At 46.0% G+C, this 143,243-nt stretch overlaps 5 protein-coding genes across 32 annotated transcripts in view; 4 read left to right on the forward strand and 1 right to left on the reverse strand.

Moving 5' to 3' along the window:
- Nucleotides 1–707: 707 nt before the first annotated feature.
- Vinc (vinculin) lies at nucleotides 708–59,754 on the forward strand. 4 transcript variants are annotated; one of them, XM_065456252.2, is made up of 26 exons: nucleotides 708–1,386; nucleotides 8,679–8,786; nucleotides 9,309–9,480; nucleotides 10,761–10,906; nucleotides 11,671–11,839; nucleotides 13,919–14,073; nucleotides 15,905–16,123; nucleotides 17,189–17,381; nucleotides 21,355–21,500; nucleotides 22,064–22,156; nucleotides 23,084–23,153; nucleotides 24,033–24,181; nucleotides 27,319–27,384; nucleotides 29,249–29,360; nucleotides 30,589–30,786; nucleotides 32,546–32,637; nucleotides 33,787–33,877; nucleotides 36,952–37,059; nucleotides 38,987–39,055; nucleotides 41,447–41,577; nucleotides 42,346–42,461; nucleotides 43,410–43,533; nucleotides 45,614–45,704; nucleotides 47,902–47,940; nucleotides 54,325–54,494; nucleotides 55,514–59,754. In XM_065456252.2, the coding sequence occupies exons 1-25, from the start codon at nucleotides 1,330–1,332 to the stop codon at nucleotides 54,492–54,494; spliced, it is 3,084 nt and encodes a 1,027-aa protein (XP_065312324.1). In that variant the 5' UTR covers nucleotides 708–1,329; the 3' UTR covers nucleotides 55,514–59,754. The 4 variants fall into 4 exon arrangements, with proteins under 4 accessions (XP_065312324.1, XP_065312326.1, XP_065312325.1 ...); XM_065456254.2 differs by lacking the exon at nucleotides 38,987–39,055 and having other exon boundaries at nucleotides 710–1,386; XM_065456253.2 differs by lacking the exon at nucleotides 47,902–47,940 and having other exon boundaries at nucleotides 711–1,386.
- An 11,416-nt stretch (nucleotides 59,755–71,170) lies between these two features.
- Nucleotides 71,171–78,374, reverse strand: LOC135921870 (tonsoku-like protein). Its single transcript, XM_065456268.2, has 2 exons — nucleotides 77,608–78,374; nucleotides 71,171–76,347 (listed from the first exon to the last, which is right to left on the reverse strand). The coding sequence occupies exons 1-2, from the start codon at nucleotides 77,776–77,778 to the stop codon at nucleotides 72,901–72,903; spliced, it is 3,618 nt and encodes a 1,205-aa protein (XP_065312340.2). The 5' UTR covers nucleotides 77,779–78,374; the 3' UTR covers nucleotides 71,171–72,900.
- A 1,702-nt stretch (nucleotides 78,375–80,076) lies between these two features.
- LOC135921836 (uncharacterized) lies at nucleotides 80,077–94,252 on the forward strand. Of its 2 annotated transcripts, none has more exons than XM_070525530.1 (8): nucleotides 80,077–80,405; nucleotides 82,835–83,022; nucleotides 85,867–86,006; nucleotides 87,844–87,888; nucleotides 88,905–88,967; nucleotides 90,978–91,037; nucleotides 91,542–91,614; nucleotides 94,082–94,252. In XM_070525530.1, the coding sequence occupies exons 2-7, from the start codon at nucleotides 82,835–82,837 to the stop codon at nucleotides 91,610–91,612; spliced, it is 567 nt and encodes a 188-aa protein (XP_070381631.1). In that variant the 5' UTR covers nucleotides 80,077–80,405; the 3' UTR covers nucleotides 91,613–91,614; nucleotides 94,082–94,252. The 2 variants fall into 2 exon arrangements, with proteins under 2 accessions (XP_070381631.1, XP_070381632.1); XM_070525531.1 differs by having other exon boundaries at nucleotides 80,084–80,405; nucleotides 87,847–87,888.
- A 6,854-nt stretch (nucleotides 94,253–101,106) lies between these two features.
- LOC139046676 (zinc finger and SCAN domain-containing protein 2-like) lies at nucleotides 101,107–126,954 on the forward strand. Of its 20 annotated transcripts, none has more exons than XM_070526253.1 (6): nucleotides 101,116–101,266; nucleotides 102,723–102,842; nucleotides 113,585–113,705; nucleotides 119,786–119,990; nucleotides 123,064–123,147; nucleotides 125,453–126,954. In XM_070526253.1, exons 4-6 carry the CDS (start codon nucleotides 119,866–119,868, stop codon nucleotides 126,591–126,593), a joined length of 1,350 nt encoding a protein of 449 aa, XP_070382354.1. In that variant the 5' UTR covers nucleotides 101,116–101,266; nucleotides 102,723–102,842; nucleotides 113,585–113,705; nucleotides 119,786–119,865; the 3' UTR covers nucleotides 126,594–126,954. The 20 variants fall into 20 exon arrangements, with proteins under 20 accessions (XP_065312261.2, XP_070382346.1, XP_065312260.2 ...); XM_070526250.1 differs by having other exon boundaries at nucleotides 101,118–101,266; nucleotides 119,864–119,990; XM_070526247.1 differs by lacking the exons at nucleotides 101,116–101,266; nucleotides 102,723–102,842 and adding exons at nucleotides 111,635–111,818; nucleotides 111,941–112,026 and having other exon boundaries at nucleotides 113,585–113,810; nucleotides 119,864–119,990.
- Nucleotides 126,955–130,509: 3,555 nt separating this feature from the next.
- Nucleotides 130,510–143,243, forward strand: part of LOC135921830 (uncharacterized) — a 14,600-nt gene continuing 1,866 nt past the window's right edge. The window contains exons 1-4 of one of the 5 annotated variants that reach the window (XM_065456177.2): nucleotides 130,510–130,870; nucleotides 132,502–132,624; nucleotides 134,726–134,824; nucleotides 138,475–138,597. In XM_065456177.2, coding sequence (XP_065312249.2) covers nucleotides 130,776–130,870; nucleotides 132,502–132,624; nucleotides 134,726–134,824; nucleotides 138,475–138,597 — 440 coding nt within the window. In that variant the 5' untranslated portion in view covers nucleotides 130,510–130,775. Of the gene's footprint in view, nucleotides 130,871–132,501; nucleotides 132,625–134,722; nucleotides 134,825–135,161; nucleotides 135,604–138,474; nucleotides 138,598–143,243 lie in introns of those variants that run through there. The other 4 variants (XM_070526258.1, XM_065456176.2, XM_065456179.2 and 1 more) reach the window with 4 other exon arrangements.

A 143,243-nucleotide genomic window follows, 5' to 3' on the forward strand; every position in this document is an offset into this window, starting at 1 on the left:
ATGTATGCATAACAAACCATTTGCTACTTATCCATTCCGCCGAATAGGATCTGGGGGTTTAAATTCACAGTTTTTTGTTTGTAAGGGCACTTTGACTGGGCACTTTCACTAATATATTTCCAACATCTGGATCGCCTGAAGCTTTCCTTTACGAACAAGTAAGAAATTTTTGTGAATATACGCACGCGCCCTGGGTTGATCGGATTGAACTGGTTTTATTGCAATTAAGCCTGACATTATTCATAAATATCTGCCTATTTATTCATTTAAATTGGAATTAGCGTTGTATGCCAACCTTATAGGCTTACTTTGATCATTCTTTTTAACTGTAAGAATCAAGCTGTCACATATGGCCAACGTCCAATGTCCAGCAGATCGTGAATAGAGCTGATATCGCGAGCGCTCCTTTGGCCTGACTTTGACAAGTTTGTGGTCAAAATTGTTTCGCGATGTTCAGCGCTTATAATAGGCTCAATAATCACCGTGCCGTACGGCCACATAGGCGCAACGTTATCTATGCCACATGGCCCTATGGTCACTTTCGTGTTATCGCTTTGGCTCGTGATTGGTTCATGTTGTATACCACGTGCTCGCGGCAGGCGACGCTACGCTACCGATGCTACTGCGTGAACATGGTGAACAGGCTATGCAATGCTATGCAGGCTAAACCCGCACGGTCCAACTACACGACGTCGACGCGAAACACGCGCAAGGGAGCGTGCTTTTCCATTCATTCCCATTCGGCGCTCCGCCCACGATCCTCCGCGAAAGGAGAAGTGGGTCACTTTCGCTTTCTCGTTCGAGGACGTTTCAGCAGTTTCAGTTTCACTCCTGCGCGCCCGGCTCAAACCACTTTCCAAAAGCCCGTTTTCAAGCACAGATGACTAAGAAATGCGACGCAACAGCGTGCAGAAGCTAGTACTCGTTACACATTCTCAAGAGGAGCTCGAAAAAATCAGTGGGCGTGATCGAAACAAGCGTTGTTTCCGTGATCATCTTGAAGGGAGGCATACGCGCGGTCGAAAGGCTTCGGCTTGCTTCGGGCTGTTCGCGCCTCGCGGCCTCTAGAGGACGCCCCGGTCGGCCTTGCCGAAATAGGCGCTATCTGGCGTGCTTGTTTTGCGGAGAGCAGCAAGCGGTTGGGCGTGTGTGTTTATGCTCGGCGCTGCGAAGGCGCTATTATTTTGGCGCTAGACGAGTGAAGGATTTTTAGAAGACCGCTTTCTTCCAACGCTCGTTCGACGTCCGCCTCGCGTCGTCGACTGAGAGATAACCCGACACACCTTGACGACGGGAGTCCGGTGAGCGCGCCGGTAAACGCAGCCGAACATGCCGGTGTTTCACACCAAGACCATCGAGAGCATCCTCGAGCCCGTCGCGCAGCAGGTAAGCACGGTCCGTGTTTGCCTGCGAAATGGCTGCGCGGGGCGGCGGGACGACTCTGAGGACGGCGTCTGCTCTGGTGATTTGCTGTCAACCCACGCGTTGCGCTTTTCCGGCGGGCCAGGTGTGTCGAGTAGAGTCTTGCCCCGGTTCGGCCGAGGCTGCTGCCAGCTAGGTTCACGCGTAGCTTGTTACGTTCGGCGCGTGCAGTGTGGTTCCTAAACCGGCGCACGGACGCGCATCATGCCATGCCGGCGGAACCAGAGAGGGGGACGGTGAAGAAAGGCATGCCTGTGTTGGATGTGGCACGCCCGACGCATAAATGCACCATTGTTCGAGAGGTTTGATGCGAAGCAGTGCTCCGGCTCTTGCGGTGTGAATGACATTGGAAGAACGTATCACCCTGCCGAGCGAGCAAGGACGAAAACGCCCTTGTTTCGAGGTTTCTCCGCTTTGATTGTATGTGCCGCCGAGGCGCTGTCAAGAGGATTTATTACATAAGCGGCGGTGTCGGGTATCGCACATAGTGCAAGCTCCGCGTTCTTAGTTTTCTCGCTGCAGCCGTGCGTACGTGTGCCAGAACTTGTTCGCTTCCAAGATTGGATCACACCTGTCTGTTCTGTCATTTTGTTCAGCGTCCTCGCAATGTGCTTTGCGAACACGCTACACTGATATCACGTGGCCTTGTCAGGCTGGCTGGATGTTTCTACAGTTGACGCAACCGCTTGTCTTTTGACGGCGCCACTCAAGAGGGGGCTTATGTCACCGCGTATATTGTCGCGCGGCAGTGCTAAAGCTGAGTCAGCTGGAACAAAGCGATAACAGCGCTCCTAAGGTTTAGTTCTGCCCTGTCGAATCATAAAAGGAGCGTTTGCGAGGATACCTCGCCGTTCGATGATATCATCGATGCGTTGGACGGGAAGCGTCGTCTGCTGTCGCGGCTTCGAGAAACCGATGCAGACGACATCGTCGAGAACAGTTAACGCGAAATCGAATTTGTTGTCTAATCGAACGTTTCGGGGTTAATATTAGTCCGTATAGAAACCCGGACTGGACGCAAAATCACACGCACTATCGGGCTAACAAGCAGTCGTGTCGATGAATCTCTCCTTCGGGTAACAGGGTCTACCTTCACGCTTGGGTGACGCGTCGGTGACAGGTGTGTGACGAGACCTGTGCGCAAGAGATTTTGTTATTTATTTGCAGTACGCCCTCTTTTGTTGCTATCTTTAACCCCTCCTCCTCCCCCCCCCCCCCCACACACACACACACGCTTTGTCGTTCTTTTCACCACAGCGTCTCGATTGCGCGGTGTATATGACACCGTGTTCTGCTGTCTGCACTTCGCTCGGCAAAAATACCCTGTTGCCTCATACGTTTTGATGGTAATGACCGACTAAAAACGCAGCGCGTTCGACTCGATTAGCAACAGATAGGCGAGCTGAGTGCCCCAGGAACGTTAATTGCTTATTCAGGCAAGGCACGTATATTGCAAGAGTGTAGCGTAGGTGCGCGCTCTGCGAGGGCGGAATTCGCCACTTGATCATTTCTCTGCCCACATGGAAGACTCGAAAAAGCGTCGGCAACATCCACTCAATGCCGTGACGACACAGAAGCGAGCAGGCGATAATATATATCAAATAAAAAATTCGCAGGATGTCGCACGCACTGGCGGCAGTGTCCGTAGGAGTTTGGCATTGGGAAACACCGCTGGTGAACTCCTTTTTAGGCTATTCGCCCAGTAATATTCTCTTTGGTGCTGCGCCTCTGTAGCATCGCACCATGCTTTCAGTTCAGAAAAAAAAAAAAATAGTAGTGCACAGACGGATACGGCGAGAGAACTGAAAAGCTCCGCGGTTCGGATTTATTTCCCTGCATGGCATGTAACGAAAAGTCGGTACCGTTTCAGAACTGCCGTACACGCCCTGCCCCCTTAAAATACTCAGTTTGGTCATATGACCAACAGCTTCGGAAAGATCGATCCAAGTTCTTCGTGGACTGCGCTGCTAATCAAGCAGTTTTCTGCGCTTTCTGAAAGCCGTCCCGAAGTCCTGCCAAGCACTTTGAAAATCGAATGTCAAACATTTTCTTTTTTTCTGGGATATGCAGATGTGGTTTCTTGCCATATCGAACCTGCAGCGCACGTAGCAGGGAATTACTGTAGTGACGTGATCGCTGCAGTAGTTGTTGCGAGACATTGGCCTTGAGTTTAGAAGCAAACCAGACTTTTAAAAGAAGTTGCCTTTAGTTACATAACAGTCCGGCTCCCGCGCTAGTTTGAGTTGATAAACCTCGTCCATGGCTTGTTTCCCTTCCCATTCAGAGAGAAGGATACACCAGTCTGTTTCGCTTATCTATGCTGCCATTCGTAGCGGAGGCGGAAGGTGCGCTGCCTCGGAAGAGGTGTGGCCCCAGCAATAGCTAAAGAGGCTAACAAAAAAGCTAGATTCGGAAAAGAAAAGAAAAAAGCCTGAAACAGCTAGCGGCAGTCATAGGAGGCTATGCGGCAGTAGCAGACGAACCGCAACTCGCCGCCATATTGGAAAAAAAGAAAGAAAGCGGTCTGCGTTGGAGGCGCCATCTGCTTAGCTGGGTCACGGTTCCCGCGCTGGGCGCGCTAATATTAGAATGGCGCGTCTCAGATTACGGCCCGTGTGCGCGGCTTGCCTTATACTTTAGTTTTTTTATCGTACTTGTCATTGCGGGGGGGGGGGGGGGAGGGAGAAGTTTAAAGTTTGTTTGCCTCCTTTCCACCCGCTCTTTCTCTTTCCTACACTGGGGTTGCGGTAGGCCCTCTTCAATGGGAGATATGTGCGAGTGTCGACTTATGGAATGAGGTGATAAATGTTTTATGGCCATATTGTTCAAGGTGCTCAACTAGTTCACTGAGTGACAAGTGCATACAACATGCTTGGGCATGTGGCTTTGTGAGGCATAGCCCTTTAACTGAGGCAGTGACCTGTGTTCAAGGTTTTTGGGGAGTTTCCAGATACAAGTTGTGCTGTAACTTTAATCAGTGAGTCAATAAATCAGTCTAATCAAGCAAAACTTTATTATACCCATGCCACATGCGCTAAACATGACATTTGACTTGATAATACCTTACATTTTAATTCCTTATTTGCACGATGCCACACAGGCCAACCTAACATCCTTTGCCTTAATGTCATTCATTACTTATTGTGTTCGCCAGAATTCATTCAACTCAGAAATGTGTACGTTCGATGTCAAAGCTTGCACAGTGCAGTATAATTGAAGTATCTGTTCATGAACAGCGCCTATTATGTGAAAAATAATTTACACAAAACTTTCAACTGCAACACTTCTGTCAAGAGTTGTACTCTGTGCACTTCCCCATGTCGGCATTTCAACGGCTTCGATGTGGCAGGTGCCACACCAGTGACAACAATGACGTCCTATAGATATCCTAGGGATGCACTGAATATGTTCTGCAGATGTCCCTTGCACGACTGTTCGGTTGCACTTTCTGTGTCCTGCGGACATATCTTGCATGTCTGCGAGGGACATTATGGGGACATGCTGCGTACATTTTATGAACATGTATCAGGTCTTTCTGTACAGTGTTTGCTATAATGCCTATTACATTCATAGCACACTGTGTGACAGATGCATTGTGTGCACACATTACGCACACATATATGCATGAGGAAGTGAATATACTCATTCTTCTAGTGGCCTTCCGCCAAGTGCAAGTGGCTTGTCGAAGTAACAGAAGTTTCAAAAGTAAATTGCATTAGAAAATTTGCAAAGTACGACAAACACGTGAGCTGCAGGTGATATGATATAGCTTTATTCGGATTGTAATTAGAACATGCGAGAAGACGTAATTCGGTTACATTGCTTCTGGGCTTTGGATTTGACATGCAATGGCCAAAGTTGATGTTGTTGGTTCCAACATTGTAACAGACAGCAACAAACTCAAGCTAACAGCATCATAGTACACTTATTACATTATTCATGAAAGCACATTAAACATGTAAATACGTTTCTGTTTTGATAGTACCGTGAAATTGCTCACTTCAAAAGACTCTGTCATCGTGTTGTCAATAAATTTAGACGTATGGCGACTCAGTCGAGTCTTCTTTTTTTTCGCTTTTTCGTATCTTCCATGTGTCACCGGCCTTATGCACAGCACTCCTTTATTCTCAATTCTACACCCTTGCCACTAACACACCTTCGCTCATTGCCACACTCAGCTGCCTTACCCCTGCTCCCCTTTAGAAGAATCCTACCTATATATGCTGTGCCGAGGAAAGCATATGTCGCCTTGAAAAAGACAAGTCCACTTGTTGAAACGTTGGCTCCCGGTTTTACCTTGTTCTCGTTTTGCTCATCGTCCAAAATTAAGAATCGATAACACAACAGAACATCTGAAAAATTGCAAGGACAAAGCGTCTCAGTAAAAGAATGTCAATAATCAGTACACATTTATTCAAGATTCAATTGAACCACAAGATAAGTTCTTTTCATGGTACCTCTTGGTACTTGCTTGGTAATTAATCGTATACTATTACAAAGTCGAACATTTGCAATGAAGGTATTACAGTGCTAAACTTGGCTACTTGGTTTTCATCCAACATTGTATCTGTATACACTGCTCATTGCCTTTCACGTATATATTGTACGGCTCTGAATAAAAATTAGTAATTAACGTATTTGTCCTGTTCATATATCTTTTGTCTTGTCATCTGTCTATGAATGCCACATTTTTTTCTGTAATTTGTACATGCTGGTGGCAAAAGAAAGTGTACACACTATTGGTCAAAGGCAAATATTGTTGGGTTAGCATTGATAGCTTGGGTGTTCTGGTACAGCTATGAGAACTGGCTGTCATGAATTTTGTGGTCGTGTATTTAGACATACATATTTTTCTATTTTTGCTTTGTCTGTTTTATTGCAACTTTCCTCATCACCCCTATCTTTTCTCTTATCCTGTATCTTTCTTGTGGCCGTGGGACAGTTCAGGTGTCCACTGGGAAGCAAGACAGTTGCAGTGCTCGAGGCCTTTCATTCCTTCTTTTCATCCTTAACATAATAAGCTACTACTACTACTACTACTGCTACTACTACTACTACTACTGCTACCACTACTACTACTACTACTACTACTACTACTACTACTACTACTACCATTACTGTACTACTACTACTACTATTACTACTACTGTTGCTGCTACGATTTCAAACCGCGCATTTTGGGAATCTTGATGATGTAACGTTTGTGTGTTGAGGAGATTTGTCACCTGGCTTTCAGCGCAAGAGATCACGGAAAGTACCTATTGAAAAGCGTGGGGGTCCTCGCAGAAAGACGCTTGCACACTCCAAGAGGGCGGCACACCTCCTCAGTGTTGCTTATGCGGGATACCGAACTGTAAGGCCCTGCACGACTTCCTTAAGGGTCGGTGAGGAGGGCTGGCTTGTGCGTTGGTTGAGTTGTCGCTGGAGGAAAGCATGAAACGCTAGGGTAGAAGAGCACAAAATTGCACATTTTGCATACCCGTTGAAGGCATATTTAAAAAAATAAAAGTGTCTGATTCTACTGTGGGGCATGCTTGGGTCCTACTGAGTTTGTTTTACAGCTTCATTGGGCACTTAATGCATGAAGATTTCTTGCTGGCATGCACAAGAAAGTTGTAATGGGCTTTACTGTCTTTGCATTATTGCTCACTCTTACCTTCTCTTACACTGCTTGGCCTGCAATTTGGGGAAGGGTGTGATGACTTGTATGTTACAAACCTGTCTGAGATCCCTGATGCCTACTGAGTTTACCTAGTGGCTCGTGGATTTTGGAGGGACTCCTTAGTACACAAGTCTAAAAAAGAACAATGATCAGTTTGGCACTGCTAACGACACGGATTTTTGGCAAGTTAGTGGGAAAGGAACGGCTAGATGATTAATCATAATAAGGTGGGAACAGTGGTAAGGACACGGGCAAATTGAGTGGACATAGAAGATGCCGCACCTTGAGTGCGAAATGTACTTTTTTATGTGCCCTCACCTTGTTCGCGCCCTTAACGGTGTTCGCGCCCTTAACGGTGTTCCCACCTGAATTTTAGCAAGTTGTTCCTGTTTCTACTTTGTACCTGCTGTGCAGCATGGTCCACTGTTGAGAGAAGACAACCAAGGACGAGTGGCTCTCAATTTCGTAGGTGCTTCAGCTGTGCGTGCTAGTCTAAGTACGTTGATGCGTTATGCAAGGAATCGGTACCACCTACCGGCTCAAAGCTGGGTGCTTCCGTGCCTGCTTAAGGAAGTTGTCCCTTGTTCTATGCTTGCGTCTTCCCTTCAACAGTGAGCTGTGCTGGGCTGTTGTGTACAAGTGAAACAGCAATGAAAACGCATGAAGTACAACACCTCCTATGGGCAGTACTGTAAATTAGCACCTCACTATCGCGACTTCAGTTCTTATTCTTATTTTTTATTTTGGTGCGAAAGCTCCAAAATAAAAATAAATTCATGACTTAAATTTCAGTAGATAATTGTGGCCCTAGAAGGGCATGCTGCAAATAAAATGGGATACACGAAATATTTGTGGGCCTAGTTTTTTGTAAATTGTAGGCACTTGGCAAAAAGTAAGAAACTTGAGCCCTGGCCAATATTAAGCCATTCACAGTAACTTGAGGAGAGTGAGCTCGGCTGCGTATCTGGTCACCAACGATGATGTATACCTTTAGCAAAGTGTGTTAGCCAAAATCATTTCAAATTCATTTGAAGTACTACAAAGTCGAAACAAAAGAATGCATTGTAGTCATCCGAAACTTGTTTGCATTGCATTTGTCCATGATAGCACATAAGTGCTGTTTACGTCTGCTTTGGAGAAATGCGATTATGTAGTGAAGACTGCAAATGAATAAATGTGTAAGCTCAACCTAACCTACTTTGTTTCTGTTGGTTTCACTTCAACAGTACTGCAAAATTGGTTCAGATCATCAGGTTTTGAAACAGCAGCCTTTACAGAATAAAAACCAGGTTTAACAAACCTTTGGAACTTTCAAACAAAGTCAAGTTAAAATGAAGGCTAGACAAACAAATGTTGAATTAGTAACAGGTCATTGTGTCATGAATGTTTGATGACACAAAACAATGCTGTATGAATTAGAGGGATTGCCCATGATGGTGCTAAACAGTGTGCAGTAGCCAAATGCGGGAAGTTGCTCTGACACAATTGCTGTGAAGTGGCTAGGTTGTGCAGTTCACTAGTCTGTAGTGCGGATAAGCCACAGAGAAGCACATATTGTTTTTTCAATGAAAATTGCTGGTTCATGCTCTGCCAGGTGTCCCGCCTGGTGATCCTTCATGAAGAAGCCGAAGATGGCAACGCCATGCCCGATCTCGAGCGCCCCGTCAAGGCTGTCAGCATGGCCGTCTCCAACCTCATCAAGGTGCGCTTACATTTCTTTTTTTCTAGTACTGCTGGTCATAAGGACCAAGCAGCAGGGGCAATACACAACATAACAAAATGTGACAATAGCTATAGTTCGTGGAGACCCTAAGCACTAGAAAATATTCTAAACGTATGACCATTAGACAGCTATGAATCATTTGACACTAGTTGTAAAAAGAAGACAGTGCACTTATCGAAGAAATTTCAGTACAATTTACATCAGGCAAAGGTAGTTCATTATCTATAAGTCTATAAATTTGTTGGTAGGGGTAACTACAAACATATATGAGGTGAACAGTTACACTGAGGGTGTTCCATCAAGATTAGGAAATATTTTGCTAATTTGCTCCAATCATTTGTCATTTGTGGTTTCACTCATTTCGGCATTTCATTATTTCATCTGTTCAGTAAGAGAAGGCATTGTTTGCAGTAAGCACAGATGTGAATTCATATAAACTAGCTCGCATGCAATACTTGCCAACATGTTAGTGTACGCTTTAATCTGGTACTGTCACATCAGGTTGGGCGTGAGACGATCAACAGCAGTGACGACCAGATCCTGCGACAGGACATGCCTGCTGCCTTGCAGCGGGTCGAGCAGTCCTCCAAGCTTCTTGAGGAAGCCTCAGCCATGCTCAAGGCCGACCCGTACTCGCAGCCCGCCCGCAAGAAGCTGATTGAGGGTGCTCGGGGTGAGTGTCGCCTACTCTAATGTAGAAGAGACAGTCGGGGAAGTGCCAAAGCTTGACAAACTTAAAACCAGCCCTTTAGCGGACAAAATTCTTTCGTGCAGAAGAAGCGAAGGAGCATAGTGATGGTGGATTGAGGAACAAAGGTTGCCAGATCATATCTGTCATGTCAAATATAACGCCTGCTTGCAGTCATTATAGTCTATTGCAGTTGTGTAATCGGTGACAGGTCAAGTGCTTTTAGAACAGAATGTATAGCCATGCACCATCAAATCACCTTGTCTGCTTCTGCTTCCATTTTCTTATGTTTTGTATCTGTGTCCCCCACTTTTGCCTTGCTCAGCTGTTACCATGGAACTGCTTTGCAGCTCACCTTGCTGGGGGTGCTTTCTTGTTCGTAGGGTGCGAGTGACGCATCTGAAATTATTTCAGCTGTGCTTAAGAAATTAACTCAGCCGTGCAGTCTCCCATACTGCATCTTCTGGCATGGGGAGGAGGTTTAGCGATGAGATTCTTTAAAAGGACAACCAGGGAAATTCCTCTACTCTTTCCTTTTGAAGCTGCAAATTTCTGCATTGAGCTATCCTTATCTCTGCTTCAGCCACTCTTGGCTGTTAGAGCACATGGTGCATGACTTCAGCATGCTCATTGTTGCTTAACCATCGGGATGCCTCTTCTTTGTACTTGTGCAATCTGTGAGGGAACAACTTTTTTAAGTGCAGAGGCACGAAGGGCAGGTGTGTCGTATTTCTTGCTTTTTCTTAGGAAGAGCTTTCCTTTATTTTTTTACTTGTCACTGGCTGTAGCTGTCATTGTGCTAATTACAGTAACTGTATAAATGTGGGAAGCAAACAATGCTTGGTGTAGTGGATGGCATCTTTTGTCGGGAACTCGAGCGTAACACAAGATCGAGAGCAGAGAACATCAAAAGCATGATGTAGCACGAAGGTAACTGACATAACCAGGCACTGAGCAACAGTTTAATAATTCACAATTCTGAAGGGCACTTTGTAGGCTTTGTTTAATATAGCGCCAGCTTGGCTAAGTCTCTCAACTTTCCACACTAAAGACTTCGGCTTTGCTCTGATTTTGGAGTCTGTTTTGTGCAAAGCCAATAGCATAGCATTGTCAATGGACAAAGAGCAACACTTCGAACAATGCCAGGCATCATTTGTTCACTGCTATTGTTGCGTGTTTCATATTATGGGTAAATGTCAATGGACCACACCTTTTCTTGTTGTCGTCTCGCAAGTGTATCCTTTATTTTTTTACATTATCCTTAGGCATCCTGCAAGGAACTTCTGCCCTTCTGCTCTGCTTCGATGAGTCCGAGGTGCGCAAGATCATCCGCGAGTGCAAGAAAGTGTTGGACTACCTGGCAGTGTCTGAGGTGATCGAGTCCATGGAAGACCTTGTTCAGTTCGTCAAGGTATGTGTTCGTTACACATTCTGGATGTTCACACGGTGTCAATGAGTATACAGTACATGGTCTAAGTGAACTGAAGTCAAGCAGTTTGAGTCAAGTTGGCCTTGCATTCACACCATGTGATGTTATCTACAGTTCCAGACCACCAGATTAAAGCATCCCGAGTTGTCAGGCTTGCATTGTGTCAATCATCTCGTCATTCTGTTTTTATAACCATGCATAGAAAAGCACTTAGTTAGCTTTGACAGCTTGTCTGTCTTACATTCATTCTCTCTACAGGTGTGACATGGACTGTTTGAATTGCTCGGCTGAACTGGGCATCACATGTTGCAGTTCAACTAATTGAAATGCCAGTGTTTTTACAACTTGAAATGCGAAACTTTAAGAAAATGACTCTTAGAGAGGTTAAAGTTAAACTCGCTCTGTATATCCTACCTGGTTGGTGCTCTCTCATGCAGGTTGTTCAGTTGTTCAAGTGGGGAGGCCCAGAAAACTGGCAAATTAATGTCAAACAGTAGGTGAAAGTAGCACCTGGCAGTGTCAACAAGAAAACTAGCTCTCCTGGTTCAAAGGTGGACAGGTGGCTGCCCTAGTTCCATGACACTGGGCTACAAGCTTGAGCGAGTGGCCAAATACAACTTTGTGGGCACACATGCTTTGTGAAGTTCCTGAAAGCATTGACTTTTTTGGGGGCCGTTGCTTGTGACGTTGGCAGTTGTGACAAAAGCACTGCTCGTGACAGTGATGCCGCACCTGTTTGAACGCAGGATATGAGCCCGTGCCTGACGAAAGTGTCGCGTGACGTGGATGCCCGGGAGAAGGAACTGACCCACCAGGTGCACCGGGAGATCTTGATTCGCTGCCTCGACTCGGTCAAGGTCCTGGCGCCCATCCTCATCTGCAGCATGAAGATCTTCGTCCAGATCCTGGCACAGTGTACGCACATGCGGCAACTATCTGAACATAGACATACTGTACGACTCGCTTGTCGCGTCTCGCTGGGCCTTTTGTGAATGCATTTTTCTGTTTAACCAGTGATAATGCAGAGGTGTTAAAATGCACTAGAACTTGAAATTGGCTAAGTTGTTTATACCTAATGAGGCAGAAGAGCTATGCAAAGGTTGCGATAGGGTTGCAAGCTGAGACTATACTAGAAACGTTGGTGAAACATAGTCTAATTCAAGTGGTAAATGAGCCAACACGAGTACAGGGTCAGTGTCATTTGATACTTGATCTGTTATTTTTATTGGACAATAGCTTTCAGTATCAAATTTATGTAGAAGAGGGAATATCGGACCATGAAGCCATCATGGCAGCAGTTCTTAAGATCGCCGATAAGGGCCTGGTAAAACATCGCAGTATACGCCCTAAATTTTCACAGAGCAGACGACACATCTATCCTCAATCATTTAGAGATCGCTCTTGGCATGATTCCACGGGGAAATGATGTGCAGTGCCTTTGGACGTATCTTAAGTCAGCTGTGGCTGGTTGTATATCACAATTCGCACCTGTGAGATAGAAACGAGTGAAGAAAGCAAATCTGTGGATCATTAGAAGCATCACTCATTTGAAACGCCAACTACGGCGCACACGGCAGGCGACCCCAAGAAACAGCGCCACTATTTCTTCTCTTAGCATGCAGATTTGTAAAGAACTTATAAACAGCCTGACCAAATCTTTTTTTTTTTTCATCCACTTTGATCGACTACATGCGAAATAGCCTGGACAGGCTCTGGAGGTACTCGAGTTGCTCAAAACCAGAGATGACAGCTGTCCTTGTGGATTGCAGGATATGTGGTAAACCAGTCTTGATGACCATGGAATTTAATAATTTCTTCTGCTCAGCGTTCTCGCCTAGTATACCTAATTGGCGCCCCGATTGCGGAACCCTGCGACAAGTGTGAGGACAAACTTCATATTTCTAAAGAAGGCGTGCTAGAACTGTTGTTGAACATAAACTGTAAGAAATCATCAGGGCCCGATAATATACTAAATGAATGCCTTAAGCACTACAGTTGACGGGTTGTAGAATTCTTAGTTGAGATTTTCAGGGAATTGCTAGGCACGGGTACCTTAACTGATGACTGGTTAGTGGCCAGGGTACTTCCAATTTTCAAAGAAGGCAACAAATTAAATGTAAAAATTACCGGCGTACTTTAATTACATGCACTGTCTCCAAGATGTTAGAGCACGTAATCTGTAAATATGTAATAGATGACATGTAAGAGGAAAACTTGTTCTGTGTTAAACAACATGGTTTAAAAAAAATCTTCAAAATAGAAGCATCAAAACACAGGTAGTGAAGAGATGGACAGACACACTGCTTGTCTCTTTCTTGATAAAAGCATACCGTAAATGTGTTACAGTTTATGGAATGATGTGTCACGAACGATGACAGGCCGACACGTCCGTCGCAAACATTCACTTTATTACTGCACTCTGTGACTTTCCCACCACACCGTCCATCCACGCATACCACACACCATGCCGCACTTCGCGCCACCTGCGTCTTTCTTCCTCTCTCACCACCGTACTTGTGCCATTTCATCCTTCCCCTGCCAATTACAGTCAACCACACGCACGACCTCTGAGAACCGCACCTTGCCTCCCCTCACCTGGAGCTCTCATTCCATTTATGCCACCACTCACTTCTCACAACCGGAACATAAGAGATGCCAATAACAGCGGTAGAACTGGTAGCACTGCCTTGTAATGCTTGACGTTAGCATTACAACATGGCACCACCAGCACTTCTACACCTGCTTCTCCATTTTATATACCAGTATTCCATAATTTGTAATATGTTTCCTGACAGTCTAGAACTCTTCCTTGTCTCTGTGTTTTGGTGCCTTGGTCATCAGAAGAACGTACTGCGCACTAGTCTGGATTTAATTTCTGCTGCTCAACACACAATCTATCGCATTGTCATCCTTGTGTTCACGTCTAGCTTCATTTTGAGCTGATAAAAGGGTGAGCTTGAGCGGCCGCGCGTGTTGGTGCGCAACCTGATGCAGCGGGCAAGGGTGTCGAGGAGGCGGCCGAGAACCGCAACTACCTGGCGCTGCGCATGACGGAGGAGATCAACGAGATCATCCGGGTGCTCCAGCTCACCACCTACGACGAGGAGGAGTGGGATGCTGACAACCTCACCGTCATGAAGAAGGCACAGGTGTGTAAGGGTGGCCATACTGATTGTTTCCTTAGTGCTAGAAATGCGCTCATTTTCGGTGCTTCTTTATTTTAACGTTTTATTTTAAGATGTAGTAGTTGCGCCATAAGATATATAAAATTGTAGCGTGATCATTAGTGTTGAGTGAAAGTAAAGCAAAAATATTTTCTCAGAATTTCCAATTTCTGAGAATTCACAAGTGGAACTTCAAAAAGAAGCACCTAAAGAAACATGAATGAAAGTAACAATTTGCTATTTTTAGTATTAGTACTGTGAGCCAAAAAAAACTGAAATATACAAAATACACTATTTACTTGTGGAATGCTTGGACCCCCCTCACATTGGCTATCGAAATTTTTATTTTTATTTTTTTTTGAGTGACCATCGCACCCTCAAGAATTGCTGCAGCAACAGTCGTATGCTTGCTCTGACATCAGTGCTGACACTGACGCTGAATTGGTCGGGCCAAAGTCACCTTATTTCTCCATTTAGTGACCCTAGGTTTAGCTGGTGTCTGCAAATAAAGGGCCTTTACAGCTCCTGCTTGTGGAACTTTCGCTCTTATACAAGTGTAAGTGCCGTTAGGAAGCAATATTTTGTTTGCGTTTACAGTGGCAGGTGGGAGAACCCCGAATGCATTGCCGACCTCACGCGCCCCTCTCCCATTCCCTTTCACCCTCTCGTTGGCGCCGGATGGGTGGAAGGGAGATGGGAGGGACGACGAAGGCGTGCCGCGTGGGCTGCGTGTCACAAAGGCAGTTGTAACGAAGCGGCTCGCATTTCTTTATCTTCTCCTGGATTTCGCCTTCCTTTTCTTTGTGCCACACACCCAGTAGCCAGATCCAATTGTTGTAGCCAGTAACGTGGCACGGGAACATTGTAGCGTGCCGTTTATTTTATCATAGAATGCACACAAATGTTTACAGTGCCAGGGTTGCTCACTATCACATCCGAATATTGTTTTAAAACAAGTAATGCCTTAAGTGGGCTTGACTGTACTTCTCTCTGTCTAAAATGTTTCGATGCTTGCCTCTTCTGCTTTTTTCATGCAACTCTATTATAACAGTTATCGGTTACAACAATGGGGTTTTCTTGGCACTTGAATATTGTTACAGATGCGTTTGACTTTGCACACATACATGCTCTTATAAGCTCTCCCATTCCCTCTCTACCTCTACCACATGACCAGCTTCCTACACTTCGCACACATACACTTTTTTCCACTTTGACACTCCTAATGCTAATGCATTAAGAGTGTCACTTAATGCCAATGCACTCATTGGGAGAGATGCAGGACTTTAAACATTGAGATCCGGCTCCTGCCTGGGCACCTGGGCAAACCATTCAGACAGTTATGGTTGATTCTGGGATATGCATCAAATATGCATACAACCGGGTGCCCGTGTCTTCTATTGAGGCGCTATTGAAAGGCAGGTAATAAGAAAACAGAGTTAGTTGCCAGCCCTGCAGCTTTGCCAAAACTGCTTCGATAGGATGTACCACCAGTAATTTTCAACCAGCGTAACCAAAATAAAATTTCATTGCAGTTGGCCTCAAAGTCCAACCGTCAAAATTCTTGGGTGCGAATTTCTTTGCAGTAATTTTATCTTTGTCCATGAATAGTTACTTAGAAGGAACACATCCCACCCCTCGAGTTTGCTGCAAAATTTATTTTGCCGACAAACATTGCCACGTTTGGTAATGCTTAAATCTAAATACCATGCATCTCACTGTGTTGTGAGAATGTTGTTTCATTACACCCAGTGACCGTGCATGCCCATTCAGACAAAAGCGAAATGTTTCCACCACCTGTTATCTGTTGTGTCCTCAGAACGCAATTGCGGGCAAGATCCAGTCTGCTCATGACTGGCTGGAGGACCCAATGGCTGTCACTGGCGGAGTTGGGGAGAAGTCGCTGCGGCACATCCTTGACTATGCCAAGCGGGTTGCTGACCGGTCTTTGCCTGCCGATGGTGACGCTATCCGCAAGCTCTGTGGTGACCTCGAGTCTATGACCAACGCCCTGTGTGAACTGCGCCAAGAGGGCAAGGTTAGCGTTACAATCATTTCCCTATTTTCTTCTAGCTGTCTATCTTACACATCAGGTGCGCATTTACTTGTAGCTGAGCATAAGGTCACAGGCTTGGTTCCCATTTGCGGTAGCTGCATTCCGATGGAGGTAGAATGCAAAAGTGCTTGTGTAACTTGATTTAGATGTACATTAAAGGGCCATGACGCACTCGTTCGAGTGTTCTCAGTTTATTATTGTAACTGAAAGTAGACGGCCCAATATGGTCATGCACACACAAAGAAACTGGGCTCTTTGCATTCATTTAACTCAAAATTTCAGCTTGAAATTGCTGCCCGTAAACCACTGCCATAAACAGCATCTGCCATTTTTCGATGACTTTGTTACGTCGGGAAATTAGCGGTCACTGCTGTCTCTGCTGCTTTGAAACTGTTCAAGACCACATTGGGCGTCTCGCTCTACGTGCTCTAGCACCCAACAATGCAGCAAGGGTGACGCCGTTAAAATGTGCCCACAATTGCGTGTTAAATTCTGCCTGCAAGGGGGCTTATTGGCCTCTCCCTCCCCCTCCCCCCCTCCTCCCCCCGGATCAGTGAGGGGGTGCATGCAAACTGCAAATGGACCACTGGCAAAAAAAGTGTTATTTTTCCCAACCAAAACTGCTTGCCTGCCTTTCCCCTACAGTTGCAGTGCGCTGGATTGAAAGTGCCGAGAGCGTGTAGCTTCAAGCAACTTCAGAGCGCCTTCCTGAGTTCTTTAAAAATTATTATTATTTTTTAAAATTTGTCGCTGTCCTAACGTCTCTCATCCTTCAATGCGCAGCAACTCGGTGGTCTCTGCGAATGTGGCGATTGCATGGAGATTAGGTGGGTTTGTTTGACAAAAGTCACACCATCGAGATGGGGGGGAGAGGACTTCAGTGGGCCTAGGCCCCCCCCTAATGGGCAACCCTGTTCTCACCTATGGTTCCACCTGAAACTGATGATCAGTGCACTACTGGTGAGCCACTGCTTGTTGGCCATCAGGGGGGCAAAGTTTTTCACCATGTGCTGGTTACCGATCCTGCTGTGTCATCCTTCCACGCAGGGTGCGTCGCCCCAGGCACAATCGCTGGCTCGCGGTGTTGGTCTCAAGTTGCGCGAGTTGAACAACCTCATTGGCCAGGCCATCACCAATGTGGAGCGTAGTGGCATCCAGCAGCTGGCGCACACCGTGGGTGGCCGCGTGGAACAGGCGCTTAAGTGGCTCGTCAACCCTGGTGTGTCAGACCGTGGCCTCGGTAGGTGACAGCAGTCCCTTACTCCATTCACTGCTTAACCCATTGAACAAATGCTGTTAAAGGAGCACTGAAGCACTTTTTCAAAGTTCAATGTGCTTTTGTTACGTAAAAGCACGACACTTGGCGATTATGGAGGTTGGGAAACAGTTTTAGGCAGTGTTCTCCCCATGGTGAGCGATGGTAGAAATGCCGCCCACCACTCTGGATTACTGTTCACCACTGTGGTTCACCGCCCACTACTCCGTGTTCACCGCCCACCTCTCCAGTTGACTGGCAAAAATTTCTGAGTCTCTTTTTTCTTTCGCAATCCTCGCGTGTTCTTTTATCACACGGGGAAATATTAGAGAGGAAAGTGACGTGGAAGCTGACGTACTTGCATTTTTCTAGTGCGCTGTAGACAAGAATATAGTAGAAAATCGGGTGTCGGGAGATGCCGTTGCATCACGTTTTCATTGATGCAAAGCTGCCATTTTGGAAGCATTGTCAAGAAGAGAGATCTGAGCTTTTGATAGCCACAGCGGCATATTTTGCCATGCACAAATAACAGCAAAAGAAGCGAACGAAAAATTAAAAACAAAACTTTCATCACGATTTGTTACTGCTGCCATGTGAACACAGGAGGTGTTCCTATTGGGTGACACAGAATAATTTACTAGCTCGCACGTGTTTCGTGCGCGTTTTGATAGCGGCAACCTGTGAATTTTTTTTGTCCTGATGAAGTTTGGCGATTGTAATAGGACGCGTTGCTGGCTCGCATTGGTTTCATTAGTAGGTGCCAAAAATGTAAAATTGGTGCATTTATAATTCGAAATGGCAGAATGGGTGTAAAAGAAGAATAAGAGAAAAAAAGGGGGGGCTTCGTTGTGTGCATAACTTCCTCCCTCCAGTCGCAAGATGTCCACCTCTAAAAAAATTATCAGGAGAACCTTGCTTTTAGGATAATCTAATTTGATATTTAGGTTCGGTCTGTAAATGCCTGGCAACATAGACACGATCATGACCTCATGACATTGAACAAAATTTGCTAATGAAACAATAATGACTTGATGTGACGGTGCTGCTCAATAAAAAATAATAATAAAGTAAAAAAAAATTGATGAGGGATGATTGTTGAAAACTGTTACTTCGTGGTGTAGAACTTCTGAGATGATCGGCGTGTATGATACAATCATGCAACCATGACAAGGTGACTGTGATGACAAAGAAACAATAACGACAGTTTGACAGCGGTGGCAGCGTGATGACAGCATTACAGCATGTTAATGACAACAGTATGACAATGAAGACTAAACGACGATGACGATGTGGTGACAACTATGGTGTGATAGCAGCATGACGGTAATGGAATGATGATAGCACAATGACGACGATGGAACAATGGCGAGGGTGTGACAATGCTGGAATGTTGGTGCAACGCCAACAGTGTGACCACGGCAGCGTCATGGCAATGGAATTATGACAGCGTGACAGCGATTCAACCTGGCGGCATGACAACAGCAGCATTACAAAGACTGTTTTAAGATGGTGGAATGCCTGTGCAAGATGTATGGCCAAGAAGAAATGACACGGAGGCCGGATACTCAAATCACGAAAACATGAGAAAGAGCCAAAGAAAGCGATTGCTTTAATAAACAGGAGTGTTGTATGCTTTTACTCTGACCGAATTCAGGTGGGATAGCCACAGTGATCTTGGTATTGGATTGAGTCAGTGTATCGTGATGTTGTAATGCATCCACCTCCCTAGGCCCCAAAACTGAAACTGGTTTGCAGTAACAAGTATTTTAGTAAATTATTTAGGACGATTGGACACTTGCCATTATTATTATTATTATTATTATTTTTTGTTTAAAGAGTTGCGACTTTTATTTAACGCGAGAAAATTGTTGGAAGTCAGAAATGTCAGCTGGCTTTTTTTGCAACACACCATTACCCAAAATGGGGCAGCCGCGTACATAGCTAAAATTTTTGATAATATACAGCTCAGATATTATAACTGCTTTTATGTATTGCATTCTATCATATGTAATGCAATAAAGCATGGACAACACAAAGGCTGCAAAGGATTGACCATTTCAGCAGCATACTGGCCATCATATCCTGGGCATCATCAGAAAACCTTTGCCGTGTAATAATTTGCAAAGAGGGTCAGTTGCTGGCATCATAGCAGAAGTGCCAAGTCAGATAATTGCCACCCTTATTGTATCTCTCTTATATTGGACGATGAGCAAAACAAGAGCAAGGTGAAAGCAGGAGCCAACGTTTCGACAAGTAGACTTGTCTTCTTCAAGGTGATGTATGCTTTCCTCGCTACTATATATATAGGTGGGGTTCTTGTAAAGGGGAATACAGAGAATCAGAGAAAATACAGATAATCATACCTTATCCATATGTTCAAGACATTGCAACCAGTAGGCATAAACGTTTCAAAGGGAGCTTTAGAATCGATTCGCTATGCCAAATTTCAAGCTATAGGCAACAAGACTTCGTTTGGTTTCTTGGCGTATTGTTTTTTTTTTCCCTTTCCTTTCCTCCCTTTGTTGTTTTTTTCAGCCGGCGTGTCAGACGCCGTTGACACGCCGGCTAACACGCGGGCGTTGACACGTGGTTGACAGAAGGGGGGGGGGGGGGGGATGGCCCTGGCCTTGGCCTTGTGCACAGCATTCCTTTATTCTCAATTTGACACGCTAACACACCTTCCCTTGTTGCCGCACCTTCTCGCCTTACACCCTCTCCCCGTTAGAAGAACCCCCCCTATATATACTGTGGCGAGGAAAGCATACGTCGGCTTGAAGAAGACAAGTACACTTGTCGGAACGTTGGCTCCTGCTTTCACCTTGTTCTCGTTTTGCCCATCGTCTTGAATTGCCATCTCCTGCATTCCCCGTGTTTTCCCTGGATCTCTTATAGTGGATTACTCCAAATTTCCACAGTGTAAATTTTCAAAGGACAGTGGCCTATATTTCCTACAGACAGTGCAGCACTATTTTCTATGCCCCTTTTAAGTCGGTGAAGTTGGCTTTCCCTATGTGTGACTGGTCGTCCAAATTTTGGTGGCAATCCTCATCACTAAAACAGCAGCTTAGAGTTGAACACATATTGCTTACTGAACACCAAATAATTTTGTGTGCTTCACACGCATGCACTGCGTAAAGAAAATCAACAGCTGCGCACATATTCAAACACTAGGCAATATCTTGATCGCAATGTTTTGGGCATGACGCATCACAGAAAAGCTACCTTGCCATTAATGAAACTGGTCTACTGTTATCGGTGGTCTTTTGCCGCTGTTTACTCGCAGCATTGGCGGTTCATAAAGGCAGCTTCTTCTGCTAGAAAATTATGCATGTATGTATCTCTGACAGTGATAGCTCTGTGAAAGGTTTACTTGTTAATGTTATGGGAGATACAGTTGTTTACGCCACCAGAAAAAAAAAAACTGTTGTCATCGACTGCTTGTAATAAGCGATGCGAATTTTGCAATACCACCCTTCTTGCATTGTTGCTTGTTTATTACGTGTTGTGAGCTACCCACCTCTAAGAAGTCAATGTAGCCTTATCTCTATAGGTCCATTCGATTTGCTTCAGCAGAGCTGAGTCTCCAGTACTTTGAAATTTGTTGCGGGTGCTACTGTAACTGTGTGTTTGCCTGCTCCCGTTGTATTTGATTGATTGTCCGGACTGTCGCTGCCAGACCAAAAAAGCAACTTTGTTCATGGCGCAGTAGCGTGGAAGTACCCTGGAAGTCCCGAGGAGCTTGCACTGAGCTAAAAAGGAAGCCACACATGCCAGGCCACTTAGCGATTTAGCCAGGCCACTTAGTGATCAAAAAATGGGAGCAGTGTGGTTTATTGGCACCGGCGGCCCCACGTTTGTGCGTCACCGGCACTGCCTAAACGTTGTGGCACCGGGGCTGGGGATCACGCATGAATCAAACATAGCCCATACTTCAGTGTTGTTTTGTTCCGTCTTTCAGGCGAGCATGCCATCCAGCTGACGGTGGAGGAAGGCCGGCGAACCGCGGAGAGCTGCCCGATGCCACAGCGAGCCGAGATCGTCCAGCTGTGCAACGAGATTGACTCGCTGACACGCAAGCTCAAGGACCTGTGCAGGCGAGGCCAGGTGTGTGTGCTTGCGCATTTGATGTGGTCTTAGCAAGGCATGCCATTGGGTGCATTGGCAAGCGTTCACGTTTAACAAAACAAACACGGAATGAAAATGAGGGCGAGCTTCAACTGGATGATTGGGCAGTTTTCTTTCTTGTCTTCATCTTGTGTTTGTCTTGAATGTTGTGTGACTGAGGACTTGGGCACGTGATTGGCCTCTGAGAAAACAAGTGCTCCTCAGGAATACTTGTAATACAGATGGTGTTATGTGGATGGAAGGAAGACACTGGGGAGTGGTTGCAGTAAAGAGACAGGTGACTTCGGTGTTCCAAAGGAAATGTGAAGTTTAGGCTTTTTGCTGAAGTGTTGCCCAGTCCTTTTTGCCTGGTCCTTCTGTTTTCTTCCTCCTCACCTTGTACTCTTCATCAACGCAAGCTGCTTTGACCTTGTCTTGGTGTTCTATTTTCGGTCTTTCTCTTTTGCACTTCTTTGCAGAATAGTGATCCTTATACGAACATTGTTAAACTCGTGTTTATCTCTGTTGATGTGTTCACCTTTGATCTCGTTTGTGGTGAACAGGGCAACTCTCCTGAGGCGCTGCAGACTGCCCGACTCATCTCGTCCAAGCTGCTCGAACTGAAGCACAAGATTCAGAAGGCCCTTGTCAACAGGGTAAGGGCGGCCATAGCTATGCCTAGGTAGTGTGATGTAGCATGGGCAAACGAAGACAGACGAAGCAGTAGTTACGACATGTGCTAGGCTCGTAACAAAATTTTTATTCAAGGAAAATATTTACTATATATGGCCATAGGTGACAGAACATGTGAAGTAGATTAATTGCAAAGGTAAATTGACAAAGCCAAGTGATAGTTCATCGTTATGTTTGAGCACTGCCTTCTTTTCAAGACTTGTACATCGTTGCAGAATCAACGGATTCTTTGTTTTCACACTGCATGAGGCTCTTCGTTACTCGATGAGGATGTTGGCAAGACAACGAAATTAGATGGATGGCTAATGACAATGCAAGGAAACAGTGGGCACTATAAGAGTGTAAACAGTATACTGGGTGATCATAGTCGTGAGCATATCTAGAATAACAGTAGTAGGGGTTGCTGACTGCACCAATCCGTAATTCAACTGCCTCAATTGGTGAAAGGTCATAGTTGGTGAGGAGTCATGGTGAAGGTTGATGCAAAGTTTCTCTAGGAGTCTGTTGCAGAATTAGTGGCTCATCGGTAACTACACACAGTTAGTTTTTTGTCTATATCATTGCTTTAAAAGGGCTTGTTTTGGTGGTGATGTGGGCTGCTCAAGCAGGTGATGTTTGCAACAATGAATTTGTATACTTCTGCAGTTTGCTATGTTGTGTTTTCTATTTTTCCATAGGAATCGTAAGAATTCAATGGGTACCAATGGCATTGTTAATTACAAGGAATTTACCATATCTGGAGTTACTGTGATGTTCTATTACAACAGCGTCTTTAATGATGGACAGGTTCTCCGAGAACAAATGTTATTAGCCTCATAGGCAAATCCCAAGCAAAGGTACAGGCTTACCTTTGAGTATAGTAATCACCCTGATGGTGTTGTTGCATGCAGGTGGTCGAGGATTTCATCGACATCACCACTCCATTGAAACTGTTCACCGAGGCTGTGCACGCTCCGGAGGGTGAGGCTGCTGCTGTGTTGCATGATTTTGAGGACCTTGGCTCTGTGAATAGCAGGGCTGACTGTTAGACAAGTTGAAAATGCATTGCAAACATTGCATACAGCACAAAAAATTGCAAGAAAGTAAGAGAGGCGAGGCAAATGGGACATGCACTCGCTTATAACCGTGGTTATTCCATACCTGCCAAGTCTCCCAAATTTTCCATAATGTTTACGAAATTAAGCTCGTTCTATGACTTTGAGAATGTTGTGTCGGGTTTAACGAAAAATCAATTGCGTTCACGAAAATATTTTAAAGGTGTTCACAGGTGGGTGGTGCAAGATGTCATATACCAGAAAGGTACTTTCTTTGAGCAAGTTTATTCTGTATAGTTCTTGAAGCAGGTAAAATGAGCTACAGCAAAGTCACTGAAAAAGTCTCGCCTATCAGTTTCTGCTGTTAAAAGTTTGCCGCTGCTTTTATGCTTCGTCTAAAGTTAGACCATCGTTAGTAAAGTCTGCATGTATCCCACAAGAGGTTTGTGCCAAGGGCAACGTTTTTGAGAATGCATGTTGGCCTTCCTTTTCCAGCCCTTCCAGAAACACATGTTGCTAGCATGCATGCAGAAAGTCTGCGCTATGCCTCCAGATTTTCTAATTATACACTCCACAGAATTTGATGTTGTCATTGGCTGAATTCTTCTTGTTCTGTCTGCTCTAATAGACCACCGGTTACTTTCTCCATGAACTGCACAACCTGCCCAACTCCACTTTCGTTTTATTAATCTCGACTAGAACTATTAACTAGACTGTTGTGATGCAATGACTAAAGAAAATCGGTTTATTTGCCACGATGGACAGTCTCGATGACTTTGCCGACACGTGTTTTCATCTTTCACAGGCACGCCCAACAGAGAAGCAAACTTCCAGGACAGGGCTCGCAATCTGACCGAGTTCTCGCAGAAGGCGGCTCGCACGGCACGAAACGTTGCTCTCGGCGGCGCGTCAAACAAGAAGCTTGCTGAGGCGCTCTTGTCCTCAGCAGCTCAGGTAAGACTCCATTTGATTGTTGCTTCAATTACGCTTGTTGCCTTATTGACAGTGCAGCATTTTAACTTTTGGGTCAGTGTAGAAGCAGTCTTTTTCAAACCAAAGCTACATACGTGATCTGCGACTCGCAAACGGCAATTCGCAATTTTGCAAATGGGCGCATCTCGCAAGAGGCGTATCAGATACTCCAGCGACATCCCATACACCAGGGAGAGGCCGACGTTGATAACCGAAGGCATTTGCTATGGATCCCGGCACACACTGGAATGAGCACCCCCAACGAAGCGGCTCACGGCGTTGCTCGAGGCCTGACTCACCGAGCAGCATCGGAGGAAGAGCCCCCGCGGGGTACTGCAAACGTCTAGGCATGGGAGGATCGTATGACCAGTTTTCACGACATCACGGCACGCTACCAATTACAAAGACGCATATACCCATTCCCTCACACTAGGTTAGACAGGACGCAAGCAGTACACTTCAGACAATTACAAACAGACTCTTACAGAAACCCCAGACTCATGCACGCCATGTATCCAGACATGTACACTACAAACAGATGCATGTCATGTGGCGAGGTTGCCACACTAAATCACATGTTATGGGAGTGTCGGGACCTAACAAACAAGTCGGGCAGTGCCGACCCCTCCGTCTCTTCCACCGCCAGCCTCCGGTCACGCTGGATGACCGCACTGCTCAGCTCTGACCTGACAGCACAACTCCGGGCCGTCCAGCGAGCCGAGGAAGCCGCTTCGAGACAAGGTCTCGGAACCGCGTCCGTGGCGGGTGCCCAGACCCACTAAATAGACGCCGGACTCAAATCTTGTTGATTTGAAATAAAAGTTTACGCTCTCAAGGGTGTGACGAGGTGACAGGCCTTGGTAGGACATGCTGTAATAATGCTTCTGAACCCACCGTTGTTCTGAGACACAGGCAATAGAGTGGCAGATCTCTACGATACTTAAACATTCACTGTGTTATGAGCATGATAGGCTTGTGAAACTAATCTAACTGTCAAACGGCCTTTCAGACATTGAAACTGAGAAAGACATATAGCTGTGTTGGCTTTATTGCAAAGCACATATATGTTAAGGTTTGGAGGTGTTTGAACGGTCAAATTTTAAAAATAGTATCAAATAAAGTTGACTATTGATATAATGAAAACAGATATGACAAATTAATGGATATAACATTGTCAATACAAAAATTTTTTTGCTGATATTACTGTGTAATGAAACACAGGATGTAACGAAGGTATTTTGGTGTCAGATGCAGCTCTGTTATGAGGATAGCAGACTGCGGGCCAGCCAGGCAATGCTGTTGGCCATAAGGTGCATGCGCATAAAGCCTGTGCCATTTCCGGTTGTTCTTGCTAAGATTTTGACATTTATTCTACCAGAATACATACCTTGAGCTTCTGAGTGGAGAAATATTTGCTTCGCTATAACTGCTATTGCCTCAGACCGTGCATTTTCTGTTTTGTTAAAGTTTGAAAAGAGTATAAATGAAACATAGCCAACCAAATTTGAGATTTACTTCAGTATATCTGATAAATAGTTACACATGCATGTTCGGTGTACTGAGTCTTAACTGCACTTGTACCAGTACCAGTACTAATACCAATTAGTCATGTCTTACCATGAACAAGAGCTTGGGAGTCATGAACAATATAAAAATGAAGAATGGATCGCCTGTGGCAAACAAATGATTGCCGCACCTGCTCTATGTGATGTCATAGATTTTTAACGGCTTCTGGTTATGGCTAGTAAATTATTTGTCACTAAACAAAACTCACATTGCTTTCGGAAGTGTACAGATGCTTAGTCTGGCAAATTTTGACAACTTTCTCTGCATGAAAACGGCCCAAGTTACACAAACACACCTTGAAGTGTGTGTCTCTGTGCTGTTGTAGAAGCTGCAGCTTGACTTAAGGGGAAGCTTTAGCTTGGGCCCATCTCCGAGACCGCTTATGCAGATACATGTAAAACGCAGAAGCGATTTTCTGAGATTACCACTGGGTCGACTTCTGAGAGAGAGAGTTAAATTCTAGTGACTGTTGGAAGCGGAATTGTTATTTAGGGCCTGAATTTTCTAAAAGGAATTTTCAAAAATTGATAAGTTTGAAAAGATAAGTTGATAAGTTGATAAGTTGAAAAGTTTGCACCAAGAATTGATATCACAGTTCTGTAAACTGCATCCGTTAGAGCATCCAAAATGAATAAATTCGATATGTCAATTTATATCTTATGTGGGTTTATTTATATCTTTTTACATTTGTTACTTTGTTTGTTACATTGTTTATAAGGGTTTTGCAAAAGTTCTTGCATATTAGTGATTTACTTGAGAGCTATATTTGTATAGTATATAAATCTTGTCCGATTTAGATGTACTATCAGGTTCAATTTACAGAATTGCAATATTGTTTTTAATTGCTGAGTTACAGAGTTGTAAACTTGATAGTTTGATTTTCTGAAAATTTGCAATTTGTGCCAATTGTTGCTTTAAAAATTGGTGCCCTTAATCAAGCATTTGCAGCCATAAGACACTAGATTTTAAGTATTTCTTTTAAGTGCAACAAGCCTAATCAAATTTCGTGCAGTGGTTGCCGAGAAAAATGATTTCTCCTTTCCCGTGTATTTATGTTGGAGCACCCAAGCTAAAGCTCCCTCTTAAAGCGGAGTAGCCTTAGCTTGGGGCCAACTTCGATTTGCTTATTCAAATACACACAAAACGCACAAATTCTCTCCTGTAACAACCACTAGATTGATTCTGATAAAATTTGTTGCACTTGAAAAAGAAAGTTAAAATTCTAGTGACTCTAGGTGGCAGAACATTGATTTAGGGCCTCAGATATTTTTTTAAATTCTAGAAAGCCTGTACTTTTCAAGAAAAATGACGCATAAAGTTTGCCCATTTATATGTATTGTTGTGTGCTGTTTGCAGAATTGTAATATCCCTTTTCATTGCTGTGTTAGAGTTGTAAACTTATGAGTCGATTTTGCGGGCTGACCGTGGCTGCGCTGTGACAGGTAGCAAATGTGCGAAAAATGTGCTATTACATGTAGTGCTTCATATCTAGTGCGGTTTCATGTGTAGCTGGGTGAGAGTTCGTTTAACATTCCTTTTTTTTTCCATTTCAGGTGGAGAGTTTGACTCCGCAGTTAGTGAATGCCGGGCGTATCCGCATGACCTACCCAGACAACAAGGTATCTATGCACAGTTGAACATTTATATATAAATAAGTTGAAAAGGACACCACCATTTACAGTCACCATTTACCGAACAGCCCTGTAGCAACGCCATGAGCCCCCATAGACGTAATGTACAAGGACGACCAAAATTTTGGGCAGCTCACTGTACATTGTGCAATAATTCAAACTCTATTTTTAGACGTCGCCAGCATGGTTGTCAGCCATGTCGCCAGTGCTCCGTGAAACTGAAGCTAGTACAGCCTAGTCGATCTAGTTGTTGCTGATGAGAATTTGTGTATGCATTGAATGTACTTTCGTCCTTCTGTAGCAGCAGCATGACATTAGTTGAGATATGGGCCGCGATTTTGTAGCAATGATATCTGCTTGATTCTGCACCACTCTTTTTATCTACCGTTCATGGCCGGCTGATCTCCCTGACGACGCATGCGGAGTGTTGCTCTGACCACTAACGAGGCGCAAAAAGCGCGAGAAAGAATAGCACGAAAGTCATTCCTAGAAAATCATGGCCACAATATGTTTAGGCCAAGGGCCAGCACATGTGCATGCAGCAACACTAGTTGACAAGCTTGGGCCGTATTCTTGAACGATAACTTTCGAAGATGACTTTTTTCTTGCGATATTTCGTGTCACTACTGGATGCGTCGACTGGCGTCAGTGTTTCCGTACAGTAATAGGATAACACACTCGGCACTGTGCGAAGAATGACGGTTGCTCCTAGACACCGATGCATTTTGCGCTATAGTCACGTGAAATTAAAGGCACCTCCAGAAGTGACAATCTGAGAATATGGAACACCTTTTTTTGCAACTTGTTATTGATATAGTCTCTTATTTTTTGGTGAATCTGGTATTTTGGACTCTGATCATTCGGATGTTTCGGTGGTCCCCGTTGAGTTCGACTTATCGGTTGGTGACAGTATAACTGTGATATTGTTGTCAACTTGTCATGCGCGGCCTTGACGGCAGGTATTGTATTGGGCGTAGGCGCCATGAAAACTGGATCACTAAGCATTGCTTCACTGCAGCGCAATTGCAAAAGGCTCCAAACACATCGTTTTATTGCACGATTTAAGAGCTTTGTTTTTGTTTTCAAGTCTACAAATGTTCACCTTCAACTAGCCCCGACTGTTGCTCCAGCAGTGAAAGAATTCATTTTTCGAATGTTTGAGATGCTCCCACATGTTTTGTAGCAGTTCGAGGCTATCGCCAACGTTAAAGTACTCTGTGTCTGTTAGGTAACTCGCATTGAAATGCAGTGAAATTGTGCCTCCTATTTTCTCCGAAAGCCTTCCTTATGCACCATGGGACAAGACTGCATGGAGAGCCAATGCCTTGTCTGCGAATTTGTAGAGGGTAAATGTCTAAAACATGGTGCTACACTCCGGGTAGGCACCCTCTTAAATGGACCTTCCTACCTTGAGTGTTGGTCGACTTGCACTCTGTAGTTGCAGCGTGTGTCGGAGAATTAGCCAGAATCCAGCTAGTGAATCTTAGTTTATAATATAGCTAAACAGTGATTTGCATGCAATTTATGTTGTTTACGAGAGCTGATAGTGTGCCTCTGAAAAAGGGTACCTCTTTTCTATAATGCCTTTTAAAAATTGCTTGGTCTTTGCCCAAACATCTGGCATATGCACCTCCTAACCAATGCCAACTGGTTCATGTGTATCAATTCAGCAGTAAGAGTCAAAGCATTACTGCAAAGTATGGAGTGCTGCTCATGTTTGTTGATACCATTCTTGAAGCCTATTAGTGTCTCTTATAGTTAACTGACAAGCTGTAGCTCCCACAGTAAAAGGAATTCTTGTCTCGTTTGGAAAGACTGCCGAGTAACGCCCTTTGGCCTTTGCGTGTTGCAGGCTGCGGATGAGCATTTCGAAAATCTCCACAAGCAGTACTCGGAGAGCATGATGCACATGCGGAACCTGGCTGACGAGGCCACGGACACTGCCAACTTTGTCAAGGTCACAGGCAAGTTGAGCTGCCTCATTTATGTGAACTCGGTGCAAGGAAAAACATGTTGACGTCTTACTGCTGTCTCCTGCAGATGAAATAGCCAGTGTTGACTCAAATTTTAGGTATTGCCATGCTTGCACTCTTTTACTTTTGATCCATAATTGCTTGCACTGAGGTGTCACTGTCATCCCGTTGTAATTCTTGCGTGAGATACCCTTGCTGTATCGAAAACTTTGCGAACATTGCCATCATAGAAGTCGCAGGATTGGATCAGCATTATGAGAGTGTAGGCATGTTGGTAGCACTGCAATACATTCCTAAACCTTCAGCATGCAGTATAGACTGCTCTGGAATATACAATACGATGGTCAGACTTGAGCAGTGCGATTTTGATTTGACAGTTGCTGATCGTGCTCACTGCTGTTGTTGCTTTGCTTCATGGAGACACGCCTTTTGGCTTGTGTTGTTGCTAGTGAAATGCCACTGCCCTATTGTAGTATTATGGAATGCCGAGGAGGAATGTATAAGCGCCTTGTCTAGCCAAACTGCTGACTTGTTCTTTCTCGGTCGTTGCACAGATGTGGGATATTGCTGTGTGTCTTGTTTACTGCTGTGTTTGAGTGCAGCAATTGCGTTGTTGATTTCGAATAAATTGGAAATGTGCATCATCAGTGCCAATTCCCATAAAACATATAGAGATGGTGGTGGTGGCAACTTTATTTTATCAGGAAGGGGAGGAGGAACATATATATTTTCTCGGTGAGATGAACAGTGCTGCTACCTGTCACCGTTCTGGTGAAGCTTGTCATGCTCTTGTGTTTCACCTTCACAATGACAAGCAGCCACCATTCCTTTCACTGAAACAGTTAGTTTTGGGTCCTGCATCGCAGCAGATGATATGAAGTTGCGATTTGTTCTGGATCAAACAAGCAGGTGCTGCTGCATCCAAACATGGTAGTCAAGAAAATAAAATACGCTGTGAAATGCTACATTTGTGCAAAGTTTGAGTGCGAATGAGCCAGCAATTTAGCCGGAGGAGCTATTTACGTGTCTCTCTTAACAAGAGTTGGCAGTTGCATCATGTGACTGATAAAGGTGCACTAGATCATGAATGGTATAGAGCGTAGGGATTCTTTTTTACTCCATTCTATTTGTTCCTGACCAATAGCAGGCACCTTTCATTTAGTTCTTCATGCAGCCTGTGAGCCCTGTTGAGTGATGGGACCACTCTTCCATTGCGCAGAGGACATGATCCTGAAGCACACGGAGCTGTGCGAGGACGCCATGGCCCGGCAACTGCCCCAGCAGATGGTGGACAACACATCGAGCATTGCCCGGCTGGCCAACCGTGTCCTCATGGTGGCCAAGCAGGAGTCCGACAACTCCGAGGACCCCATCTTCATTGGCCGGGTCAATCAGGCCGCCGACTGCCTCCAAGGCAGTGAGTGGATTATTCTTATTTATTTTCACCTTAAAGGCCCAACCGCACGTACGCGATTTTCAAGTGACAGTGGCAAGCGACCAGTTTGGCCATCGCAGAGGGTGACCTGTCGCCTTCTCTAGTCATGACGCCGGTTTTTGGCCGGCTAGAAAATTTTGCTTGCTGCCCAGAAGTCTATGCGGCAGCTTCTGTCGTTCACCTTGATTGCGTAATAACATAACAGCGATCAGGCCGCTCGCTTCGATGTGACCTAGTTCTTGTTATTTGCGTTCCATCGTCATGACATCAATCAATAAATGGTTAAATCAGTCTCTGCTTCGTCTCATTTGACACAGAGGACAAGTTATTGTCGACGTTTTGTTCTCATTGTTGACACAAGCTGTTTGTTGTGACTATGTCAGGCCTGATATGTCACCAAGAGCCATGAATATGTTTTCATTGTTACCTGTTAGACGGTGCCACACCATTTAATGCTGGTGACATGGAGTGCGTTATTACTGACAATGGTGCCATAATAAAACTATACGATTACACTCTGGAAAAACATTGGGCTCACAGCATGTTCGCAGTTTTTTTACAGCTGTGAAACTGTATTATTGCGACAGCAATTCACGCACACTCCATGTGAATTTTCACCATCGCCGTCACCGTAATGTTCCACATAAAGTCTCAGTGTGATAAGGTTTCTATCATGCACCGTGCACCGTACGCTGTGCTTGGGAAAATGAGCCTTGATGCACGCCACCTTCTCGCGTGTTCAAAGCAGGTGAAAGGACGAAACATGCGGTACCGTGGTTAAATGCACTTTGACGTACTTGGGAGGTGCAGTCATCAGTGCGTGATTCTATCACCAGCGCAAAATTTTGTGTGACATGCAAGTGGATGCATCGCAACTTACAATAATGGGCATTATTGATATTGGTTATTGATACAAATTATTGAGAATCGGGGAGGCTTCTTGACATGATCTCTAAGATTAGGTGGCATTCGTGGCGTGCTGAAAGCCCCGGAGGCAATGTGCTGTGTACTTGTGTCATATCCACTAACCTCTAGGTGCACATGTCACCTGCTTAGGAGTTATGTAAATTTTTACGGTTTTAACGCACGAAACGGGATGAGAGACGGAAGTACGACGCGGACACAGTGCTAACTTTCTACAGCTGCGTCCAACAGCTGTGTCCGCATCGTGCTTCTGTCTCTCGTCCCTTTTCGTGCGCTAAAACCGTAAAAGTTATGGAATACCAACACGCCCAAACTTACGCTTATGTAAAGGCCGTTAATAGGAAACTTGGGCACTTATCAACCCAAAACTGCTGCAATAGTGTGTACTACATAAACGTAACCAATTTAGGCAAAGGTAAATTTTGTTGCACTTGGCCTTTAAATGGTTGCATGCTAGTATTTTCGTCCATGCTTATAAATAATTAGTTCACGAAGTGTTCATTGAAAGTAGTTTTGATGGAAATAGAATTGTTTTGTAGTGGTGAGAAAGGGGCCACAAGTTGGTGCGGTAAGTACCCTGGGGTTGTTGCATCCTTGTTCATCCTCTTGTTCGCACTGTATTCTATGGTGTTTATACATGTTCTGTTGGGAAACAGCTTATTTGATCTTTAAACCAATGTTCTTTATCTTGCAATCAAAGCTAGGGCATATTTTGAATCTCCGTATGATGAGCTCTATCTTCTTGGTGCTTTATTATTATTATTATGTTTTTTTTTTACTGTCTGTTTGAAGTATTCGTGTTCTTGTGACATTTCAGCTGTGACCCCCATGATCCAGAATGCCAAGCAGGTCGCCACCCGTATCTCGGACCCTGTGGCCCAGTCCCGCTGGAGGGAGACCAACAAAGCGGTCAGTTGGGCCTAACTACACGTTGAAACATGCTCACATTGCTCTTGCATGCACATTAGTTGCGTCTCTGGGTTTGGTTCCCGTCAGATGCATGTTTCCTTTTTTTTTCTGCCGTAATCTTCTCTGCCTTGTATACAAACAGAAAGATAGACCCGAACTTACCCTCTGAAAAGAGTTGAAAACTGAGCGAGTTGCTTTGTGTTGTTCTTGAACAAAGCAGCAAGAGAGTAAAATAAGGAGAAAGCAGGCACTCACAGGCACTGTGTGCAGTTAACAAGTATTTAATAATACAAACATGCATGCATATTGGAAGTACCGTATTTACTCGATTCTAACATGCTGTTCATGTGCACCTAACTTTAGTGTCCAGGACTGAAAAATGCAATGTCTTCGATCGTAACATGCGCTCCAATTTTCATACTTCAAGAAATTACAATTTTGATGCCCTTGATCGTTCGCTTACTGGTTTTTTATCACAACAGAGAGAAAGAGTAATGGGGATTTGTTCCAATGATGCCAATGATGATAGCTTGTCACTTGTGTAGATCTAGTTTAGTACATGAATTTAACGTGTATGCATATATTTTAGCAAGTTTTTCTTGAAAAATAAGTATGCATTAGAATCGAGTAAATATGATATGTGAAATGGAACATGCACCAACACCACTGACCCTTCCTAAATATTCAGCAGGCATCATCATAGCCTTTTGCTAGAATAGCAGCTTGGGCTTGTTGGTTTTCCATCCTGCTGTTAACAGCGCAAAATGTAGACGAGAGACGAGACGAGAAGACGACACCACAAGCGCCGACTTTTCAACAATGTTTATTTTGAAAAAAACACAGCTTCTTATACGATTGCCCACACGTGTCGCAGTCACGTGATGTTTCACGTGATGTGCGATCATGTCACTGTGACGTGTCGGCAATGGTATAAGAAGCCGTGTTTCTTTCAAAAGAAACATTGGAGGTCGGCGCTTCTGGTGTCGTCTTCTCGTCTCGTCTCTCGTCTACCTTTTGCGCTGTTAACACCAGGATCATAGCCTTGCGCTCCTCAAGGGCGCTTGGAAAGTGATCGACTTTAATGCAGCGCAAATTAGATGTCTAGCTCGTTGCCCTTGGTTGATGCAGCATACTCTGCGTTTCTTACAGCTCATCAATGCAGTCGGACAGGTGCGGCAGGCTGTGACAGTTACGCCCGAGGAGGAGCTGCTTCCGCACCTCATGGGACTGCAAGCTAACGGTAAAGCCAGAGTGGCCCCATTGTATTCCATCTTATCACGTGATTTCACCCCTCAAGAGTCACGTGAATGGCAGTTTTTGCTAACAGGCTTGACTGTGCTCAGGATGTGCAGTGTCCTCCCAATATTGAGTTGCAGAAGTGTTATAAACATGCAACTGTAAAGCTGGAGACACGTGGTACTAGTGAAGTATAGTAGTAATTGTATTTAGAAGGACAAGAAAGAGGCAGGAAAGGAAGGGCTGCAGCCATCCCAAGTGTCTCGCTTTTCATTTGACACCTGAACTTCCCCGCATCCGTGTGAAAAATACAGGAAAGGGGAAAGTTACGGCGAGAGAGACATTGCAACAAAAAAAAAAAAAGGGAGTACCTAAGTGAATGCAGAGGGACATAAATGCAGCTACTGAAAAATACAAGAACAAATAATCTCGCAGGCAACCCTCTCCCCACCACGAAGTGCACTCTTGCACAAGGTTCTTTTATGGGCAGAAATGTAAGTTACATGTATTTTCACAGTACGATTTAGGATCCGATCTGGCATAAACTGGTGCCAACAACCACACCCAATAAGTTTCCAGAATGTTCCAACAAGTTCCGACAGCTGGAGCAACCATATTTTATGCGCCTTGGATTGAACACTGCAACGTACCATGTGTCTCCTGCATAACCCTTTGCTTTGTGGTGGTTTCGGGGAGTACTCGCATGTCATACTGGCAGAGTTGTTTCGTTTATCACAATGTCGTTGCCCGCTGGTGTATAGTAGACTTCATTAATTCAACCCTGATGGGACAGATATAATTGATCTAATTATCTGGTGCGTTGCATTAAACAAGACGCAAAAAGCAAAAAGAACACCAAAACACACCGCTGATTCATTTGACCGTATTTTTCAGATTCTAACGCGCCCCTGAATCACATATGTGCCCACTTTCTCTGTGTCCAAAGTAGAAAACTAACGTATAAATGGTGTTAAAACTGCTAAACAAAGTAGTAATCTAACGCGTGCCCGATTTTTTTAGCAAGAAAAATAGGCAAGGTTCCAATATGTGCTGCATAAAGGCAGCCGATCTTTAAAGTAAGCTTATCCACAGTCACTCGGCCACAAAAGTTTACTGACTACGGGGTCTCAGAAAATGTTCAATTTCTGTGCAGCTTGTAACAGTAGTCAGTAAAACCAAACGTCACAATGTTGTTCACAAATACTAGTAGAGGCTGTAAATGTGAATACTAGGCTGTGTTGTGAGACTGCGCAGATATTTTGTTTCTTTTAGATTTTGTGTTCCATAAAGTTTTGTGTACATCTGTGTTATGCATAGTAAAGCATACGAATGCCGCAGAGGCTGTTTTTGCATTGTGTCCGATTGCACCATGCAGGCAATTTTCAGCCTAAATATAAAAAAGAAAGAAAGAAAAAGAAGGCACATGTTTGAATTGGTAAATAGTGTAATCGAACATTATGAGCTATGGTTAATGCATGGAAATCTTAGGGCCAGCCAAAAATAGGTGTTTTCGACAGGAGATTATTTGTTCACTGGATTCACTGTCCCATAAGCTATGCCGAGACAGACGCTAAGACTAAAGGGCCCACTACAGGGGTCACCATAGGGGTCATGCACTTGCGTACTGACTGGGCAAAGTCGATTTATCCGGAAAAGGCCAATTTTAGGATCAAAATAAAAATTCGGGCCCATAGAAATGCATAGGCGCAGGCCAGGACCTTCTGCCAGAATAGGATTAACCAAAACATTTAATCAACCAGAATTGAATTAACGGGAGTGTACTGAATCTAGAAGTGCAGTTTTTGATAGTATTTAGCAAGTGTGAACATTTAAACCTTTATGTATTTCTTTTTATTGTGAAATTTCTTACCAAACTTAACTTAATTGCTTATTCTGTATGACAGAGTGAGATTATCTCGTAGAAAACACTCACCTGACAAGGAAGGCTAGGCTTAAACAGTTTTGGAACAGGTTGGCGTGAGTGAGCTAGGCTTGCTTGAAGCATCGACTCTCCATGGTCTAAGGTGCCCTTGTGCTGTTAAATCCCATCAATCAACAATCAAGTACTAGTCAAAAGGAATTCAGTCAGTGACCTCCTGTGTATTTTCAAATCCTAATTTTGCCAAGGCCTTAAAACTTAGTAGTGTACTGAATTGTGCTGTACTGCGTCACTGCTCTGAATGAAGCCCCAAGACTGCTTCATGGTGCGTTATGGCATCACATCACAAGGCTTAAATAGAGGTACTGCTTCTGTGCATGTCAGCCAATTGGACTTCACTATGGTGGCGTGATTATGGTGCATCCCCTCATTTCGAGTGATGTTTACTTTGACTTGCCTTTTTATTCTGACAACCTTAAAAGAGGATTTTCCACTTACAGCTGCTCCGTTCCCACTCAAATTTCTGAGCAAAAGTGCTTTCTTTTTGGTCCACGTTGTTTGATAAAGCACCAGATATCATTACTTGCCTGGTTCCCCCCCACCCCCACCCCACCCTGAAGAAAAGAAAAAAAAAATATCATATGCACATCTCATCGTTAAAGACACAAGCTGCTGCAGAGAGGTGGATATCTTTTCTTACCGTTTGCCACTTAAACCTCTGTAAGATAATAGGGCAAATAATGATGCGTTGTTATGTTGTAGTCATCCTTGATTGCTGTGAAACCTAAACATATTTCAAAGATGACGAGTTCCTTGTGCAATGAAGAGTTGTGCAGCAGCTGTAGCTGCTGGTTTACAGTTTCCATGACAACAGAATAGTCAATCATACTGCAAGTTCAGTGATATAATTGGAGTAAAGTGAGCCTAGAAGTTTGTTCATGTTTTATTTCCTTCAGCACTGAACTAACTATGACGATTGTTTTAGTAGCGACACAAGCAAAAAAGAAAAAAAAAAGTTGTGTAGAGGGTGTGTTGTCTTTTCCTTAAAGTGGGCCGCTGCTTAAAAAAAAACTGTTTGGATCATCTTCCATAAACCTTTTTCTCTTTTTCTCTTTTATTATTTTTTTATGTTTCCAATATCCACTTGACTATGCATTTATCCACCTTCTCCCTTTTGTACTTCTGTGGCTCCTCATCAGCCAAGCCAACCGTGCGGTCTCACGACGTCAGGGTTCCTGACTTTAATGAAATGTTTGACGTCAAGATCGAAGTGCCACCGGCTGAGAAGCGCCCACCTCCCAAGAGAGGTACAGGCATCCACAAGTTGGCCTGGACTGCTTGAAGCAACCCCTTAATGCTTGGTTGCATTTGCGGCACGAAAGAAGCAATAAAAAAAAAATATGGAAGAGGGGATCAACATGCCTCCTCCCCACCCGTTGACGTTGCTCGCATAACACTCCCAATGCCTAAACGTGTTCGTGGACAGCTTTGCATGAATCGGCGTTTGCACCCTGGCAGTTTTAGACGTTCTCTGTTTGTGCAGGTTATTCATACTTGCAGCTGAGCTGAGAGACAAGATGACCTGCTTTCTGAAAGAGAGCATACTCTTCTCCTTACTGCAGGTTAATCAATCTACCTTGCCTATTGGTACCTTGCGTCTCCTTAGCACAGAGTGATTTACTTTCTGTAAGGCATTGCCTCCCTCATTGACCAGGGCGATGCTCCTTTTGCACTTTCTCTGGTCATTGGCATAGCAGAAACTTAGAAGCACAAACATAATTTCCTCCAAGGACAGACATAACTGTACAGGCTTTGCAAACCTCTTCCTTCCCCTTAATGCGAGGCTGTTTTTCCAAGCTTCGTTTGCTGATCCATTTGCCGCTCCAAGATGTGTGACACATCTTCAGTGAATGCCAATACCATCTCAGGTGTGTGTGCCTTAACGGTGGTGTGTGATCCCGCTCAGCCAGTTGCGGGATGACGAATTTAATGCCTGGTTTGGGTTGCCCTTCTTGCCATATTACAATTGGATGCGTTGCTCTTCGCTTGAGTATTGGCTATTGGCGCCTGCAAGATTTTTCTAACTGTGGTGCTCAGATATGAACACCAGATTTCCCGCTCCTCCCACTTTGTGTGATTTCTCGTTATTGTTCTTCTATTTTTTGTTCTCTTTTGTGAACAAAGTGTCATGTGTGCTACCTTAATACACGTGTCATGTTCGTGTTTCTAGGCCCTTTAAGTGAATTCTGTGTTGATGGAATAACCAACAGCAGCCATGTGAGCATTGTCAACAATGATTGAGTCCTCAGCGTGTGAAGCTGAAAAAGTAGCGAAAAAGTCAATGTCAAGACCTTAAAGGCCTTTGAATGTCGAAAACGAGTAGTGTCATCCACCCATGGTTAGTTTACATTACCATATCAAAAAACAAAGGTGTCAACCAAGTGTTGATGGTAAAGACAAGGTCAATGTACATGGTCATTCAAATGTTTAGATGATTAAATGTTTATTATATCTTTCTATTCTGTCGCTTTCTGTCTCTTTCTCATGTTCCTTATCCACTCATTTTGTATCTTACTCGTGCCGTACTTCACGTGAAATTACGTTGACCTTGTCGTCTTAGTGTCGACACTTGGATGACCCTTTCTTGACCAAGAGGCCAGCCAGGTGGGCCGATCCCAGAGCTAGTGCAGTCTATTGTGCGATGTAGTTAATTTTCGACTATACTGGTGCCAATACTGGCTGCACCATTAATCTTGCCGACTCCGCAGTTATTGCTCGCTTCTTGTCTAGTTGGGACCTACACTTCGATACATTGTGCAACTTGCTACGAGGCTCTGTAGATGCAAAGGGGCCTTTTTTTAAAAAAAAAAGTGGTTACAAGATACCCAAATACACCAAGCCTGTGTGAGGTCAGCAAAGAAGACCTCATCTTCAAAAAAAAGTTTGTAGTGGCTTGTATTACGTTTGGTGCATGGAAACATTATAGAGCAAAGAGAGAGCTCTTTCCTGCGAACAAAATGTCCTGGGGGGGGGGCGAACCTCCCCCCTCCCCGTTTTAAGATATAGCTAAGGACGAATCGGGCATTTAGGAGAAATGCACACAAGGAATTTTATCCCTCCCACCACGTGGCAGTGGCACGAACAGCACTTGTGTGCTCATATACACCAAAGTGCAAGTCGGACTCTGTCGATGACTTGACCGTGGCTGGCTTGATTTGTTCCTCGCTCGAACAGAAGTGGTGGTGGAGCCGCCCGTTCAGAAGACAACCATTCCCAGGCAGTTGCAAGAACACAGCTACCCAGGTGGGACCAGCGGGAATGGTTTTTCTTGCAATTCCATGCAGGAGTTGGCCTCCTGATTGCTGAGTGGCTGCCTCATTCTTTCCTCAACAGCTTTGAGAATGAGTTTCCCCTTGCGTGCCACTTACTTAGTTTTCAAAAGTCTTGCCAGAGAACTAAAGGCGGCCCGGCCTGACTTCTCGAGCGTCTTGGTTTCCAAACTTTGGATTGGGTTTGATGCTGACTGGCCTGGATTTTGCTTGCGTTTGACTCCAGAATTGGTTTTTAACCTTTCTTAGCACTACAGCGTGTTTTTCTGTGGTGTTTCTTCAGACCTGATGCTGAAGCCATTCCTATAAGCATCATTTTGTTTACATGAGTTGCAAGAGGCTGCCTGAATGCGCATGTGCATCCAAGCATGAGAGGAATCGATGCCTGCTGTTTTATGCACTCGAGCTATGACAACATGGAGTTGCGTTCGTGGCATTCTTGCAGCGGTTTTTGACGAGCAAAGGAAAGGCTTGTCTTGAGTTGGCTTTGTGCTTGGCTTTGAGTGTGATGTGTAGACTGCCTCTATAGCTCGAGTCATGGCACACTGCACATTGTGCATATGACTGTGCTTGAGAATGTGAATGTCGGATGTCTTGAATGTGAATGTTGGATTGCGAATTGGATTGGATTGGATTGTGAATGTTTGCATTTCTTCAAAGGCGGTGATGTGCACGGACCATGTTGATGTGCTTGATTCATTCTTTCTGTCTGCTGTTTTGCTGTATTATTATGTGCTTCATTTTTGTGCCATCACACGAGGAGAAAAAGGTTCGAGCTTGAGCCTGTTTCATGCCTTTCCTTAGTTTGTGGTTGGTGCAACAGACCCACTCTTTCCCATGAAGGAACAAACATTTTGGAGGAGTGATTCTGCTTGCATGCACAGCTGAGCGGTACAATCTATGTTACAGGCGTCTCAGTGATGGATGATGTGTCCACTGTAGTTACTGTTTGTGCTCTCAAATCAAAAGGAGCACGGTTGCACATCTGCTTTTGATCTGCTGAGGAACCAGAAGTGAAGCACAACGAGTTGGTGATGGCAGCACCACCTCTTCACCATAGTTTGACACCTCTTTCGACGACAATGCAAAGACAACTGCTTCTAAAATTAATGCGTTTTCTTTTTTTTTCATTTTGCACAAAGTCAACGTTCGTATTTGTGAATTGGTGTGCGTTTTGACGGACGGTGTTAGCGCACTGTGGGCTGTGAAGGAATGCTTGTCACAGCACACGCTCTAAAGAAATATCTATAAATCGAACAGTTGCCAGTCACTCAAATTTGTGTGCAGTTTATTAATTAAGTGAACGAAGCGTGTTTTACTTGTGTCTGTTGGCTTCACGTGGTGGTGAAAACACTAAACATCGGGCTGTTTAATTTCTGCACTTATTCTGCAGTTGTACACTTGCACCGGCACTGGTAAGGGAGCTCTTCCTTATAAGGGTTTGTCGTGATGACTGCGTGCTTGTGCAATTAAAATTGGTGCCGTCATCCTAGTGAGCACCGTGGCACTAGGCTGAGGCTCCACCTTTGTCTCCTCTTCTGACATCTCCAGCGTAAATTTTTCATTGGTTCACCCTTCCTTCAGGAGTGTGTAAGCTGTATCTTACTGAAACCTAGTTAACGTCCCGGGGGGGGGGGGGGGGGGGGGTTAAAATGCACACTCTTTTTACTACTTGATCTGTTATATTTCACTGTATTTGTCACTGTCTACTACTGTTACAAGTGCAAATTTAGCGTATCCGTCCTGGGCTTCCACAATGGGTGTGCAGCAAGAAAAGTGGGGACCTCAACATTGTGTCCGCTTTAGTTTGAGTAAAAGAAGTGTATTGTTGAAAAGTCAAGTGTATTCTTGGCAAAAAAGTAAAGGCAAAGGGTGCTATGAAGAAATGCTTATTGGAACAGAATAAATTTAGTTGTCTGCATGTTGCAAGTTTTGAGTTTCCAAAATTTCTAGCTCTAGTTTATATTTAAAGACACGTCACAGTGTGAGTGTTTTGGGCAGCTTTTGAATAAGTGGTAACATTGCCAGTGGTGTTAACACTCCGCAGTGTTTCTTCTTTCTTTTTTGGTTTTTGCACCACAAAAAAGAGCATTGGTATACCCTACAGGATGACTTACCTTCAGTGCTTATGAGAGCAAAACTCTTTCCCTAGAAGCTTACATGCTTTCATCTCCTTCCTGTCTGTGTACACACAGAGACGTGAGAAACAACTACTGTTAGGTTTAGTGAAAGGATCTAGAACTGTAAATTAGCTATCCTATTGTCCCAAAAGAAAACACTCATTAGGGCACGAAAGTAACTGGGAACGAGATAGCATGAACATTGGCACCACGCTGATGACCTACGTCATTTCGACACATTCTAGAGGAGGCCCCACCGAGACCCCCACTGCCAGGATCTGGGGACAGGGCTCCCCCGAGGCCACCACCACCATGTGAAACTGATGATGAGTTTGAAGAACGCTTCCCACCTCCTCAGCCGAACCAGCCCATCATGGTGAGCCATACACAGTGATGCCAACTTATAGTGTGATTTCCAATGTGCCGAGATTGGGCTGATAGCATTGTGCTTCTGGAAGTTGCTATGTATTAATTCATTCTGTCCCGCATGTGGCTTGTATGATTCCTGGCTAGCATTGCTATAGCAGCTGTTCAAGTAGCGATCTTGCGCTTTTGTCATGGAGAATAGGGTGCTCAGTGCCTGACAGATGGCGTAGGAGTTTGGGTGACTGGGACTTTGGGTACGCCACAATTAAGATACCAATGATCCTCATCTTTTTCTGCATACGCCTGTCAAAAAAAATTACATTTTCCTATAGCCCAGTTGACAGTATCCTGGCCGGGTCCTCATTGAGAGCAAATATTTCTTTTGCCTCAGAAATTCTCTTCAATTGATTAAGACACCTCTCAGTCACCACACATCTGTCAGTCAGAGGCGGAGCCCTCCACTAGATATCAAGCTGCCTACACATAACTGACCAAGCGACATATGTGCACCCAGATGTCCCGAAGCATGTCACTTCTGTCAAGAGGTGGCGTAGCAGTAGTGGAGCGCTAGAGCCATCTGTCACCAGTTGCTGTAATTGGGACAAAGCAGTTGCCAACATTACGCACTTGTCGTGCAGGGAATTTGTACCTAAGGGGGCACAAGAGGTTTGCATGGATGCATGTGAAATTTAAATGCCAGGGGACACAAAGAAAGTCTAGCATCTCCCAACACGGCGCCGTCTGCAAGCTGTAACAGAGCGCATGCGCATCTCTGCAGATAGCAGCACACGGCTTGCACCAGGAGGTTCGCCAGTGGTCGAGCAAGGACAACGAGATCATTGCGGCCGCCAAGAGGATGGCTATCCTCATGGCACGGCTCAGCCAGCTGGTCAGGTGAGCTGCTCGTTTCACCATCTAGCGCCATGGCCCTAAATGTGTGAAAGCTGCAGAGACATCTCAAATCATCACAGCGATTGTACACTCGTGTGTGGATCAAGGGACCACTTTTTCATGCCTACAAATTTTCACCCTGGCCTCTGCGAGTGTCTGCTTTGTTGGTAAACATTTGTGCGCTTGTTATTTATTCAATTTTGGTCTGCTGTCAGTTTATGCCCTCAAGTTATGGTTGAAGAGAGCCAAATGATGGCCCTTAAAAATCTCGAATCAGCACCACTAATGACTGCTTCTGCACAACTCAGTCCTTTCTGACGGATTCAGCATTCACTATAAATTTGCTTTCTAGGAATAGGGGTGCATACATTCAAGTTGGCTTTAGCGTGCTAAAATTTTGTTCATGCCTGGCCAGCATGATCAGGTCATTTGTAAATCCAGTTTTATCACATGCGTGATAATCACAGCAGCAAGCCTTTAGCCCAGGCAAAATTTCAGTCACATGCCTTATCATTATCACCTTACCATGCCAGAAAAAAAGCACGCTTTTAAGTTGTTTTGATGTGCAGAAACCCTTTTTACGTTTTCAGATAAAAGAAAGGCACACGATGCCTCAAGGCTAACAGTTATAATTTTTCTTATAACTTGCGGCAAACTGTACTTGTAAAATTGTAGTTATATACAGGGGAAAGCAGGTGTTGATAACCTGTGGACTTCTGTTTTAGCGCAGTCCTGCTACTTGCCCTTGTCAATTTGTCCCGCTAAATTTGGCTGGCTGTGTCAGTGGGTGTTAACTGGAAGGTGTCCAAGGCCTATGTTTGTAAACAGCAGAAAAGTACATAGTTCAAAGGATAGTGTACTGTGGCCTGCCTCTTATGTGCAACATTTCAGTGGCCATGCATTCTTCAGGCATCAGTAGTTTATTGTGCTCTATGCTTGTTCGCTTGGCAGGGGCGAAGGGGGCACCAAAAAAGACCTGATTGCCTGCGCCAAGCAGATTGCCGAGGCGTCTGAAGAGGTTACTCGCCTTGCCAAGGAGCTCGCTCGCATGTGCACGGACAAGCGCATGAGGACGGTGAGTGGAAAATAACATGCGTCAGTTTCAGGTCTAGTGTGACATTGTCATCACCACAATCACAAGCCTTTCCGCAGAAATGATGGGTCGCTGTCAGAGGAGTAAAAGAAAGTTTTGCACAGAATGCAAGCCACTGGCAGCAATAACTAATGCAACTGTATGAAGAGGTGCTGAATTTCATAATCTGCGGTCAGGCAGTTCACTAGCTTTCACCACATTGCAAATTTTTGGAACAACCCCCCCCCCCTCCCCCCACTTATTTTTTGACGGCTGTAATGTGTCTTGTTCTTGTATAAACCTAAATATAACATGAGGAGCGATTCCAAGTATGCAAAATTGAAAATAAAAAGAATATGTGCCCATGATATGACTAAAAGATACTCGGTTGTTCATTAAGTAGGGCCGAAAAAGAAACACTTAAACCTCTAAGAAGTTTGCTGCTCAAATATAGTATGAGAAGTAAACTGAACATGGCGACATCTGGACAGGAACCTTGTATTACAGTTAAACCTCAATATAATGAAAGTAAAGTCAGTAAAGTCTGTACTTTACTTTGTTATATTGAAATTCAATCTCTCATGCGAGTGAGTACAGTTGCCGATGTATTTTTACATGCACACACAAAAGGGGCTGCAAAATTTAACAAATTATCAATCAATCATAAAAAACAAATTTAATTGGAAAACAATTCTATATTTTTTTTATATGAGAGTCGGCGACCAAAAATATGGTTTCATGCTGGGTTGACACCATCTACAAGGCAAAGCTTTCATGTCCATTCTGTCATCATGGCTGATCGTGTCGCCCGCAGTGGGACGACACTATCCTGAAGAGCGCAGTCGGAGGGGAGCGAACGCTTCGTCTGCCTCTCGCTTCAACACGCCTCCAACAATGGAGATTACGCATCCTCCAGCACTAAATGCGCAGGAAGACAGCGCACATGAAGCCACGGCCATCCTGACTCTGTATCCACTACAGATGACCTCCGAAATAGGGGTGTGCGGGCTGTGTAAATGATCAGCCAGGCTGACAGCCTTGTGTAGCCATTGGCCAGGATAGGAGAGGATACGAGTTCACACCCGCCCCAGCCACACCCCTTGAACTACCCACCACTAGCGCATGTGGGAATATGGCACGCATCAAGATACTATCCTTTTCGGCTCACCATTGTGCACTTTCCCTCGTACTCGCAGCATATGACGTGAGGGGCACGATAGGATCATTGTAAGGAACATTATGGAACATTACAGCGAGACAGTCTTGTTGCTATGCTGCTTCCCTTTGGCAGCCGCTCTCTGTTGTGTGGCGCATGATTCAAGAGGTGTGTTCGCAAGCAACCGCATGTAATTCAACCCTTCCACCATCTGCGACTGCGCCAGTTTCCTTTTATTGCGTTGGTATTCCTTCGCAGTGGCAGTGAAATATCATGAATATTGAAATTGTGTGTAAACACACTCCGTTATATTGAGGTTCGAAATACGTGTTGTTCTACCGACAAGAATTTTTAAACGTTAAATGCTTCGTTATAATGAGATGTATATTCAGATTTAGCGGCATATGCTGGATTTTATGGTAATGAGTTTGTTGCTTAAAGCGCTGATCAAGTTGTCAGCCGACTTTGGCCTTGTGCGGCCTCCTGTCCTGGTTGGCTCGCATGTTAGAGCGACTGCTCCAGAAAAGCAGCGATTTATTTTCATTCAATACCTTGATCAGGATGATATTTTCCCCGATTGCGAAGTTTGCTCTTCGAAGAGACCGAAATTGATCCCTTTGTAGCCCTCTCCTGGGGTTGAGTGAATGCCAGTTATGTCTTACGCCATCTACCTTGCGAAGTCCTGCAGAGCTTACGTGAATAATATTGAATAATCTTATTGTGTGTCACCTCACTGTCTGCTGTGATCGAGAGTGGGCAAACGAGGGAGACCCTGACATCAGGGCCTGTCAGACCTCACAAAGACAAAACCCCCTTGCCGTAAGCATTGCCTTCAGGCTGAAGCCTCCCTTGTTTGCCTACTGTCGGATCACTTGAGTCCTTCATGTTCCCGTCAACTCTTTGCCTTCTCTGGCCCTCTGTCCACAGAACATTCTGCAAGTGTGCGAGCGCATACCGACTATCGGAACCCAGCTGAGAATATTGTCTACAGTCAAGGCCACCATGCTTGGGGCCCAGGGTGAGTGCCCTCTTTGCATGTGCCTCCTGGAAATGGTGTAGACTCCTAAGTCTTTCAACAAAGCACTAGTTTGTTGAGCATGTTGGATCTCCATGTTTGGGTTCTGTTAAATGAACCGTGGCTTAATGGGACAGTAGAGGCAAACATCGAGGCCCAGATTCTGAAACCTTCCTTAACTTAGCAAGAAAACATTCATTGTGGTTAGGCTGCCTTACATCGATTCCGAAAGCTTTCTTATTAGAGGCACTTAAAATAAAGGCATCCTTGGCACTTCCTCCTAGGAAGGCAGCCCCGAAGCTACCTTCATACTTTCTGTCCCTGTTCCTGGCACTGAACAAGGGCGTCACCTCACCTCTGCTGGCGAGGTGTAGCTGGTGAGGCGAGGTAAAGTTCGAGGTGAAGAAAGAAATAGCGTTTCACGAAACAGCTGTTCCGGTACTGGGTGCCGCTGTTGCCGGACAGTGCCACACTTCACACTTCGTCTATGGCAGTTTTGCATATCAGGCAAACGGTACCCCACTTGACGAATGTGCGTTAAAACTTTTGACGGGTACCCTCAAACCCAGATGAGTGTCATCCATTCCTTAAGTTTTGGAAGCACTCCTTTCATGAGGGCATGTGAAATGGAGCTTTCAGAATGCGCTTGCTTTCTCCATCGAGACTTTTTGGCAAGGAAGCGTATGGAGCTCTTCATGTAAGGTATGAACTCGTCTGAGGAAAGGAAGGTTTCAGACTTCAGGTCTTAGTGAATCTACATTTTCTGATTGCCCTTCTGGAAATCTTGCAATGCTCATGCACATCGAGATCTGACTCAGTTGCAGTAAAAATTGTGAACAAAGGGGCTGCATGATACTTCTGCAATTCAATCTTATTACATTGTGCCACTTGTGACCTTAGAAGTCATGTTTCACTGAGTGCAATTGCCTGCCTTCAGTTAGTGTCATGCAAATGGAGGGGCAGCACACTCCTGTAGAAAGCACCTATGGAGCATTGTGAAGATGTAGCACCAATGAATCTCTCTCTAGAAACATAACCAAATTACATTTCCTTCTTATTGAAATGTGGTTTAATCAACATTTTTATGAGTATTTATTGACTATAATTTACCTATTACAAATGGGAAATGTTACGGGTATTGTATTTTCAGTAGTTGCATTTGCAGTCTCCCCGCTTATAAAGACTCTCTTCACAGCAAAAGTGATGCTTTGGTCATCTCAGAAACCTGTCACCTTAGTGTGGCTAAATATTTGCTTTGGTAGTTCCTTTAAGTTATGAATGCATTTGGGCCTATGCTTGAATTTGTTGATAATTCAAAGCGTGCTTCGGTATATTGCGAAAGTTTCTTATTGTTGGCTGTAGTTGTCAGTGCTTCTATACTGGAATGTGTCTGGCTCATGGAAGTCGAACCATCCAAATCGTTGCAAGAGTTCGGAGAGTGCTTTCACACACCTTCATCAACAACTGTCAAAGGTTGCCTCATAAGTTAACATTCTGTTATTCAGCCATTGCACATGCTATTATTGATACTGTCAACATGAGCACAGTAACTATCATGACTTAATGTGATCAAACCAGAATAAAGTTCTGGCATACTATTTTCTCAATGACTGCAGTGTGCTGCCATAGTACTATGATGATAGCAAATATGCCTTTATTAAAAGAATAGTTGGTTGTGGCGTCTACTCCTGTCAAGTCATGCGAAAGAAGTTTGCAGGGACGACATGGCCACAATTAGTACATGACCGGGGTTGTTGGAGAAGTATGGGAGAGACCTTTGCCCTGCAGTGGGCGTAACCAGGCTGATGATGATGAAGGGCTTGCACGTTATCTCGGAGGCCATGTTGCTCATGACTATTTCTCCGTTGTCTGACCCATGGAGGAGAGTGCTGTGAACCTTCCTGGCCGGTGCGGCTGGCATTTAGAAGTGGTCACACACACAGCAAAGCAGTTATTCAGTTGACAGTAACCTAGAAGTATTGGCTTGAGCTGAATTCGGGTGGTCATAAAGTGCAGAAAAACCCTTGTGCTGAAACATTTGTGCACCTTAATAATTCCTTGGTGTTGGAATGTGTCCAGAGCCCCACATTACGGTGTTCCTCATAACCAAGACGTGGCTTTTGTGCATTGAAATCTGTGGGTCAATCATGTCTAAAACCTCATGGCATCTCTTGTTGAGTACAATGCTTGTTTCCCACAGAGCCCATACCGACGCCAGATGGGAGCGAGATTATCTGCGGTAAAAGCTCCGCATGTTCTCCTGTTTGGTGCACGGTTTTGACGTTGGCCCCCAGACTGTTGTCTGTCAGAGGCACAGTGTGCATTGTTCTGGAGTGTGTGTGCGTGTGTGTGAAAAGAGTGTGGAACTAAATTGTGGTGATGCTGTGGTCACATGGCTTGATAGACTAATCAAATGCAGGCTCTCACAAGAAGTAAAGAAAAGGCTCCAAATAAAGGTGGCAGCATCTGTGCTGCCACGTCATTCCCCTGTTTGTTATGATGTCTTTTTCCCAAGTACTGTTCCTTTTCGCTAATGCATTGGACTGATGACTTTCAAGCACTCTAGAGAACTCACCCAGGGTGGCTAACATTAAGCTGGTCGGGCACTCAGAACGCATTCGCCTGATTTATTGAGAGCGGTTGGGGGCACTCTCACCTTCGAGCTGGGAGCACAACTGAGATCTGACAATATCCCAATCACACGGCTCCTCCATTTGCTCTGGGAGCAGTTTTTGGCTCGGGCGTGCTCTCTCTGGCTCCCATGTCGAGTGGCCTTTGCATCGCTCCTAACCATGTTGTATTGGTAGGAATCTCTTCAATGTACCATTAATTGCCGTCGAGCATTTTGCTCTCCCTTTCTCTGCAGGTGAGGTTGCTAGAATAGAAAGATGCTTTTATGTCACTAGTGGCACGTCATGCATATGTCACGTGGCAAGGTTAATAATCCAAGCAAGACAGAGATCCCTAGGAAGATGGAGGCCTGAAGTGATCATTGGTGGTTTGCCAAAGAATTTCGCTGGAGCCAACATTTCGACAAGGGGTCTTGTCTTCGTTTAGGCAATGTTGGGCTCAAGTTGAAAAGCAAGTTCCCTTTCCAAAACATTGGCCTCGGAGACATCTTGTGTGACCGCTGTTGATCAGGCATGGTTAGTGACACTTAGTGATTAAAGTCTTAATGTACTAAATTAGCCTACATGACGTGGGTGTTAGTATGGAGTGTCTGTAGTGCATCTATTCAGTCACCAAAAGTCGCATCCCCTGTATACAGATTATGCCGTCAGTGCCATCCAAACGTGTTCATTTAAAGGTTGTCTCCATACTTAGTGGCAATAAAAAAGAAACTAAAATTTTAGTAGTGAAACAGAACAAAGGACTAGATGCAGGAAAAATGTGACAGGTTTACCGACATGCCTAGTTTTCTCATTAAGGAGCACAGTGTAAAGTATGGGTATCTTTAGTCGTGCTTAGGTGTCTTGAGGAGCCCTCTCTGGATGCTGCGATTTTCTGTGACTGATACTGAGCGCCCTGTACCCAGTGAAAACAGCACAGTGTATAACACAGTTGCTTGAATCTTTGTCCTACAGTGGCATCAGCTTATGTACTGGACTTGTTGAATGTTTCGACCATCTTAACAGTAGTACTTCCACATAGTATTTGCATGCATGTGTGTGTGCTTGTTGACTGTCTGTGGCATTGTTTCTAAGTTTTCACCATGGCCCTTATTTAATATCTTTATGTTAGCTTGTTCGTGCTAGCAGTGAGGTATGTAATGCCGTGTACGCACATTCAAGGAACGCCAGTAGTAGTGTTGGGATACAATATAGAGTTTTACACATTGCAACTTAGAAGAATGACAGCCGGATGTATTCGTGAAATTCGAGCAATCCTAGCTCAAGCTCATGATTGCAAGACTTGAAATTTACTGGTAGGCTAATGATTAGCCCCCAGCAGACCTTGCCAAAAATCTACGCCATCACAGGGAGCTGGTGTGGGCACTGTAAGTTATAATTGCGGACAACTTTTCTTGGCTACGAAGCAGAGGCTACGGGGGTTGGAGCTTCTGCACATATATTCGTACGCAATGTAGGCCGACCATGCTTGGCACCGGTTTCAGTTTCGATATCTCTCATCTCGCATAGCTCTTCTCCTTTAGTGAAAGCAGATGCAGTTAATTCGACGTGAATTTCTGAAGCTAATCAATATTTATAGTCGTCCCACATGTATCAACTTATCTGATGGTTTTGATTCCCGGATGAGTTCCCCTGGTTTCTGTGTAGACATTACACGCACTCCCCTTGAGCACTTCAACAGCAATTTGTAGCTGAAGTTGGTCGTCAGTCTCTCGGAAGGACAGGCAGGACAGCAGGAAGGATAGGCAGAACAGCAAGCGACAAACACTCACCAGGAAAAGCTGGCCTCATTTTGCCTTTCAAAAATCGTGCGTAATACATGTGGCAGTCTTGCGTGTGCGAAAACCAAATACGGGCAAAGAAAGAAAGAAAAGCTATAAAATATCACTAGCTGACTGTTGAATGTTACGTATCTTTTCAAAATATGTGCTGTAGAAAAGCTAATCAATAATGTTTATTATTTTCAATGTAAGAAAACACAAACAAAATTGCAGAGCTACCTCCAGCAGTGGTACCACTGGCACACTTTGATTCCATAGATCTCACTTCATAGCCAAGAAAAGTTTCTGTACCCTTTCTCTCTGGCATACCAAACTTTTACTCATAATGAAGCTTATCTAGTGCAGTTGAACCTCAATGTAATGACAACAGATAATCAACTCAAAAAACTTTTTTTTTGCTGCTGATATCAGCCCTTATCTTTATAACGAATATCGGGTATAACAAAGGTATTTTCGTGTTGGATACTTCATTTATAGCATAGTTTGACTGCCGTTGCAATAGCAGAAGCACAGTCTACCAATCCAGCCAAGCCTAACATTTCTCAGTAATGTCCCTCTAATGTTGCTGCAAGTTTTTCACTTTACCCTACAGACAGTGACATAAACTTCGTACAATAACGTGTCCCTAAGTATGTGTTGCATCTTTCTTGATTCAGTTTTATTGTGTTTGTTAACACGCACATTGTATTGTGTTCAAGTCAGGAATTTTTTTTTCCCTTATTTCCTGTATGCAAATTTCGAGTTCCTTGCTCATTTTTTCCTCTGTTCATCTTTCTTCCATTTCTTGAAAAAAAAAAAAGCAGTAAAAAGATGGAGTAAGTAGTGTTTTTTGTGTTCGCTTCAAGAACTGGCAAACACGCTTCGGCATGTTGCTTCGTTCAGCAGCACGTTTTTGGGCAACATGTTTTTATTTCATTCTCTTGCGCTTTGCACCTGCGCTCGCACAAATGCACGTCTCTGGCTGGAATGGAATGGAATGACGCTGTGTGAACCAAATTTCTGGTGATGCTGTGTTGCGGTTCACTATGCTTGTTCCTTTGTGAACACTGCTGCTTCCTTGTCACATGGCATGATTTCTTGCACTGTGTGTGGCTTGTTCATTTGTTCGCTAATATTTTTTTCACTTCAATTGTGTTTTTGTTTCATTGTGCTACACTGTATCCCTTTTAGGCAAAGCATAAAAATGAATAGCAAGTTGTTTAAGAAGAATGTAGATGGTGCTGCAGATTAGCTGATCTTTGGTAAAGGCTTGCCATAGTGGCTGATCAGCTATGGCATTCTGCTGCTAAACATTTACATGCAGACTTGATTCACGGCACAACGACCACATTCCCATGGCGGTGGAATGCAAGAATGGTCACATATACCAACCTAGGTGTTTGTTGAAGGAACCCAGGTGGTCAGAGTGAATCTGCAGCCTACCAGTATAGCTGACAATATCATTTGAACATTGAGGTTGTGGAGCCTTAACTTTGTTTCAGCTGTAGAAGTATACATGTGGTGTAGAGACATTCTAGCTAGTACTTCTAAATTAACTGTCGTTATTCCCTTGGTCTGTATAATGATTTCAGTGCAGCGAAGACTGTCCGAGTGGTGCACACAGATTGACATGGCCAGTGGAAGTGATTGAACTGTTATTAATTATCAAAAAGGCTTACATGCTGTGGTCTCCCCGCGACGCTTACGGCGCGCACGCTATGATTCTGCGTGCGCCAGACGACCACCGCGGGTTCGAGCACTCCGAGCCACCATGCGTGCAGGGCACCGCATCTGCGCCTGCTTTGGCCTGCTCCGTGTGCCGACGCGCAGCTGCGCGCGTACGCGCCCCGCCGGCCCCAGCTTAGGGAAGGCGAGACCGCGCGCAGCAAGGGAGACCCTAGGCAAAGCTCTCAAGAAGCCAGAAAGTACATTTATTAAACTGGGATTTAATACAAACACATGTTTTAACATCACGACCGAATCTGAAGCTAATTAAGACACAAAACATGGCCAAATGGTTGCCGGTGGCCAATAACGGCGCACCGCGACAGAGAGAGAACAAAGAAACTAGGAACAAAGAACAAAGAACCCCAGCAGTAAGAAGTTGCCTATCCTTCGGTCAGCGCCTGCCATTGCGCGCCCCACAGCAGAAAAAAGGGAAATAGAAAGAAGCGACAGACGAACAGACGGGGGCACGATTGGCAGACGCTGCCTCAGGACATCGAGACGATGGAAGAGTGCGCGCGCGCCCGCCGAGGCCGGGACCCCGACTAGCCGAAGTAACCATCGGCCGGCGGCGGACAAAGGGGGCCGCCGCCGGCAGAGGGGAACATGTACGCACCTTCAGACGCCCCGATGTGGTCTCCCCGGGCCCCGTCTTGCACGCGCATACCCGGAGTGCACGCAGGCAGGGCCCGAATCCCGCCAAAATGTCAGCCAATGGGGAAAGCCTGTTGACCTTCCCGTGGGCGGGATGACAGCAGAGCGACAGTGTTGTATGACCCGCTGCCACCCTGTCCAGGCAAGGAGGAGAGGGACACGGAGCCCCCGGCAACACAACGCAATGGCTCCACACAACCACCGCGAGAGCCCGAAAAACGCCACGAGAGCCAGAAACCCCACAATGCCAAACACACTTTTTACCCTGCTGATCGAAAGTTGCAGTGTGCCAAAAGCTGTATAAATTCAGTTCTCTTGCTGTAATCCAGAATGCCCTATGTTTGAATCAGATGAATTCTTCGAATAAGTTTTACCCGCCGTGGGGGTGTAGTGGCTATAGCATCGCCCTGCTAAGCCAGAAGGTACAGCATCAAGTTGTGGCCACGGCAACCGCATTTCGGTGAGGGCAAAATACAAAAGCACTCATGTGCCCTGCTTTGTATAAAAAACCCCAGGTGGTCAGAATTAATCCGGAGCCGCCCACTACGACATGCCTCATAATAATATCACGGTTCTGGCACGTAAAACTTCAGAATTAATCTTTTTTTTTTATGTTCGAATAAGTTTTCTGAATACCTGGTGCTTGCAGTCAAAGATGAACAGCATTTAAAAAAAGAAATTATTATTATTATGGCTGTGGCTATCTCACAACTGTGGTGACTGTTCACATTGTGGCGGTGCATTTAGTTGTGGGAGAACACTGCTTGAGACCAAGGTGCATCACTGGCAACATGTTGGCAACTTCTTACATCAACAAAACTGGCCCAACCACTTCTCCTGCCTCAGCCAACTGGTGTGCTATGCCACAGGGGACGGGCCTCACAGGCACTGGAATTGAACCGCAGTTGCTAGTTTAAACAAGCGTACATTTTGCAGGGCAACAAAAGAGAGACAGACATTCATGCAAAGTGCGTGCTTGTTTAGACTTGCAAGTTTGGACCAGTCAGCTTAACGACCTGTTCTCTCAAACTACTGTTACTGATCTTGTGCTGGTACTTTGACATTCTTTCGAGCCTTGTCAGGCAGATGTATATTACTAATGCAGGTGGCATCGTTCAAAACTAATTTCTTGCGGACTAGTTAGTTCATACTTGAATTATAAGTGCACTGTGCAAGACGCACAAGAAACAAAAAAGAGGACTGGACAGAGCACAGAGTGAACAGGCCGGTGCTCTGTCCCGTCCCCCTTTTTCTTTTCTTGTGCATATTGCGCCACACGTTTATAATTCAAGCATCTTTCAAGGACTGCGCTTCTATACCTTGATCACACAGGGCACTTTCGATCACTGTCTAGTCCGAATTTCGCAACCACGATTGACTCCCTATTGGATATTATGCAAAGTAGCCAATCACAATAGAATAATTGCATCTCAATTTGGGCTCGATAGTGATCGAAAGTGCCCCATGTGACCAGGGTATTAGACTTGCGACATTGTTGACACCATTAAGGGTGTAGCACAGACACGCACAGCGTGTCCCAGGATGTGTATCCCATGGTCATGTGTGTGCATAGCATTCAGGAGGTGCATGTCTCGTGGTTGTGGATGCGTGCAGTGTTGCCAGATATACTATGCATGTTCATAATGTACCCTTCAGGAAAGTACCAAGTACACATTCAAGAAATGGGGCATTAAATGAATGAGGACTATTGTAGCAGGACAGGATAGCACCCTAAAGGGTGCACATTCTTTTTTAAAAAAAGGTTACGCGCGCATGAACCAAGCTAGCATAGCTTGAAATGAAGCCACAGGACTGGAAGAGATTAACTTCCGTTTGGTGTCCGCACCCGCGCAGGCACGGAGGAGGATCAGGAGGCAACGGACATGTTGGTGGGCAATGCCCAAAACTTGATGCAGTCGGTCAAGGAGACCGTGCGTGCCTGCGAGGCAGCCTCCATCAAGATCCGCACAGACTCCGGACTGCGCGTCCGCTGGATCCGCAAGCAGCCCTGGTACCAGTATTAGGTAGGACATTGGTTTACCAGGGTCTTCTGACTGGCTTTCAGATTAGGTTCACTGCTTTGCTTGCTGAGTGGCTTTGTCATGCGTGGACATTGGTGAAGTCAGCTGAGCTTGGCTACTTTGGTGGTCACGTCTGATGTGGCCAGAAGTAATCTGACAGAAAACTAAAGCACGCACTACAAGTGCTGAAAAGTTGTAGCTGTAAGAAAGGCACTGCTTGGATTAGATGACGGATGTGAAATGTGAATATTGTAGCAGAATATTGTTGCGCAGCCAATTGAGTCGGGAGCATGAGGGAGCATTCACTTGGATTCCTCTTTGTTTTTTTTTCCCCAGTTAAACATAGTGTGCATCTCTTGCGTTTATAGAAAACTTCAACCCTTCATGCGCGGGCCACGCACATGCGTTGATACTGTGACAGCACGCCGCCACCGCCAGAACTCGTCACTGCCAGCAAAGTGTGTGCATTTGTGAAACAGTGTGATCCAGCTCGGGACTGTGGCATCCACGGGCCAAAAAGGACACCAAAGAAAATCACTAAATCAGTTGAAACTGATACACGATTCTTTTAAAACTCTATTCTCTATAACTTTATGATAAGAGGTTGATTACTAGAGAAAATGAAATTCAAACTGGCATATCTTAAATTGTGCACCATAACCCCTGCACTGGTACATCATTGCGACGTCATGAACTTCAGATTGTTCTTTGAACTAACAAGGGTAAAGGAAAATGAAAGTGGATGAAAAGATAACTTGCCACAGGTGGGGACCAAACCCACATCTCCACATTACACGTGTGGTGCTTTACCTATTAAGCTGCCATGGCATCGTCCATCCAGCCACCTTCTTAGGTACTTGCTTGAAGGGTGAGCTCTGGGAATGTTAGCCAGCGCCACTTACAGTCAAGGCAGCGTACGTGGGGTGTTCGATGTCCACCTATAATTGCACCTGTTATGTTTAAGCCTTCGACCCACTTTCTGGGTGAGACTCCTAAGATGTCTTTTGTCGATTGCACTGCAGACGGAGATGCCAGATCACGACAGAGCACAAATGCAGAGCCTTCGATCATCCCTCTGCTGTGCGTCCCTTCGATAATGCTGCGTTGCATGAATTACCACAAAGCACGCAGCAGCATTGAGGGAAAGCTGCTGCAACAAGGCCAGGTATTGCAGCTGTGGAGTTCTGTGAGCCACAATTGCTCCTGGTTGCAGGTGATTGTCGTGTGGTAATAGGAACAGGGAATGACTCGGCCACTGCGAAAAGTTCTGCGTCGACCCCTAGGGTGCTGTTCTGGGTGCACCTTGTTAAGTCCTTTGTTTTAGCATCTCTCCTTTGGTGTTTCTTGTTATCAATTAGTCTTTTGCATTGTTGCGCTTATGTTATTGTTTGCATTTAAGTAGCGTAGTCTTTGTTCTTAGCAGTGTTGACCTCATTGTTGGTGCAGCAAGAGTTTTTATTGACCCTGCTAATCAGCTTTATCTCTTTAACTCGAGGCAGGGCAAGCCCACTTAACAGTTCAAATTGTATTATGTCGTACGCACAATAATGGTCTCTACATTTCATTTGAAAATTTTGGCTGCATTTTCAAGTTCGAAGTGTAACCGCATTTTTAGTTGGTGACTATTGTGGAAGAGCTTGTTCTTTCCTCTTGAGCACTTTCCTCGTGTCTTTTTAAGACTTCCTTGATGAGGTGGTCTAAGTATGCTGTGCTAAATGATTTTAAGTTTTCTTAGCAGTTAGTGCACTCAACTCGGCAATGAAAACATATCTGAGACAGGGTATCTACCACTGAGCACTCAGCTGGTGCTTGCTTGGCTGCTGAAAAAAAGAGCTTTTTCTTTCTTAGCAAATGTCGCACTAAACTTACAAGTAAGCTCGCCTAGATTGTAGATTGTGCGATACGAGTGTAGTTACACATGGCTCTCTCATAACCTTAGCGTACATTTGTGCGAGAGTTTCTTGGAATGGATTTTCGATTTAAGCATGCACAGAACCAGATGAGTTGTTGCGCAAATGATTTTTATACTATGATGGGATTGGTCCGCTTTGCATACTGAAGACGAGTGTGCTAGCATAGTCTATTTTTGGATGACATTGTATTACTGACAACTTTACTTCAGTGACTACCAACGTGTCTTCCATGAGTTGGAACAACAAAGGCCAATAATGATCCTTGCACTGGGCTACATAGCACTGAGAATTTGTCTTTTATTTTTCTCTGTGGGTGTTATCCCATAGTTAAGTGATTTCGCAACGCTGAAAGGAAGTCAGTGACTTGTATATTCTGGTACACCTGGGCTATTACAGAAGTAGTTTTAACACACATTTACATGTAGCTATACCTGAAACAGTCCATAAATTAAGCAGTCCTTCAAGATTCTAAATGAACGCTCGTGGCATTTCTGTGCAACATAGTTGCCACAAGGTGTTCCATGCATTGTTTGTCGATCTCTTTTGTTAACAGCAGCTGTTCTCAACTTGTGTCTCACCTCGCTTGCGTCCAGAAGTCACGTCCTGCCCTGCTTGCATGCTCCAAGTTTGTCTAAGCTGGGCCATGTGCAAATCATGCATTTGTTATCTTTTCTTATTAACCCAGTTTTTAACAAGCTTACTTTTTTTTTAAAAGAAACCGGTGTTTGTTCCATGTTTTTAACATTGAGCATTTGTACACGTTGCGTTGCTCGGAGGAACTGGAGAGATTCTGAGGTGCTCCTCTCTCTCTCGCACACGGTTGTGCCATATGACTCTGGAACGTATTTTATTTTGAACCTTTTACATTGTCATGTGTACTCATTTTAAAGATATGCGGGTTGTTCCGTTGCCTCTGGTGATCCAAAATGGTACCGATTTGTCGAGTGCCGTGTTTGCTAGGTAGCCTGTGCTAGTGTCTTAAGCTATGTCACTGCCCATCCAAAACAGCCAATATATGTGTGAGCAAAATGTTTTTCTTAACTTCAAGTGGTGATATCGAAGATAGAAAGCTTTCTAGTTTCATTTCCCGCCTGGGTATGTTGCGTCACTTTATAAGTGTTTGTAACAGACAATGCTGTTATCTCAGTTTTCAGTAACAAGCTTGTTATACTTAGCATTTTGATATTTATAGCTTTGCACAGTGTTGTCCTATGTTATGACTGCAACGTGAAAGTAGTAGTATTTTAAAGTCCCTGCAAAACTCTTTTTGCACAGACAAGCTTTGCCATGCATTGTTATGTCCAGGTGCTTAATAAGAGCAACTTAGGGTCATTTTGCTAGCATCGATTGCATGAGTACGTCGTGCTAATGAACTGGTAAGAGGACAAGGTTCAAAGAATAAACAAGTACTAGCTTGTTTAGCGAGAGAATTCCCTAGCCCAAAAGCCCCTAGCTCTTTTTTACGACTGTGGCCGTGAGCAACATTGCATTCTTTGTGTCGATCATAGGAAGCCATCTTGCACCACCAGAGGCAGTGGACGTTCAAGTGTGAAAGGCTGTGCCCAAATAATGCCACGATTCTGTTCCACTTCTATGTCAGTGTGATTATGTTTTTGACCCTTTTGCCTTAGGTTTGCACAGTCGATTCTCGATAATTCGAACACGAAGGGGCATGAAAATCGGTTTGAACTAAAAGTAGTTTGAATTAAAGCAAGGTAATTGAATGGAGGACTTGCGTGCAGCACTTGTGGTGCATGTGCGCTGAGCTTACACGAGCTACGAATTCCGGAAGTGTGGCTTCACTGCAGCATGGCACGTGCTGCCGTGAAGCCGTATGTCTAGGCGAAATTTTTGCTGCTGTGAAGCTGCACCTCAAGGCAAAATTTGCATGTAACCAACACCCCAACTTTATACTGTCACACTTAAAAAATTTTTGATGCAGGTTATGTGCGCCGTAGCGTGAGTTGGCGCGCAGTGTGTCCGAAACGCTTACTTGTTCGAATTACCGAGCATTACGGGGGAAAACTGCACACAGTTTTCGTAAGATCACTACATCAGTTCGAATAAACTGGAAGTTCAAATTAAGCAGGTTTGAATTAATGAGATGCCACTGTGAAACCATGTTAATGTTACCTTTTGAGATCGATGACTCGCTGCAATCCATGATGAAAAATGGAGTAGGAGAGATTTGCATTATTCTGGCACTGCTTTCTGTGACGTCTCTTTGTGCTGACTATCACTATCTGTCACGGTGAATTGTTCTTGGTGTGTTGTCCAGCTGGTGCGTGTTTGCAACCTGCCCACCGTCATTTACAGCACATTTGGCAAACATTTTAAGCAGTTCGTGGAAGCGGTGTTGCAGTTGAGATGCATCGATCGGTGTCTCAAGTGTGTCTCCTGAATCGTGCAGGGTGTGTCCAGTGTTCACTCAAGAACACATCATCCACATTTACATCGAATTAATTTTTACTCATGGGTTTGGTATGGCTTGATTGCATTGATGCAATGGTATGCAAAGTGCAAAATTTTCTCAAGACTTAGTTGCGAGAGACCATACTGGTGTAGCCGGATGGTTAGCTGCAAGCTAGCTGGGTCTTCATGCACTGCAGCAATTGGAGCTTTTCTGCAGTTAGCATAAGTTTTGACAGTGCAGTTCACTTCATTTGTTTTAAAGACACCTGGACCATAATTGTGGTCATTGACTGAATTTACCCATGAATTCTAAATACAGATAACTTCTTTTCATGTAGACATGCACAGTACAATTTACTCTTAGAGGGAACACGTCATACTAATATTCAAACCAAGGTTACTTGAACACGTCATGAACCCCATAAGAAGGAAAAGTGCTTGATATGGCACATTGGTAGACTTATAATGGTAAGAAATTATTGCCAAGGCCTTCATGTCATAAGTGAGCTGCAATCAATCCCGAAGTACTAGTCTGGCGTTCCCTTTAACTATGGGCCACACTGTACACGAAACAGGCACAAACTGTTGTTACAGCTGGGAGGATTCAGGAATGGCTGGGAGGGATCACATTCAACAAGATGGCATTTAATGCATGTTCGTGTGTGGCTTCTGCTCCTCTTCTCACGGCCAAAGGCTCAAGTGATTTGTGTGCGAGGAGTAAAATGTTTTCGGTTGTTTGCGCTTGCAGGCGATGGTGGTGCCTTTCGTTCATTATGCAAATGCTTTTCTTATGCAATGTGCCACTCTCATGGGGCAGCGTGCCCTTCAACCCCCAGTGCTTTTTTACACGCCAGTGACTACGTCGTGTACTGCAATAACCACCTTTATTTCTTATTTATATCATATATTAGAGCTAATAAAGTAATTATTACTCCTTATGATCTGCTTTCTCTTTCTTTGGGCACAGCTTTTAAATGTCCACATGAGCTGCGACGAGTGAAAGTCATATTTTCCTGCTTTCTGATCTCGTCTATCGTTATGTTGCATGCAGCGCCATGATACTGTATGTACACTTCTGTGTTTGCAAAACTTATTTTCCGTAGCTGCTGATCGCGATTGGCTATCGCCAAAGTCAATAGTCTTGTTATCACAATCAATCACTCTCTTAACTCATGGCTACCATAGCACTGGCCATTGAAGACATACTCTTATGAATACTTTTGTGAATAGAGACTGATGTTAACTGTCGTTTTCACACTTAAATGTTTAGTTTTTTATTTGTCCGAGAACCTTCATTGCGCAATTGGAATTCATTGTAGGGCGGTCGAAAGAATAACGAAAATGAAAACATGGAAGGAAACTGGCACAGCTGTCATGTGTACATTCAACTGAAGCATACTACATCTTGCAAGGATGAGGAAAATATATTTGCAGAAACACCCGCAACTCCAACTGATTGCACTCGTAAATTGTAAAATAGAATAAAGGAATGCACACATACCTCAGCACAACATATTTTTTCTCAAGCCTTTTTAGCATGGTCATTTCTAGGCGATATGTAGTATGGACTCATCATGTAGAAATTTGTTTCATAAAAAATATAATGGAGTGGAAAAATTTAATGACAAATGTTCTTCACATTGCTGAACAGCTTTCCAACCTAGTTAACTTGCCAGAATTGTGCACGAAGTTTACTGGGGGTGCTGTTCAATCTGGACATTGTAAAATTCTGTCACGTTGTCAAATTGCATTAGTATCATGCAGAGCTATCCGCTTTTCACATTCGAGCGTAGTACATGCACATTTATTATAATTATATATATATTTTTGACAAATGCCAGGCAGGTGCTCCAGCTTTACTAGTACTTTCAAGCAAGTGCTCGTGTACTCAAGTCCAGTGCGGAATATTCCGCGCTTAGGCAGTCTCCTGCCATACTTTAGTAACAGTGGTGCAGGCGACAATTTTTTTTTTACCATATTGTAGTTCACATTGAAAAAGGCTACGTTAAAACTTCTGAACTAAGGAATCCAGCTATTGGTTGCGCATATCCAGCCAGAGTGTCAGCTCATTTGTACTCAAATTTCAGAGGGAGGTAGCATTCCATGATGCATTGTGTTTAATGTCATGTTTTGATGCAGGGCCTGCCTGTTTTGTCTAGAGTAAATTGGAAGTGCACCTTGTCTATGGTGATGCAGTAGTGAATCATTGTACAGTATTTTAACGTTATTTACAGCAGTTGGCATAGGTTTCAACTCCTGGTAGGATGCATCTCAACAGGACTTCGCACAGCCTTGCCCCTGAGATTGTAGAAGTGCAAAAGACGAGATAGGAGCCAACATCTTGAGCCCCTTGTCGAAATGCTGTCTCCAGTGGCATTCTTTGTTCAAACAGTTATTCACTTCAAGCCTTGACCTTCTTGTCAACTTCTGTCTTGTTTCAGCATGTGCTATTGCAAATGCCTTTCATGCATACATCGAGGAAAAAAAAACGTGATACTCTGCAAATTTCATGTGCAGCCAAATATTAGCACTAGTCAACAGCAACATTTCAATGCGCTAGACACGTCAAATGATTTTTATAAAAACAAGGACAACAATGCAAGGTGAAAGGACGTACTCCTTGTGCGATAATGAAACCTAGCCGACGCTGCAGCCTCGCAGCTAGCATTCCCTTACACTAAGGTTGTGTTCGCCGGTTCGATTTGCATAAGTGACAGCTGCGTTCTGATTGGGGGCCAGGCACAAAAGCGTTCGTGCATTCAGAATATCGGTGTACACCCGAAAGCCCCAGGTGGTCCGAATTAATCGGGAGCACACTACGACGACGTCTCTCAAGGCACAGCGGGTTTCACTGGCACTTGAACTAACAAATCGGTCAGGCAGCGACTTGCACATTGCGTATTATAGGGCTTCGCTCATCTTGGTCCAGGTGTCTGTACCACAACGGGGGTGAGGACGCGCGCTTCCAGCTCGACGAAGCCCTCTTGCCGTCTCTCCGGGCTGCCGGACCTGGACGACAACCTCAAGTAGACGAGCTGCGCCGAATCTCCCGGCGGGTCCCGGAGCAGGCCGTAAATGAACGAGCAGACCACGGCGACAAACACGACTATCGCCACGATCGCTTGCGACGAGGGCCAATTCTCGGGGAGCGCGTCGCGCAGGGCGAGCAGCAAGTGTGACGCCGCGTCTTCGTCGCGGGGTGTGTCGGCGTCCCCGCTAGACATGTCCGCGCGACGGGCTTGTTCTGCGCGCTGGCCGGTCACCTTATAGCTCAGTTCGCGGCTCACGCAATGAACACGTGCCCGAACACGCGTAGACGGCGTGCGGACGTACTACAACTCGCCAGTCTAGTGTTGCGGCACAGTTCTCGTGCGGAAGTCGACGCGGCGACTGTTGCAGGGTCCGGACCTGCAGGTGGCGGCGTCGGACGCGTGGATGTGAAGTTCGGCGAGTAGCCATATAGTGCGCGTACCACGTCGAACGCTACTTATATAACGCTAGATTCAGTTTGTGCTCGTAAAAGAGCCGACGGTGCGTGTACATGCGCGAATGTGGAAGGCCAAGTCCGCCCGATGAGACCCGCCGACGGTCGGGGCACATGGTACAGAAGTGTTCACGATGTCACCGCGCTGCCGACACGTGCGACGGACATATCGTGTGCCTCGAAGAGACGCATCGTTGACGCCATCCTTTTCGGATATATGTCGGTTGTCACGGCGCACGGGAGTAATCCTGTATACACGGTCACTCCCGGCGTGGTTCGGGCATCATGGCGGCGGCCGTCACCGCCGCGACGCCATCTTGTTTCCATGCAATGGCTTCAACCCACTGCGGGGGCTAGTGGGTGCCTTTTAGGCGCTTTTAAAGCGAACGCTTTACTGGCCGCGAACTTGCGATTTCGCCGTCGCCGTGCTCCGAGGAGGCACGTGACGTCACACCGCGTTCCTCGTCGTTGCGTTCGCCTCCGCTCGCTTCGCCAGCTGCGTCGCATGCCTGATAACGTCATGTCGGAGGATTGAAAAGGAGAGCTCGCGTGCGCCGCAGCCACAGTTGAGGCGGCAGTATATGGACGCCGACAATTCTGATAAGCAGGAGGCCTGGAATCGACATCGGAACGAGATGAAGAGGAAACGGATCGCCCGGGAAACAGACGAACAGCTCGCCCAACGACTGGCTAAACGCCGCAACATAGCTAGACAACCAGACAAACCTGGACTTGCACCCGCCGTGGTTGCTCAGTGGCTATGGTGTTAGGCTGCTGAGCACGAGGTCGCGGGATCGAATCCCGGCCACGGCGGCCGCATTTCGATGGGGGCGAAATGCGAAAACACCCGTGTACTTAGATTTAGGTGCACGTTAAAGAACCCCAGGTGGTCGAAATTTCCGGAGTCCCCCACTACGGCGTGCCTCATAATCAGAAAGTGGTTTTGGCACGTAAAACCCCATAATTTAAAAAAAAAATTTAAACCTGGACTTGCAATCAAGATTAACTAAGGCTAACCATGCTGTGCCTTAGCTTTCGCTACGTATATCTTGGCATAGCCGAGCTAAGCCACTGCCAATTTTTACTTCATTTGACAACACCTTGAATTAGCGTCACGTTTCTGTCTCACCCGCTTCTTTCCGCTCGCAAACTCGCAACCCCTTTCCACGATGTAGTACGTTTACTTTTTCGTCGTTTACTGGGCGCTCCAGTTTCGCTAGCGGAAAGCTTTGCTGTCGCGCAGAGATCGTCTCTGTGTTTTGCGCAAGTTCAGCTTTCTTGAAAGCTAGCTACATTATGACTCGGCGCACCGAAAAGGAATTCCGCAAATATCTGCATTATATGAACAACGCAGGCCTTTTTCTTTTTTGTACTAAAAAATTAGAGGTGCGTGTTTTCACCATGCAGTGTCTTTTACATGTTATTGTGTAAGCCATCATATTCTAGCGAATATAACACCCAGGAAGGAAGGAAGGAAAAAACTTTATTTAAGCCAGCGCCGGTTGTTGTTTCCTTTTGGTACGATGCGCTCACGTAAGCGTTGATATGCGCAGGGAATAAAACTATAACGAATAACGCACATTTGATGATGATGATGAAAAATTTATTTATCCCTCTTTGAAGCGAAGGGGGCAATGGAATAGAGGGTGGGGGGAGGAACTACTTGAAGTAGGCCTCCTTTATCCTCTCAGCCCACTCCAGGATGGCCTCCTGAAGGTCGGGCCTGGAGCTGCGCAAGGCAGCCTCCCACTGCTCCTCACTAGATATAAATTGCTTGAGGAAAGGGGGAAGGGGGTGCTTAGGGCAGCCCCACATGATGTGGTTTAAGTCTGCTTTGGGAGAGACACAGAATTCACAAGAGGGAGTATAGGTAAATGGCGGGATGAATGCGGTGGAGGAGGTAAGGGGACGGAAAGGTGCGAGTCTGCAGCTGTCGCCACAGAACTTCACACCTACGCGGGGATTTGCCCATGAGTGGCGGAAAGGTTCAGCGGTCTAATCGGTTTAGAGTGATGATCTCTGTGCGCCGAGAGTACACCTCAAAGAAGAGCGCAGAGTGATGTACGATTTTTGCGACACAAGATATTGCCCTCAGGAGGTCGCTGAAATTGTAGCTGAACCCAAGTTTTCTATTTGCAAGAAAGGTCACATATATCTCGCGCGAGGTGCCATCAGGTGGATCAAAATGAGGAATAACGGCGCGGCAAATCCACGCGTCGGCATTAATTGCACCGCGTCGAATAGTTGTTGCGGACGCTGAAGCGACCCTTCTTTAAAAGGACAGAAATATCGAATAACAAATAAAATTTTCTTCGTATTATCATTTATTTGGCGAAAAACGGTTATTAACCAGCGGAAGCTAGTTCCATTTCTTGAATTTTGCGCCAGAATCGCAGTGCCGGTAACTCAGTGTGACGTCGATAACGTATTTTCGCGCTTAAGCAGCTATTTGCGCATAGAATGTTATCAAGAATATAAATACTCTGTTCTATTAAAACACCACGCGTGTCCTTTAATCGGTAAACGGATTTCCCTACTTGAGATAATTCATTTTCGATACCACACCAGGCACCTCGCGCGACAACCCTCCTGCAAATGGAAAATTGCAAACAGAAACGGCTACATGCAACTTCAGCAAACTTTCAGCCCCGAACAGCCGCTGTAAAGAAACTGCTCACTGCAAGATTGAGCTATAATTGATATTGCAGGTGTACCATCTAATCGCTCATTTTGAAAGTATACTCTCTCTTTTCCTATAAACTACGCAAGGTTGCCTGGAGTTACATTAGATGTATCAGTTCGAGATTCAGCACCTCCAATAGAGGTTGAGATTGCTTCAGTTTACGTGAAAATAACCTTGATGGTACTGTCAAGAAGTCCTCTTTTTTTTTACGTTGAAAAGATGTTATATAGATGTCTCCGCTGGATATTCGTTACATTTTTTGGATATTCGTGTAAGGCTCAAATACGTTATAACCGCGTTATTAAGATGAAATTTTGTACATTCACATTACTGTGTGGGAATAGTTCAGCATATTGTTCTTGACTGCCCGTAAATAGAACAGAAAACTTCAATAACATTGCTGAGTAATAAAAACTCGCCAGACCGCCTGGCGCATCAGGGCTTCTGCATATTGCTTGACTATGTTTAATATTATGTCCTCAGTAGGCACCATGTGACAGGTGCAAGGGGGAGAACGCCACACAGCAAGATCAGATACTGCCCGTGAACGCAGAAGTGCTCACGCATGTCCGCGACGCGGGCATGCAGAGTAACAGGGCCTCACACCTGGTACAAGTGTATTATTGAATTAGCTCGCATTTCAAGAGTAAATTGAACGCGGAAATAGAAGAGTAGATGCAAACACGATAGTCATGAACTGTAATTTGAGCAAGTGAAAAAACATGTTTGTAGTAGGGAAACTGAAAAAAAAAAACGCTTCTGGGAGGACTACTCGTGTGTGATCGAAAAAGCTTTGTCAGGTCCTTACAAAATACATTGGACGTCAGGTGATATGCATATATATATATATATATATATATATATATATATATATATATATATATATATATATATATATATATATATATATATATATATGAAGAAATCTTTGCAAAAAACACAAATATAATAATTCATTAATATTTAAATCGAAATTTGTTTTCGACATTGTGACCGGCCTTTATGAAAAGTAAATTTCTCCTAATATTTGACCAGTTGCAAGAAACACTTATTTTTCAATTATATATATATATATATATATATATATATATATATATATATATATATATATATATATATATATATATATATATATATATATATATATATATATATATATAGCCAAACTTTAGGTGACACTGTTCAAACGGTGTGCACCAATAAAATAGGCCTACCTGTTGGTGTTTGAATGACATCCTATGTACATCCACAATACGTTGTCTGGTAGCCTAACAATCATGTGAATAGTACGTCCTATAAAGAGCCACGCTTCTTCTTGTAAAAACGGCACGTACGCGAGACGTAACATGTACGTGACTTCAAGACGTTGACGTTTGGATCAATCATAGACGTCGAAGCGACGTTCGTGGTTCACAGGGTTAATGAGGTAGATTTATGAGTTAATCACCTGCCATTACAAAGTTACGTGCTTACAAATTGATGACAGAAAGAATTAGACCAACTTCAGGGCCACATATATATTTAAACGGAACAAGAGTTTCCTCTGTCGGGAATGACGCTTCGAAACATCGGCGTGCTAAAGAGGCTAGAAAGGTTCTCTAACCTTCTAGCCTCTATAAGTGTGCTGTCCCGCGAAGTCGTTCCCTCTGTCGGTCGTCAGGTAAACTACCACCTGATCATCCGGCGGAAGCTGAAACGGCTGCCACCAGCGGGCGTCGCGGGGCGCACGGTGTACTGCTGGCCGTCATCGGCAACGCTCCACCTCGAGTCCACCCTGGTGTACACGACGTCGACGGTCACGTCGGGGCTGCGCTCGACCCAACCATCCCACAGGAGGCCGTAGACGCAGCAGCACACCACCGAGACGAACACCGCCATCGCCACGATCGTCTGCGAGGGCGGGCACTCGGGCCACTGGTCCGGAAGCCTGTCGCTCACGCAGTGCGCAGCACCGAGGAAGCTCCGCGCGATGGCGTCGTACCACGGAGCAGACGTCGCCGTCGCGTTGGACATGCTCGGGCGCCTGGTCTCCTCCTTCTGCGCCGAAAGTTTCTGGTCTTCGGTGTAATCGGAGGGGGGCGATATCCTTCTTTCCGTGAGACGCACTATGAGCGATTCCGAATGATCTCCGCTGTCGCGTTCGGCCGTCACACACGATGGATGCCTGCAGGGCGGACCTGACACGCATCACCGGGGTGCATTTTCGAAAGTCCCGCCGAGCTCTGCAATGCACTGACGGAGTACAGGCGCGAGTCTGAACGTTCGCGTGGTCGCAGAACAAAGCGTCCTTCGAGAATCTGTACGCACGCGTTTCGAGCATGCAGTCTCTCGGGCGAGTTTCTCTGCCGCAGCGTGCTTATTGTTGTGACAAGTGCTCACGCACTTGTGAGAGCGAGAAGGCGACGCTCGGGAAAGCGTCAGCCCCGTCGGTGCTTCCAGGCGTTGGCATTGTAACGGAGAAGTAGAAACGTTGGAGCTGACCGGCGATTTGGCATAGCTGTCCAACGTGGACGCTGGTAGACGAAGATCGGTGTACCGTACGTCTCCCTAGCGTGGAGTCGGCTGCATGTCCCGGTGGGATCGCTTCAAGTCAGCCCGAAGCATTCGTTCGCAGCTGGCATCCCAACTCTGCACGGCCCGATGTCACACCCGGGCGCACCGAACGTTGTCGCCTAGCCGCGCTAGCCTCGCACGGGAAGCGAGGACCACGGAGCCGGTCACGACGTCACAACGCACGATCGCACGCTTTTCCCATGCGATGGGGACAACGCGGGCAACATGATTTTGTTCTTCCCTGGAGAAGGACGATTTGCCTTTTAAGCAATAATGTCACCGGCCGCGCTCGGCATCATCGCGCTCAATTCGAAGACGCCATCTTGATGGTGATGATGAGCCTTACACGTGGCACATGACCCACAATGAGGGATGAGTTAAAGATCGCGTGGTTGTAGGAAAAGCAAATAATTTAATTGTGATAGAGAGCGAAAAGGGTAGGAAGGATGGCGCGCTGCCGGTTCTGCCAAGCAGGTGTGACAAAAATGAAAGAATCTCTACGCGTAATCGGGCACTGCCAATCCGGTGAGCTGTCGGTTCAGGTTAAAAAAAAAAAGGGAAGGGTCCCCCCCCCCCATTCCCTAAAATATCTGCGGAGCATAAATTTAGCACTAGGTGGACACGGTAAACGAGAAGAAAGGGGTTAACCGAGGGGCCCGATTTTTATTAGTCATATCACAAGAAGCCAACAAACACTCACATCAAGGAGTGTTTGTTGGCTTCTTGTGGTATACACAGGGTGTTTCACGTAACTTGAACCAAGGATTTTTAAAAAAGAAGTGGTTAGCCGCAGCTGAATGAAACCAGCGGCATATAGTTTGCCGTATGTGGCGCTCCTTAAGAGTGTTTTTCAATATTCCGCTGAATTAAGACGAATTATGCAAAGTTTTTATTATTCACTTTGTGGCCAAGTGCGTTTCGATGCATTGTAGAGTGGATTCAGAAACGATCGATCCAATCCTTTGTGGCGATTTTTTTTCTTGCGTTTAAAGGAAGCCCGCGAGATATGAAATAATACCACGTGACTGCGCTCGATCGCTACCGCATTGCAGCGCTCTCGACCTTGTGTCGAGCTTATCGATTATCAGGGACGGCGGCGCTTCCTTTATGTGTGCCACCGTCAAAGATGCTGACGCACTGTGAAGCCGATGCCTAGAGCTGCTCACTTCGCCATGGTCCGCGCGCGGTACTTTCGCACGAAGCGCGGTTGAAGAGCGCTGCAATACGACAGCTCATAAGCGCAGTCACGTGACTTTACTTCGTATTTCGCGGGATTTCTTTAAACGCCGAAAAAAAAAAAAATCACCACGCAGCATGTACATTGCCACAAGAAATTGCATCGGTTGTTTCTGAATCCTCTCTGCAACACAACGAAGTGCCATTGAGTCTAAAGTGAATGTTAAAAAAATTGCATAATTCATCTTGGTTAATAAACTAATTCAGCGGAATATGAAAAACACTCTAAGGAGCGCTACATGATGGCAAGCCATATGCCGCTGGTTTCGTTCAGCTGCGGCTAACCACTTTTCTGAAAGTTGCAGAGCGAACCTGGTTCCTCTGAACGAACCAAATGCACCTGCGTGTTTCATGTACTTCCATGTTCCTTGTCCTCCTTGGCCGCCATTTTCCGTTGTCTAGAGTCCCTCTCGTTTTGCCCTCAGAAACATGCTGAAGAAAAAGCAATCAGCGTCTTCTGCCTCATTTAGCAGTGGGAGACAAACTTAGACTGAACCGAGACATTCCAATTGTGCGCATGGGTGTAAACACTAGTGTGACTTGCTCCCCTTCCTCCACTTCTCTCTGTACTGCAAACATCCTCCTCATTTGGCAAGTATATAATTCCTTTTTTATGTATTTTAATATTTTATTGCAATTTTCGCATGATTAAACAACATCTGGGACTAAATTAATAGGTTTGCCACCAGAAACAATGCAAAAAAATGTTTTGCTGAAGGAAATCGGCCATGGAAAGTTTGTTTTGCGAGGCACTGCTGTAATGTCACATGTTCTTTTCAGTTTAAATGTGACAAGCGTTGTGACAGCTATGTCACTGCACGATATGTGCTTGCAGTACTAGGTGTTCGTGCATCTTGGACGTTGCAGCCACATGTACAAAGATGGGATTGTCCTGTCAGGGTGTAGTGATTGCTGTAGCACATTCTCTAACTTCAGCGGGCTTGTCAAGGAAATATAGAATGTACAACACTGTTACGGAATAGGGGACATCATGATAACTGATTGAGTTGATTTGACAACCTATGAACGGCTAGTGCCCTTGCAAAGTTTAAAGGGTAACGGCATAAAATTTTAGTTCTGTTCCTTTTGCTTCATTAGATAGCCGCTGGCTCTGTAGTACTGGTATGAGGTCTCAATTTCTGGAATGCACGACAAACCATTAATTATATACTGAAAACATGCGCCGAATGCAGTGCGGCTGTGGGCTGTTGACCACAGGTTCTCGAAACGTCGTGAAGATTTGGGATGTGGAATTATGGTTATGTGATATCGTTGCCATATGGGTGATGCAGTGGTCACCACTGCACTGTGATTGTCTTGCCAAAAGACGAGATAATAGGGGGAAGAGGAGGTGAGAAGGATGTGGCCCACTCTAAGGGAAGCAGCAGTAGAAAAACCAAGCTTACCTCGTGTCAAATGCAAAGTAGTACAGAGTAAAAAAGGAAAGAATTGCAGACGCGGTGCATACTCAGCTTTCCGTGACAGGCATTATGCGACTTGCAACTACTGCATGAGGTGGTGTTACTAGACCAGGCTCACTGATGCGTGCGTCAGTGGTTTTGTGGCACTGCCTGACAGCTACTCCCAATGTTTTTTTTTATGTAATGAGATTTTCTTGTCGGCGCAACCTACGTAATGATGTGCTGGTTTTGGCACACATTTTTGAACTGGTCGTGTAGATGACGGTGCTATAAATTATTTAATTGCATGTTTGAGAAATTCTGCCATTGTTACGAAGTCAGCTGCTATCTAATAAGCCATAAAAAGCAAGATAAAAAAAAAAATTTGTCAGCATTCGTTTAGGTTTCGAGGGCACGAGTTCGCCCAAATAAACAGTTCGCTGTACTTCCTGCTTCGAGTTTTCGCTGCTACTACACCTTGACAATATAATTTGGCTGATTTTATTATATAAAAGCTCAGTGATCTTAGCCCTTTACCCTACTTTGTAGTCAATATGTATTTGTGGCAGTGCGATGCTTTCTCCATGCGAGCCTCCGACTTAAAGCAGGAAGTAAAGCCGAACAGAACATGACTACCTAGATTGCTGGCGCAGTGCAGGAAAACTGTTTAAGTGACTGTGTTCATCTCAGGCGGTCTGAATTATGAGGCAACTATAGGGCCTCTTAACTCGCAATTTTTTGCTGTATCGGAGTTGTTAGTCGGCATGAAGAAAATGTTGAAGCTTCCCAAAGAGAAACTTGACATTCTAGGTTAATCCAATGGTTGTTTTTCGTGTCCCTTTAAATGTTTTTATGTGGTACAGCTTCCACTGCAGTGAGCAGATGAGATGGAAATTCTCCTCACAACGCAAAGGCACCAAGGAATCAAAACATTAAGACGGCGATGACTCATGATTTTACAATGTTTGTTAGCTACATGAAAGCCAGAAACACACAAAAAGAAGAGGAACTTGCTTTATAAGGCTGCAGTATCCTATAGTTATGTACATTTTTTCAAGCAGTATCGTGATATTTGAGCTGGACAAGCAGGGGCTGTATATTATGACCATTTAATTCATTTTTTTTGCACTTCACCACAGGCTCAGGTGCAGCTTGTTATGCTGTCACTTAGATTGTTAGCACAGGAAAAAAAAGTGCAAATTGGCATATGTTCATCACTGTCCAAAGATGCTTGAGTAATGTCTGAACTAGCTTTAAAGGGACACTAAAGGGAAATGTTAAGTCAAGCTAAAGTGATACATAAGTGCTTGAGGATGTCTAAGGCGTCAGTACTTTACCGCAAACACAGCCTTAATAATCGAGCAATTGAGGTAAATGCAGGACATGGTTAGAAACTCCCCCGGGGCATTCAAGTACTTGCCCGATGACGAAAGCATTCCTCAGTTAAATTCTGTCACTAGTATCCAACCATTCGTTGCAAAAGCATCATTGTATTGTATTATAAGACAAAATAAAATGCTATGTGCCCATTTCTATTTCATTTTTGGAAAAAAAAAACCATCGAAATCACCCTTGCCAACGACGCGGGTGGTCGAAATGCTTCGTTTTCGCTCGACTCTGTGCCGCACACACTTTCGCGTTTCAGTAGTTTCATTTTTGCGTAGTGCTGTGCTGATTTTACTGGCTCGCGAAACTTGCACAATCTGCAAGTAGCAGCAGTGGCGAATCCGCCGCTTTGTCTTTAAATCTGTCTTGGCTCAGTGCCGCCGTCTGTCGGTGATTGTCTTACTCACCCACAGCAGCAAAGTGTGGCGATGGCATATGTAACATCACCACTCCCCCGGTTGGGTGGCGGGAGATTTGAATTTCGAAAAAGGTATTCAGACCCTTGAGATGCAGTTTTCTCATAAACTAAGTCTTTTTCTTGACACAAAACAAGCGTTGTGAAGTTTCTGGAACGGTATGTAAACAGTCCACGTTGACTTAGTATTTGCCTTTAGTGTCCCTTTGAGCATTAATGTATCTCGTTAAGCCAACTACAGTGCTATTTGTGTGCCTTGAGTTTTACATACTGCCAGTGTTTCCTAACTCATTCAAACGTTAAAGCTCCATGCCTTAAGATTACAATTGTCAGGTGCAAGCACTGAAAATCCACAATCTACAGAGCTTGCATAATAAATCGGTCTATGGTTGCAGCACACACGGCACAACTAGTGCACAACAAAATTTTAGATGCTTCGCTTACAGACACAGGACTTGCCATTACACGTAAGCACTATAAAGAAGTGCTGTACATGCTAAAAAAAATTTCGGAACCCTAAAACCTGCAGGAAATGAATAATCTCTAACTGCGAGCTTTTGACAACAGCCCTTTCGACATCAAAATGAGCTGGCGAAAAATTTATTTTACGCATTATTCTATAACAACACAGGTTACAAGTAACACTTTATACACTGTCACCGCTGAAAGAAAAAGGTGTGGTAGTTGTTTGTGGGTGACAAATTTCTTAACATCAAGCAGACATCAAGAAAGTAGCCATTCTTGCAAGTTTTCTTGTCACACTGAAATGGCAGATGTGAACACTTCAAAGTTGAAAATGAAAGAATTTACATAATACCATGTCATTGCCCTCAACATGCCTTTTTACAGTTTCTGACACCTATGACTAGCACATCACACGAGTTCCTGTTTGATTATATAAACACATGTTTCTAAGCACTTTTGTTTTCATAAACAACAATCATAAGCGCTGTGATCAGAACAGATTTTCACACCGCACAGCTTTTGCGACAGGCCCTCAATGCTCTCGTGCTTAATACCAGGGCTTCCTGTGACATCAAGTTTGCACAGAGTGCCACTCCCCAATGATCCCAGTGCATCTATGTCACTGTCTGTCAGACCACAGCAACCGATCCCAATCTCCGAAAGCTTGCACTTAGCCTTTGACAGGAAACTAACCAGCAGTTCTCCTAGTCTGGCTACATCATTTGTGAAGCAGCCAGAAAGGTCCAAAAGTTTTAAGGGATTCACATCTAGCACTGGCATTAGTGCAGTGAGTCTGTCACTGTTCAGAAGGTTGAACCCAATGTGAAGAGCTTCTAATGTTCTCAAGCCCTGCAGACAGGAGCCAGGGTCGGAGAGATCACAACATTCAATTCGCAGAACTGTCAACTGAGGTACATGCATCAGCAGTGAAGCCAGCGCTGTGCCTCCATCACTTCCGATAGGATTGTAGCTCAAGTCCAGCTCCGTGCATGGCAAATCCACCTGTGCCTTCTGTAAAGTCTGAGCAGCACTGCTGAGGTAGCTCGGCCTGAAGCCTGTACACTTGAGTGAAAGACGATTGAGAGAGCGGAGTGTAGTGAGGCAGTCGCACAGTGCTGCCACTGCTGTGGGGGTCAAAATAGTACCCGAGATGTCAAGGGTGTGAAGCGGGTCTTGGTGTCTTAGGGCACGGAAGAAGAACTCCACGTTCTTGATGTTGAAGCACGGCATTGTGAAGTCTCCACTCTCAACACAGGGCTCTAGAATGGTTGCAAGATTTATGCATGCCGACACATTCTTTCGCTCGCACTCGGAATGGTAACGCTCGGCCAGAGGAGGCAAATCCCAGGACTCCACCTGTCCAATGACTTCAGCGTGTGGCCCGTGCATTAAGACATCTATACAGTCCGACGGATCAAGCAACGCTCCATCAGGAAGTGTTATTCTAAGTATGGGTCGCGTGCCTTGGAAATCTTGGTACCGTTTTGAAGCTTCTGTTGCGAGCCATCCTACTGTCCTTTCAGAAGCTGTGCCCTTGGGTAACGGAACCAAAAAAAGTGTGTTGAGGATACGAACTCTAACCAAGAGATTACTTCCTGGCGGTGCAGTCATTGCACCACTGGGAGAAGCCGAGGATGCAGTGAGAGTGTTACAGGCAGGATAACTTGTAGAAGGTGGTGCTGCGAACTCAACACTCTCGGCTGTGTCAACGACTTCTGTGCCATCACTGTCCTCAGTGATGCTCACCTCCTCCTCCTCCTCCTCCTCCTCGAGGCGCATGACTTTTGAGCAGAATGACTGCTCAGATGAACGGTTTCGTTTCCTTGTGGCAGGCAAGTCTGGTTCTGTCAGACATCTTGATTTAGACCTCGCCTTTGGAAGGTCGTCTTCAAGCCAGTCATCCATTTCAGTCACCAATGCAGGCAACTCTGCTTCTGCTGGGCGTCTGGATTTTGGCTGCGGTTTTGAAAGGTCATCTTCAAGCCAGTCGTCTGCTTCACTTACCAGAGCAGGACCAACTTGTCTGCGTTTCAGTGACTGTGAAGCTATCCACGGACCATCTTCACCAGCAGAACCCAACAATAAGCCGTCATTACTGCTTGTAGCATTTGCCTCTTTGAGCCGTAGTTCCACCTTCTGCAGGCATACTTCTTCACTGGGGTTCATTGTCGACTGGTTGTCGTGTTTCCATTTACGAACAATGTCCAGTGGAGTGTCCCCTTCAGCTGTCCTCAGTGATGGGCGAGCTCCCTTTTCCAGTAAATATAATGCAACTTCGAAATGCCCATTTCCCAGGGCATCATGTAGTGGTGTGACACCTTTCATTCCGGGGCTACTTACATGAGCACCTGCTTCTACAAGGCACTTCACAATCTCTAGGTACCCGTAGTTTGCCGCCTCATGCAGAGGCTGCCACCCGCTGTAGTCCCGGATGTGCACTGAGTGGCCCATCCTAAGCAACTCTTTTACCTTTTTCAAAGAACCATCGATGCAAGCCTTGTGGAGCTTTGTTTCACCCTTTGTGTTGATCTTTTCCTCCAGCTTTTTCCTTGGCCTCCGTACAGTGTCACTGAATTCGGGGTCACTGTCGCTGGCATCTGAGATGTCCGCCAGATCAATTTCAGACAAAGTGCCTGACTGCTGACTTTGGGTGGAGCTTTCGGCGTCATCTGCACCGGCTGCATGGAGCTGTTCTATCCTATCCTGAATATCACTGCTGGCGCTGCCCTGCACAGAGACCAGCTCCTCTAGGGACTCAAGCTCCAAAGCAAGCTTTCCTGCTGCTCGAGACAATGTAATAGCTTCTCGAATTGCATCCTGAACTTCTGGAGCTCTTTTACCGCATGTCTTTTGAAGCATCCGAGCAATGCTCAGCTTTGTCGATGCCATCTCGTCGGGCTCGTCAGCTCTCAGGGAAAGTTCTAGGCGATAGTACTTGAGGGCCGAATCATATTCGCGGACATCACTGCATGTTTCTGCTAGGGAGACATAGAGATCAGCAAGCTTCTTTGAAGAGATGGCTTCTGGAGACGAGAGAGCTTCTTCTACGGCCATTTCGTATTCCTTCAGGGCTGGCCGGGGTAGCAAGCACTGCACCAAAGCATCACCGGCCTTTTCGTGAAGCCTGACACGTGTGGCAGGATCTGTTGTCTCCTTGAGGTCCAAATCCCATGTCCTCAGTGCCTGACTAAGTTTAACGCATAGAATAGCACGTTCATGGTCCTCTTGTATGGGGCTTTTTTGCTGCATGGCACGCTTAAAGGTGACGCGGGCTTCGTCACGGTCTCCTGCCTGCAACATGGCTGCTCCTCGAAGTAGGTGTGCTTCACATTTGATATCCGGTCGCTTAGCTTCTCGACCAATGTCAAGCAGGCGTCCTGCCAGTGACAGTGCATTTTCTGAGTTTCCCTGCCTGAGATGGATGTTGGCCAGTGCTGAGAGACACCGACAAAGATCCTGTTTGGACTCACGATGCTTCATAAACTGTACAAGCGCGAACTTAAAGCTCTCAACAGCTTTGGGGTCTTCCACTGCATCGTAAAGGAGGCCCATGTTGAGTAGCAGGCGGCCTTTCATGACAACTCTCTCTGGTTCACTCAAGGTATCTGCAAGGTTGTCTTCAACTATGCGCAACGACTTGAGATATGCATTCTTGGCCTTGCTTATGAGCCGTTCACTGGGTTTGGCTTCTGTCTGGTGCTGAACGAAGTAGCACTGCCCCAGTGTTGCCAGGGCACGCTGCTGTTCCACATATGATTCAGCCTTTTCAGCCAATGCTAGGTAGCTCTTGAGGTTGTCATGGGCTTCATTAAAGCGTTCCAGCTGCATAAGACACTCGCCCCGCCGCCGATGCACTTCGGCTTTGTCAAGTTGTGTCTGGTCTGGCAGCACCTCACAGACTTGAAAAGCCTGCACAAACCAGCAGCATCCACCAGTTGCTCTGTTAGTGACACTAATAATGAGGCTGGTAATGGCCTATGTCTAGATCTGTGTGTGCTGCAATTCAGATAGCTTTACACTAAGCACCATGTAATGCTATGTACAGTCATGAGTGAAAGTTTATAGACCAATGATGCTGCTAAAATTATTGTCTTCTTTGAAGCCTGGGCGTGCCAGGTGAAATCGAGTGGCACAGTTTATGTGCTTAAACAACGCAATGTACTGAAGCAATTCCACGCTGCAGAGGCGTGCTAAAAATTGTTATATATATATTTTTTTGCTGATGCCGCGGTCTGCAAACATTTGCTCGGGACTGTACATACTTGTGGCTCTATTAAAAAAAAGTTCAAGCAACATGTTTCACTGAAATTGTTGTAACAAAATTATAATGGCAGATGATGTTCTCTAGATAACCAGAATTAAAAAATAAAAGAGGATTGCACAAACCACTGAAATGTTAGAAACATTGGCCTTTAATATTTTCTGCACTACTTTGTGAAAGTAGTTGCTGCCATTGGTGACTTATATCGGTGTCACATGGGCACTTTTGATCGTGATGAAGCCTGACTACGATGCCATTCTTGATTGCAATTGGCTGCTTTGTGCAAGCTGCCTAAACGGGCCAACCGTGATTGATAAAGTCGATTTTGGTCAGCCCCGATTTAAATTGCCCGTGTGACGGAGTATTAAAGGACTTATAGTATATATCACCTCAATTTCCATGTACTACACTGCTGCTGCTCCCTGGTTTATGAAGCCGGTGGGTCTAGTCAAGCTGCATTTATGCAGTTTCTTTTTTCCCCAACCATCGCAACTACATCGCTATGCAAATACACTAGCATGGCGAGTACTCTAATCTTTCTCGTGATTGGCTGTCACATTCACACTAACTATAAAAAATGCGAGAGTTGCAAGCTCGAGCACCACTGCTATCGTGACTTTAGCACATATGGTGGGTCTGTGTTTGATGACAATTTGTCTCGTGTCTAGTAATGAGCCTCAAACTGAACTCTGGCTGGAGCGATCCCACATAACGATGATGTGACCGCACCTGTTCGATTCTCGCAAACCCGAGTGTGACCAACACGAGATGACAATACATGCCTCCAGCTAGCTGTGCTTACGATTCACCAACCTGGTGACCGTAAGGCATTCGTATATGCTCAGCTCACTGCGTTTCACCTGAGCGGCACCACCTGACAAGATCACGCTGGTTTTGATTGCACGTACCTCATCAAACTCGGCCAGCGCGGCTTCGTAGTCTCCATGTTCACGCAGCGTGTCGCCCTTGTACAAGCAGAGGTCGTACAGGTTACGAAACTTGCCGTGCTTTTGCGCGATACACTTGTCCTGGTCGATGCGGCGGCACAGCGACGCAGAAGCGCTGCGGCCCCCCGGCATGATTGTGCCACGACACCGTTGGCGTTGCCAGTTGGCAGCGGTGCGCGATGGAAGCTTCAGTCGAGCTTCCTAGCACACTGACGCGTTTATACGCCAAGTGATGACATCCCTACATACGGACTGCACGGAAACTTGAAGTGCGCGCGGCAGGTCGGCTTCACACTCGGGGAGCGAACAGCCCGCGATCGTTGCGATTGTAGTGCTGCTCTTGCTGTTGTGTAAGCACGTACAACTGGAACTTAAAGCAGTGTACACTGCTACTGGTCTGACGCTCGTCGGCTGTTTTATTCCGGGCAGAGTGCATGACGACATCATGGTACAGATGCACGTAACGGCACCGTTCTGTGGAATCACGTTGATCACAAAAACAGTGCTCACAAGCACGGTCGGGTGCTGCCGCTCACGGTCACACACAAGTTGTTGACCCAACGGTCTCGCAAGCAAACTTTCTTAAGCCACAAAAGGAAGAGAAGGAATACGTATTCACAGGCGCTGTCTTGACGTTCGACTTTGACGTGTCAGTTGAGGTTTTACTATGTTTTGCCGCCAAACCGATCTACCGCCTCATAACATGTCCGCACAAATGGCGCCATTTGTTTTTGGGTCTGGTGGTTTGAAAAAGAACGGTCTCTAGTTTCGCTTTTAATATTGTTGACGTCTGAGCTTCTAATATCAATTTATTAATTTCTATATTTTTTTATTTGTCTTTCGTATTTTGGATGCTGTAATCAGCCAATGTTCAGCAAATGACTTTCCTAAGGGCGGCCATGACGTCAACATTCGCTTTCGGCGCCCTTCGTATCTAAAGATTGTTTTGATGTTGGCTGTTGAGTGTTCCCGTATTTCACGCTCCAAATTTAGTTCGATCGAATGGACGCGACTTTTTTTTACGTGCTCTAGAAGCTCGTGCGCGGCGCGTTCTGCTTGTTTGGGAACCAGCGGTGACATCACAGTGCGCCGAAAGCACGGCCTTCGAGATGGTGGCGCATCGCGCCGTTCATGTATGTATGTATGTATGTATGTATGTATGTATGTATGTATGTATGTATGTATGTATGTATGTATGTATGTATGTATGTATGCGTACTTGTACGTAAGTCTACATATATATAGGCATAAAGACAACAGGTCGTTGTGTGTGCTACACATGCTATGTAGTTTCCCAAAGAAAGTGAGTATAGTCCATTGAGACGTTTCTTTACTCGAAGCTTGCGCCGGTGCACCGGAGGAACGGGCGCCCTGTCCTCCGGCCTATTATTATTATTTGTTTCTAAAACACATATACACTAGACAGGAAAGGGTAAGCGAGTAGCAGGCTGGCAACCGCCACCGGAAGGGGCACAACAACTGCCTACTACAGAGGCTAGAAGGTTTTCTAGCCTCTATACTACCTACTCTTCAGAAAGGAAGAGACAGAAACATAGAAATGGAAAATAGGAAGAAGGGGACGAAAGAGGAAAGAAAGAGCGAGATGACAAATCTCGAAGACTTAAGCACGACACACACAGTACATGTCACATGCAGTAGGATGGGTCACTGCAGGTCACGCCACTAAAGATTGTCGAAATAGAAGAAAGTGTGTAAACTTCGAGGAAAGAAGCATCTCGATAGACCATACTCTCTTCCTTTAAACTATATATCTATATAGTGCATCGCACGCGCAACGTGAAGGGTGTGGGTTCGGTCCCCACCACGGTGTCTTCTTCCACCGTGGTCCCCACCTATCGTCGTTATCTTTTCGTCCACTTTCATTCCTCATTCCTTCATTATTCTCTACATTCTAAAATTGAACCACAGCTAATTACCCTTATGCTTTCCTTGGCTTCATTGCCTGTTGGCTTAACGGCGGCGATATCTATATAATTCAAGGAAATGTTCTGTAGGTCCGGTGCATAGGTAGTTGAAGAAACGAATGATGCACACTTGCGAAAATTGCATTTTCAATGTTTGGTATCAGCGAGAGCGTAGGAAAAATGTCGTGCCTTTCTGCCATATCGTGACGTGTATGTTCTTGTACAGAATTGACAAACCATGGCAAATCAGTTTGTTCCTAGTTTCGCCATGTCGCAATTGATATCATTCTGCAACTTCGTGTACAATTATCGTGGTACCATAATTTCATACACGTCATTTATCGCGCCTAAGTTATACCTACTACTGCACTTTTTCTGTTATTATTTGCAAGTGTACACGCGCATGCACTGCTGATTATGCCCACGTGCGCATGCCCATAAAAGCGGGTGCGCACTTGTATCTGTGTTTATTCGCACGAAGTCCGTGCCACATCCGAAACGTTAAAACACTAAGAATGCAATTTTCGTAAGTGTGCTCCTTCGTTTCTTCAACTATATATATATATATATATATATACATGTATGTAGCTAGCGTCTGTGTGTGTGTAACACTCAAAGACTCCCCCCCACCGTATTACCGACTAATCCCCCATAGTGGGTATGAGCCACGGGGTGAAAGAATCACAGCAACGCGGCCTCGCGTGTCCGGGCACCAGAAGAAGAAGAACAAGAGGAACGACGAGCAAGTCAAGCCTTGCTCAAGCGACGGGTGCACCGGCGCAAGGTTCGTTGTCGTCGTGAGAACGTTCGCCCACACCAGCTGATCACTGCGAGGTAAGCACAGAGATTCCGATTCGAGCGAAGCCCTTCGCGTAGGTTGAGCGAAGCCGAAGGAGGGCGTCCCTCGGAGGTGGAGCTCGATCGCAGCACGAGGGAAGGCGCGGCGAAGTCGCATCGGCCGATTCTTCGGGGGGAGATAGATAAACTCCGGTCACAAAACAATTTTCTCGTTAGATTTTCAGCGAAAGTATTTATTTGCGTCTCTCGTTTTCTCTCTTTACTATATATACGTGCGTTAGCTCTGTAAAATTCTTCGTTTTAGGGATTCTGTTTAATGTCAGAAATTGCCTAATGTCTCACTGACAATTGTATGCTCTCCTATGGTTTAATAATGTGTGCTCTAATTTGGACATAATATTGTTGGCTAAAGCGCACGCGCACGTTAGAAGGACACCAAAGTAATACAAAGAAATGATTTCACCTGTATTATTATATTCCTTTATACAATATTGAAAAAGAAGTCAGTCTTTCTCTGTGAAGCTGGGAAAAGATGCAAAAACGAAAGAAGGCGGCGACGCCGCCTTCGAGTTCCCGCATCAGCACGTTGTGACGTCATGAATTTTTGACGTCGTCTGCTCGGGCCTAGTAGTTGTCGATAAAGCTGGACTGCGTAGTAGTCTGGATGAGCTAATGACTGAACTTTGCAAGTTTAGAGAACTCCTACTGAGCCAAAATGGCCCTAATATGAAATCTTTTTTTTTAATTCGTGACGTCACGCTGACGTACCAGCGCTGGGGTTTCCGCGCGAAATTCAACAAACAGAAGTCTGGCCTTCGTTTCTTGTTGTAACCGACATCTTATTAGGAAATGAACAGAAAGAGTTCGGAGGCAGGTCGGAAGGGAAGTGCGCTGGGCAGGTCATGTAATGCGCAGATTAGATAACTGTTGGACCATTAGGGTGGCAGAATGGGTACCAAGAGAAGGGAAGCGCAGTAGAGGACGGCAGAAGACCAGGTGGTGCGACGAAATTGGGAAATCTGCAGGTGCTAGTTGGAATCGGTTGGCGCAGGACGCAAGTAATTGGAGATCGCAGGGGGAGGCCTTAGTCCTGCAGTGGACAGAAAATAGGATGATGATGATGATGATGATGATGATGATGCGAGTTCAGGGCATGCCTTATGAGTAAATTGAATAAGTGTTTCTCTGTATTAAGGTATATGTCACCACCTTCTAAAACGGATTTTCTGAAAGAATACAGCGGGCAAGACACACGGTATGCTCCACCTTTTATTTATTTCGCTCTGTGACCCGTTCATAATTGTACGTAGCGAAATACACGTAATTAATTACTTGTACTATTTTTTTCCAGTTTTGTTATTGTTCGATCACTTTATTTACTCAGTAACGCTCAGCGTAACTCAATTGCTTTCTAATTCACTGATTACATGTAATGATCTGCTCAATCAATCCTTCCCACACACCAAATATCTGACCATGGCCTCCGAGATTCGCACGTGACGTTCTTCAGAGCGCGTACAATCGTGCTTAGGCGGCGGTTTTACTTATTTACTTAAATATTTAAACATACTGCCTATACCGTTGGGAATTTCTGCAGGAAGGGCACAGGAAATTTAAAGCACGTTACAGTAGACTCAATAAAATGTAGTATAGTGCAGTGTCGAGTAGTACAAGTGCGTAGAAAAGCGTTATTGTATACTCTACCGAATATATGGTAGCAGAACAATATAGTCAGCGGACAAACTTAGGACTGCATAGTGAAACACAATAAAAAGATGGTATTTCCGCACCTCAAACACAAACACAGTCAGACAAATGAAATAGGTAAGTATTTACTTGAACAGGCGCATGGGTATGAACATGTTGGAGGCCTAGTTGATGCTTGACAGTAAATAACTAGATCATTGCGCAAGACAGGTGGCTACAAAAACAGAACTCTCACGTTTGATATACGTGTGTGTGTTCTTTCCGCGGTCGTCTGCTTTTGCGCAGTAGGTTCTAGTTTGTGCAATACGTGGCAGCAGCGTATGCCACAAAACGGTGACCGGTTCTAACGGACATTAGAGACGTTCAGCGTGTCCGGTATTCGGGCAAGCGCGGGCGGTTTTCCGGTTTAGCGGGGGCGCCAACCTGAGCGGCCAGATTGGTGGCGCCAGCTGGTGGCGCAAAGCTCAACCACACAAACACAGAGCTAATTACTATATTCTGCTTAGCTGCTGGCGTAAATTTTCGACAGTGGCGTAATCGTGTTCACAATTACGCCGCTGCCAAGAATTTGCACGGGTGGCGAAGCAGGATATGGTGAGTTACTGCAGTTTTAGCTATGCGTTTGTCTGGTTGAGCTCTACAACACCAGGCGGCTTCACCGCTCACGTTTACGCCCCGACCATCCGGTAATCCGCCCAAACCGCTCCCGTTTACCGGAATAGCGTACAAGCTAAAAGTCTCTATTTGCGTCGTTGCAGATGGCGGGCGATGAAGACGATAGCAAGGAGGAGGACGACAAGAGCGACGAGCAGGGCGACGACGATAAGAAGGAGGACGAGGAGGACGAAGACGACGACGCGGGCGGGGACAAGGACGGCGCCCTGGGGGAGAAGAAGAAGCCGCCGGACTCCATGATGGTGCAGAGGAAGTCCGTCAGCCGATCCGGGTACGCCGTGACCGCAGCGGTGCTGCTGTCTCCAAATGCGCGCCCCCAACGACGGATCTCCTAAGGATAACAGAAACAGATCTCGAAGTCTATGCTTTTTGCTGATTGCATGCGCCGGAAGCAATTCGGTAACCGGAACACGCGTCATAGACGCCGTGATATAGATAGCACCTATATATTTTGCTGGGCTAATTAGTGGAACTTGATGGACGTGAATAGCAGTCGTACTGTCTATATGCACTTCATCCGTCGATATATGGGGTTGCAGGGGAAGTCGATATGCCAAGTGCCGCACGGATAGGAGCGACAGGTATGAAAGACTCACAATCGCTCGCTGATATCGGCTAGAATTTCACGAACTGAACCCACCGCAACTTGCGGAGGGTCCACTTTAATACCACGTTTACGATGATAATCGCTCAATGGAACCGCCCTAGTATCACGTTTCTGTCGCGCACCGTCCATCGAACGCTTTCCCCCATGTACTCACCCGAGGGGAGCGCGTTAAGTCAGGGAGGGAGGGAGGGAAGAATAACTGTTGCGGTTGAGACCGTATCGAATACAAATCAAAAGCGCTGGAAGCAAATCGAGTCGAGTGTCGGAGACTTTTGGAATCGTTTTCGAATAGTGAACAACAGCTCTTTTAGGTACTGTGGCGGAAGGTTTAAAAGAATAATAGAAAGACAGAGAAAAAGTGTGCCACTTAGCAAGCTATACTCTGCTAAACAACCCTCTTCAGCGCTTATATAAAGCTATGTTTTCATCTTGGTATTGAAAACACTTTTTGTGTCAATATATAATGTTTTACCACGCACAGTTGACGATTTGAAGTATTCGAAGAAAGACATTCGCGCTAGCAAGTAGCCATTGTTCGCTTTGAAAACCGAACCGATCGTAATATTCGATTCGCTTTCGAAAGTTTCGAATGTTAGCACACTTTTCATTTTAGCTCTGCTAGTGCCCACGCATAGTGGAAGTACTTCATCGGCGATTGTACGAATACTCTCCAATATGGAGCGAAATGCGGGACAAGCGATCATCATCATCATCATCATCATCATATTTACGCCCACTGCAGGGCAAAGGCCTCTCCCATACTTCTCCAACAACCCCGGTCATGTACTAATTGTGGTCATGCCGTCCCTGCAAACTTCCTAATCTCATCCGCCCACCTAACTTTCTGCCGCCCCCTGCTACTATTATGCTATTAAGCGAATATGCTCCCGCGTAAAGGGATTTCTGTAGCGCCTCTTCGGTCTTACAGCAGACGACACTCGTCAAAGGTGTGCCCTTTGAGCGGCCTCCGAGAACCCGTGCTCTTGTACGTAGAGTTGGTAAGTAGCTAGTAAGCGCGTACGTTTACTGCCTACCCATGTATACTTTTCTACCTTCTCACTAGCTCTGTACGAGCCAAGAAATTCCAGGGCTAATCAGTGCTGCCGTTACTAACCAGAAATGTTCACTTAGGGGTTTTTTACTACTGGTTAACTACTACGCCGCTCCACCTGTGTTGCGAGGTGCTTCAGCGACAACTTGTTTGTATTAATAAAAATGAGAGATTAGGGTCCTAATGATAACTTCTGCGGCCCCAGATTCATACGCAGTGGCGGACATCAAGAGTTTCGCCGGGTTTCGCCACAAACGCAATTATCCAAGAAATGTTCACTAAAAGAACTTTTTCAATAACAAGTTTGAAAGGTATGTTGTTAATGCATAATTGAAGCCATGCGGTACAAATGTACTTTGTCCTCTTGGTGACGTTGCAACGCCACGATGATCGTGCACTTTCGAGAAATGCGCCCTTAACATCTATGGGGGAAATGTCTTCTTGATCAAGTTAAATCTTATCAGTGCTGCATTCCTTTGTGCTGTCTTAAACCAAGCAGAAAAAAAAAATCGATTTTGTATGAAAGATTACTTTCATTACACCAAAATTCACTGAATCAACGCACGAAGGAATGTTAGTTGGCGCAAGATCACTAGGAACATTTTATGCGTTTTTCGAAATTCCCGCGCAAGGCGTGACGTCATACATGTCACTAAAGCCTTCGATGTTTCGATCTTTCGCCGAGTATTTCTCTATACGTAATGTGCCAGAGAAGTGGCACTTATGATCTGTATAGGTCCCACTGTATTGCTGGTAATTATAATTAAATTGTATTATTAACTTTGCTACCGAGGTTGTGAATATCGTGACGTACGGTTACTAATATATGGTTAGTACTTACAACGACCTTTTTTTCTAAGAGTGTGAGTTCAGCCTTTGACTCGTTCAGAATTCCATGCAGCCCATCTGTACCGGTAAAAAAACAAAACAAAAAAAAACACCGGGGTCCGAGCAGGCACCGTCAAAATCCATGACGTCACGGCAAAATAGTGCGAGAACTTGAAAGCGGCTACGCCACCCGTCTTTCTTTTCTGGCTTGCTGCGAGCCTCTGATTCTCGTGGCAAGAGTGGCTTTTTTTTCTGGTATTGTAAAACGGGCGATTTACTGATGCTACTCAACTTTTGCTTTAGTGTTCTTCTAGTCCGGTTTTCGAGCGCAGTAATAGACGACCACTATATAGAGTTCGAGGTCCTTATTCCCGCATAGTCAGGGCGACCATGCGACATTTCTACCGTGGTCGCATGGTCGCCCTGACTCTGCGGGAATAAGGACCTCGAACTCTATATAGTGGAGGTGTACGAGGGTTCCCGAAAAAAAAAATGGTCCAACAAAAGCGGTGATTATACCCTCTTTAGAGCACTCGCCCGTAGCTCGTACCCCCCTCCCCCCCCCCTCACTTACTCTTGCACGTTCAGCTTACACAGTTGTGCCTCCTCTCTTGTGGTGCGTGACGCAGAGCTGCGGGTATCGCCGCCCAGCACATCGCCGAAGGCGCGGACCAGATGCAAATGGCGATGACCGTCGTGGGTCTCGCGGTCTTCGTCATCATCATCCTCAGCGTCGGCGGTTTCGTCTTCTGGAAGGTCTTCTTTTCGTGTGAGTGCATGGAGTCCACGTCAGTGTTTTTTTTCTTTTTCTTTGCAGCGAAGCTGTACATACATCTACCCACCAGCGCATTTGCCGTCTCCGTGAGCAAAAACTAAAACAGTCAAAGCGGGAGGCGTGCACCGCGTGAGCCGCTGGGTTCGTTGCAACAGCACCAGATGGCGCCCACCTCCGTGCATCCGCGTCAGCGGCGGCGTTGGCCGTGCGGAAAATAAAAAAAGAGAGCCAGAAAGGTCGCCTTCGTGCTTACCTTTCGCCGCAAGCGTTTCCTGGTAAAGATTACGGTTACATAAGCTGCAGTTGCCGGGAAATGAAAATATGTAGCACACGAAGCAGGGGATGACGTTACTACACTTTCATATGTAAAAGAAGAACCAGCCTGGCAACTGATTTCATTGGTGTTTTTGTAGCGCTGTGGAAATGCCACGCATAGTTAGGACTTCGGAAGAGCAGCGTGAACGCGATGAGCAGCGACGGGAACAGCAACGTCAATATACACAACGCCGTCGGGCTCAGGCTAGGTAGGACGCAGCGGTTCCTGCCCAAAACAAGCCACGCACAGTTAGGACGCCTGAAGAGCGGCTCGAATAGAATTTTTGACGAAAGGAACAGCAACATCAGTATGCATAACGGTGTCGTACTCGGGTTCGGCAGGACCCAATTTAAGGTTACATCACATTGGTCTATCTGATCAGGTGATACTACGGTTTCGCTGGCCTACTACCTCCACAGCGTGGATTGGAACCCATTTTTTTCAGCGAGGTGAACCCATCAAAAGCGAAGCGGAGCAAAACGCGTAAATTGCGCAGTGAAGACGCTAATTGTGTCAGTGGAAAACGCGTTTTTGAATCCTAAATCATGGCTCATTTTGATGTACCGGAATGCCAGAACAAAGTGTATAAAGGTGTAGTTTCAAATACATGCAATTTTCACATAGTTTCGGTTTCAGGATTTTGATCACGTTGAGAAAAAAACTCCCTTCCTCCCTCCTTATTTGTGTACACTCAGCGATCGAGGTTCCCAACACATGTTATCACGCGTTACGGTTACGATTACGGTTCTATACAGTAAGGAAGCATCACACATTATATTAATTTGTGGCATATTGCATAAAATGTTCTAACGGTTCTATGGCCGGCGTAATGGCCAACACGAAGCGAAACTTGTTAAAAGGCTCTCGTTATCAATTTATGCCACTTCGTTTCGAAGGGGGATCGCTCATGTCGTTTACCCTACAGGCCCGTCCTTCCGTCCGTTATCTATCCATGCAGCTTAACCACTCATCCACCCATACATCACCTATTACGCCCGATACGCCCGAGCCGCCGTTCAAGCTCGAACATGGTGGCCTTATTCGAATGTTTTACGAATAGATGCTCGCATATAAAACGGACGTATGTAGTAACAAGATACAGTATGAAACAAGTAACAGTACACAAGAAATTACACGGAACATTCACGTAGAGCGCTCTTAAATTGAAAACGCGAACAGTAAAGGACCCCTTTTTTACGCGCAAGTACAAAGTAATCGCTCGGTAGTCGGTTTCAAAGCATGGAGTGGTCCCGAGTGTACGCATCGGAGTCTGAGTTAAGACACTGTTGCGAATGCAGGTGAAACTGTAAAACGGAAAGAAATTGCATTGCGGTAGTTTCGGAATCGTCGTTCGTGCTTTAACGTACGAGCACTGCACATGCTGTAGGCTCGTAAATTGGCTTCGAGTAGGCTCAACTTCCAGCTAGACCCGGTCGCACATGTAGTCTGCGCAAACAAGTGTCTCGTCGATTGATTGCATTTTCTTTTCCGTTCTTTTCTTTTTGCCTCTGCCAGCAGCAAGCGAATCCGCGGAACAGCCGCCGATCGAGGAAGTGGCAAGTGAGTGCTCGAGATTTTCATTTTTCTCCTTATTCATCTTTTTCCTCGTTCTACAGTGAAGCTTTTGTTGCCGCAACAGAACAGCTCGAAAACGTAAACGTTTGGAAAGATGTTCGCAGCAACGCGAACAAACAAATTATAGGCCCGTGCTGAACACACTCCGGAGACCCTGGTTCGATTCCCACCCAGCCCATCTTGTTAAGTTGTTTTTTTATTCATGAAGTGCCTGCTGGGATTTATCGCTCACGGCCAACGCCGCCGACACCGACGCCGACACCGACGCCGACGACACCGGCTTTTCTGCGACACGAGCTCCTTAACGCTATCGCGTGAAAATTGGTCGGAATGTGGGAAGTGATGAAGTTGATACGCAGTGAACGTTCATGATTGGTAGCGCAAGATGTGACATGCCGCCATTTATGATAAGTGACAGCCAGGCTAAGGCACGTGCTCCGTTCGCTCGAAACGCGGTTGAGAGCGACGTACATGATAGCCCAGGAACGCAGTCACGTGTTTGTTTTTTTAATTTTTCGCGGGTTTTCTTTAAATGCCGGGAAAGAAGCACTATACACGGGAGGTAAATTGGCACAAAAGCTGGATCGGCCGTTTGTGAGCCTCCTCTACTACGTAACCAAGCGCACTTGGCTATAAGGTGAATGTTAACACGTTTTTTATAGCTCGTCTTAGTTATGATTGACTGATTAAGCGGGAAAATAAAAAAAAGATAGTCTGGAGATCGCCACAGGAAGATAGAGAACATGTCTTTGGTTTCACCCAGACGCGCGGCTTACCGATTAAAAAAAAAATCTTGGCCCAAGTTACGGACGTGTGCGCGTGCTTCATTAATATTTCTGCGTTCAACAAAGCTCAATTTCTTTCTCCCATTGTGTCGTCTGCTCCATCATAAATTTCTTACATTTGGTTAATGCACAAAAAGGGTTTTCTTGAACCTTTCCCGTGATTATTTGTCACTGTTATTTTAAGTTTATGGTATGTTTCTCTTTCTTTTCTTTCAGCGGAAAATAGCAGCGGAGGAGTTGTTCCATTCCACGAAATGCCGGAACGAGACTTCTGGGACAGTGAGTGGCGAGCGACATTCCGGCACGCCCGCGTGCGAAATAGCTCTGGGGGTGCTATTCTGAACCTTCTCACGTTCCGCCACGTAGTCAAACTCGCCATCTCGTCAGCTCGGATTGGCCCAGAGCCCTTCTACGGCCTCTCTGATTGGCTCGGGATGCCGCCATTACAGAATTCGACGGCATGGCGCATTTTTTTGCCACGAGCAGAATAGCACCCCTGACACCGCGGGAGCCATTTTAAACGAGACATTTAGTGACCTCGAAACCGCGAAAAAAAAGAAGAAAAGAATACTGGGATGCCTCGGAATGCCTTTAATTAGAAACTTGACCCATTAATAGGCTTTGAACAACAACAACAACAACAACAACAACAACAACAACAACAACAACAACAACAACAACAACAACAACAACAACAACAACAACAACAACAACAACAACAAAACCGCTTCGTTTTCTTTTGACGTCATGACAAAAAGAGTGGTCACGTGGCTGCAGAACATTGCGACGTTTAGCCACGTGCTCAGGCTAGCTCGGGCGCCTGCTTGTCGCTGTACTCACTTGCGTGTTCCGACATATCTACAATTGCGTGCTCCGAATTGTTGCGTACGTTTTACTGACGTTATAAAAATAACACTATCGCATGCAGCGTTATACAATCATATAAAATTGTAGCGCACAGCTTACAATTTTTCCCCCTTTTTATCAACCGCGTTACAATTACATTCCGCTGTCCTGTGGATTAGCTCATAACCATGACCGCACTAATATAACGAATTGGCTTATCTGTATTCCGTATATGGCTGGGTCATTCCACCTCAAGTGTACTAGGTGTTTTTTCGACCATCATCTGGTGAAAAAAGGCGTACTATTTTACCTCAATGTCGGATACAATTATACAAGCGATTTCGTCGTGAAAAAAAAAGTTTGATGCGTGGGGGCACTTCGAAGGTTGCGCTTGAAAGTGAAACTATGGCAGGGAGAAAAGTTTCTACAAAATTATTTCTTTGACCTATTACTGCGAAATGTTTTCTTTCTATATTTTTCAGATGGCACTCTTTCATGAACATTGTAGCTTATTACTTTTTGTTTTAGTTTGCATTATTTTTGGGCATAATAAAAACTTGACAATTGCCGCATATTTAATGCTTTTTAGAGAAAAAAAAAACTAATTGTTCCACGAATATATTGACAATATGGGCGTGGTATGTATTTATACTATATGATAAAAAACGCTGAGAATAAATAAAACCTAAGCTGTTTAAAATCACCATAAAAATGAAAAAAAAAGACGGTCTGACTCAACTTGTGGCCCCATTTCTCATAATGTAGTGGTCCAAGTAAAAACCTGGCCTAATCAGCGCTGTATTGCACGCTTTGCTGCCAATTTATTCAGAAACTTGTATAATTTTTAACTGAGAAAAAAAAATTAACTACACAATCGCTAGGTTGCGCGCGACATCGCTTTGTTTCACCTTCACTGCAATGCACGCCGGTTGACGTTTTAACCCGGCTTCTTTTGCGCGTTTCTTTTTTTGATCTTCTTGAAGACAAGGCCTCATTTGGTGACTTCAGATTGATTTCGGCGAAGTTCGTTGGGTCTGGTTTTCTAGCCACTTAGTAACGGTGCAACGTTATGTTTAAAAGACATTGAGTAATAAAGCAACTCGCGGTTGGCTTTATTAGCGTAGTTGATAACAGTAACTTAATTTGAGAGTTGTGCGAAGAGCATCCCTATTTTCTGCCGTTCCCCAGTACCAAGTATTAGTTAATGATCCCATTCTCACAACCAATCGCGTCTCCTTTGTATGTTTTTTTTTTGCACGGCGTTGTGGTGATCCCACGTGTCATCTTCCTTGATGAATCCACGTGGCCATCTTTGTCACGGTTGCGAATGCACCAGCATTCTGTGGGAATCGCTCACAATTGACGTAATTCTACGATGTGTTATTTAGTTATTACCTTGTGAAGTATCTTTTTGTTTCTTGCGGTCATCTTTTCTTTTATCAGGCTCCGGAACGCCTCCAGTCTCCATCGTGTTCGCAGAGGACGTCGAAAGCGTCGAAGAGAGTGAGTGAAACGTATTGAGCGCACGTGTTGAAGACGCACTCGAGACGAAATCCTTTTTATTAAAGCTGTGTTAGTAATATCACCTTTCCACAATGTGTTAGACGAGCTATATTTACTGTAAAGGGCTTGGTAAGTTAGAAAAAAAGGCGCAATAACGGAAGGCGGGTGGCGACACCGTCTTGAGAGTTCGCGCTATCAGCTCGGACCTAGTCGAGTGTAAAGCGATGCTTTCTTTGCCAACGTTCCCAAGTTCATCGTGGCTGCCTGACTGCTGTTTTTTGGTCAGTCGCTATTTCGGTTCATATACATGGTGTTCCTGAGAAGACTGCGGAGAAAACTCCTAGAAATAGAGATCTCGAGATAAAAGGATTCGACTCTTCAGAAACTGGGTTAATGGGAACGGCGAATGTCGGAGAACAGGTTAAATGTTCCAGTATTCTTGCTGATTAGATAAACACACCTAACCTACTAATCGAGCCTTCTTTATCTTTTTTCTATCTCTAGATGTCCAAGTCGAACCCAGGAACATAAGCGGCTTAGAAGATCCGTCAGCAGTCGTGCTGGATTACGTGTAATGGTAAGACAACAATTCATTCATTCATTCATTCATTCATTCATTCATTCATTCATTCATTCATTCATTCATTCATTCATTCATTCATTAATTAATTCATTCATTCATTCATTCATTCATTCATTTAAGCGCGTATTACCTAACAGACTCGATGATATCTTAGAGCGAGGGAGGGGGGGGGGTTACAAAATACGCAAGGTCGAACACATTTTTAACGAACGCTGCTGCAATGAAATTTCCGGTATAACGAAGGATTCCGTACGTGCCGGCCAAATTCCAATGCTTAATGTCTGTTGCGCACGCCTCCACAGCGAATACTGTATTACAAAAAATGCACCTCTACAACGGATACATTTAGGGAACCCTGAAGGCTGATTTGTTGCTTTACAACGAACGGTCGTAGGGATCGGCCCCTACACTTCACTCCGCATTATCTATGACGCAAAAAAAAGTAAAGAATTAAGCGCAGCGGGCCCGAACAGCCGAGCACTGCAAGAGGGGCAGGCATTGTGTGTGTAATGATGCAGCGCTAACAATATAACGGTAACAGTGCTAGGCTTAGCGATACTTTAGTCGCAAAAAAAGTTTCCTGCCCTGTACTCGGCGGCCGTGCTAAATTTACCGAGCTGTAGGGGCTGGCCGTGAAACTTAACACCGGCAAACTCTGCCAACTACAAGTTCAAGCACGCCGGCGAAACTTGCTGTTGCCAAGGGGCCATTTGCGGCTGTCCAAGTGTTAGTTTACGAAACGAAGTGAACATCATGGAGCACTTGCGAGCCCTTCGCATCTCGGTCGGCTGCAGTCGCACGTATACTGCCGGCCGATGTGCACAAAACATTACAAGCCACCACTTTTTTCACTAACCACATCTCGAATTCAGGGATTCGCTGTTACTGGGGCGTGCTCCGCCAGTGCTCTTGCGAGCGGTGGCATCACTCGCGTTCTTTACAACGAAGGGCCGTGTATAACGAACGATTTCGGAGGCACCAAGCGCTTCGTTATAAAGGCGTTGGAGTGTACAGCGAGGTTAAGTTCTCACAGGTGTCAGGTGTCATACGAAACTGAGAAGTAGCAGCGTGCAAGTAGCGCTGAGAAACGTGGGCTGCACACAGGGGTAAACGTTTCTAAACGTGCTTCAAATTTTAATTGAATTCCGGGGCTCTTACGTGCCAGAACCACGGTTTCATTATGAGGCGCGTCGCAGTGCGGGGGGCAACGGATTGATTTTGACAGGGCATCAGGAAGGTGACCGCACTGCAAGGGACACGGGCGTTATTTGCGTTTCGCCCCCATCGGAATGCGGCCGCCGCGGCCGGGATTTGAACCCTCGACCTCGTGCTTATAGCAGCGCAACACCATAGCCGCTAAGCCACTGCGGCAGGTATTTCGGTACTTGGGCATTCTAATACTATATATATATATATATATATATATATATATATATATATATATATATATATATATATATATATAACGTGGCTTAAACGAACGCAAGCTTGAATCGGGGGATATGAACGCGTAGAACGAGACTGCCCCCCATATTGATACAAACGATGAAAAAAAATGTGTCGCGATTTTTGAATGTCGGCACTGCCGTTAAGAAAATCATTGCGCAATGAAAAAGCTCTGAGCAGTATAAAATAATGGGCGTTAAGTGGGCTGCCGGCAGTCTGATTGCAGTCTGAACAACAACAACAACAACAACAACAACAACAACAACAACAACAACAACAAAACGCATTTCTGAAGTTCTAACAACGTAGCAGCAGATAATCTTACGCACTTTTTTTTCTGGCACAAGGACAACCACGCTTTATGGGCTTCTAGCTCTTTAGGGCGTTCTCGCCAGTTATCTCTCTAATCAATAATCATTCGAGTAAAGCAGAGTACAAATTAATCTTGCACTGTGCTCACAGTGTAAGGCAGGCACACAAAATCAGGGCGCTGGTCATCACTGAGAACGCTTCTGTCGCAGCAAATGAGTTGGGAGCCGGTGGAATCGCTGAATACGGCTTTCTTTTTTTTCGCATTTGCAGGCATAATGACGCGCACCATAATCCAGCACGCCTCTCTGACACAACAGTGGGTGAAAGAAAGACATGGCGCGCTTTAGCAATTACCGTTGCCTCGCGATGCATGCAACCGCATTGCGACGTGACTGTTTTTGGCATGCACCCCTTTATCGTATAGGTCAAGCATGCTCTTGCTTAATCGAATAATTCTTGGCAACTTAACTCCTTAACTTGATGTTGAGGAGTTCAGTAAAAATTAACCAACTCCTTAAACAAAAATAGTTAGGGAGTTAACTATAACTGAAAGTTTTATCCGATATATCGTAAATGATAAAAAAAAAGTTAAGCTTGAATTTGTCTTTGCATAAAAGAGCACCAGCGTCAGCATAGCAGACTTGTCATGCGCGCTGATTTTGCACTTTTCTCACAACGGACCATTTTATGTTTGCGTTTGCAGGTACGGTCGCCGGCGACGTTGACGCCTACAATAGTGGAGCCCGCGCAGCGTTTGGCGGCGCCATCGCCAATGCGTTCTCTCTTTACGTTTTCTTTAATGTTAATTACTTGTCTATATCTAACGTACGTCATCAGCGATATTGTTGTAAATAAAAAGAAATGCTAAATGTAATGCTCGGGATCGAACGCTCAATGGCGTTAGATATTTTCCGAAAGTCTGGCTGCTCATACTGCCTATGCGTTCAGGTTGCAGCATGCATTATTTTAGCGATAACAGCAGTCGCTGTGAAACACGTCTCGGCCCAGCGATGCGGCAAGTCGGCCACCTCCACGCTATAGTTAATCTTCTACCGAACGTACTCACATGAAACAGAGGTTGTGAGTGATTAGCGGAGCACCTCAATCATTGCCACGTTCAATGTTGTTCTCTGGCGCGCTACTTCGCGATACTCACGCGAAAATGTTCTGCTCCTTACCGCTGTAGCATCGCTTATGTGGACGCGACGCATGGTGGTTGAGTCAGAAGGCGAGCTGACTCGGCTTGGATGTTGGCTTGAGTCGAATGCGTTTGAAGGCACGTTGCCCGGTGTTGTTTAGCGAGTCAGCGCGCTCCTCGCAGATGGTTTGTCAGAGCTCGCCTCGACGTTTGCGTGGCCCGGCCAGTTCGCGCTTACGTGAAACGGTTTGAGCTGAAATACTTAGTTTCGTTTTGAAAGGTTAAACGACAGCTTCTATCGTCATTCTCTACTACCTCGAAACGCTTGAAAACTTCGAAGAAGACACGAGGTCTGCCGACACGGCCGTACGCTGGGACGCTAATCATGCTTCACGTGTACCGCTGAGGTTGAGTGGGAGAGAGAGAGAGAGAGAAAAAAAACATTTATTAGAACCATCGAGGTGGTTGCTCTTGAGGTCGAGTGGGTGGTGTCCTCATTCCAGGACTCCACTGGCCATGGCTGCTCGACGTACTTGCTGGACGAGAGCTTCTTGTCCCGCCAGGGTATCGCCGGTCAGCTGTACCTCCCACCGCTCAAATTGCGTGCTAGGCGTCTTTAAGTGTTGAGGTTTGCCCCCGCACCCCCACGAGACGTGGAAGAGTGTAGGGCGTGTGTCGCCGCACCAGGGGCAGATGCCGCGATATGTATGTGGGAACATTTTACTGTATTTGTGTAGGTTAGGAAATGTGTTTGTCTGAATAAGTCGGAGAGCTACGGCATCTTCAGTGCTGAGCTTTCTGTGAGGCGGAGGATAAATCCTGCGGTTGAGTCGCTGGATCTCGAGTCGGTCGCAGTAATTGGACGGCAGGGGCATGAAGGTAAATGGTGGGGATTGATGAGACGATTCGTCGTGCCCCGCTCGGTTGATTAGCGCTCGAGCTAGGGCGTTCGCCCTCTCGTTCCCCTCCAGACCCGCGTGGCCCGGCGTCCACGTGATTTGATGGTATTCTTGCAGCCTCGGGCCTAGAATCTGAGCCGCCAGAAGCGGTGTTCGTCCATTGGTAAAGTTACGGCAGGCCTTTTGCGAGTCGGTAACGACATGGACTTCCCTGCCTACCCTGTCTTCTTGCTTTATTACCAGTGCCGCGGCTATGGTCTCAGCCGCAGCTGGGGTCTCTGCCCTTACGGAGGCCGCGAGGGTCAAGGAGTTGTCTCTTCCGTTCACGGCGGCTACCGCAAAGAGGCCCCCTACAGGGTACGCCGCCACGTCCACGTACGTTACGTACGGGTCACCCTTGAATTGTCGGCGCTGTCTGTCGACGCGAGCCTTGCGGCGTCCTTCATGGAGTTCATGGCTCATGTGCTTCGGTATCGGGTTCGCCTTGATTTTGCTTCTGACCTCAGGCGGGAGTGATCGTTGCCCATCGAGGGCACGGAGCTCCGTTGCCGTTCCGGTCCGGTGGAGGATGGCTCTGCCCGCCGCCGTGTTCTGCAGTCTGGCCTTTTGCGAAGCCATAACCGCGTCCGACAGCTCAGCGAAGGTATTGTGGATCCCGAGGGCCTCTAACTTCTCGTTTGAGGTGGTGACAGGGAGACCCAGGGCCGTTTTGTACGCGCCTCTGATGATGGCATCGACTTGTTCTTGGTCGCGTTTGTTTAGCGAGTGATAGTGATACGGCATGCTATACGTGATTCTGCTGATCACCAGAGCCTGGACGAGGCGAAGCGTGTCCTCTTCTCGCATGCCCTTGCGGCTTCTTGTAATTCGTTTTATAATCCGCGAGACCTGGTTGGTGGCAGACCTTAGGGTTTGGATGGTGTGGGAGGCTTTCAGGTTGCTCTGGATCCAAAAACCCAGAATCCTAGTCTTATTGCCCTCCGTGATCTTCTGGCCCTCAAGATAGAGGTCGATAGGGCCAGGAGACTTGTAGATTCCTCCTCCGTGCACCCGGATCACCTCGGACTTTTCTGGCGCACAACGCATCCCGCTCGCTGCCGCAAATCTCTCCACGGCCGTCGCGGCCTCTTGAAGGGTCGCCTCTTTTCGCGCTAGGGAGCCCTTGGTGGCCCAGAGCGTGATGTCGTCTGCGTACAGGGCGTAACCTAGGTCGGGGATCTTCCGCAGCTCTTTGGTCAGCGCTAGCATCGCGACGTTGAATAGAATCGGGGAGATTATCGCCCCTTGCGGTGTTCCTTTGTTCGGCACGTCGATCGTATCCGATCGAGTCTGGCCAATTCCGATGGTTGCCGTCCGGCCCGTCAAGAACGATTTAACGTAATTAAAGATGTGCTCCCCGCAGCTGATGTCGTTCAGTCCCTTGAGAATGGCAAAGCGGGGAAAAATTGAAGCTTGCCCGTGAAAGGTTGAAATTATATTCCGTCGAACGCAAATGATCTTTCTTAGACGTCGTCGTCGAAGCGAATTGGGAGAGGGAGACTGTTAGTTTGCTAACCGAGGGTGGAGCCTGAGGGAGAAGCCCTCAGTACAGGGCGCGGTGGCCCATGGGGCCTTCGACCCCTGGCTCTCCGGGTATGAGTTGGACAGCGCAGCCTCCCGGGCCGGAAAGGGCGGATGAGAGGCACACTAGCTGCGAATGAATGTTAGTGTAGCACGGCGTTTCTTCTGTTGGTATAGCAAGGCGCAATGCAATACGCTGTGTTAACTTTAAAATAATCCTTGGTATTGAGGGAAAGCCACATATTATGATTTTGTAAAGAGCAGACAAGATACAAAACCAACATATATTGAGTTTATGTTCGATCCACTTTATTTGAGACACTCGAGGATACTTCATTAGTAACACACTACTGCGACGGTAGTTTTTCGATTTCTTTTTTGTAATGAGTCCATGTATTCCGTTGCATGAAAGAAAAAAAAATATCATCCACCCGACTGTAGCGTCCAACTAAAGGAAACACTCCTGCGGGTTCCGCAGAAATAAAAGATTCGCAGTTGAAAAAAAAAAAATTGTCCTGGCCCGGGACTCGAACCCCGGACAAATGCTTCCAGAGGCGGTTGCTCTTCTACCTGAGATAACCAGGCGGCTAGCAGGTTGCAGCGCGAGGATGAATTAATCGAACAACTCGTAGCACAGGAACACTGAATACGGCAGATAAGTTCCGACGATGCCCGCAAGGTGGGTGACTGTTCATGGAAGGGGGAACTTATTGCATCTCCTGAGGCGTAACCTAGCGCCAGATTATTCGCTGCACACTAAGATCCCTGCACACAGTGCGCTAACGCCCTCTGTCGAAAGCATGCCAATGAGTGAGCCTGAGCGAAAAAAAACGATATAAAAAGAAAGAAACGCTTATATTCCGTTTCTCACTCAGCAGGCAACGCTGCAGAAGCTGCGCTACGGGCGGTGCGGTAAAAAAAATGATAATAAAAAAAGGCTCACTCCGCGTGTTTTGCTGTCGTTTTGATGCGCGACGCTTCCTACGAAATGTCTACTTGTTATACTACAACTACAACTTGTTTACGTGAGATTACTTCAAACTAGGTACTGAAAGCACGATCAACTTTGCTGGCTTCACAAGGGCTGGGCGCATCTGGGATCTGGGTATCTTGTAACCATTTACGGAGAGATAAGAACTGCCATTTCGCGCCTCTAGAGCGTCGTAGTGAGTCGCAAAAAGGTATCAATATGTAGATCTCAACGAGACAAGCTAGAACTAGTCGCAGAGTAGGTAAAATTACAACTGCAACCGTATACAGCTGAGTTAAAATTTCGCATTAGGGAGCACCGTAATCGTCGGACATTTCTGAAATTTTATTATTTATTCTGTATTGCTAGCCTGGACACCAGACCTTGATCAGGTGTGCGCGTACGAAATTGTCATTGGCCAAACAGAAGCTTAACGTATATCATTACGATCATCAATTAGTGCTGATATAGTAAAAAATAATGAGCCATTCCACTCTGCGAAGGTGAATGTCCAGCGAAGCTACGTAGTGCACGACACGGAGTACGAATATATTTATGGTCCTAATCTGTGGTCATCGTGACGATATAGGTGCGCACACACATTAGCCTATCACCTCTATTATTAAATGTGTCCGTCACGTAAGACAATGAGTGGCTCACACCTCCTTAGGCAATGGCTCATACCCCCGTAAATGTGGTCTTCCCATTACGACGACGGAAAAGTGAAATTCTACGCTAGAATGGTGAGCAGCGACGGAGCCAACTGTGGAAGAAGATGACGACGAACGTGGGAGCAGTGGCACGAGCGTGTTCGCGCGGTTGGCTCCGACAATTTTTTTAACAGTGTTTTCTGAGAAAGCTGTACAAGAATTTTTTTCAAAAATGCGCGTTATTACCCTTGTGCCTGGGACCTCTTAGGGTCCCACGTGTGACGCGGGCAGTTCAAGGGCGCGTTACCGGTCCCCGAGCCCCCAGGGGTATGTGCCTTTGAGCTTGGACCTTTTCTGCACTATCGTCAGGATCGGCTTACATGACGATACTTGCCGCACACAGACGCCACGAAACACCAAATCTAAGCCATATGCAGCTTCGCAATAAAAAGAAAAAAAAAAGAAAAAATAAGCTTATTGAATTATGCACCTGTAAAGGGTGCACCGCCGTAGATACACACATGTTGAGGCAAAGCCACTTTACGGTACACTTTAAGGAAATGGAGTGATCTCCCTTAGACTAACCAGGGCTTGCTGTAGGCACTGGTATTTAGAAGACCGACAAAAAGCGAGAATTAGTCGTAGGGTAGGTAAAATTAACGGTATGGGTTATATTTGGTAAAAAAAAAGAAGGGGTCAACCCAGTGTCCACGTTAAAAAAAAGGACAAGGTCGACGCAAATGCGCGCGAAATACGGCACGAATGAAATGCAAAATGTGTAAATAATGAACATGAAGAGACAGAATGGATAGATATAGTTAGAAATTAATAATCGAATCATTTTAACCACAATTTACGTCGACCTTGTCTTTTTTTTTGCCATACACACTTGGTCGACGGCTTCTTCTTCTTTATTTATTTATACGAAGGCTAGAATATATAGAATATTTTCTAGCCTTCGTAGCATTGCCTGTTATAATTGAAACAGAATGCATACGCTTGAGGGTTTTTCACAAAAAAAAATAAATAAAATAAGATTGGCAGAGCCAACGCAAATGTTGGTATCCATGCGAAGGGAAGCTTAAGTGAAATGGCTAAATAAACGGTTTGCAGCTAACGGCGATGTGTAACAATTTGGTGATGACAGGTGTTTGCGCAGTAAATTACGGCAAACATCAAGCAACATATTGGGTTTCTGCACCTCCTGTGCCACAGTGGGGCATACCTATTCCGGAGGATTTGGCCAAGAACGCGGGCACACCTCGGGTGGCACATACAGAATGGCTACATTCAAAGAAAATAAAGCAAATCGAAGAATGCGTGAAACATATTTCACCATTCTAGTCGTATTGAAACACAGCGGTGTGCTATAGAGATATCTGTCAGCCGACGCTATATCTTCGTGTTTTATGTAGGGGTCCCACTTTGTGAGACGCGCTCATGATGGAGGATTGGCCAGAAATCCAGTGACACGCATTGAGTGGCTAAATCAACGAATATTAAGCAAATCAAAGGATCGGGGTAAATATAATTCACCATTACATTAACAGATCGATGCGCTTTGGAGATGAACCTTAAGCCGAAGGTCGTGGGATTAAATCTGGGCCACGGCAGCCTCATTTTGATGGGGGGGGGGGGGGGGGGCTAAATGCAACATCGCCCGTGTATCTTGCATTGGGTGCATGTAAAAGAAACCCTGGTGGTAAAAAAAAAAAGTGAATCCGGAGCCCTCCACTACGGCATGCCTCATAATCAGATCGTGGTCTTGGCACGTAAAACCGCAGAATTCTTGTTTATCTCGACTGCTTACCGGTTATTGCTTCCAGCCGCTTTAAATCCCAGCGCTTCTGGAAGGAGGACGTTTCCTACGGGTCCCATTGGGTGAATTTCTTCGCATTACATTACGATGTGCTAAGTGGTCACTGGAATTTCGCTGCAACCCGCGCATGTCTCATCTTGTTGCGAACATTTTCTCCGGTATGTTTTTGTCATTAGGCAACCAGCTCGCGTTTCAAACGGCAAGGCACTGCCCTTTGTGTCATCGTACAGATTGTCCCTTCTAATTGCTTTTTTGCCATTCTTGAAAATCTCAATGGTGGTAAAAACAAACAAACAAACAAACAAACAAACAAACAAACAAACAAACAAACAAACAAACAAACAAACAAACAAACAAACAAACAAACAAACAAACAAACAAACAAACAAACAAACAAACAAACAAACAAAGGAACGAACGAACAAAGGAACAAACGAACAAAGGAACAAACAAACAAACGAACAAAGGAACAAACGAACAAACAAAACAAACAAACAAACAAGCAAATGGATGGATGGATGGATGGATATTATGAGCGCCCCCTTTGGAACGGGGCGGTGGATTGCGCCACCAAGCTCTTGCTACTATACTGCCTAAAATGGAAAGAAAAGTATCCGTTCCAGCGCCATCTGTGCGAGTTTACAGGAAGTAGCCAGTGGCCGCCATTGTTCGTGAACAGTCACGTGCTCTTGGCGTGCGTGATCCCCAACGTGGCTTGTTGAATCGACGTTTGCGGTGAACTGATCTATCTTCGTGCTCTCGTCTGGCGACTGTGATCTGTCGCCATGTCGGTAGACTACTGTGTCCCACTGCGCACGGTATTTGGCGGCCTTCTCAAGTCTGGGCAAAAAAGTAAGCGCTTTCTTGCTGCTTCGCACTTCTATCGCGTTCTCGTGTCAGTAGATAGTGGTTTGCTTCAATCGCTAGACGTGCAACCTACTCATTTAGGAGTCGTCTCGCTACGGCTTCACTGTGAAAATAATAGGCTTTACCGTTAAACCTGAAACCAGTCGCGGTTTATGGGTGTTGGTTTGTGAGACGTGACAGGATATTAACCGGACGTTATCCCATGGTTCTGAAAACTTGTCACACTGAGCACAGGGATATCTTGTGTCACAACGTAAGCAAACAGACAACTTAAAACAAACGTTTTTGTTTATCGTGCTGAGAGCCTGTGACATTCTTTGAGGGCGGAAACCATTTGTCGAGTGGCACGTCTCTGCGAATGTTCCTGATGTAGAAACTTGATCCTCGCTGTTATATGTTGGCGGCGAAACGCATCTGCTTGTTGTTGCTCGCCGGCCGTCCTTTTTACCGTGTGAAAACTAAGAAATCTGAACGCGCCTGCACCGGACTATGCCAGACTTACCCTCGCATTTCGATTGACGGTCGGATTACTGCGTGTTAACGTAGTAATCCAGGTATATCGACCTGCCGTAAAGCACTGCAGTTCAGTGTAGTTTATTGATTTCGAATACAGTAGAGTGTATGGTAGGGACGTTAACCGAAACGCGAACAGCGCGGCCGAGGCATGAGTGACAGTTGCGACAGGTCATCGACAAGCGTGCACACGAGGTTTGAGTGCTCCCTGCGATGAAAGTTCCCCCTATACTGCGATATCCGAAGTTACAGTTTTGCGCCCGTATAGAAGTAAACATTAGAGACAGATTCGCTCATCCGCTTTACCTGCAGGGTACGTTTGATGCTTGCGACGCGTACTGCGATAGCTTTGCTTCTGTTTTCTTTCACTTTTGTTTTCTCGCTTTCGAGTAAAGGGTAACTAAAACAGAAAAGGAAATATCGCAGCACAGGGCGAGCATCAACCTACAGCGCAGTCAAACTGGATGTGCGTGCCTGTCAATGGTGATGACAAGACTGACTGTGTAGGCTCCCTTCGGAGAACTTGTACAGTGATTGCCGCAGATGACCGGCTGGCTGCGCGTACTATACCTTCGGTTATGCTTTGGCCACGCGCTCCGATGCTCGCGTTTTATTTGACGCCGATAGTACGTGCACTTACCTTTAATACGCGCAACAACTATTCTGTGTGCAGCTGAAACGGAATATCGCGTCGAGGTTTGGTCTAAAGTTATTGTAACTGCCTCGATCGAAAGACCGATTACTGTTTCTGTTGCCGCGAAGCCGTGCGCATATGTGCATTTGAAATAGCTTGGTCTGAAAGAAGAGAAATTCGCAACAGCGCAACCACGCGCGTAAGCCACAGTTGCGCGTGTTTGTCGAGTATTTGAAACCTCATCTGTGTTGCATTACATCGTTTTTTCTTTCTTTCTTTTTTTTTCTTCGAGAGGGCATTGTTGAGATAGCAGTATGTTCCAACCATGACGGAGGCACTCTGATCGAGATATGACGAAAAAAAGTGGATTGCAGCCATCTGCCGAGCCAGTTCATAGTTTCGAAGGCCACCATGGTAATTATTCACCTCAGCATCACATTCCTTAGAAAAACAATCTTGAGGTTGTAGGCCAGCTTCCCTGCCGGGCAGTCGCAGCTTCCATCGTTGATGCGTGCCGTGTCGTCTATAATGAAACCATCATGAAATACGTTGGCGCGTTCTTCTTTCTTTTGTTTTTTGCTTTGAAAGCACAGTGCCTTTACGAAGGTGATGAGCCCGCCTCTGGAAATTAAGAGTGCTAAGCTTCTACATCCATTACTTTAGATCAGAAAATCACTGGTTGCACAGACGTATGTGTAATAGGTATATTAAAAATGTAAAGCACCGTCTATCGACCTGCCGCAAAGCACTGCAGTTCAGTGTAGTTTATTGATTTCAAATACAGTAGAGTGTATGGTAGGAACGATAGAAAAGGGGACCCCAAACTGAAGCACTGTAAGGCGACCTCTATTTATAATGAATTTTAAAGCAGAAATGTGTAGTATCAGCTAATTAATGCAGTAAATATACAGAATTATCATTAGTAACACCAAAAGACCATTAGCACAGAAAGAAAAACAATGAACCAGGAAAAGCGAAACATGGAAAAAGGAACAGAGTATAGTTTATAGTAAGAAATTGATGTGTGTATTCTGCAGCCATTTTCGACGCTTTTAATGTGAACTGGCTAATCACTCCAAAATTTTATGGCTGAAAATCCAATTGCTTGTTTACCATAATTAGCACGAACCCTGGGCAAAATAAGATTATTTTTACTGGCAACTGCAGGTGTATTCGAACGAATGATCTGCACAGTGCCAATGTTGACCGCAGCGCGGCAAAACGAAACTGCTGGTTCTACAGCACAGCTGCACGCATAGCTGCTGCTACTGCTGTCGCTTTTGTTCTGTGGTGTTTTTCCCACTGCTGTTCACCGCTATAGGGCTCATTCACACCGGCGACTGACATTGGTCGCGCGACCGTGGTCGCAAAACTGATAAACCAATCAGCGGCGCGCCGGAAGTGATCTTTCGTGTGTCTACATCCGGCCTCCTCCGGCGTCGCGTTCAAATTCCGCGTAGATTCCGAGAGTTCTCGCTGAGAACGATAATCTCCGGGATTGCGACTTGCGGGTCGCGCTCAGCCGGGCTTGCCGGTGTGAACATCAGTCGCCTTCGGTCGCTTTTTTGATTGCGAGTCGCAAATAGTCGCGCGACCTCCTCAAGTCGCCGGTGTGAATGAGCCCATAGGCGAGGCAAAGGATACGTGACGACGCCGGTAAAGACAGCGACCTTCGCGGGACGCTGACAGGCTCGACGCCAGCAAGGCCTGCCATCGACGAGCGCACGTGCCAAGAACGATTCGACGACCACAGCAACTGAACTCGGACGCCCCCCCCCCCCCCCCCCCCCCCTTTAGATGGTGGTGCTCTGTGGTGCTCGGCGGTCACCATGAACTCAGTGCGTTATTGGACGCAGATGCTGATTACTCGATCACGGGCCGAAAACTAGCGACGCACCTGATTAAACTAGTTACGCATTGGTACGGAACACAAATTAGTACTGCCGGCGGACATGTCACCCTGCTTATACGCACACTCAGAGTTAACGTCCGTGAACGTACGTTTCTCTACGGTTGCCTTGTACTTCGCAAATATTCCCGAGACCTCATCCTGGGAATCGACTTTCTACGGGAATACGGTGCTATTATCGACCTTCGGGAGCGCACCGCGACCTTCTCGACAGAGAGAGGAGCAGATCAGAACCGACGACAGCAATCTCGCCCCGTTTCACGTTTATGGCGTTAGCATCGCGTTACCCCTGCGTTTGAGCGTCCTCGTTGATGTCGTCTGCGACAAGTTATCTGACCACGAGGAATTCGCTTGTGGCAACGTGTCGTTCTTGCTCACACGAGGTATCTACGCGGCTCGCAGCCTCGTCATGCTTCGTGACGGACGTTCCACGCCGCTTGTGACGTATTTTAGTAATGAGTACCGCCACCTTTCTTGCCGCACTGCGATCGTTTTCGCTTACCCCATGACGGACATTACTGAATGTTTTACGTCTGCATCACTGGACAATGATTTCCAATCGAAGCCGAGTGCTGCGATTGCATCACTCGACAAGGTAGACCCTCCTGAAGCAACAACGCATTGCGCTGCATGAATTGCTGATTCAATTCACAGTATGTTTCGCCTCGTCCTTTAAGGTGCATCAGACGCCCATCACGAAACACCGAATCAATACGTATGCCGCCGTGTAGCCCATAAAACAACAGCCTTGCCGAGTTTCGACCAAAGAGCTTGACGCGATGCATATGCAAGTCGAAGAGATGCTTCAGGACGATGTTATGCAGCCTTAGAAAAGTCCCTGGTCATCGCCAGTCGTTCTCGTATCCAAAGACGGAACGCTACGTTTCTGCATTAACTACCGGAGGCTAAACAGCGTGACTAAAAAAGAAGTCTGTCCATAGCCCCGCATCAATGACTTCCTCAACACACTGCGATGGGGGGCCAAGTATTTTTTATCTATAGATCTGAAGAGCAGGCAGATTGAAGTCGATGAACGAGATTGCGAAAAAGCTGCCTTTGTTACACCGGATGGCCCGTATGAATTCAAAGTGCTCCCCCTTCGGCCTGTGCTCTGCGCCTGCGACATTCCAGAGAATGATGGACGCTGTCCTCACCGGTCTGACGTGACATATACTTACCTGGTTTATCTTGATGACGTTGTCGTGTTTTCGGCGACCTTTGATGAACACCTTCATCGTCTGAAGACTGTGCTGGAAGCGCTCCGCTCCACTAACTTCACGTTGAAGCCTGAAAAATGCCACTTCGGTTATAACGAACTTGACTTTCTCGGCCATGGTGTGAGCGCGGATGGCGTTCGGCCTGACCCTGTCAAGACCACTAGCCTCTGTTCCTGTTCCCCGTGACAAGAAGGCAGTCCGTCGCTTTCTGGAGCTCTGCGCGTACTATCGTCGCTTCATCGCCAATTTTTCTATGATTGCCGAACCTCTGACTCGCCTCGCACGAGAAGGTGTACCATTTGGCTGGAATGAAGAGCAGGACATAGCTTTCACAGAGCTACGGGGGCGTTTGTAGGCACCACCAGTCCCTACTCACTTTGGCGAGGACGCTGATACTGAAGTCCAGCTCACCAGGCCTCAAGCCCTGACGTTCAGAATGCTTCAAACAAACACGTACCCCACGCAGAACAGACTACATCACTACATGCCTGACCTATACAAAACATCACATTGCGAAAATTGCCATAGGACACTAGACGTACATCACTTGCTCTGGCCGTGCGGTCGGACCCACGCAAACAAGGATCAAGACTCCGCCAGGCTACAAGATGCATTACGCAGCACGGACCTGGCGGAGCAGCTCTGGGCCGTCCAGCGAGCCCACGATGCGGCCAGGGAGTTACAACTCCCGGTCCCAACGTGGGAGTAGCCCGCTCTATGGGACCTCGCGCCCCGTAGCTCGCAGGACCTCTCATTAAAGTTATTCAATCCATCCATCCATCCATATCAACGCCAGCAACGTGGGTCTTGGAGCCGTCCTGAGTATAACACCAGGTATAACACCAGGAGGGCACAGAGCACGTAATAGCTTACGACAGCCGTACTCTTTCACGCGCAGAGGTAAACTACTCCACCTCGGAGAAAGGGTGCTTCGCTGTAGTATGGGCCACCATGCAGTTCCGGCCTTACCTCTACGCTCGCCCCTTCAAAGTAGTGACCGACCATCATTCATGGTGCTGGTTGACCAACATTCGGGAACCCCCAGGGGGAATCGCACGGTGGAGCCTTCGTCTGCAATTATTTCTAAATGAACCACAACAGAGTTTTCAAAGACGCGTTATTCGTCTAAACAGATTAAGTGTTCTGATTTAATATCCCTTGAAGATTTCTGACGCCGAGTAAAAAAAAAAAAAAAACTTACGAGAAGACACCGCGATGTTCACTAGAATTTTCTTTGCAGGTTAGTACTGAAAAAAGAAAACGGCGAAATGCGAAAACAACCGTGTATTTAGATTTAAGTGCACTTTAAAGAACCCCAGGTGGTCTAAATTTCCGGAGTCCCCCACTACGGCGTGCCTCATAATCAGAAAGTGGTTCTGGCACGTAAAGCCCCAAAACGTTAAAAAAAGAAAACGGAAATGTGCTTTGACATGTTAGTGTAACCGTCCAGACGGACCATTCGTTATCGCCATTTATTCAGTGGAAGGGTAGGACGGCTCGTCAATCCTCATCGAAGTAGTGCGAGATTCAAGCAGTGCACAGAAGGCGAGCAAGGGAAAATACGCGCAATGCAATGCGCTAAATCGGAGGCGCGACGTCCAAGAATATCATGCACCCTTTGGAGATAACAAACTGACCACCAGCGTAGTCGAACATATCAGCTTCAGTTACGCTGCGGGGCAGGCAGTGAGTCGATTCTCATTGCCGGTGGGTGTTGGTGGCCCGTGTTGGCAAACTGTCCGCGACAAGGCCAGGGCACGCGATCCAGTTTATACGAATGTACAGATCCGTACCACTGAAGAGGCGCCGTAGAGTCCAGCGGAGACCACGGATTGCCCTGATACGGAGCTGTATGACCTCCAAGCAGTTATGGACTTCGTAATAAGTTTCCGCATCACAGTCGAGAAGCCTGAGGGCCCTACTGTGTTGGCGTAGGCTTAGTCAGTAGTGGTCTCTAGGAGGCCAATCGCGACACAGACCCATTCACTACTCCAAGCCTAAGTCTCTAGTAACTATCGTTTGGTAGAACTGCACGTTCGCCAGCTTATGGCGTGCAGTTTGAAGAGATGAAAACTCTTCTAGCATAATACGAATGTATTAGGAAATTCACTGTTACTTCTATAGTTTCTTGCATCTATAACTTTACTTTTTTGTGGCAGAATTGAGAGGATTTGGGAAGATGAATTACTCCATCTTTGGTTAGCAGCGCGACGACCAACTTGGTAAGTAAGAGAAATGAGAGGAAAGAGCGCTCACTTACAATTTTTGTGTGCACATAAACCAGGCTTGAATAAGACCCTATGACACAACAGAAAGCACAGGTGGCTGACGCGTGTTTGGAATAACTTTGTTTCTAACAAACGACATGTAGGTCATGTGTCTAAATATCGCACTTTTTTAGCGCACAGTGAAGGGACACTCAAACAGTGCTCTACAGACTTGTGAATCTCCATGTGCCTTAATAACCTCTCTAGTTTGTTTGCTTTTGTGGCGACTGATAATTTGTGTGCCTCCAAATATGGGTCTACAATGATGGCCTCGGCAATGGATGCAGAGATGACCAAGAACGGAGCTAAAGAAATTCACCGACGATTGCGGTACTCTCTAACGCGAAATTTGAGCGCGGCTCTATACGTGTTTTCAGTTCACGATATATTGGGTGGCGCGGACAATCTGTCTCGTGCGGCACGTTGCAAACTGTTGCAAATGGGTCGCAAGCCCCAAGGGTAGCGTTGGCCTGGCGGCCTGGGGCACAGCTGGAAGCATCCGAAGGTCCTGGCAAAGGATGAGTCGACTGCTAACAGAACAACTTGTTTATTATAGCATCGCAAAATAGCGGCCGGTCAGGTCGACCGAAGTGGAGAAACGGGAGGCCACGTTACTCGACGGAAGAAATCGGAGCTTCCCTCGGCGTCCGGGGGCAGCTGCTTTTATACTCTCGGAGGTGAGGGCAAGAAGGAACGTCTCCGGATGAGGCCACGTGACGGCGGGGCACGGACACGCTGAGAGACACGTGGAGACAAGAAGTTGACGCATCCACCGGGCCGGCGCCGGTCAGACCTCCTCGCTTCACACTTGGGGAGCTCCTCTCCCCGGCTGCCGCGCTTTGACAAGCGTGGGCACCAACATGCACGCACACACACACGCACACTTGAAGACACGTGGCATTGAAACATGCCTGGACGCGCTTGGCGGGGAGGCGTTGCGGCGGCGCTGAACGGGCCAAAATGTCCGCCGCTTTGAACGAAGCCTCGGCGTCCGTTGCATCCGCGCCGGCTATACCGCGCGTCGTAGGCGAAACGTAACAAAACGGAGCGAAGTGTGGCGCGACTATCTCGCTAATCGGGACATGGCGAAAGGCAGCGCGTGGGTGAAGCGTGGGCGCGATTCACAGTAGCCATCGCAGACAGACCTCCGTTCGTGCAGCGCTTTGATTCCATATATATCGGTGGCGTCATCGGTAAACACACTGCGCGCGTTACTTTGGCGCCATCTCGTAGCCATCGTCGCCGCAAAGCCCGTCTTGCGCCGCACTACGCTTTTATTTTCCCGCTTTCGTCATACCTTCCTCCTCCGCTTTCCTCCTCGCTATCGCCGTCTTTCATCCGCGCTCCGCGCTCGCTCTTTCATCCTGCGCTGTGCTCGTTCGCTCGGTTACGAGGACGCCAAGGGACAACGCCGACGTTCGCCGCAGAAACAGGAACCTAAGAGCTTCACTCTAAAACATGTTTGCTGGGCTCCTTTAATCGCTCATTCAGACAGCTTCCCGTCTCAGCATCCTATTCGCGGCCGCAGGAAAGGGGAATGTTGTGAACGCCTATTGCGCACGCGAGAAAGCGGTTCTTATGGTCGGTGCTGCAGCTAATTTTTTTCTTAACCTAACCTAAGCTTTCCTAACCCTAACCCAGGGGAAGCGCAGTCGAAGTCTGCAGAAAACTAGGTGGGGTGAGGAAATTAAGAAATTTGCGGGCGAGAGTTGGAATCAGCTAGCGCAAGACAGCGATAGTTAGAGATCACAGGGAAAGAAAGGCCTTTGTCCTGCAGTGGACATAAAAATAGACTGCTGCTGCTGCTGATGACGATGAGACCACCGCTGATAGTTAAAAAGAAAACTGTGGCGAGCTCCAATCCGCTCTCTTGCGGTCGCTTACTCACGTGTCGTCATGCCAACAAAGTTTTGCACGTGACGTCACAATCCTCAAAGCTGATGATTGGTTCACATACCCGGTACACAATGTCCAATCCAGCTGCAAGTACGCCTTCGCCATGCATTGGCACGTCTACTCGTTGCTTCTATTGCCTGTCTTCAACTGAAGGCAACTGATTTCACCTCGTGTTGCGCGTTTCGTACTGCGCGCACGCATGGAAAAGCGTGTGTCCGAAAAAACGCGAAGTCACTGCTCAGCGAAAGTGAATGGCGTCTCCAAGCAAGCAAAGAAGGCCAACGCAACCTTCTCTTTTGCGTAATGTCCACGTCTCTTCCGGAGAATGAACTCGCCGAAGGGGAGAGAAGATGCACGGGTGAAGGTGACACCTCCTATAGATAGCAGGTCTGGGCACTTTGCTTGATGACGTCGTGCTTCTTGGAGCGAAACTTCCATTGCCAAGCTTGGCGTGACGAAAGCGGTGACGTCAAAATGAGCGCGGCTTACTCGGGAGCCTTCCCTCTATAAATTTCATGGCAGTCGGGCAAGGTAGCGTGGCGTCATGGAACGAGGCGCAGCGGCCGCGTGAATTCTCTTTGTGTGTAGATAACACTGCTTTCAGATGGACGGCAGCTTAATCTTCTACATCGTTCCGCGTTTGTGCAGGACACATTTAAATCATCATTGCGTTCGTTGAAGGCTTGTTACAGCAATCTAAACAACGAAATGCATAAATAGGCAAATAACTACAGACAGCTTTAATGGAGTATACGAATTCAGCAGACTACGTATTCCATGCAATGTGCACGCGACCGGATATGGAAACAAGGAAACACCCGCCCGGAAGTCAAGCCGTGTAACCACAGCAACACTTCATTTGGGCCTAGTTGGTACATACTTCTGAACTAAACGTAACAGCGCAAACATATAAGACGAGCCACAAAAAGAAAGACACGACACACACTGGCGCTGTGACCGCGCCAGTGTGTGTCGTGTCTTTCTTTTTGTGGCTCGTCTTATATGTTTGCGCTGTTACGTTTAGTTCAGACGTGTAACCACAGGTTTGCCCGTTCCTTGAAGAATGTGTCTGGCCTCAAGGCAAGATGTACCGGTGGTGTCACCTGCTTGCCGCGAATTGTCACCTATTTGTGGTCGCGTATCAGTGGTAAGAAGAAAGTGCGTAGCGCGACAAGAAGCACGTAAGTTTGCTTCTCGAAATGTTCGGCGGGAATTGCGTATAAAAGCCCTTCCAGTTTCGGCAAGGTGCGCATCCGCCAAAGATGCCGGTATATTGCGAGAATGATCGTTTGCGAAAGCGCGCGTTGCCGGTTCAGAATGGGACGGGCTCACGTCTACCACATCGTTGCCAAGCTTGCACGTGCGAATCTTTGTTGGCAACCACAGGTAAATTGCAGAAAAGCAGGGATACCGTTGCACGGGCACTGGAGGAGGCGTTCTTACATCAGAAAATTCGGTGACACCTGCATCACCTGACCTTGGTTGCTAAAAAAAAATTACATTGCGGGGTTCTACATGCCAGAACCACGATCTGAATATGAAGCGCGCCATAATGAGGGGCTCCGGCATAACGTGGACCACCTGGACTTGTTTGACCGCGCTCCTTCATTGTCGTGTGGGAGTTTAATTTTCTCGGTAATAGGACGTGATAGCTTGGGTGTCAACCCGTCGGCCAAGTCTTTCGTTGTGTTGTTGCGCGTATTTCTGGGGTTATATGTAGTAAAACTGTCGGGAAATTTAAACAGTACAGCGAGTGCGCTCTTGTCCGTGTCTTAACTCGCGCCTCAGACAGTTTCTTTCCCGATGGTTATTTTTACAACAGAAACACGCATGCGTACTTTGTTCTCGTACTCCGTGCGCGGTCCCATCAATTTAGCTTGCCACACGTTGACACGAACATTCGAGGCCGACGCGCAAGAATAAACACACGGTACGCCCGTACGTGCATCCAGGAGTACTTTTAAGCCTCGTGTGTAGGCTTTGTGAAGGTTTTTGCTACACGTGAAAAAATCGTACTGCTTGTGTCGGCCCATCCACAATCACTGGCGGGATTATAGGTGGTCAGGGAATTTTAATCCGACGTTGCCAGCAAGGACGGCAGGTACTTTTGCGTTGCATTATTTTCACTGTGAATCGGAGCCAAACACGCCCAATTTTCTGTGCTGGCAATGCGAGTCAGTCGGCAAGTTATTGTGCGACTTGCAAATCCACTCTTTCTTCGAGGTCGTCCCTGGCTGTGGCTCCGGCTAAGAGGAAGCAGCCAACGTTGATGACGTATCGATCCCACTGATGCTTCACGTGCACCTTCGGTAGGTAATTTTACGGCAATTTAAGGCATCTTCGCGGGACGGCTAGTGAAACATGGCTCTGCACAAGTTATTGGCAGCTTAATAGAGTATTCCGAAATTTGCAAAATTAACGCTATGTTAATGTTAGCTCCGCGTGGCTAAAGGGCGTTGTAATGCTGCAGGTAAATGCTGCTGATGAAGCGATGTTTTTTTACTCTATGATATGGGGCTTAAGCATAATTAAGCACAGACAAAAATGTGTGTCTGTTTTACATACAGGAAGACGTAGTGTGCAGATGAATTCGAACGCGCCCGTTAAACCTTATTGACATGAGTCGTTCTCCTCGGCTGCGACAGAAATCTGCAAGGAACTGCCAAGTGCTTCCTGCGATGAAAATTTTACTGATGGGTTTGAACGCACCATAGACGTACCTTTACTACACCGTGTTATATAGTGGGCCTCTGACATTACGTTGTTTTTGCCACGTGCACAAACTATGTGTTCGCGTCCGTGATAGTACACTCAGCTTAAAGGCACCGAATTTGCATACTGCGGCAGCGTTCACGAAAGACAACTCTTGGAATGGACACTTCTTGGACCCACGCGGCGCAATCATCGACCTGAAGTTCAGACACCTGCTACTCGACCGAGAAATCGGCGTTGCAAGGGGGGAATCGTGCGATGGCGCCGAGGAAAAGCGCGGATCATGGCGAGGAACTTCAGTCAGGAATATATAAGCGCTTGAACAACCGCATGAAGATCGCAGATATGGAAGAGATTGAAGCAGTCGGTGATGCATTTGAACTCTCGGATTCTAGCGAACTTACAACAACGAAACACTGTCCGTGTTCCCGAAACAGCTTTCGATTTTGATCCGAGTCTTCCCAGGCATAAGCGAGAACAGCTCAAAGGTATCCGCATCAATACAAGAACTGCTTCTCGTCGTCATCGAGGATTTGGCACGAGTTGCTGAGCCCCGCGTAATAGCAGTAAGATGTGCTCGACCACTCCGCCAGAGCCCCTTGCCGAGTTTCGACGCGAGAACGTGAAGCTATCATTTAACAAATCGACAAAATGCTGCGCCGCATAATCAAGCCATCGAAAAGCGCATGGGCGTCTCCTGTAGTCTTGGCGAAGAAAACAGATGGAACCCCGCGTTTCTGCGTTCACTACCGTCGCCCGAACAAAATCACGAAAAAGGACGTATAGCCTGTTCCACGGACAGACGACGCATTGAACCGACTCTTTAATGCAAGGTATTTTTAATGGAATGGTCTTATAATAGGCAAGTGACAAATTGAAGTCTATGAGAGGGATCGGCAGAAGACCGCCTTTATCACGTCAGACGGTAACCGTCATGTGAAGTGTCGCCCGTACATTCTTAAGCAACACGTACCTTTATTTCGCTGATAGCGCTATTTGTTGGATACACCGATAAGTTACCGTGATAATTTTTTTGTCTTACATTGCTTATAAGTTTGTCGGTCTACTTGCGCATGACCCGCAGCAAACAGATACTCATTAAAGAAATTTACCAAAGGCGGATGCATGACACTGTCATTTTCTTGGCACGTCCAGACTTGGCTACGAAAGAAACATCGGGACTAACAACCATGGCGACCAGGACGGGCAACGGGGATCCAGAAGTCGTAGTCACTTGGAATCAAGGAGGACACAGACTCTTCCAAGAAGACATGGGGTGAGCCTTCCTCAAAGAGGCAGGACGTCTGTCGAGTCAGCTCCTGAACAACAGGTCGCATTGTGGTGAACGCGGTGTAAATCATGGATCCGGGATCTGAAGGAGGTGCGACGTAGTGCTAACGTCTTTCTCTCGAATTTACTGCTAAACCGTCACTGAAAGATTTGCCTATTTATTAATTATTTACATGCTTATTTATTTATCAAACATTGTTGAAAGTCTGAAGGCACTTTAGAAAGAATTGAGATACTATAGATGAACTACGAAGTGAGCCAATAAAGAATATCCCAAGGGATCTTTCAACACGATCTTGAAATTACCGGTGCCAAGAGGGCATGCGGGAAGGTGTTCTCTGGCACAAGAGGGTCATGTCATGATACGAATTAGTGAGGTTCGCAGACGTGCTTTGTAACGGTGGTCACTTTGAGATATGTAGTTCGCGTGTAGGAAAAAAATGATTGTCATTTAAACACGATTGTGCTGATAAATCTTATGAAAAAGAGACTTGAAGGTTTGCGCCTTGGACCAGGAATTATAAGAATACTGTTTAGACGGACTATAAAGAAAAAATATTCAGTCGAGCTGGGCTGAAAAAAGTTCGCTCCATACTAACGTAATTCGCCAGTCACAGGGATAACAGAGTTCTTGTGAGCGATACAAATATGAAAACGGTTGACGATGATGGTAATTTATTATCATCCCCTTTGAAACGGGGGAGGACAAATCGTCACCAAGCCTGCTTGAGTTACTCAACTATGCTATCAATGCTTTTCCTTCTAGCATTCGCGTATACATCTCTTTAATCTTCTCTATCTACCTTGTACCGCTGCCTATGTCTGTAATGTATTTGGTCGTATCAGTCTCTCCCCTGCTCTTTGTTCTCCCAACACTACCGTGAACCTCTCTTGCCTATCTCTACTGCTGACAGGTTTATGCTTTCGTCTACTTTGAATCCAAGAGCTTCTGGAAGCTGTACGTTACGTGCTGGTCTCGCGGGGGTGAATCCCTTCGCATTCCATTAGGATGTGCTGCATGAGTGGCTTCCGGATTTTCGCTGCGGCATACACATGCCTCGACTGATGGCAAATATTCGCTCCGGTGTGTTTGCTAAGGGAGAGAGCGGTCTGGCGCCACCTATTGTGGACCTCTCGCGCGACGTCAGCACTGGCTGAATCACAGAAAGCGGCATAGGGAAAGGTCACGTGGCCATTACTGAACTAGCTCGTCTTGGCACGGGCGGACCAAATCGAGAAGCAGCAGCGGGACATTCGGCGTGAACTTCCCTACGCAACAAATGATGAGGCGTAGTCGAACAAGGAACGACGCTTTAAGCCAACGTTTCGACAAAGGGACTTGTAGCCAGGGAAGCAACTGCTTTCCTTATCAGCGTTTTTAGAGAGCTTTAGTTTAGGGGACGCAAGCCGCTTGCGTCCCCTAAACTAGAACTCTCCATTATCTACGCGTAGCTCACTCTCCGCCACCTTCAGTGGGCGAGGAGGAGGATAATAGGCTGGGGCTCTGGAGAGGGGACAATTATTCGTGCGCCCTCCAAAGCGGTCAAATAATTTTGTCCGCTCAGCAGCGGACTGCTGTCGATATTGATTCCACCGAAATTCGACCTAAAGCTCGTGCTTGTCGCTGTTGAGGCTACCACAAGTCCTTACGGGGACGGAGTTTCGGCGGCCTTCAACAGCGGCTGATTGGAGCACGAACCAAGTTGACCATCGGAGAGCGTTCGGACTGGAAGACCGACATGACGTAAAAAAAGATATAACAGAAGTTTAATACATAGTTGCGGGTGAGCGGTGCGCTCCACGACAAAAAGTACAGAAGCGTTAGGCGTGCGTGCTCCTGCATGTAAGGGTAGAGATGTCCACGTGGCGTCTCGCTGGCCTTATACCCTACAACATTGCTCCCTGGTAGAGGGCCTTGTCAGTACACCGGTCAGGCCGCATAGAGGAATTCGGAGAGAAACCACACACTGGCGTAGAGGCGTTGAACGTAGGAGAGAGGGGAGTGGGATTTGCACATGCCGTGCATAATTCCGTCGCAGAAACCCGGCGGACAAGTGTTTTTATGTTGACGAGCGTGACGATTGGGCACGTCGAGTCTCAGGCGCTTGGCCCATCCGTTCCATTCGTCGCCGCACACAGTGAACCGTAACATCGCCTACATAACCATGCGGCTTGCTTATTCTCCCCCCCCCCCCCCCCCCCTTTTTGTTGACGGCGTAAACTTGTGATGGCTTGTTGCGAAGGGCAGAGTCAGTCGGTGATCATTGTCTGTGTCGGGACAGGGACTTGGAAGCGGTTCTTGTGGCTAGAAAACAAAAAACATGTTCACGGATCAACTCGCCGTCATGGCTTAGCGGCTATGGCATTGCGCGGCTAAGCACGAGGTCGCGGGATGGAATCCCGGAATCGGTGGCTGCATTTCAATGGGATGAAAATGCAAGAAAACACCCGTCTGTCGTCAGCTGGGTGGACGGTAAAGAGCTTTAGGTAGTCGAAATTAATTCGAAGTCCCCACTAGGGCGTGCCTCATTATCAGATCGTGGTTCTGGCACGTGAAAACCGAGGAATTTTTTTTAACTCTTAGCGTAACAAAAATATCCTGCTATGAGTTTGCACATAGTGAAAAGACATGAACCTGCAAGCGCCGTCCGGGGCTTGTTGTAAACACGGGAAAACAATGAAGACAGCAGTGACGAAAATCGCCTAAATCCCAAAGTTTGTTTCAACATTTGCACGGTTACCCGCTCGGCTTAATTTCGTATTCTTGTTTACAGTGCTTGTTGTGGTGAACAGATGCCTGCCGTGGCACCTTGCTCGAGGTCGCCGGATCAAATCTCGGCCACTTGAATTTCGATGGTGGCGATATGCAAAAGCGCTCACGCACATAGATTTACGTGCACGTTAAAAAATTCGATAGACAAATTAATCCGAAGTCACGCGCTACGGCTTGCCTCACATTGAAATCGGGTTGTTAATTAGCACGTAAGTTCCGAGAATTATTTTTTTTGTGTGTGGGAAGACCCGCAACTACACTACTACAAGGCAATAATTAGTTTCCCAATTCCTCTTAAACTCACTCGTCACTCTTATGGAGGCCCTGTCTGCCGCTCCTGTTTGAACTCCTGTATAAACACATGAGAACGAATAAATAATTTATCTCAGCCACTACTCCACCAATTTTGACAAGGTTTCTTGCATTCAAAGGCTAGGATCTAGTGGCTGTTGGAAGCAGATTTTTTTATTTAGGCTGTCAAAATTTTAAAAATTACCGCCCCTTCCAATCCGTGATGATTGTCGAACAGTGAAGGTGTGTTACTTACACCGAGTGTTACGCCACGCAAGTCAAACTTCGCAAGCAATCTATATTGTAAATCTTTCGTTCCACCATGCTCTCACCCCGTTTTCGCTTTCGCGGTAAGCATCCTCTTCCTCAGGAGTACGCACTACTCGTGGTCTTTCCGTAGTTGTAGCTGGGATGGAATGTGCGGAACCACCAATCCAAATCTCCGTATATTGGGCGCAAGGCAGACCGCTGCAGATGCGGGTGCTGCAATCGTTTTGACGATTGGTTGGGCTGGTTTGACGGTTGACGTCTTTGTGTTATTTAACTAGGTTACGCACACGTTGGGCTGCGACGGAGAGAACGACGTCAGTGCCGGTATGCCCACAGTCCGCCGTTGTCGCTTGCATTCGATGTCTCGACGTTTGCTCGCTGGCGTGGTTAGCAGCATCCGCCCGGCATTGCCGATTGCGATTCTTCCAAATTAAATTGCTTCAAAAGTACGCCTATCCGCCACGTAAAACAATGAATTACTCATACCAGACGGTGTTGTGCGATTCCCGAAGTGCAGTGCGGAATTATGCAAAGGGCAAAGTGTGTGGTGAGGCTGTGCGCGTTCTGTGCTCGGCTGACCTGCAACGACAGAATCGGTGTGTTAGAATCAAGTGGTTCCCGGCGCACGCGGGCAACGATGCGTCCGAGAAGCACGATAACCACAACGAGACGGCACACGCAGTGGCGCGAGCGCTAACCAACCGCGCCGCTGCAACCGACCGTCCAACGTGGTGTAGTGCCAAGGACCGCATGACGACGTTCAACGAACTTACCCAGTTCCACCGCCTGGCTCGAAGGACTTTCCCACCCCCGCACCTGGGGCTGAGCCGAGCGGAGGCGGTGCTGTTCAGACAATTACAAACTGGTTCTTTACCCACCCCAGTATTAATGACTCATCTATACCCTAAATTATATGTGAGTGATGTGTGCCGCGTGTGCCAGCGGGAGAGGGCCACCCTGACGCACATCCTATGGGATTGCACCAAGTTTCCCAATGAGGCTTCGACAAGTACAGCGATTCCTCCGCGACTCGCCGCTGCGGCGGAATGCTACGACCACGAAAACCAAACCTGGGCCGTCCAGCAGGTCTCGGCGGCTCTTGAAAGACAAAGGCCGAGCGAAACCGACGGAACGTTGCCCCCCAGGGCGACCAACCGCGGGAGTAACACGCGCTGGAGTTGAGTAGAGACCACCCGCTGAGAAGACGTCAGGGCCCGCGTCACGGCGCCATTTAGTCGTGGTGTCGTTCTGCAGGCGACTACATGAAGTTGTCTCTCTCTCTCTCTCATACCCGCTTAAGCAATGGCTCATACCCCCTTAAGCAATGACTCATACCTCCTTAAACGCGGCCTCCCCATTACGACTATAGAAGAGAAAACTTCTACGCTGGAATGACGAGCGGCAACGGAGCTAGCTGTGGAGTGTGAGGCAACAGAGTGCTGCGACTCGAGGTGGTGTTTGGGCCAGGAATCCACCAAGCCCATCGACCAGTACGTCCGGTAGTATAAGAACGAAGGAAGAAAGGGGGTTCATTTTACGTTAGTTACGTTGGCTCCAGATACGGAAGCCCACTCCGCGTAGGAGCATCTTAAACGTCCGAGTTCAAAAGGCCTCCACTTATAATCCCGCTGTCTTCCCAAGGCAACTAGACTAGGGAATCTGATGACTGTATCTCCACCAATCACAATCGTCGAATCGGTAGCAATACCAGGCTCATGATGTCGCATCGTTTCACAGCGCTCCACCTCCGATGGTGCTGAATATGTAGGCGCTGATGAATAGGTGGGGTTGCCTGGTGGTAATCGTCTAATTAAGGCCCTTGGTGGTGTTGAGACGTAACAAGAGTCAGACGTCAGTGACGTCGCTTTCGCTCGGGACCGGAAACTGGGACTGCGTAACTCCGGCTTCAAACCGGAAGACAAGGGGAAGAGCGCGGAGGGTACACGTTCTCAGTACGTGTTTCGGCGGGGAACTGGTATGGAAGAACGTCAACTTGGGGTTGTCTACGGTGCCCCACGCCTGGCAACCGAGACGGAATGTATTGTTGTAGTTCAGTAGCGCTTGCTATACAGCCGAACCTTCGCAGAGGAGTAGATTGTTTTGGTGGCGCGCGAGTTCTCGTAGCTTGTGGGCGAAGAACCGCTTGCTATGTGTAACCACTGCACCACTGACACCTTGCTTGCTAATCGTTTGGAAGTCGCCAACCACCTACAAAGTATGGTTGCGCAGCCAATATTTTTTTCTGCTAGGTGTCCCTGCAAGGAGGAAGAGGCACGGTAACACACCAGCTGTACGCAGTTGATCCTGCCCTTATATGAGGGGAAACGAGGGAAAACGAAAGAAACGGACATGGACATTTTGAACGTTTACTGCTCCTAATGAATCAGTCAGAACCGAGAACTTAGTAAAGTATGTAACGTACTTGTTTACTGGAAAAGTAGAGCAAATGAGTTGACTCAATGGTTGCAGAAATAATAAAAAAATTTACTTCGTCTTTCGGCTTCGAACGCCGTAGTGTTCCGTTATTGCCTTATGGAATACAGCGTAACAATTTCTAGAAGAATTCAGCATTGGAAAAGCTCGATCGCGCTCGATGTTTGTCCCCAAGAAGTTCTTGCATGCAATGAAGGCATTATTCCAGAAAAAAAAGAAAAAACGAGTACGCATGGCAGTAGTGTTTTCCTACCGCTTTTAAACTAAACAAAAACTTGCTACTTTTCACCATTTTTCAGCACAGAATTAATGCGCCTTATGAATCGCTACGGCACAGTGGCGAGTGAACACCTTTGCTGTTCTTTGGGGCCATATAGATATGACTGACAACGGAAGCGCCACTTACCCGCCTCTGCTGTCAAGCAGCAGCACCAATCACTCAAAGCCCAGCACAAGCCGTGCTGGCATGGATGAAGCGTCAGCCATTTTGGACGAGGACACGAGGTGAGGCCAACTTCGAAAAAAGTTCATTTGCACGAAGCCAATCAGAGAAGGCAGGGAATGTTGCCTGTGGTGTAATTATGCAGGCGGGCTTTTGCTGGAGAGGGCACTTCTGATTCCTTAAACGGCCACTCTATCGACTGTTGTTTTGAGCATGCGGCAGAGGGAGCTAGCGTTCGTATGCTGCCATGTGCAGCACACTCGTACGATTGTCACGTATTCGCAAATGCTTTACCGTTTGCGTGCTCCTGATGCTTTACCCACTAGACCATTGACCACCCGGTGACCGAAGTTGGCATGAAAGACGTTAGCCAAGGACAAAGAGACAAGGCGCAAAGCAGGTGAAATTGTCGAAGAATAGCAATCACTAAAAAAAAGATGATAAAATTCGCGCAATGAACTTCGCTGTGACTGTAGCGTAGTGTGGATGCCCCAAATGATAGCGTTACAGAAAATATCTAATCTTAATCGAATCTTGCAAAGCAGATCTTGCGAGTAACCGCTTTCTCGGGTTTCAATATCGTAGGATGGATAAAAAGAAGTTGTCCATCAAGTCAATTTTACTACAAGTACGGCTTAGAGAGGGCACGACAGCGTATTCTGGTGTATGGAATGTCTAGTTGCCGAGGCAGACACCACTGCTTATTCGTGCAAGAACGGAGACGGGAGTCTAGAAACGTTGCCTGCAATAATTTGTTCTAGGAAAATGTTGGCCCTGAAACCAACAAAATATATAAAAAATGAAATCTTTATTGTTCGAGGTATGGTGCTGAAAACTTTCGCAGGTATCAATTGCTGTGTGGTTATTTTGAGTACGAGGTCTATTTTCTTGTTTTTTATCGATTGGTTGTAATTTTATGCAAGTTTCTTTTAAATAAATGTCTGCAAAATTTTTGCGAAACGTCAATACCTTAAATTATTCTAGACAGGGCATCAATGGCTTCCGCTAGATTCAGGGAATGCCTTTAGAACAACGGTTCCGAGACTTCCAGTTACGCTCCGGAGGAACAGTATTCTTTTTTCCAACTGGGAATTGTGGCAAGTCTTGTAGTAGTATAGTAGTAGTAGCAGTGCGGTTGGTCTTACGGAGCTGGAAAGCCACCGCCTCTGCTGCTTCCTCTCTCCGTACTTTATGCCTCTGGCGCACGTGGTCTTGCCCTTTCCTCCTCTTCCTCAAGCGTTGCCATTTCTCTCCTGTCTTTCTATCTGTTCTTTGGGGCGTGGGCTCTCTTCTTTATTTCGTCTTTCTTTTTTGTTTCGCGTTCTCTCTCTCTCTCTCTCTCTGCCTCCGTAATTTACCACAAGATCGGAGGGGCTTGCATGTGCGCACCAGCTCCATTGCTGCCGTCTTCGGGTTGTCTATGACCTCACAGGCAGAACACAATACAAGGTGTCTCGAAGGCAGCCGGAGAGGGGGATCTAATTATTTTTTTTACGTGAGGATGTGGACAGCCTGATACGTTCAGAGGAATAACTTTTGGTCCTCCTGTTCCCGGCCACGTTGTAACCTCTTCTTACCGTGTTTAAAAGGACACCAAAGGAAAGTATTAGGTAAAGGTAGATAAATGTTAAGCATTCTGTTAATGGGAATTTGTTTTTTCCTAAGAAAATTAAAATATGAGAAAACTGAAAAAAATTTATATGGTGGGGCTCCTCCTGTTCAGGACTGCGGTACATCTCATAACGTTGGTGTTGGCTGCATAGAGTTTCTCACTATAACACCTAGAGGGAAATCTGGCGCCACCGTCTAAGGAGTTTCCTAAGGGGCGCTGTGCCGTCATGGGAATAGCGGTGTATGTGTTTGCGAGGCTTGTGTTGGCTGGTGTTGTAAGAGGCTTCGTCTAAAACGTTGATATGGCTAGGCAAATAACGCCTTCTTAAAGTAATATCTCCATAAAATGTTCCCATTCTTGCATATTACATCTTCCAGTGAAGTTTGCTCACATGCAATGCACAACCAAGCGAAGAAAAGCAAGAACAGACGACAAACTGTTCCAAAGCGAGCGCGAATCTTGTCGTCTGCCCTCCAACTTTAGCGGTCCGCTGATTGATTTAGCACCGTTCCGCCTGTCACAATGATTCATTTTCTACTAAAACTGCACGTAAAAAGTTGTTTTAGCTGTATAATTACACAAAAACATGTTTTGTGTAACTATGAGAATTGTTATTGCATGTACAATTAGATGATAAGTAAAAGGTGTCAGCGGGCCGCTAAAGTTGGAGGACAGACGACAAGATTCGAGCTCGCTTTGAAACAGTTTGTCGCCTCTTCTTGCTTTGCTTCCCTTCGTCATGCATTGTAGGTGAGTAAAGATGTAATTTGCGTGAATGGAAACATTTTATGAAGATTTTACTTTAAGAACGCGTTATTTGTGTAGTCATGTGCACGTTTTAGACGCAGCTTATTACAACACCAGGCAACACAAGCCTTGCAGACACATATACCGTCATTCCCATGACGGCACGGCGCCTTTTAAGAAACTCCCATAGACGTGGCGCCAGATTTCCTTCTATGGCTGGCTGATTCTTACGAGAGGTCGCGTGGAATTTACGTCACTCATCCGCTTTTGCGCAGGCGATTCAAGTTGGCGGGCAATTGACCTTTGACATTGACCTTTGACGGCAATTTTTTACACAGTGAAGTGACGTATTGGCACGAGGAAAACGATGACAGAATCTAGGAGAATAATTTATTGATCTAGGTCGACTTAATATTTTCTTTCAGTGTCACTTTAAAAAGTGTCGTATGATTCCTTTAACATCAAGTGGCCGCCTAAGAGGACTCTGGTTATAAGTTATGTAGTGAGTGATATCGGGGCATAGCTGTCAACGGAATATATCTAGCGTTGGTAGCACCTGCTTATGCAAGCTTTGTCGCACCCGTAAGTTGTGTAAATAATGTTTATTTAAGGAAAAAAATGAGCACGGTTATTTTAGTATGTAGTAGGCACTCAGAGAAGAGAATTATTTTACTGCGATATTAGGAATGTAGGGACACTCAAGGCGCCCTCACAACGTTGCCATGACCATGCTTCTCCGGGTAAGCCCACACATGTTTTGCATTTACCAACCGCAGCAGCAGCACCAGTATCAACGACGAGTCAAAGCCCAGGACATGTATGGCGGGGCAAGCGGTAGCCATTTTGGAAGACGACGCGAGGTGAGCACTGCCAACGAAATGTTTCGTTAAATGAAATTCCTAAGAATCGCGTACAGAAAGAAAATTCAACCGTTCGCGCGATAAAATTTGCCGAGGCCATGTCCGCTTGGGTACGGGAGTGGTGTTGAGTGAAATATTCTGATTTTATTTTGTGGCCGTGCAGCGAATGTCAGAATCTATTATTTGCAGCGCAAGTTTAACATTGTAGAGTTATATACAGAGTATGCACTGTAGTACTCAAGTCGTAGACTTGGCGCTTTGTTTGATGGTATAAGACTATTTCGGTTAAAGGAGCCCCAAAATGCTTTTTGAACACATTGAGAAAGCGTTGCCGATTTGGTAACGAGGTTACTGTGGCCATATGAGCCAAATATTATTCCACTGCACGACGCAGGAAATTCACGATCTTGTGCCAAAAGAGATGAGCAGACGCAATGGCTCTCGCATCCACGATTGCTCTCGCATCCACAATGTCGTCATCGGAAGCTGATCGAAATCAGTTGGACGACCAACGCTATTGGCTGATTTGGTGATCGCCAGAACAATCTCTGTAATGCATAATTGATAATTTTGAGTTCAGTAAATGAAAAATATATATATGCGTGCGATCTCAAAAAAAAAAGAGGCAGAAAAATAATTTCACGTTTGCACAACGCGTAGCTGCGTCTGCTGGGCGTAGCCAGGCGTAGTCGTCTGCTCCGTGGCGTAGTCTACCGTGGCTGCCACGAGGTGGCGCGACGGGCGCTTTCACTGCCGCGTCAGTCAACTTTTGGCCCTCTTGGCTTCCCCGCTGTGTAGCTTCCAGCGCGCTTGCGGAGAGAAAAATAGAGAAAAATTGGGGTATCGGTGCGATAACTCCACTTATAGGTGAAGGATTCGAAAAAAACAACAACAACATTGTGGCATGACGTTCGTGGGTCGACTTACTTTAACAGTGAGTCCATTCGATGATTAGTTTGAAAACTAATTCGTGGCCCTTTTAACATACTGCTTGTTATGTAACATATATATTGAAGTTTTTTAATTCCCTCAATAAATGAGCATTAGTCGCTTTTTTATTACTGTTCATCAGTTCAGTTCTTTATTGCTCTACATTAATGAACACGACTAACTCGCCTGAGGCTTGCACCTGGCTTTTGCAGTTGAGAGTGCGATACGCGTGATTGATAGGAAACTTACGGAGGTACGTTAACCAGCGCCGTTCTACGTTGCGACTGATTTTGCAAAAAGAGTGACACCTGCTTGCGATAAGTATGTCTCGTAATGCTGATAGCAGTGTACACTCAATTAGGAGAACCATATTTAAGTAGTATCCTTCATTCAGATCCGTATGATTCTATTTAAAGCCGCAATGGCTGCGCGTGAATATGCTCCTTTATTTATTTGTTATTTATTTGTTTAACTTGGTAATTTATTTAGCTGGGTATTCATGTATATATTACGTAATACAGTCTAGTTACTGTTCAAGCAGGCGGGGCTGCAAAATATCTAGAAGGTAGCAGCACGTGGGTTCAATCATGGCATAAAATTTTGTGAGTCCCGTCAACAATAACAAAAATAAATGTAAGTTTGCAAATGCATAGCATATCAGCGGTAAAAGTAATAGGGTCAAATTTTCATCAATTTGCGAATTTGCTTGTTTTGCGGTCGGCACAGAAATTCTATCCAAGAAGTGTTTCTTCGTATTCCCGATGTAGGGATGAAGTTATGGCACATGATGTTCGACGGCGACTCAGTTTCACGGATGGTTATCAGAAATAACGCGAACTGGGCACTGCCTCTTAATAATTTGTAATTTATAATTATTGTTAATGCGGAAGAGGTTATAGAGGACGAATATACGTCTTCCCATTGGGCGAAACAGTCTTTTTAAATATCGAACGTACCACTTCCGTGGGCACATCTCATGATGACATCGTCAAAATTCTTAGTTTTCGACTCGAAGATGTCCGAATATTGTCAACGTTTAAACCAGGTAAGCTTCTTAGTAAGAGTCAATCCCAGACATTTGTACTCACCTACTTCTTTTGCATGTCGGCTACGTTTCACGTACTAGGCGAACAAGAATAATTCCGTCTTATTCGCGAATCGAAGGAGGACCGTTTTTTTCTCAGGGTTAGGCGTAGTCTTCGATTACTGCTTAACGAGAGCCCAAATCGAGCGATAGACACAAATGCACGAAGTTATCACTGAGGTCAAATGAGATTTGTTCGCCCAGCTATCTCATTAACGAAAACTCATCGCAGTCTGCCGGAACAGCAGTCGGTGCGCCATTTTAAACCGTTTCGTCGGGTTATACTTGCAGGAACGTTACCGGAACCAGGGAAAAGGAACGGCAAGAGTTCGGCGGCGACGTCTGCAGCGGCAAAGCGTACAGCAGACAGGACGCCTCGCGCCAGAACGCCGTCCAACAAACGGAAGATAAAGCCCGCGTTACCGGAGCACGCGTTCAGCCCCCCGCGAAGAAGTCCAACTCCGCCGGACAGCGTCGAAAGCGCGCGCGCCGCAAACGCTCCACAAAGTCGTGCGCCACCAACGCTCCACAAAGTCACGTGGCACCAACGCTCCGCAAAGTCGCGCGCCACAAACGCTCCACGAAGTCACGTGCCATCAACGCTCCGCAAAGTCACGTGGCACCAACGGTCCGCAAAGTCGCCTGCCGCAAACGCTCCGCAGAGTCACGTGGCACCAACGCTCCACAAAGTCACGTGGAACCAACGCTCCGCAAAGTCACGTGCCACAAACGCTCCGCAGAGTCACGTGACGCAAACGCTCCGCAAGGTCACGTGCCACGAACGCTCCACCAATGCGAGACGTGCCCGAAGTCGTTCTCGCGAGCCGCCAACCTTCGGGCCCACCAACGCGCCCACACCGGCGAGAAACCGTACAAGTGCGGCGCGTGCGACAAGTCGTTCACGCAGAAGGCCAACCTCAGCGCGCACCAGCGCACGCACACGGGCGAGAGACCGTACCTGTGCGAAGTGTGCGGCAATTCCTTCCGGCAGAGGGCGACACTCAACGTGCACCGACGCACGCATACGGGCGAGAAACCGTACAGTTGCCAAGCGTGCGGCAAATCCTTCACGCAGCGGGCGAATCTGAACGCGCATCGATGCGCGCCCTGGAGCCAGACGTCCCACGTGGGCCAGGAGTTCGCCGAATCGTTCGAATGCGAGCGAGACCTCGGTGACTGGCTCGACCTGCCTGCGGGCGCTGAAACTTCCGCTCGCGAAATGTGCAGCGAATCTCTTTCGGACACCCCAAGTCTCGGACTTCACCGTAGTAGCCATGCCGAGGAAATGCCGTATCAGTGCGATTACTGCGAAGCGTTTTTCGCAGACAGGTCGTCCCTCGACGCACACATGTGTCAGAAATTCGCGTGCGTTTTGTGCGGAGCGTTTTTTCCGGATACGGATCAACTGATCGCCCACCTCAAGGAGCACTGAAGTGTTCGGCGCTCGCAGTTTGACTGGTGCACGGACTAAGCGAACTCGCTGCAAGACAAAGTCTAATTAGTGAGCTGCAAGTGCTTTGTTTGGCCCACCTCAAGGAGCACTGAAGTGTTCGGCGCTCGCAGCTTGACTGGTGCACGGACTAAGCGAACTCGCTGCAAGACAGTCTAATTAGTGAGCCGCAAGTGCTTTGTGTAATTGGAGCGTCGAAACAAATGTACGTCGAGCGTTCTTGATTCCTCGTTCAGTGATATAAGTTTTCTCCGCAAGCGTTTTCTCAGTGTTCTGGTGAGGAACGTTTATTACAATTTTCCACCCTGCAGTGTGAATAAAAAAGAACGTTTGCTGCCATAAAGTATCTTTCTAAAGCAATGAAATATTTTCTAGTAAAATTAGGTGTGAGGCTCTGCCAAATTTTGAGGTACTTGCAATATATTTAGCTACAGAGTATGCAAAACAATTCTTTTTTATTGGAATTTTGTTTGATCTATTGAGTTTTTTCTTTCTGACTGCCGAGATGCATGTGAGGCAGTCTTTAGCTCTTTTACTGATCCATAAGGTTTTTTTTTCCTGTGTTCCACACTGAGCTGGTGATTGTCTGGTGACACTGCACTAGGTTCAAATCACTTGTAGTTTCACTGTACTGTATGATCTACTTCAAAAATTTTTTACTTAACGTTGGTTTGGCTTAGCAAAACCTTTGTAATTCTTAAAGAGCTTTTCTTTACCCACACGGAAGTCGTGTGTTTTGACTCTCCCTTTTCTGTTATAGCTGTAGAATACGTTTAGCCTTATGTGAGAAACATATTAGGGCGAGCAATGACTAGGCAAGTAACGTATGGTGCTTAGGTGTGTGAATGATTAGGCCTTATCTTGACGGAACTTCAGTCGATAAATAAAGGCGAGCTTCTTATCGAATATGCAAGACGTCTGTGTCGACTCGCACTACTCTACTTGAAGATACGCATTTTTTTTAGTCCAATGTGACAAGGGAGAGTTGCAGTGAGGATAGCTGTACTTTGTTCTGCCTGCTACATCCCATACGGGAATGGGGTGGACACGTTGGATGAAGTAATGAGCCGAGCAACAACATTGTGCTTGGATGCGCTAATCATTACGTTGGTGTTACCACTCGTACATAAAGAAAAGAAGACAAAAAAAAAAACGGCTACCGTCTTCGCCGAATAGTCAAATATTATCCTACGGCGCGAAACATGCCTAGCAAGTAAGCTATTTCTCGACCGTTCTCGCCCATTCTTAAATGCAATGAACACGTCTAATGAGTCTTCACCCGCTAAGTGAATAGCGTAATACATTATCGAAAACACAAAAGCGAAACGAAAACAAGGAAAGGGGACGGTGAGACAAGTGAAGATATCGGACATAACTTGAGACAGACAGGCTTTCATTTCAGTGATGGAACGTGTATGGCAGTGCATCAAGTGACAATAAAGGAATCTGCGCCCTCGTTCAGCCGATTCAGAACTGAGCGGGGAAGAACTATCGACTTCTTGAGAATTGCTCTCCAGATGTCGACACCCAACAATTGAAACCATGGTAAGACAAATAAAATGATTGTTACGCGATAACTGAAATGGGGTTGTCATTTCGAGGTACGTGCAACATTTTTCTAGATTGTAAAACTCTCTGTCCTTTGTAAGAAGGAAATTATAACCCCATTTACGCGGGTTACGTTGCCTGATTATCGGGCTATCCTAACTGCAGGATGCGGCAACATTAACGATTAGCTTCTGTGCTTTTATAGTGCACTCGTATTGTATGTATAGGCTCCTTTCTTCGTTTGTCTCTACTTTGCTATCACTTTATCTCTCTCTTCAGCGCAGGGTAGCAAACCGGATCTTCCCATCTGGTTAACCTCCCTGCTTTTCCCCTTTCTCTTGCCTCTCTCTCGTACAGCGCACGCACTGCGGCTCGATGGAAGTAGGTATATTGCATTCCCTTCAAGTGCGGCGCGATCATCATCATCATCATCATCATCATCATCATCATCATCATCATCAGCAGCAGCAGCAGCAGCAGCAGCAGCAGCAGCAGCAGCAGCAGCAGCAGCCTGGTTACGCCCACTGCAGGGCAAAGGCCTCTCCTATACTTCTCCAACAACCCCGGTCATATACTAATTGTGGCCATGCCGTGCCTGCAAACTTCTTAATCTCAGGGCGATCTTCGGAGGCATTCAAATACTGGAAGTTCTCCGAGGCAGAAGCTCTCAGTCCAGGGTGCGGTGGTCAGGGTGCTCTCTGAGCGCCGGTTACCCTTTTGGGAGTTGGACAGCGCAACTTCCTTGTGCGGAAAGGGCGGCTGAGCAGACAGAGTCGGTACAAATGACTGTTGGCGTAGAACGGGTCTTCTCAGGCGTGCGATGTGGTCCAGCGTGGAATGTGCGCTTGCACTCCTTCTCTTGCGACGCTTCGCGAACGCATGGGGGCAGATCCTGTGCGAATGGTGCGGCCATATCGAACGGGGCACTACGATGTAGCAGAAAGAGTCAGATCGTTTAGATGTGCTCGAAAGAGAAACTTGATATCATTTCGGCGAATCGCGCCCAGCACGACACTAGGGACACAGCGCTAGGGAGACCAACAAAGTGAATGCACATCAAAAACGCTACTTCACGCTAATTGACAAATTAATTTTTTTTTGCAACGAAAAAACATTTGCATGCGCTGGGACGCTTCGTCAAAGGCATACGAACGTGAAAACATAAAAAAAAACGGCCACAGGGTGGTCACACAATGGTGCAAGCGCGCGGTCATGCAGTGCGCTAGCTGGCCACAGGTTTGAAGACAAGTATGCCATTTATTTGCAAGATTACAAAACAGATGACGCACTGACGCATTTCTCCTGAAGTTTTTCAATTATCTGCTCTTCGCGTTACTTGTTTTCTAGTTACTACTTCGCGTTCACTCCGGCAGCCGTTCCAATGCCGCCGTTTGCTTAGCGCTGTTCCCCCCTTGAATGTGAACAACCAACCAGCCGAGGCTTTCAGGTTGAGTGGCCCTCTTATGCTGCAATTTACTAACATTTGTCATGATAGCCGCAAGTAGCAATCATAACGACTACTTTATACTGACTGTCGTGCGGACATTTGCAAACTCGTCACGCAGCAGCTTCAAGGCCAACCGACAAGAAGGCGACGGGTAGCACCAGGCCTCTACAACAAAGGAAATTATAATCTTCAACTCAAAGTAGGCGACGCTAGGAGAAATTTGAACTCAATGACGTCATTTTCTGGGCAATGACGCAGGGGCGTGACTGACTAAGCAGCAGGCATCTGTACGAGGGAATGATTCGCGCTCGACGACTGCCAGACCGTCACGGAAAGCATAGAGGCCGCCCTAGTCAGTTTGAAGGCCGAATGATGAAATGCGGCCTTACGTGAATATCTTTCCACTGTGTATTTGCAGCCACAAATAAAGTAACAGACTAACTGGTATCGGAAACTATCTAAGCAGTGCGATAACGCGTGTTGTGGTGAACACGGCCGCTCTTGTCACGCTCACCTAATTGCAGTTTCTAATGAAATATATAATAAGGAAGTGTGCTTAACTATTTACGCTGTCATTCTCGAAGAGATGACACGCTGCTACGAGGACCTGGTCAAAAAAGATTGCGGCGCTCACTCGAATGTGACAAGAGTGCATCGCTTCATCGTCGACAGGAAAGGGTATGCTCGAAAAAGTGCCGTCTCATGCGGCGTGCGCTCTCTCTCCCTCTCGCTAGTAGAACGCAAACCGTCGGAAATAGGTTCGAGCTCGTCTGGGACGAAAGGACCGATTCACTCGCAAACGCTGTCACATAAGTAACAGCGTGACGCGCTAAGAATTCATCGCCACTTGGCGAACGACGGGCCAGCCCTCCTAACACGTGGATGGCTCTGGTGAACTGAAATGATTTCCAGATTTCGATGCTCGGCAAACGCTGCGCATGCTTCGTTGGCGCCCTCCCATTGGTGCTCCCATTACTAGTGAGACGAGGCAGATTCCACTCGACTTTCTCATAAAGCAGCAAGCCTCGGCTGTAGCTTGTATTAGCAGTCGCTGTTGCGCGCTTCGCTGCACTGACTGCCGGCGCACAGTCAATTGCCATCACGCTGCGGCGAGCGTTTAGTTCACTACTCGTTTAGCACAAATATCGTCTTTCCAGACACGGGCCGAGATGGAAGCCCACGGTACACGTTTCGCGGTGTCCAGCAGCTGCGACCGCGCTGACCTCGACGGTGCTGGCGAAGACATCTTCAAAGGTGACACTAGGTGAGTGTACTTCGAACTTTCCAAAGACTTCCATTCGCTCAAGTCCGAGAGACACAGCATTTGCTTCTAAATCACGGAGTAGCATGTTTGCGATACGCCACGTGTACAGTCATCTGTGTGAAAGGGAGCACGCGAGCGTCTTTACCATATTATGCTGCAGAGGCATGTATTTTTTTTTTGCACTGAGAATGTGCGGGTACCGAGCGTTGTTTCACTGTGTAACCTCCTTTACAGATTTGCCCGAAACCGGCAAATCTGTAAAAGTGTTCTTAAAAATGGAGTTGGTAAATAGTTAGCAAATGCCCGCGTTTACCAGATTGCTATATATTTTATTATGTTCTTGCTAGTTGTGTACTAGCCAGCGGCAAGTACAGCTAGTAACTGCTGCCTTTACTAGCCAGAAAGGCTTTTTAGTAGCTTATACGATGTAACTACTCAGCCACTGCTACCTCGTCTGGCCGTGGTGTATTATGCTGTGACTGCGACAGTCCTGTGCAAAATTTAGGTAAACTGTATGGTATTGTTCATTATGTTGGACTAAGTCAGGTGCGCAGTCTTAGCGCACATACGTGCTGACAGCAGACTATAGAAATTTGGCTACACAATGGATTATTTAACCGAATACGTGGGTGCGCACAGGTGCAATGCGTGGTTCCTCGCACTAGGGCTATAAATCCCTTCGAAGTTATTTTACAAAAATACAGTGGGTCACAGTGGTACATTTTTTTAAAATACAGTGGGTCACAATGGCAAAATGTTCAATATCGAAAGAATACATCAGTTAATGGAACATCGGTTAAGCACTGAAATTCGCAATAGCGGAAGAGAAACTAACAGAGTACAATAATTTCTAGCTCTACAAAAATGAAAACAGTGCACACTGTAGTGTTCTTTCAGAAATAAATAACAGAACCTTCGAAGAATATGGCTCTCTAAAGCATTTTCAATACTAGACGCTGCAATCACTTTATTAGAGAGCTCATTCCAATCGGTAATCATTTTAGGAAAAAAATGTATATTTAAGCACATTGGTACGGCACTGGTAAGCTCTAATTTTGTTAGCGGGGTCCTTCCTAGATGAACCGTCATGCGGCTCCTTAATGACCAGTGTTTTGTCAATACCAGTTGCCATAGCCAGTACTTAAGTGTCCTCGAATTTTCTTTTTTATACAAGTAGCGTGTTAGTAGTTGGTTCGTGAATATGACGACCATTTTTATGGAATATAGCACAGCTGCGGTTGCATTTAAGACATTGATACATTATGTGAATGCTTGCGTGTGCGTGTATTCGGAATGACGGCTGCCGCGGTCAGCAAGGCCAAGAACGATTTGCAAGGAAAACTTAACTTCCAAGACATGCACACATTTTACGTTTGAAACAATTCACGGTCAGGCAATAAGCCGCGTTAACCGGCTCACCGTGCCTTTTTTGCGCCTTTTTAGCGCAGGACTAGAGGCACCCTTTATGATTTCGCAGTTCGTTAGCTGACAATAAAACTGGCACTCGCGTGTCCCTGGCGAGAAAACATTCTTCCTTTCGATCAGTCGCGTTTACGACAGCCGCATTCCCCACGCTGCCGATTTACTACTCTTGCATTGTTGCGAGCAAATCCGCTTGGGGTGTCCTTCAGGCAACCGCAGATTACCGGTGAAGAAACTGACGGCGGCGCATCTGCACCATCAAACATCGAGGCAACCAGTACAAGCGACTCGGGCTGTGCCAGTGGATCTGTCGCCGCGGAAAACAACGTGAGGTAAGCTGCCACTCGCCTTTACATTTACGTTGACTTGAGCCGCCGTCTGAGCAAGGACACCGCACACGACACATGATATGCTCTCATTTCTTGCCACCCAATTGTCTTCAGTGACGGCGGATCCGGATCATGAGACGGAAATAATCAGAAGAATAAGAATGGGCTGGGGTGCGTTTGGCAGGCATTCTCAGATCATGAACAGTAGGTTGCCATTATCCCTCAAGAGAAAAGCGTATAATAGCTGTCTTACCAGTACTCACCTACGGGGCAGAAACCTGGAGGCTTACGAAAAGGGTTCTACTCAAATTGAGGACGACGCAACGAGCTATGGAACGGAGAATGATAGGTGTAACGTTAAGGGATAAGAGAAGAGCAGATTGGGTGAGGGAACAAATGCGAGTTAGTGACATCTTAGTTGAAATCAAGAAAAAGAAATGGGCATGGGCAGGACATGTAATGAGGAGGGAAGATAACCGATGGTCATTAAGGGTTACGGACTGGATTCCAAGGGAAGGGAAGCGTAGCAGAGGGTGGCAGAAAGTTAGGTGGGCGAATGAGATTAAGAAGTTTGCAGGCACGGCATGGCCACAATTAGTACATGACCGAGGTTGTTGAAGTATGGGAGAGGCCTTTGCCCTGCAGTGGGCGTAACCAGGCTGGTGGTGATGATGATGATGATGATGATGATGAATTGTCTTCAGAGTAGGCAGCGTCTCAGTTATGGGGTGTTTTGTTTGCGATTTCGGATTGAGACGCTCGCGTGACTTTAGAAACTTCAGTTTTGCTTTGCGGCGTGGAAACGATTGCTCAGTGTGTTTGTACTTCCCTTTATTTTGAAGTCGTCGAGGTAGCCAGCCGAAGAACGCCTCGTACCGATACCATCATCGCTTCAGCAAGCTGAAACGCCGACTTTCTGTAGGCACGAAGATTGACGGTTTCGCTCGTAGGCGCCAAGCATTGAAAGTGATAGCAATGTCCAGCGCTTCGCTGGAGGCATCTGAATGCGCTGACCCAGAGTCACCAGGAAAAGCGAGTCCAACAACTAGACCCAGAAAGCCCGTATAGCCACTCCGTTTTTTTTTTCAGGGTTTACTATTGGGCCTTTTGTCACCCCTGTTTTACTGCGCATGCGCGATCACCCCGTTTTTTGTGCATATTTATTTGCGCTTTCTTTCAATAAATCTTTCACTTGCGCGTAAGCGCCTTGTCTTGTTGTTTCTATCGCGCGCTGTTCTTGAGCTGCAAATCAATCGACTAGCCCGACTGACCACTCTGTTGCCTTATCGCGGGCATCGGCACGTGAACCCCACATTTACATTTACCAGACGTCGTTTTTTCCGAGTGCTTTGGCACAGGGTTCCTTAGTTGACGCCATTTCTTTTAAACAGTTCAGCGTTTCGAATTTATTCCCCTCTTGCTGCCCCTCCGCTATTCGCAGTCAGTACCGTTGTCGTTCAGCCCTTTTCTTCAGGTTCTTTAGCGGGCATAAATACAGCCCCTTAAACTTCGTGAAGTTTCGTGAAGCGCATGTTGGCGCCGTTGCTACGCTCGAGCAGTGTAGGCGGCGCCACGGTCGAGGAGGGAGCGTGAAAGAGAGGAGAAACAAGGAGGGAAGGCGGAGGAGGAGGAGGGTATCGCTACTTTACGAAGTTTAAGAGGCTTCAGGCATAAAAACCACACCCAACTGCATTCCCGAATAGCTGCGAATCGAACCGCACCTCTCCCAGCGTGCGCATCACGGGAACATTGCCCACATCCCACCACGTGTGCGTTGCGCAAATGTGACCCGAATAGGTCGCGCTAAACAAACTAGCCAAGGAGGCGGGAAACGGCAACAATCAGCTTGATTCTCTCATTTGGGTGTTTATCTCACATGCAGTTATTTTCAGTGTGTTCAATGGGGCTGGTTGTTTCATCTTTAGAATAAAAACAGGAACAGCGCAACACAGGACGAGCGAGTAAAGAGTATACAGGACAGCGCTCTATTTTGTGTTGCACTGTTGTTTTTTTCACAGACGGCGCAACTGGTAACTTTTCCTCTATCTGTGAGGCCCGCCCACACCTAACCCTAAATATGTTTTGCTTTCACCAACCGCAGCAGCAGCTCCGCCACCACCAGCCGTGAGGACAACGGATCAAAGCGCAGGACAAGTAAGGAGGCCACACAGGAAGCGTCTTCGCTTTCGGAAGGCAACGCGGGGTGAGCACTGCCAATGAAATATTCCGCTAACATATTGCTTGTCCTGCAACCAATGTCCTTGAAGTTTTTCTTTCAACAATTGAGTTTTAGTCGTTTTGTGATATTCTTCCTCACTCGAGTTCTTCATTGCTCCCTAATAATAGAGATCACTAGCTCGCCTGACGGTAGCATCGAACTTCTGCAGCGGAGAGTGCAAAATATGAGTTTTACTGGCAGGTTGCCACTGCAGCTTCATAAACAGCGCCTTTCTTCTAGTGCGACTAATCTTGCAAAAAGAGTGACATGCGCTTCGAATAAGTGTGTACTGGAACATTTAAATGGGTTTACACTCGATTAGGAGACACGGCCAGCCACCGGAAGATCCGATAGAGATGGATGCCCGCCAAGCAAAGTACAAGCAAGTGGCCGAGCTCGAGGCGATAGCGCGCATGACCGTAGATCTTCATTCGGACTTGGTGCCTCCGTCACCAATCTTGGTGGACGGGAAGTGGATCTTCAGGTCGAATCTATTGAAAAAAATAAAGGACACCCGACAGCCAAGGATGAAGTAGTCCACGGATACAGCTACGCAGACACTGCCGCGTATCGGCGCGCCTTCGAAGAGCGTCGTGCTGGAGCCGGAGCTCGTGCTTATAGACGACTGCAGCTGCTGAAAAACGAGTGCGGGAAAACTGACGAAAGGAGGCAACGACAAGGGTGCAAGACGAGCTCCCTGACCGTCGACTCCAGAAAGACAACCACGTGATTCAGAAGAATAAAGATATCTTTTATTGAATGTATTTCAAAGCGAGCTCTTTCCATGCAAGGAGGTGTGGTTCTGCCATATCGCTGTGCCATATGTTAAGCCGCTATCATGTGCAAAAAAGAAAAAAAAAGAACCCGTCAGTCTAGACTGGAGCTTGGCGGGAGTACTTCTGCGTTGGTAAGCATGATGACCCTGGTGCGATTTATGTCTACATAGTCTTCGTACTTTGTCTTGACCGACAACTTATCGCCCCGAGTAACATCTAGATGGTTTCGTAACCGGAGGTTTCAATATTGGGCTCATTCCACAGAATGACTCTCCGGCTGTCAGTCCTGAAATGGAAATGCAATAGCTTTGTTGAAATTTTCCATTTGACCGGCGTTTAAGTAAAAGCTTATTCAGTCATAAACGTAGCTTATTCCACTGCTTGGTCCTGATTTACATAGACGCAGTTTTTTAAGGAGCGTTTTCTCAAGCATTTGGAAGACTTCATTTACAAACTCTTTTACCCAACCATTAGCTTGGAGTTCAAGAATGGTTTCTAGCATGACGACACTTTCCGGCATAGAGAGGTACCGAGTCATGGGTACGAACACAGGATTGTGTTGTACATTTTTGTAATGATGTACAGTCTTCACAGCTCCAATACTGCAATTGATTTCCATCTTCTGACTCCCTCCACATACTCTGCATTTTTGTCTGAATAATTAAAGGGTCATTCACCCATTGTAAGGTGAAGCAAGCGTATTTTGGCGACGAAACATACACACCCTTCTAAATAAGTATGTGGTTTACAGTGCGGCCGCCTTGCTTACGGCACACTTGAACTAATTCAGTGATTGGCTTCTCATGATGTCCTCCATATTATCATGGCCATCAGTAGGCGATTGTCCAATGTTAATCCAGCCACCGCACTGAGTCGGAGGACCTGCTGGTTGTGCAAGTTGCCAGGCTTGGGTATACATCAAGGCATACATTGAGCTGTAATAAAAGAATGCAACGGCTACTGTGGTTACTAAGCACAATAAATTACTATCATTACCTGAATTATGTGCGATGATGATGGTGGCACCAAAAATCTCAAAGATGCAAGAGACCCCCAGGACGTGTGATAAGATACAAGATGAGGTCGATAAAGTGTCTCATACTGAAGTCTCCTTACATTCGACTTGGTCTAACACGTCGTCTTACGGGGACTCCCTCCACGGGGCTTACAGCGACAGAAGTTTCCATTCGAAGGACACAGGTGGACGATGTGCCCGTGGCGTCAGCTGCTATTTGGGATGTTGTTATTGGTCTCCTCAGCAATTGCGATCGCCTCTCCTCGGCTCAAAATGACATAGTGCATTGCCAGCCTTTCAGTAGTACCACCATGTCCATGAATAGACACAGTCCTTAACCCGCTCGCTCGTCGTGTAGTACGTAACTCTTCCAGTACTCTACCAGTAGCGACACATCTTCATCTGGTGAAATGTCATGTAACACTCTCTGCGTGTTACACACATTCCCATTAACATACCTGTACAGGGCCGTCGTTCTTGTCTCTATTCCCTCCACATCGGTGTTTCGTTGTAGGAATGATACCCACATCTCTTTCAGTTTGTCCATCAGAGCTGCAGGAGTCCTTGTGTGTGGATATTCCAACTGCTTGATCCACGGCCGCTTCGAATGATTCCATAGTCTACTAAACTCTGCAGTCTTCCTTTCTCTTCTTGCTCTTCGGCAACAAATTCTGTCCACTCACTCGATGGTACAGAAGCAGTATCAGAATCGCAACTTACTGTAGGTTTGTTAGCCTCCAGTCCTCCGGCTCTGCCACAGTAATGTGCCATAGAAGGACCGATATATATATACGGAGCGACCAAACCGTTTCTTAAGGACACTGAGAGCAGATGGGCTCATTTACAATGCACCGACAGTAAGCACGCCAAAGTGCACCAGTTTCTTCAGTTATTTTCTCTGGTGATTCATTTTTCCCTATTTATTCATTTAATAATTATTGCGCTCTAGGTAAAGGCCGAGTCGGCGCGTTTACAAATAATTTACAAGTTAACATCATGCGGATTGAATCCCAGCATAAAAGCTCATGGTTCGCGTTACCGACATTTAAAAGGACTACAATTACGCCATCATATAGCTTGTAAACAGAAGAAACAGCGGAAGATGTGCATCAGTGTACGATGCAAAATAAGCATCGGCCGCCGAACGAAAAACAAGATAGGTACGCAGGTTACTTAGATGTACATTGGATCTCAACGAACACTAAAACCTATATTTGCCCAGTCAGGTAAGAAAAAGAAAAAGCGACAAACTTGTACAACCTTCCAGAATCGTAAACAAATTCCCAGCGAGCAGCTGCAATAAGACTTTCAGTTCCTGTAATTATACCATATTAAAAAAGGCTGCCCATATGCGACTATTGAGTTCGAAACGCTACCAGTAAATGAAGCTTTCGAGCACTTGTAAAGGAATTGCGTTACGAAGGCCGTAATTCACTCGCACACATTGGCTATGATTCTGTGGCGTTGTTCAAGCTTCCGATGGTACTCTACTATGGCTAGCCTGGTATTGCGCCAACGTTTCAGTAAGGTTGGTAGATGTTGTGTGGAAGAAGCGAGGCTCATATTCAGAAGTTCTCAAATTTGTTTCTGGGATTGAAGTGCCCAATGTTGTTCGGCTACTACCAGAATAAAGTTAATGTTGATATTGCTCGGAATTTAGCACGCTAAATCATTAGCCAAGAGCTATAAGGTATTTTTTTTACGAGAGGCCGTAGCTGGCCGGGAAGTAGTTGCACAAAGTTTAGTTACCAGTATAGTTATCACCATGTGCAAACGTTCTGCTGTAATCTGCTAAGCTACATATTTGTTTATTTGCTACGTTACATATGTTTCGTATTCACCAGCTTGCGCAGAAGTAAACGCAGCCAGTGCAGAAATAACCGCACCAGCAGCACCGATGAGTCGAAGTCCAGAAAGAGGATGGCTGCCAAGCAGAAAGCGCCAGCCGCTTTGGAAGACGATGCGAGGTGAGGCCTGCCACATAAGTTCACTTAAATAAGTCCTTTGAAAAAATCCCAAAGAAGTCAGCTCGTGGTGCAGTAGTTATTCCAGGGGCAATTTCCCGTTCGGTACGGGAGTGGTGCTGAACGAAGGATTCCGTTTATTCTTGTGGCCGTGCAGCAGATGCCGATATCTCGTTTCCAGCGGAAGGTAAACATTATAAATGCATATATTGAACTGGCAATGATATGCAGATGCCGCACATAAGACGTCCCATAGTGTTATGTATTATTTCTATGAACCAAAAAATGTGTAGGTAAGTGACGAATATTTTGAAGTTTTTCACCCAACGGATGAAGATTAGTTGTTTTGTAGCATCATTCTAACTTCGCGTCCTTGTAGCAGAGCAGGGGTCTTCAAACTTTCTGGGACGAAGGTCGGATTGGTGACCACTGGTTGGTGTCAAGGGCCGGTCAATAAAAATTTAAATAAATACAAGTTAATATAAATTCGTAAGCGTAAACAGTGGCACGGAGCGATGGCTAAGGCCTTCATTCCAATTATTCAACGTTATTTTTTCAAATAATTGCTTACTTTCATTAGTTGCGTTCACCTTCTGGCATGACTTATAAGAACGAAAACGAAATAGTTATTTGAAGAATAGAATTTAGCTTTTACCGCCAATTCACCCCGTGTGTAATAATTTCAAGTACAAAACATTCGTAGTGGCAGACAAACTCGTTTTTATTTCCAGGTAGCACGCAGTTCTTTTTCGCTTGTCGAGTCATCCTGTCTGCACCAAGCAGGCACCTACAGGTTGTTGAGGTGTTATGGGAAACATCGCCATTCTTCACAAGGGGCTACTTGTTTTGCCGGTGCTTCGTTACGATAACTCCACTATTTTAGGTATTGGTGTTCACTTTTGTGAATAGTAGTTACTTTTAAGTTGTGTAGAAGTGTAGGCCAATGGGTGCAACGTTGACTAGAATAAAACGAAAAAAAAGATAGTGTGATACACAGGTCTCTGTGCCTTGTATTCCGATAATTTATCCTTGGCAATATTTCTGTTTTATGATTTTGCCTGGTAATACGACTCGTCTAGGTCGGAGTATCGGCTTTTCTCAATAAACTCAGACTTGGAAATTAAATGCGACGAGTTGGTTTGGCACATTTAGACAAACAGCGCAGGCTTTATACATTTTACGGTCGCGCTGTTAGTCTCAATATGCAGCCTTAATTGCTATATTTTGCGGTATGCTAGTTATAAACAATTATTGGAGTATTACATACCTTACTCCTTAGGAAGACGAGTGCTTAAGAGATATCTTCAGGTGCGCGCAAGCATTTCCGAATCACAGGCTGAGCTAAGTTTTTGTTGCGCGGTTCAACCTAACAACTTCGTTGAAAAATGTACCGCCACTGAGCCATTATACATAACCTGATGGTTAGTCGACCAAATTGTCAAAAATTAAGAAGTACGCGTTTCGTCGCAGGTTTTCAAGCGGGGTTAAACAACATAAAGAAACTGGGGCAGTTCGTTACAAGTAATTTACGTGGGAACACCTTATTTGCCTAATAACAACGTTATTTAATTTTGACACAGAATACATCGAGCGTAAAGGCCTTCTAGAGTGCATAGGAACCTCACAATATTTACGGACAGAGGAATTCTAAATGGCACACATGACAATCGCAACGTGTGTACGAGAACTGAAACAAGGCACGAAATAGCATATGCACTAGGTCGGTAAGGGAACTTGACATAATTACGAAGGCTTTAAATTCCCAAGCAAAGTTTGTGACCGGCATAGCTGGTAAGCGATTGTAGATAACAATGCAATAATGGACGAAAGATAGCGAAGAGACGGATACAATTAAGCGCTGACTTCCAACTAGCACTTTTGTTATGGATGGCACAACCATACTATTTTGTGGCCACTGTTTCATCAGACTACGGTCGTTACAAAGCATTACAAGTGCTCGCACAAGGGTGATAGTTGAGGTCGGACTCATAGCCAAGGTGATGCTGTCAGTAAGCCTTCGGTGGCGTTGTCAGACAAAGAACTAGCTCGCATGTCCTCAATGTGCCGTGAATAGGGCATTCTCCTAATCTTCATTTATTTTTTAAAAGTAGTGAGGACCCCTTTGGTCCTTTTCATTTTTTTTTACTTTTATGGCCTTTTTTTCGATTTTGTTTTGCAACGTGCCAACGCGGCAGTTCATTAGGAAATCACGTGTGCGAGTGCATATGCATTTGTGGACTTTATATTACAAAAACAACGTACAACATGTAAATCACTGTAACTGTCGGAATAGCACCCATCTAAACCAATACAAATTGCAGCATAATACAGCAGAAGCAGCTAACGAACTTACGAAATGTCATAACTATGCCAATAAAAAAATGTGGTGTAGAATGCGGACATAAATATTAAGGAGGGAAGAAAATATTCACGTAGTTGCAACAGCGTATGCATATATTTGCAATATATGCCGTATGTAGAATATGGAAGAGCATGTGAAAACAGCAAGTTGCCGCACATGGCACTAAGCATAATGTAGCATGTCTGAAAGCATAGGGATTGCATCCCGTTGCTAAGATATGGGACCGGGCTCAACGTGGGTATTGAAGTTAACGCTTTGACGTACTTCAGCGAAATGTGGTGGCAAGCCTTATGAGCGAATAATAAGTAGAAAACTCGGATGTTCGTCGTCATAAATTAATCCTGCATCTATACTTCGTTCTGGAGAAGGTCTGCTCATTGAGTAGTGCCAAAAAATTGACATGTGCCTGCGGTGTCAAGGGATTTAGCTTTGGGAACCGTTAAAATCTACTAAATTATAGAAATTAGATTTAATTCATTGTACTTGTCCTTGAGGAAGTACTTTGACTGCAGTTCAATTACATCTTTCTTAATAGGTACTGGCGGACTAGTTAGTGATTGAAGACTTCGGGGAAGCAGCGCACTTGAAAAAAAAAAAACGTTAACGCAAACACTGAGTGATAAGGGCACACCCCTTTGCATGTCCTTGTGCCAGTTGAGTGCAAGATCTGTGTTAACAGAAAAGTTACCCAGCTAGATTAAGCGGCCTCTTTCTATACGGCGACTGATTTAGCAAGGAAGAACGGAGTATGTAGTGGAATACTCATTGCGATTTACAGTCGTTCAAACCATATTTAACCATATTTAACCCGCAACCACATTTAAATAGCGGAAAAGGTTAGGAATAAATAGTTTTCAGTAGCTTCGGAGCCTTCATGTAGAACAGCACGATTCCTTGCAAAATCGCTTTTGCATCACGTCAAATCGCTCGTTTATTTATTCAGTTTTTTGTAACTTATTTATTTTTGATGTATTGCTTGCATAATGCGGTCTGGTTAGTCCAACCCAGCGGGGTCACAAAATACTCGGAAGGTAACAACACGTGAGTTCAACTAAAACATAAAACATAATCGGTCGCATCATCAATGAAAACAAATATAAGTGTGCAAAAAGATAGCATTTTACCGGGATAAGTAATAGCGGATAATGTTCATCAATTGACGAAGCAACGCAAGTCACAACCACCGAAAGAAAAGGATGAAACGTAAGCAGGTTGTCTATTTACATAATAGCAGATTGGAATGAACGTGGAAGTGTATATTTGCAGAAAGAGATAAAAAGGCATCCCTCAGCAGCATATTTCATCCACTGTGCGTGAAAACATGGAAGTAATTAACATATTTTTGCACGTGGCGCATGAAACTATGTTATGTGCGTGTAGGTTGCTTAATGCGCTCAGCGTTATCGGCCTAATGGGAAAATGCGTGCCTGTTCTTAACCGACTTGTTACGTAGGCAGCACGAAAATAATATCCCGTAAGTTCTTATTCATATTAGCAATGCAGAGATTGAGTTATGGCACGTGATGTTTGACGGGGGGGGGGGGGACAGTCCACCTATATTTGTCAGAAATAACGCGAACAGTGGACTGCTTTGTAACCATTTATAACAACGTAATCAATAACCTATTATTGTAAGCGTAGAGGAGGTCATAAAGGATGAAGACATCTTCCTTCTTGGACAAAATTAGTTTTGAATGCCGAAAGCTTCTCTTCTGCGGGCAAAATTTATCACTTGTTCCTCGAAATTCTTAGTTTTCGATTTGAAGATGCACGAATATTCTCAATGGACGAACCGGGTAATTTCCTTGGTAAGTCGATTCCAGATAACTGAACTAACCCACTTCTTTTACATGTACGTTCTATTTAATGTAATAGGAGAACACGAAGTGTTCTAATTTGCGACTCGAAAGAGGGCTGTGTATCTCAGAGTTAGTCTTCACAGACCACCAAATGCATTAGTCTACAGTTTCTGCTAAACTTGAGCCTACCTAAATAGGGCGACAAATACAAGTGCACGAAGTTAGCACTGAGGCTAAGCAAGCTAGATTGCCAAGCTATGTATTCACAAATAAGCGTCTCGCTGCCTGTCGTAACAACAGACCGTGCGCCATCTTGAACCATGTTGTCGAGCTATACGCGGAGAATGCTACCGGAACAGGGGAAAGAAAGCGGCGATTGTTCCTCGGTGTCTGCGGCTAGACTTGCAGTAGACATGTCTTTTGCAGGCATGCCTCAGAGTACACGGGCGATAAAGCCTGTGTTTGCAACGAATGTGATCAGGCCTCGG

The sequence above is a fragment of the Dermacentor albipictus genome, chromosome 9 (genome assembly GCF_038994185.2).
Source record: "Dermacentor albipictus isolate Rhodes 1998 colony chromosome 9, USDA_Dalb.pri_finalv2, whole genome shotgun sequence".
Classification (NCBI taxonomy): Eukaryota; Metazoa; Arthropoda; class Arachnida; order Ixodida; family Ixodidae; genus Dermacentor; species Dermacentor albipictus.

Excerpts from the sequence above, each read along its gene's own strand:
- Vinc (XM_065456252.2), top strand. The coding sequence starts at position 1,330 with ATGCCGGTGTTTCACACCAAGACCATCGAGAGCATCCTCGAGCCCGTC. Across the intron at positions 32,638-33,786 it reads GGAGGGAGACCAACAAAGCG|CTCATCAATGCAGTCGGACA; the intron begins GTCAGTTGGGCC and ends CGTTTCTTACAG. Across the intron at positions 37,060-38,986 it reads GCGCCCACCTCCCAAGAGAG|AAGTGGTGGTGGAGCCGCCC; the intron begins GTACAGGCATCC and ends TCGCTCGAACAG.
- LOC135921870 (XM_065456268.2), bottom strand. The coding sequence starts at position 77,778 with ATGCCGGGGGGCCGCAGCGCTTCTGCGTCGCTGTGCCGCCGCATCGAC. Across the intron at positions 76,348-77,607 it reads CGCTGGCCGAGTTTGATGAG|GCTTTTCAAGTCTGTGAGGT; the intron begins GTACGTGCAATC and ends TGGTTTGTGCAG.
- LOC135921836 (XM_070525530.1), top strand. The coding sequence starts at position 82,835 with ATGGCGGGCGATGAAGACGATAGCAAGGAGGAGGACGACAAGAGCGAC. Across the intron at positions 86,007-87,843 it reads CTGGAAGGTCTTCTTTTCGT|CAGCAAGCGAATCCGCGGAA; the intron begins GTGAGTGCATGG and ends TGCCTCTGCCAG. Across the intron at positions 87,889-88,904 it reads GCCGATCGAGGAAGTGGCAA|CGGAAAATAGCAGCGGAGGA; the intron begins GTGAGTGCTCGA and ends CTTTTCTTTCAG.
- LOC139046676 (XM_070526244.1), top strand. The coding sequence starts at position 110,781 with ATGTGTCTGGCCTCAAGGCAAGATGTACCGGTGGTGTCACCTGCTTGC. Across the intron at positions 110,899-113,584 it reads CGTAGCGCGACAAGAAGCAC|ACTTGGCTACGAAAGAAACA; the intron begins GTAAGTTTGCTT and ends TGGCACGTCCAG. Across the intron at positions 113,706-123,063 it reads CTCTTCCAAGAAGACATGGG|CAGCAGCACCAGTATCAACG; the intron begins GTGAGCCTTCCT and ends TACCAACCGCAG.